The sequence below is a fragment of the Gallinula chloropus genome (genome assembly GCF_964237585.1).
Source record: "Gallinula chloropus genome assembly, chromosome: 5".
Lineage (NCBI taxonomy): Eukaryota > Metazoa > Chordata > Aves > Gruiformes > Rallidae > Gallinula > Gallinula chloropus.
The window spans coordinates 13,866,110-14,010,288 of NC_140090.1; the positions used below are offsets into that span (position 1 = coordinate 13,866,110).

At 43.2% G+C, this 144,179-nt stretch overlaps 1 protein-coding gene across 2 annotated transcripts; it reads right to left on the bottom strand.

Annotated features, from left to right (window-relative positions):
• Positions 1-4,686: 4,686 nt before the first annotated feature.
• MRAS (muscle RAS oncogene homolog) lies at positions 4,687-44,635 on the bottom strand. 2 transcript variants are annotated; one of them, XM_084264810.1, is made up of 7 exons: positions 44,516-44,635; positions 44,080-44,261; positions 22,485-22,695; positions 13,244-13,397; positions 10,086-10,185; positions 8,741-8,820; positions 4,687-5,642 (listed from the first exon to the last, which is right to left on the bottom strand). In XM_084264810.1, exons 3-7 carry the CDS (start codon positions 22,675-22,677, stop codon positions 5,543-5,545), a joined length of 627 nt encoding a protein of 208 aa, XP_084120936.1. In that variant the 5' UTR covers positions 22,678-22,695; positions 44,080-44,261; positions 44,516-44,635; the 3' UTR covers positions 4,687-5,542. The 2 variants fall into 2 exon arrangements, with proteins under 2 accessions (XP_084120936.1, XP_084120937.1); XM_084264811.1 differs by having other exon boundaries at positions 22,485-22,698.
• Between the last annotated feature and the right edge of the window lie 99,544 nt (positions 44,636-144,179).

Consider the following 144,179-nt stretch of genomic DNA (forward strand, 5'->3'; position numbering starts at 1 on the left):
AACGAGAGAAGCAGTAACGCTTGTGGCAAGTCAGACTGATGTGGTGGCCTTGGAATGATGTTTGATGGTCCCCCAGGATTTGGCAAAGGGAACCCTCAATTCAAAAGAAGGAAAAAAGCTGTCCCAAACCACAAGGCAGACTAGGGGATTTTGCCCATCCAGTCCACACTCAGCACTGCTGGACATCCCTACCACTGTCGGAAACACTAACCCCTGTGCCCAGCGACCTGGCAGGTCTCATGTACTGAGCACAAGCCTTCCTCCCGCAGCCTCCTCCCCTCAGCACTGCACACAGCAGCGACCCAGTGCCCGCACCCTTCTCGTGCCTCAGGAAGCCTTGGCTTGCCTGACATGCTGGCCACTTCTGCATGATTCCTGGAGATGGAGGGAAGCAGCAGTGATTTGCCAGCATACCTCTGTGCTGTCACTCCTCACGTCTCCCTATCATGGGTTCTGGCACACACAGAGTCATCTCCCTGCTCTGTTCTGCTGCAAGTCCCATGTCATCCCAGAAACTGTGTCCGTGAGATCATCTATGAAATATTTATTCCCCTTGCATACAAGAGAAAAAGAAGCAAAAAGCCTGCATAATATCGATGGAATCCCTGATAGCCAAACACTGAATTATTTACAGCCTCATTGCGCAAGTGATGCTCATGAGATCGCTTGAGCTGCGAGATGCAAATAATACATTTTGCAAAATTGGTGACTTCTGCTTCAGACTTCATTTCAGTCCATCAGTAAGTCCCTAAAAAACAGGGGAGAGCACTTGGTAGAAGAGCTAGAACATCCAGGGACACTAAAAACATCCACAGGCTTTTGTCAGCGCACTGCTGTGAGACAGAAAGGGCTCTCAAACCACCAGTTAGCTGCTCAACTAGGTGCTTGAAGACACAGCTAGAACTATTTCAGCTGCTCAGGTGAATCTTACCTGGCTGCTAGCTGTTGCTTCAGAATGGCACATATCTTCCATAGGTCCCGTGCTACAACTGAAAGTCTCAGTAAATGCCTGGGATGCCCTGAGGCATCTCAAATGGCATTAAATGCTTACATGCAAGACACAGAATCGAGTTGATGTGACCAGCAGACCTCCCAGCACAGGGAGCGGTGACCAAGAACTGCAATGCTTCCTCCGCCACAGCATCCTTCATGTCCTTTTCACTGTAACACTTGCTGTGTAGCTGTAATGCAGTACTGCAGGCATGCACTAAAGGTCCTCCTTTCTGCCCAGCCTACAGAGGATGGAGTAGATCACCCACTGAACCCCAACTCACAAGATTTGGGTTTCTAGACACAGAGCTTTTCTGCCCTGTCCCATGTGCACAGGTAGATGTGGCAGTTCTCACAGAGGCTTCATTACTTCTCTAATGCCAAACTTCTCTCAAGCCTCATTAGCAAATACACATCTGAAGCCTGACATCTGGAGTAGGCTACAAGTTGTTTTTTAGAACACTCATATTCTGTATTCCTTATTATAATCTACTCTTAGCCAAGCAAATCACTGGCACTGAACAAGGCTCTGGGCAGTTGGTTTCGGCCTTGGGATGGTAACAAGCAAAAAAAAGAACCCCCTGAGCCAGTACTACAATGCTGCCCTCTCTGTGCCCAATAATGCTCGTTTCCTCTCGAGACGAGACACATCATGTATGTCTAAACCCCTCAGCCTCTCCCCTTTTACAAATTCGAGCACAGCTGTAGGTTTAAAGAGCCAGCCAAAATTAATTATGACAGATTAAGGAACATAGCAACGTCCTGCAATGGCCTCTTGTTAAACTGAAACATCTGAGCCAAACCAAGCAATCTCAGCCCCTTGTTAAGCTCCTGCTTGCCTTGATCACCCTCTCTCCTGTTTTTCTGCTGAGCATCATCATCTGAACGTGATTTACTCAGATATACCCAGCCCGTCACTGAGCAGTTTCCCCGGTGACAGGTGGTGTAGGTAGCCCACCACCACAGTTGGGGTTTTTTTGCTTGGGTTTTTTGTTGCTTTCAGGCTTTTGTTCCATTTGAAGTTGGCAGCCAGAAAGTAATAATTAAATCCTCTGCTCATGCCAGGGGAAAATAATTATTTTAGACAGGTACTTTTCCTTCTCATCCTTCCCACCTCCCCCTTTTCCTTAAATGAGTGACAGAAGTAGACAGACAATAAATGCCACGTCTCAAAAGCCTGTAAGAGAACAAGACAGTGCCGTTACTCCTGCTCTAGAGTCAGAAGGACCTGAGGGAAAAAACAGCAATGCAATTCACCTTAAGGCAGTGCTATAGCTGGGATGAGATCCTAGGCCAGGGAGGTGAATTTTATCTTTACAAAGATAAACGTTATGTAGCTTAAGAACTTTTTTGTTGTTGTTGTTTTATAAATATTATTGTCTAAAATGAAAAAAGGAGGCCATTTGGTTATCAAATGTAAGTTTCTAATGTTTTACCCCTGTCCTCTTTTCATTTTGTTTGTAAATGTCTACTGAAAACAAGGCAAGGCTATGGCCAGCTCTCCTTTCTAGATTTGTTTAGCAGAAGAGGAACCAGACTGCCCTGAGATAAGCAAATACAGGTTTACTCAGGGGCTGAAGATGCCATTAGGTCACTTGCACCATCAACTTTCTCACCTTTTCAGGATCCTTCTCCCTGTCTCTGCAGCAGAAGTCCCTTCCCATCACATGCTCCATAGAAAAAACTAAGCCACCCACCAGCCTGATGCTTTCTGCAGTGTTAAGTACCACCAACCAATGTCTCATGACCCAAGTCTCTAGGTGGTGAGCATGGCAGGGAAGGTGCATTTGGATTGCTAACAGACCTGAATATGAAAGGGTGAGGTAGATGGCAGCAGGCTTTGTATACCTCACTATTTTGAGCACCCTGGACTTATTAGAGATGTGATCCCAGTTGGAAAACACTCCTTGCTATAAGTGATGATCATAGAGATAAACAGGCATGCTTTCCTCATTTGCCACTACTCCAATTCAGTTGCAAATCTAATTCTTTCCCCTCCTCCCCCCCGTTATCCTGCAGTAGCTTGTTAGTTGCTAAAGAAGCTGAAGAAAAACAATTAAGATGCTACAGAAAAAGCAGACAATTTCTCACATGCAGCGCTGAGTATCCAGCAGATGTGACTTGAGATACACACATGCTGTTTTCAGGCAAGTTATTCCCAAGGGTTTAGATAAAAATAATAAGGATGAGCGGTTTCAGGAGGAATCAGGTTATTTTTAAGTGGAAGGGCTCTAGGGGGTATTAGCAGGGCTCCCTGAAAATGCCATCATCTTCTCATGTGGGGGATTTCATAGCATTAGCCTTGCATAATGAAAAAAAGAAAAAGCCAGTAGTTGGGCTGGACAGATTCGGCCGGGAAGTGGTTACGGGGGTTACGGCAATGGGGTCGGCTGCACACATCAGACACCTTCTGATTTACCAGAGGTAAATTCTCGAGGCAAAACAAATGAGATGCCTACAGGGAGCTCTTCACCCCCAGAAGACAGTGGCAAGTCTCAAGAGTCAGGATTTGGCTGGGATGGTTTTGATCATCACAGTTCAGCCATCAAGGAAACATTACAGTGGGAAAAATGCTGCGATGGTTTGGAGCCAGATCACAGTGGACATAGAGTGTTGCAACTTACTGCAGCATGTGGCCCACCTCCAACACAAGAAGCCATTGAAAGACATTTCTTCCCAGTATCCCTCTCCTTAATTCAGTCCTGGGATCTGTCATCGTAAAAGACAGGGCAGAGGCAGCAGAGCCAGCCACGGGCATCTGCCACCTTCTGACCGCAACACGACAAATTAGGAAAAGGTTTTAATTAGTGCACTCACCTGAAAAATAATCCCATTTCACAAGGTGGCCTGTCAGAGTCAAAAAAACCCCACAAACACAGCAGCAAATAGATTGCAAAGACAAACACAACCAACTAACTCTGGGATGATCCACCATCTTGAACATATCTTCAATATCCGATCCCAGGATTTTCTGCACTCAGACGCACAAATCTCAGGCATTCATACTCTGCCAATATTCTAAGTCATGCCCATAAAGCATATTTGAATAGGATTCAAGCTGATGAAAGGCAAGTTGTTACTTTTAAAGGGGTTTGGGTGACCGTGTGAATGGAGCCGATGGCTTCAGTCCAGCAGATGACAATCCATTAAATTAATGAAAAAATTGCCACTGCAATTTTTGGTGCCAGCAAGAGTGTGAGAGAAAGTGTGGCTCCTCCAGGGATGTGCAGAACTGTATTTCTGGTGCCACAGCCCAAGGCTTGAATGGCTGAGGGTTCTTCACCTTGCCCTTTCACAAAGCATTAAGATACTCCATCTCCACTGTTTTCAGGGAGACACTTTAGATACAGCAAGCTTATGAAGAGACACATCCCACTTTAGCTGTTTTCAACACACCTCTTCCTTTCAAGTCACCAACTCTCAGCGAAGGGGAGAAAAGAAATAAAGAAACGTTGAGCCAAAGCCCATAAACAGATTTTTTTTTTTGTGCATGTGCAAGATGAGCCTGGGAAAAGCAAAACAATTCACCTACCCAAGAGTGGCTCTGCAGGGAAAGGTTAAGGAATAATAAAGAGGGATTTAGATCGCAACACTTTACACATGTTTACGAGGGAGAAATTCAACACCCAGATAACAAATTCAGTTCAGGTTTTACTTCCTCTCTCCCTCCTCCCCCAGCCCAAAGATGACATACCCTTCCATTTGTAAATTATTTTAATTTAAATACTTCCAGGTTAACAAAACGCCTTAATTTTGACATGCCCAAAATTACCAAACAGAAACAAAACCTCTTGACAAAAGACTAAGGAAAAAAAAAAAAAAGTAATCCAAGCCCAAACCTCCTTTCCTAAGCTGGAGTTTATGGTCTGTGAGCTGGCTGCCCTCCAGAGTCTGACACAATGTCTGGAGCACCCAGAGCAGCTGGAATTCATTTTCTTCCTCCAAATCTATGCACTTTCCTATGAAGTCGTGTTTTGGCACCGCCGCGTAAGAGAGAGTTCAGTGCAAAAAATCTAACCCCGGCCGTGTTTCTTTGCAGCCCAACACTCGCTGAGCAAACAACGAAAAAGGAGAAGAGGACAAAAAAAAAATAATTAGAGAAAGAAAAACCCTTTCCCTCCCCCTGCCCCCTCCCCCAGACTGTACCAAACAGGGGGGCTATTCATGGCTGTTCAGAAATGGGTCACAAGGAGAAATGTTTGCAGATAAAACCAACACTTTTTTTTCTTCTTTTTTTTCTTTTTTTTTCTTTTTTTTTTTTTTTAAATAAACATCATGGAGGCCCCTGTGGAAGGCGCTGGGGATGTTTCAGAGTCGATGTCCTGCTGATCCCTTCCGCCTCTTATTCGTGTGGCTCCCATGCCGGCCTCGATGGGCAGCCCCCCTCCTAGGGCAGGGGTCCAGACCCCATCGAGCTGCCTCCTCTGAGCCTGAGCCCCCATGGGGAGCCCGAGAGGGCTGTGTGGGCATCTTGTTGCTGCTCCTCGCCTAGGTTGGCGGTGGGTCAAGGGGGGGAGGAGAGAGGCGTCCAAGGCACTCCCAGGCAGTCCTGTCACAAAATCACACACTGGAGTTTGTGGGAGCCTGTGGCTCTGTCCCCTCGCCATTTGGTCTTTTTCTTCTTCTTCTGGCTTTTCTCTGGGATCTGTTGCCTATTTTGGGAGACAAAGAGGAAAAAAGGCAGGTGAGACACAAGCAGATAAGCTTGGCATCCAGAGCCCTGGGCAGCCAGTGGAACGGGGTCTTGGTGTGCATAGGTATATTTGCACATATATATAATCTCTCCATATAACCCTTCCACACCACTCTGCAGAGCTAACAAGACGTTAATTAAATAAACATTAAGGCTAACGGCAGGGATGTATGTCCTGCCAGGGCACTGTGCCTCCGGTTGCCCTGGGTGAACTGCTGCCTCCTCCCCCTGCCAGGGGGCTGCTCTAGGAAACAGGGATGCTCCAAGCGATGCTACATCATTCATCACACTGCTGCTAGCGCTCCTTAGGGAGGAGGGCAAAAGAGATACTGAGTGCACAGGGACATAAACCTTCCCAGAAGGATTTGCTTTCAGCTGGCCCTGCCCTTAGCCAAGCACACTGCTGTGAACTTGGTTATGGAGGGGAACTGAAAAATAAGACTGAATAAAGAGTCTGCTGCCGAAGGGGCTCTGGCCTTCCCTGGAAGCTGTGAGGACTGGAGCACAGACAGAGGGGTGCGAGCTGACCCCAGATAGCTGTCCCTGGCTGTCTGAAGTCACAGCCACCAGAATCCCACAGCAGAGCGCCCTCCTGCACCGTATCCCGGCAGCCCCCATCAGCCAGGCGCGTTGTAAGAAACCCGTACAAGGTTATGGTGAGGGTTCCTCCCCTTGCACTAAGAACAGGCCTTGCCCAACTGCCCGTTTGCAGCTGTACCAGTCTGCAGCCAGCCCAGTGGCGCAAATTCAATAGCCGAAAGCTCTGCAGCTCCAACACCCGACAGGCAGCCCATAGACTTAGATTTTATTGCAAGATAAACCATACCAACACCGGCAGCTTCCATAGATTCAAACAGTGTTTTAAATAAACAACCCCAAAGCCTGGATACTTCAAAACCAGCCGCTCTGCTATGTAATATGCCAGGCACTGAGTGTTAAGACCAAGATATCTTAGGACCAGAATGAGACATAGCTGGGGAACAAATCATTATGGCTTTATTTGGTGTTTTTCTTACAGCCTCAGCTCCCAAATGCTTGCATCCTTCTGAAAATCTCAGCTTTGACTAGTAACATTTCTTTTTCCAGCAAGTATGAAGGCTGGAGGCTTGAGTAACATGAAACTTGAAAGCTCAAAAGTAGAAATAAAAAAATCCTTCAGAGCTGATTGGATGAACACTACGCAGCCACAAGCTGTTCACAGCATTCTGCAACTATTCAAGAGATCCCGAAAACCACATCCCATGCCCACTCAAGGTTTCTGCTGTGACGGTGCTTGTGTACGTGCTGCTGCAGCATAAAAGGGACATCAGGAAACTGAGAAGATCTATCAGGTGGACCCAATCTCGCCACTCCTTTCTGCATTAATTCCAGACAACAGTTTCTGGCATGAAGCTAAATAAACTGGGGATCAGCCAAGTGCAAGGAGTACAAACAGCGGTAACCCTGAACGAGCATCCTCACCCTGCAAACTCACGTAGGCTCTAAGGAGCCCCTATGTTTGTAAAGCACTCCAGGAACAACATAGATATTAGGGAGCTGTAAAGTTATGTTTTATTCAGAAAAGCTTACTTCAAAAACGAAAAGTGATGTGTGGTGGGTGATACCATGCTGGGGACAGTTTGGAACATCCAAAGAGCAAGTGAAGCTGCATTGTGACAAATAACCTGCTAGATTGCAGAGCATCTCTCTGCTCTCTCACTTAACCCGAATTCAAGCTTTTGTGAACATCTCTGGTGCCCTTGATGCCACCAAGAGTTTCATCCGGCTGGCAACCACTTTCACAGTAACTACTCAGGGAACTGAGGCATATCAACTATTTTGCTAGTTAAGGAATGCATTGTTAGGGCTTGAACATAACCACGTCTTAGTACAACCCCCCTTCCAGCCTGTGCCTGTCTGGAGTCATGTTATGTTAAAAAGCAAACAGAGCCTCACCATCTGATTTTTGCTCTGTGTGCTTTGTTGGTTTTTTTTCTTTTGTTTTGTTTTTTTTTCCCCAGAGTAGAATAGACGGTGGTAAGAGCTCCCTGTAACACAAAAGGAGTATCTAGCCAGCTAATGCTGAGTTACAGCACAGTTGGGAAATAGCTTGGGACATTTCCAACTCAGCTCTGTAGCTCTCCAAAGGCTTTCTGCCCCCTGCTTTTGAGCCATGTGGGGAGAGTGGGCAGTACCATCTGCTTTTGATGGAGGCTGACTTAGAGGCTGCTCTAAGATATTCACAAGTATAAATACACTGTGAATAAATACCTCACGGTTTAAGCACCAAGCAGGGCACTCTGCATGGCAGGGAGGAGCACGACTTCAGCTCAGCACCCCTCCTGGATCACGAAAAAACAAGGGCCCAGAAAACTGATGCCAGAAAAACAGATCTCAGAGAGATCTGAGGTTATCAGCAGAGACACTGAGACGTGGATGCAGCTCTTTTCCTGCAGGGCAGCCAGCATTTTGGAAGGCAGCCCCTCCCCACCAGCAGCCCAAGCAGGGGTTTGCCCGGAGAGCAGGCGTTAGCTGAAGCGAGTGAAGGCAGCTCATGCCAAAACTGGGAACAAACCTCTGCAGTCTGAGGAGGAAACCTGTGGCTTAGCTATTAGGTCATGCTGTTTCTCATACAAAGCAGCTTAATTTTTTCCATTTAGTGAGCACAAAAAGTTAGAAGTCACCTACAACATTAGAAGTTTGCAGAATTTTTTCTTTCTGGTCCTTTTTAACCTCTCACAATGTGAAAGCCTGAGAAGACAAAGCTATGAAAAGCCAAATTACTGGTCCAGAACATTTAGCACTGGCCTTTTAAAGATGATTATTACAGTGGTCTTTGCACTATTTATTAAATAATGTATTTTCATCAGTGCCACAGATAGTTCCCAGCCTGCCTTGCACTAATGGGTAACTAAATGCTAGTAACATCTCTGTGCAGATACAGGACAAATTTAATAAATCCCAAAAATATCTCACCCCCGACTAACATACCTGGCCCCCACTCCCCAAAAGTTGGCTCCTGGCTCTCCAGGCCAGGACTCCTGCATGTCCTGTCCACGGGCAGAGTTTGCTGCTTACCTTATTACCCTCACAAGATCATGGAAGGCCTTGTCAACATTTAGAGGTGGGTCCTTGGCACTCGTTTCTATGTAGGGAATCTGGAGGAGAGAAGTGTATCACGACAGAGATTAGTAACAGCCTACACGGTGGTAGCAAACCAGTTTCAAAATGAAAAACCCTAAAGGCTGGAGAGATCAGGCGTTTAAGAGAGTGGGGAAAATACAGGTAAACAAAGTGTTGTCATGACACTGTTATCAACACCTTGCTGCTCAAAGCAAGGTCAGCGAGTGCTTACAAAAGGTCTGGAATAAGCACTAGGCAAACCAGCTGCTATCAAAGCTCCAGGTCCGGGAAAGAATAATCACAGCCTTCATGTCGTCAGATGTTCTCTCCCTCTAAGCTGTGCTAGCAGACATGAAAATAGCCAAAGGTTGTTGAAAGAAGAGCACTTGCCAAAAATTCTTGCTTGCCATATTTTATTAGGACTACTGCATTAATATTTCATGACTACAATTCCCCTTCGGTGTAAAATGATCTTCTCCTTCAAAGCCTGACAGCCAGATGGGGCCTCCTAGAGTGCTTGTCCAGCACGCTGGCAGATTTATAAAACTGCCTCTGATAAGGTATGTTCGTACACAGCCTTTTCCAAAGCCTGTGTGTACAGATGGGTGCAACATGTTGCAGTTTAGGTGTCCCGACTCCTACAGAAACCAGCTTCCTTGGGGAAGAGAGGAAGAAAATTTGCCCTACCAAATTCCCCATCATGGCTCGTTTAGAAACACCACAGAGATTGCCATTTAGTTACAGGGAGCTGCCAGGAGGCTCAGGCTTGTTTGCCTTTACCTTTCCATTCAGCTCCTACCTATGGGAGCTGTTGTCTCCCTACGGGTATTCAGGGCTGCTGGCATTTAGAGGTGATTAGTGAAGTATCATGTCATCCACGGCTCATCCAAGACCAATTTCTCAGGCTAAGCTATGGCATGAATAATGCAGAGCTGAGATGGTGGGACAGATTTATATGGGCTTAACAACCCTGTAACTTCATTATCTTTAACAAGCTCACTACCTACAGACACCTGGGTGTACTTCCCAACGCCTGGCCCTGCCTTTTCACTCCAGGAGGGTGCACCTTCTTCCCTCACTCTGAACATTTCATCTTTCTCACCACTCGCAGGCACCTTGTACGTGTCTATGTGATGTTCACGAAAGAAACTCTATACCTACTACTCTGTAGTAGTGGAAAATGTAATTGCAAATGTTTGATTTTAAGAGAAATGCTTTAACTCAGCTCTGAATGAGATGGGGATTCGATTCAGAACACCTGTACTGGGACTTAAAACAACAATTAACGCCACAAACTTACGTTATGCTTTGTTGCCATTTCTCTTCCCTGTTCTCTTGTGATTTTCCGTAAATGCATTAGATCAACTTTGTTTGCCACCAAAATCATTGGAAAGGATTCTCTGGAAAACATTAAAACCACCACCCATATTAGCAAACTGCAATCAAAAAACCACTGAAACTAAGTTTCACTTTCTGATGCTGACACCATCTAACGTTTCCAGCTACAGACACACCATATATGTGTAAAGAAACACAAAGACAGACCAAACGAACACACATCAGTCCCCAGACTGTGCTACACATATGTTCCTATTGAAAAAATGTACTTGGCAAGTTGCACGTGCACATACATCCATTTTTATTTGCAGGCATTTCAGGGGCTCCATGTCATAATTTTTGCAATGCCTGGTAACAGCAAAGACTGAAGATCCAACTAGATGAAGAACTACAGAATTAGTTGTTACAGAGACAGGACAATGGGATGCTTTTGTAACAGTGAAGGAATCTCAGTAGCTGCATATCCTGGTAGTGTCAGTCATTGCAAAGTATAACAAGGTGTGTTAGAGGAACTGGTGTCAGTTCATGTCCTGGTCATCCACTGAGAGCAACTGTTGGGAAAGGAAAGATGGAGTCTGGGAGCTGGTGCTTAAAAGGAGCATCAAATGGGGGAGACAATGCTGGGGAGCAAAGATCCCCATCGGCTGCTACCCCAAGACAAATGGAAAGACTGGCAGTGGCAGCTGGAAGGAGGCTGGAGGGAAGCAAAGAGACTTGTTAAACTTCCAGATGCTATCAGCTACCATCTCCTGCTTCTAATCATGGAGTAAAAACCTGACAACCAACCATCCTTTTGTACCCAAACTATCCACCCCTGGAAAAAACATCAGGATTTCTCTAACTTTACCAGGCATGTAAGTGATTGTATTCAGCCACCACCTGAGAAGAGACTTCTTTATCCACAGCACATTCAGTGCAAGGCTTTCCCAACGATGAGGTGTGTGTATAGGTCAGGCTCTCCCCCAGTACAAAGCCCCATAGCTCCAGAGGTTAAAGCCAGCTCATGTTACAGGAGGTCCTGGCAGTGCATTTACTGCCCACCCTGCTCTACCTCCCATACACATACCTCCCAGCCTCTCCTCCAGCAGCCTGAGACAGAGAGCCAAGCTGTTCTGCAGGGCCTTTACCCACCGCTGAGAGAGGAGGTCACCTCTGATAATCAACAGTTATTGCAGCATTATTTTCTTATATTTAACTTTAAACCCTCCTAAAATGATTCCGGTGTTCTCTGCTGTAACAGAGCTGATTTTACTGGGGTAAGGAGCAGCTGGCTGTACTCATTTCTGCATAAAACACTTCCATGAGTAACTCTGGACTTTCAAACAGCGTTTCTGTGTCATTTTTCATTGAGACGATAAGGGCTCCATCTTCTCTCTGGCACACTGCCCCATTGCTCTGGCTGGAAAAATACCATACTGCACTCTGCATTTTAAATGAGTCTTGCAGTTGTTCATTCTGATAATGTTGCTTTGATTTAATTTTAATACTTCAGCATCGATATATCTTCACTCCGGCCGTTCTGGAGCAAAACACTCGCTTGTCTGGATTATTTGATTCCTTTGTGACTTGCAGCACATTGATAAGAAAGGGATTGCATTTGGAAAGTGTCTCATTTGCCTTGTTTACATCAGACATAAAACTTTATGGGGACTTTGTTCCCCTCTTGTAAGCCTTACAATTGCTAGTTGGACAAAGCTACTATATTTGGAAGTTTTACTGTAGTGAAGGTTATGGAAAGAAACCAATCAAAGGCTTTGAAATGCTCTGGTAATGCTGCAGACTGCAATTCCTCTGGATTTTAAGTTGCCAAAACTTACTGCTAGGTTGAAAACCAGGGCAAAGCTCTGCCTCCAGCTACCCATGGGTCTGGCAATCTGGTTCCTTTACTCACGCTGCTCCTGCTGCTGTGATTTTCTGAACAAGCTCTGGTTTTGGATGAAGCATTAAGCTCCTCGTGCTCTGCGCTTCGGCAGAGTTGAGCAGGGAAACAAAAACAACCTCAGCAGCCTGTTTCACTTCCTGCTTCCCACACGCCGGCTGCGGTGTTTGCACAGCGTACGGAGGGGCAGAAGTTTCAGTCCAGAGAAAAACAATGAATACTGCACCTTATTTTCACGGAGTTTAATTAGATAAACCAGACATCGGTTTGGGGCAGGTTACAGGAAGCGCTGTCTTCTGTCTTCTTCAACTTTCAGAAATGGATTTAATTTGCCCCAAGCTGAGCTGGCAGCGAAGGAAAGTCTGTCGTGATCCAGGGGTCAGACTGAGTGACTGGCATTTCTCTTCATTTAGATGAAATCAAAGGGTGGTTTTTCCTTTACTTTCCACTCTTGTGGCCTCCGTTTTGGATGCTTTACTGGAAGAGCTGTCAGCTGTGAACCTCACATGATACGAGTCCACCCTTCCTGTGGGGAAGTTATTCAGAGCTGCGAAAGGAAGCCAGCAACGAGGCCCGAACCCTCTGGTGGCTTTTCTTGATGACTTCCATAATTAAAAGCCATTATGAATGGAAAAACCAAGTGTTTCAAAGCTGCACACATATAAGGGCTTAATTCACACCCCACCCAGTGAGGATGGATTCATCACCTCTTGAACTGGGATGGGAAGAGGGAGTTATCTCAGAGATAAAACCCTGGCAGCTTCTCCTCACTCTGTCAGGACACATTTGCTTACCATGATTAAGCTCTCAGCACTACTCTCTCCCACGCACGCACAAGGAGTGGAGCAGGTGACCTCTCTTGCTTTTTCCCCAGTCACGCAGAGATGCTTTTATTCATTGAAAATGGTTGCTGCAGAGCACGTTACCTTCAAAGGTGTCTGCCTTTCTCACACTGCTCAGTCAGACTGTTCTGGCTGAAGCTTCTCTCTTTCAGACCCATTTTCACTCCATCGTAACACTACTGAACTTCTCCACACTGAAAGCACTAGATGCTTATCAAAAAAGTCAAAACACTCCTTATTCCTCACATGTAGGTCCATAAACCCACAGAGAGCTCACAAGGATTTGCCCTGGGACATCCAGGAGGTGAAAGGCAGGGTGAGACGTGCAACCACCCCCACAGCATGGTGTGGACAGCAGTAGGAGTGGGGTCAGGCAGCGCCTGGTTCCATGGCACCCACCTGTCCTTGACTCTGAGGATCAACTGGTGGAACCGGTCCACGTGCTCGAAGCTAGCCTTGTCCGTCACTGAGTAGACTATAAGGAAGCCATCTCCTGTCCTCATGTACTGCTCTCGCATTGCACTGAACTCCTCTTGGCCTGCAGTATCCAGAACTAGGACAGAAGAGATGAAGGTTTAGTTACTGTGAGGACTTGTGGCTGCTGTTACTGCTACGTGTCCTACATGGGCTTTCTGCCTCTGCTGGGCTTGGTCCTCTCAAAGGCTGCAAGATGTGACAAAAAGAAGTTAGATCGACAACAGATTTTCTTGGTACAAAGCAAAAAGACCCATTTCCAGACCCCACTAATCACCATGTGCCTACAGTGAGAGTGGATGGAGGGGAAGAAGACTATGTGAATTTTGTTTTCCTTTTGCAGAATAAAACACTGACCACTGAACTTGGGGAGCTGCTCCTCTGGCAAAATACAGCTCAAAGTATTTCACAGCCATCCATCTTCCAGCCCTCTCTGTTCACCACGTGGAAAAACTCAAGACTAGAAGAGTAATTAAATGCCAACTTAAATGTCAGGGACAATCCACAAACTGCATAGCGAACTCGGAGACAACCCAGAATAATAGCTATAAGCATCTTTCTTTTCTCAGTGCCTGGATGTTATTTCTACACAATTATGCACTTTCAGAGCAAGACCATACAGCCCTGAGGAACTCTCCTTAAATACTGAGTCCCAAGTGGTGTGCTGAAATTAAGATGCTGTTAAAACAGGTGGGAAAGCTTGAAGTGACTTGCATATCCTACCTAGCGATAGTGTTTCTGTCAACTGATGATGCCTAGATTTATACTCAAATCCCCTAAAACACTCCAGTTGCTGCAGCAACCCAGATGTTGTTCCTGAGTAGATTAACATCCTCTCTAACACAGCCATAGCTCACTGTTTCTCCATCATTGCCTCACAGGGGCTCCCATCACCTACAACTTGGACCACATGCGGAGTAAGCTACACCAGCCTTCTGGGTAAACACCACCTGCTGATGCGTATCACCAGTGCCAATTCTTGGGCCCCAGCTTAGCACACTAACAGGATTTTGGCTGGCAAAAGGAGGGTATAGGTTCTGCCAGTTTAAACATGGTGTGAGCTCAAAATGCAGTGGCTGCTCTGAAGTAATCGTCTTAATGCATCATTGTATTCTAGAGGCAAATGCAGGACCTTTATGATCATTGGGAGCAATTTCACATCCTAGTCAACTGGGCTGGGTGGGAAAACTCTTTTTGCTTCTGCTGTACAGCCACAGTGTCAGGATCTGTTGCCCATGAGTGATGGGGAAAGTCCAGGGCACTGGTGGATGGAGACTGTGGCAGGAATGTACTGCTGACAGAGCAGCAGGGCTTGATACAAGTTTTTCTAGTCTGAGCAGGCCCACAGTCCTAGCAAGATGTTCCCTGTAGGGGTAAGTACTGGGGCTGCTCCGATTTCCAGATGGGGCCAGGATAAAGCCCACTTTGCTGCCAGCGTTACTTGCTGAATCAGACGGCCACACTGCATGTCACAGCACACCCCAGGAGCCAGCCCACGCCTTCAATGTATGTCTGGAAGAAAAGTATCTATGCTGGAGGACCTGGAGACCTTCCTTGGTGATGGCAGGCCCTTTAAAGCCTTTATCCTCATTTGTTCACCTGCCTTAACTGGTCTTGAATGTCTGCTTCCATGAGCCCTTAAGGCAAAAAGAGCTTCTAGGGTCTTGCAGACACCCTGACCTTTAGGTCTGTTTGCCAAGTAGCTGGAGCTTGCTGGAAAGTCATGAGTGTCTCTTCACAGCCTTTTATCTTGCTTCTCCTCTCTAAATGTAGGAAACAAGGTTCTCAGCTTAAAAACATCCAAACTATTCCTAAGGACTGTACACAAAAGGGAAAAAAAAAGAAAAACTAAACCAGAAAAATAACCCAAAGACACTGCGTGTGCTGGTGCATTTCTGTGCCCTGGGCAGAACTGCTGCCATGGAATAAGGCCAGGACCTCGTGGCTAGGATGGAAGAGGAAATTAATCCTTCCTACCCACCCAACCTGTAAGGGGAGGCTGGGCTGGCCTCATCTGACTCCTGCACCAGCTGGACGCGACACCAGGGCTGGGCCAAGGGCTGACAACCAACACACACAGACAAACACACACTCCCTTCCCCTCTCCAACACACCTACCCGATTTGTGATGGAGTGGGGCAGCTTCTTGCAGGGGGTCAGGATCTCCTGTCCTCTCTCCCCCTGAGACAGGGCAGGTGCCCAAGCACAAGCTGTGGGCAGGAAGGCGGAGATGGATGTGCTGTATCCTGCATGGTAATTTGCTTAGGGACTTCCCCTTGCTCTGAAACATTTGCAAACCTCCCATGAAACATGAAGACCATCCAGCTCTGCTCTCGCACCCATCAACCCATCCCTAGCCGCTGCTTCTCCCAAGCTTTCCATCCCCTGAGAGGGGGCAGGGGGTGAGCCCGGAGGGAGCTGTGGGGATACCCAGGGGACAGCACAAGGCTGCAGTCTTGCCACTCCTATCTCGCCTGGATCTCAGCCATGGCACTAAACACAGGCAGAGCTGCCGTGTCAGCAGCTGCTATTTAAAGGCAATTCACTTGCAGTATTCATAGAAAGGCAAGCAAGTCCAGGCAGTGTTTAAAATGGCACTCTGGAAATGCACGTAAAATACACGCTAAAGGTTAAGGTTAATCTCAGATGGGTTATTCATGCAAAGTCAAGCATCATGTGGATGGCCAGAGGAAGTCCTTGGTTTAACTTCAAATTTGCTCTTCATAAAGGCAATCCCCCACCCTAACACTTCTGTGCTACGTGAATTGTAAATAATCAGAAGGGAGACACCATCCTGGAAAGCATCAGCACTGAAAAAGGGCCAGAAGCAAGCAGCTTTGCCTCTGGTACAATCTTGAGGCATAAAAGCCTCAAGAAGACTTCCACCTACAGAAATGGGAAAGCAGCAAAGTGAAACCTTGGGAAGGTGATTTGACTGGCTTCCCAAAGGGGTGAAGCTATTTAGGAAATTAGGCAGCACTCAAACCTTCTTTTCAAATTCCTGTTTCTGCAGATGAGATGCCAGAAGACATACCAAGGAACTGTTATGGTTCCTTTCCCCTTCAGAACAGCAATTGCCTCTCACTAGCAGTTGCTCCACTGGCAGTGCATAAATGCCAACGCAGAAACAAGGCTGGACCAAAGCACAGCAGGTTTCCCCTACCTCATTCTTCCAAGAACTGAAATCAGAGGTCAGGGGCTTCCAACTGCAAGCTTGGTGGAGTTCCCACAAGCTTGATCGAAGAAGCAGCAAGGAGGAGTGTTAACAGAAGCATTTTGGTAAAGACTGAGTTGTTAGAAGCCAAGGACTATGTCTGACATAGGAACAGACATCTGAAGAGGGCAAAGCCCTTTCACTGAGCTATCACACAATCAGCTGGAGACTAAATGAAGAGCAATTAGGCTGTAAGAGCCCAGCAGGAAGGTCTCCTGCTTTGCAGGTAAGAGGTTGCTGAGCAGAGAGATGTCCTTTTCCACTTTCCAGTGGATGTAACCCCAACTGTTGTGATGAACTCCTTGCTAATTGAATTCTGGCCCCTTAGAGCTCTATACAATATTTTCCTGTGAATCCTGAAGCATTGGGCAAGAGTGCAGCTGCCTAAAGAGCACCTCAGGGCAGACACAGGATCCCAGGAGTACATGGGAATTTGTGGCCCATAATAGAAGCTCTTGGTGCTTCCAGGTATTTTATGTGGCAATGTCCCTGTGACCTGGCAATGTCTCTGTGACCAACAGTGCTCTAAATGCCCATCCAGAGACACAGCATGCAAATCTAAGCTAAGGGCAGACACCTACTATGAAATCTAAGTCACAGCATCGCTTGTTCTAAGCCTGGTCTGGACTCAGTTCAGACTCAGCCTTCCCAGCCTTCAGGGAGTCAAGATCTGGTTGTGCAGGTGGGTTCCTCTATTCTCATAACTATTTTCATTCCCTCCTACATCTTTACCTTTACATTGCTGGGCAACTAGGTGTATAGATCAACTTAAGAGAGTTTCTCCACTGTCCATGACATCTAAGGAGCCAAAGATGACCAGACAGGCAGGTTAAACCCATTCCCTATCCTTCACCCCTTGGGTTTTACTGCCTGAATCAGACAGCAGCAACCCCTTCCAAGCAGTGATTGCACATTGCTGCAGCCAGTCCTGAAAGCTGCTCAACACAGCTCTTGAAGCACTTTGCCCTCCAGCACCCAGAAAAGTGGCTGCACACCATGAAGCTCAGGGACAGGACACTGTTGTCTGTCTACCTTGATCTCATGCACAGAAAGGAGAGCACAATGTGTACAACTTGACTTTTGCAAGTAGTCTGCCATGAAATCCCTTTGGCTAGGTATGTACAGCATGTGTGCAAGCCTTTAAGGGGCTGGATACATCAGCAGGCAGACAGGAACCTGGGTTCATAACTCCAGGCAGAAGAGCAGCTCAAAGGAGTCTGACACCAGGCATTTTCTCCTTCTTCGATGTCTTCATAGGAAGCACAGGAAAAGAACCTGGAGCAAAGAGTAGAACTGGGACATGGCACTGTCAGGGGACCACAGGTTAGAGCTGGACACCTCATGGCTCTTGTCTCTCTAAGCCATCCCAGAGTCTTTGTGTTCCTTCCATCAGCAGTGTGATAGGAGAGGGCATTCCCCATCAGACATTAGCCTCAGCTGAGGAATATTCTGGGCACTGAGCAGATGGGAACACAGGAGCCATGGCTTATATCCTTTATTCAAACACCCCAAGTCACCTTGAAGAGGTATGAGGTGCCTGTGCTGTAAGCAAGACGATATAGATGCTTCACTTGGCCACTGATGCTTCTGCTCCTTCTCAGATACAGCCATGCTGCCCCTAGCACAAGAGCTTTTCCTCGGGGAAAAACACGCGACAAGGAAACACTGGGGCTTTTATGAGCCCTTCTTCTGTGCCCTAACTAAATACACAGATGTTATAACATGGAAAACTTGAGTACTTGAATTCTTGCCCTTTCTTTAAGGAAAAAGAAAAGAGGGGCCTTCAGAAGAAAGAGTTCCACATCAATAAACAGAATAAAGAAGCAAGCCCTTAAAGAAGCTCTTTCTTTAACAAAGGACAAGTATTCAAAGCCTTGTGTTTTCCATGTTGCAACATCAAAATTTTCCTGGCAGAAAAAAAATCCCCACAACCCAAGACAAAACCCCCTTTTTCAAGGTTGCAAAATCCCAGCAATTAAGGGAGGGAAAATACTGTACACACAAATAAAAGGATGAAAGTACAAACTTAATTTGAATGTTAATCCTTTCAATGATGCTACCCAAAGTTTAAATAAAAAAACCTAAGTAAGCTGCAGACCAACACTTCTGCCTGCAAGTCTGAAGTGACCTTTGATCTCCCATTGGCCTCCTGGCTGAACTGTTCCCAAGCTTCCTGAAGAGAAAAGCAGACAGCCCATCCTGGGATGAGTACCAGCAAAAGCTCTCAGCAGCAAGGCATCTATGGGAGATATGGGTGGAAAGGCAGAGAGGAAGCCCAAGGGAAGGAACAGTGTTTGGTGTTACTCAAGGGAGATGGATAACAGGGTTCAGTCCAGTGCGAGGCCACCTAAGGATTGAGAGGAGGACTTGGAAGAAGGGAAATAAAGGAAAACTGAAGTGTGGGAGTAGGAAGGCAACTTGTAGACCGTGAGAGTTTCAGCTAAATCATACCAGGGGAAGGAATGGGAAGAGGAGGGAGACCACAGCCTCCTTTCACACAACACACATGCACAACTTCTTGCTTTGGTGGTACCATCTGGCACAGCCCTACTGACAGCTAAGAGATTAGCCCAGTTCATCAACATGTCCACACCATGGGCTTGTGGCCATCTCATCCTCTCCTCATCACCTTTTTATCTACAAGTGGTTTATGAACCATAAGGAATTTTGAACCACTGGGAACTTTTTGCTGTCTTAGTGTATTCCACTTCTGGCTTCATGCCCAGATTAGTAATTCCAGACTGGCATTTTGCAGCCACATCAGAAGAAATCCTCTGCTAATTGCTAAGTTAGCCTGCACACAGAAAGGAGCGTACAAAATTAATGATAGCAACTCGATTGGAGCAACAGCTAATCAAAGTGGATTAACCCTGGCCCCCACTTAATTCTGGCCTGATGTGTCTATAAGGCACCTACGTGTGAATGCATTTAACTAAGCACATTGCTGTGCTGATTCCACAGCAGGGAATAAATGAGGATAACATATGCAGAAAAAGTTGGATGCTGGTCTTAGTGCCTCTTTGGGGTGGCAGCAACTGAAAAATGGGCTAGCCACAAATTGCCTTTGCATCCCTTATTCAGGTGAAGTGTCCTGTTCCACTCCGCAACACTTGTACTCAAAACACTGCATGAGTGTCCTTATAAAGCAGTGTAAGGCCGACAATAAAGTACTTGTGTGTAGTGCTGGACTTCAAGACTCCAAGCACAGGTCCTATCATCTTCTGGGAGGCAGGGAACCATCACAGACTCTCCTTTGGTAAGCAAGTAGACAGAGACATGCCCATACCATAGAATAAATAGATAAAACAAGAGTTTGAATGCAGGTTTGGCTCCAAGGACTAAAATCTGAAATAAAAGCCTATTCCATTTAAGTCTGGTTTCAGTGAGAGATTTCAGCATAGGAAAAAAATTCAAGTCCAACATTTCATCACACTGCCAGTTAGTGCTATTGAATAAATGTGGGTGGAGGTCTTCATGGAGGGAAGCCAAATGCTTTATGCAAGCTGGCTAGCACAAGAGAGTTTTTTTAACAACATAATGCTGGTGTAGATACCAAATGCCAGAGATGCTTTGTACAGAACTGCTCAAGCAACAGCCTTGAAGAGGGTGGGCTATGGGGGTTTCTTTTAATTAAATTGTTGGACACCAATCTTATTTGTTTGTGGGTTGGATTTTTTAATAACTATTTCTGCAAAGTTAAAAATTTACGGAGCCCCTCGCACTATATCCTCACTTGGCAGTCTCAATTTCTAAAACTAGTTCCTATTTTGGGAGTGGGCAGCTTCTTCCCCCCACCAAGCACTGCATGAAATGTCAGCTTGTAAAGGATTTGGCCATAAAGAACAAATGGAAAGTCTAGAAGTTATCATGAGGAATCTTTACCCTTCCTATCATGTTTGTTCCTAATTTTATACCATGATTCATGCAACCGCGTGTAACCACAGCAAGAGCATCTGTCCAAGTATATGGTAACCTCCAAGAATGGCCTAGATCCAAAGCCTATGACAGAAAGCTGTGGCAGAAAGCACATGTGAGAGTCAGTCTTTGTGCCCTGTTTCTACTGGCAGATGGTAAAGGCTCACATGCTTTTCCAAGCAAGAACACTGCCTTCCTTCCAAAATTCTGACTGTTCGAAATCTCGAGCAGTAGGAAAGAGAAGGAGAAGCTGCAGTTTCGCTTCTGTGGCCATAAGGCATCTGTGGGCCCATGAACTCTGAACGTCAGGGATTCCCAACATACCACTCAAGGCTGTGGCTCAATTAGTTCAGCCCAAGCACAGCCACTGAACTCCATTTGAGCAAAAGAAAGGCTTTTTTCTTTAAAACAAATGGTTAAGTTTCTCTTTGTTAGAGAACAACGTATTTCCCCACTCCTATCCCAGGTCAGGGTTGTGGTGGTTTTTTTGACTAAACAAAAAATTCCAAATATTCAGTGAAAGATACCTATCCTGCTTTAGAATAATTTACAAAACCCAGGCTGGTTCAGCCCACAGCAATGCACACAGCAGCTGACACCACTCTATCAGAACATGGGGCACACCAGCAAAGATAAAGGTTGCTCATTTCAGAGTGCTGGATTCTGAACTAAAAAGAAAGACTGATTTAATTTACAGCAGGATTGGATTTATTTCTTTTATACAACACTGGCATTTCTAAAATAAAGGTGCACCGATACATAATGTTACGGTTAAGTGAGAGCAGGTATCTTTGATGCAAAAAAGAAGAGACACATTTGGGCACAGATTTCACAAATATTCCTTCATATCAGCTATCAACTACTAACATATTTAAATGAACAAGTGTTGGCAAGATTAAGTTGTTTGTTTGTTTGTTTGTTTAAAGACTAAGTAAAGGCTGTTTTTTAAGGACATTTGGGCCATTTATATTCACTAAACTGTATCTGATAAATTCTTAGTGCAACTAAGCTCTTGAGTTTCCAGACCAAGCTCAGTCTTCACAGCAAACCCCACCAACCTCTACGTTCCACCACTCATGCCAATCCCCATTTCCTGTCCCCACACACCAATGATAAATATGCAAAGACACCAAAGACCTTGAGCACTTTCATGAGAAGAGGGTACAGGTAGGAACTCAACACAAGTGACATCGAATTTAGTGGTCACATACACGCACTTGGGTAACTAAGGCATACTTGCTTTTATGTTCTACCCAATTGTTGTATAAAGCCAAACAAAATTTGTAACTGACAGCAAGAGTCCATGTGTGACTGTGGTCAGTCTGTCTCTTGCAACATAAACTAGTGAGTTGCAGTTTTAGGTAACAGGGATTTTTCCTTACCTGCATAATCAAGATATTTTGGAGTTTGGAGGGTTGGTTGGTGTTGTGGGGGTTTTGTTTGTTTGTTTTCTAAAAAGCCTGTCTTTCTTCCAAGAGCTAAAAGATCTTGGTTACAGCAGCTGTCTAAACTGGTACCCTACCCATGTTTAAATGAAACAGGTAGCTAGATACAAAGTCAGCGTGCCTGAATGATAGCAGTTAAAAAGGTGTTAAAATTCTTCACTGTCAGTGGTTGGCAGTTTTGATTAAATGTTCTTTCTGGTTATAACCTTCATTCAGTTACCCACTCTGTTATTTCCCAGGAGATGAGCTTAACCACAATGAAGCATCGTTAGCAACAGCCACATCACAGTGTTATAATTCACCCTTAGTAGAAGCCTACCCTAAATGTCTGTGATGATCTACAGGTTTTGACACTCCTGCAAGATACATTGCTGGGCAGAACTGGAACCAGAGCAACTGGAAGCAGAAGCTTTGCTGAAGATCAGCTGCAGACCACGTGTCTCAGCTCACAGGCCAGTTTGCACTCAAATTCCTGGCAGCCCAGAGAAAAGTAGGAGAGATGCAAGGACACAACATGCTGTGGGAGGCCTCGAGGTCTATTTGCAATTATGCTCAACTAGAAGGGAAAGGACCACAAGAGTAGTTTGCTTACCATCAAGAATTGCCCATTGCCCATCTATTTCTGTGTGCTTCAGGTATGAGTCTTCAATAGTTGGGTCATAGTCCGGTACAAAAATCTTCTGGAAAAACTGAATGGTGAGAGCGCTCTTCCCCACACCACCGTCTCCAACCACCACCAGCTTGTACGTGGGGAGGTTTTCGCTGGGAACAGCACTTGTAGCCATGTTTCTGGTGTGCTAAACCTGCTGGAGAAAGAGATCATCTCAGATCACTTGTTAGCAAAAGAAAGAGGGCAGCATGCACAAGGCAGCTTTTCCTTGCTGCCTAAGAAGGGAGGATGAAAGCAGTACTGACGTCCAAAGTAATTCTGGACAGGAGCAGCAGCACCTACCCTCCCCAACAGCTCTACTGCAACCCAGGCCCATCACTCAGAAATGCAGACAACCCCAGTGCTGTGGCTTGTTTATTCCTGCCATGTCTATATTGGTTACTAGTTGTCACCAAACATGCGTGGAAAACTTTTATCACCTGAACACCTCTCCTGTAGGGCCCAAATCCATCTTGGCCAAGGCAAAATTCACCCTGGGTCAGTGCATCTGTCAAGCTCCAGATAATTTCCAGTTGCCATTGATCAAATCCCATTGAGAAGCCAGAGCCTTGCAATTCTTTGCTGCTTAACCCAAGATACATCAAACATTAAACAGCATGTTACATCCTAGGGCCAGATCTGCAGGCAGAACTAGTGATGATGGATGAAACCAGAGTCAAAGGTCCAATCCTGGCTCTGCTGGCAGACAAAAACGCACTTAGCTGCTTTCTTCTCCCTCATTTTCAAGTTCAAGAATAAAAACAAGGCAGCAGGCCAGGAATGGCAGGTGGGGGTTTTATTTATTTATTTATTTATTTATTTATTTTAAATAGTCTGGTTTCTGTGGCTATGACACAGCCCAGAGATCCAGGAGAGCAGCTTCCCCTGCAGTGTGGTCACACCGCTCCTCTCATCTCGGGTGAGCCACAGAGGAACTGACTCTTAAAAGAAAGAAGGAAAAAAAAAATCACCAGCTGCAACTGGGCAACAGCACATGTGTGGGGAGAAAGGAGAAGAGGCAGCCATTACTGGACAGCCCATTTCAGCACTCAACAGCAGTGACTGCTTATTTAAGCAGCCAGGCAAGCAGTTTTGTACATATGCTTCAGAGGGCAGTGCCCTCCACCTGCTTGTGGTCAGCAGCGATGCTTACTCAAATCACATAGCAAACAGGTGTCTGTCTCCCAAATTTGAATGACCACTGCATTTTCAGGGATGCTTTTCAGACAGTTAAAAAACCAAACCCAAACAAACCCCAAGGCTCAAGAGAGGGCAGCTGACTTCTTTGGTATCAGCTTTCTTGATGCAATCTGTACAGTGCAGGAGCAGCTGTGGTGACACTTTCTGCAGGCACATGCTCACATCCATTAGAGTTTTCCCCATCCATTCTAGTTTTCCCATCCATTCTGGTTCTGCTTGTGCCTTTCTAGATGCAGGTGCTGGCTGGGGGTCTGAGCTGAGGGGGAATGAGAGCTGCTCTTTGCTACCTTCTCTGGGGTAAACTGTCAGCACCTACATTTGTATCCCCACTTCCCCACACCAGCTTTTGGAGCCTTTCTCAAAAAACACGGGGATTTTACTTCAAAAGATGAGGACTTTAACCTTTTGTTTCTCAGAGAGCACTGAGTAAGGTCAATGTGCTGCAGGCTGACCCAGGTGGTGCCTAGGAGGTGAGAACGCAGGGCTGCTGCATGCACACTGCAAATTGAGACACTAACTATTATTTTATTTCAGCCTATAGTATATAACATTTTTTACCCAGAAATTCTTTCATTTTGCTATTTTTCAAACAAAATACTTTTACTCTTCATTTCCAGAAAGGCCCAAATGCCAACTTGGACCATTTTTCAAAGAGCCAAAAGCCTAAGTCCCTAATGGTTTGATTTCATATTGAAGAATATATCAGATTCTCAAGTTTATTTTCTAGTATCTAGTCCCTTTCTCTTAAACCCCTATTTCAGTTTAATCCAAATTACTGAATCACAAAGGCACCTCCTTGGTGGGCCCACATGCCTTACTGCATACTGGAGACCCCACTCAGAGAAAGGGCTTTTCACAATCATTTCACAGCTCCAATAACCAGCTTTTCCCTCCGCTATGTACCTACCTTCCCATGCATGCAGGCAATTGCCTGAAAGGACACAAAATAAACCCAGTTGCGACTATTCACATTTGAGATTAAGGTTTCCTTATGTGAAAAACAGAATCTGGTCAGAGCAGCTGTATCTGAATTTGAGTTGTAATCTAAAATATAACCCACCAAAACATTTATTGCCAGCAGGTGATCTGAGGCATGCCATGACTGCATCATTCAAACTATAGCAATGCCCTAAGACAATACTGAGACAATGAAACATGATCATCATTCACCCTATGCTTTTCCTGTCCACAAGGTAAGCATGAGAAGGCTTCCTTGCTATTTCTTGCCTCTTATCATCAAACCATAATCCAACTAGTGCCAGCAGGACACAACTCTGAGTTACATTCCTACCTACAGTCACAGCTCAATGCCAAACAGAAAACCCCTCATTTTTTAAAACTGGGGAATCGCCTCTGCCCCATCCTCTCCACCACATATAATTACAAGGTTCAGCTTGCACTTGGAGGTACTTCTGCAAACAAGAATAACTTCCCATATGCATATTCTGTATATTGTATAAATTAAATGCTTCCATGCCTAACTACAGTTAGGTACCATATATCTCTCCTTGAATCAAATGTATAGGAACTGTCGCTCTTTCTCCTCTAAAAAGAAAATCCTGTAAGAGGGAGAGAGAGGTTGACCACAGAGGTGAGATTGCTGAGGATAAGAACTGCAAAGGCCTCTTATCCAAATTGAAACAAGCCAAAATTTTCAGAGGAAGAAGAAACATGATCAAGTCTGCTGTTTTCTAAATGATCACTGCAAGCAACAGCTGCTGGATGGGGAGAAGGAGATCAAGCTGAGATCTGAACCAGTCTTACTGCGGGTCATCACCAAAATCCCACAGAAAGTTTCTTATCCATGTTTTAGGGAGAGTAAGCAACTTTTTTACAAGATCACATCATTAACAAGCAGCATGCTTGGCCAGATAGAAACCTATGAATTTCAACTAAATTTCTCATTTTTTCCTTGTAAGGCCATTTTCTTTCTGTATAATCCTGCTAGGACCAATCGATCCTCACAAGCTGTTTAGGACAAAGGCTCTTGCTAAAACCCTGCCCCCCACCAAAAAAAAAAAAAAACCAAAAACATTTGATGACAATTTTTTGCTTTGCCTGTCACCAAGATTTCACCCCATCCTTCTTTACACAGCAGAGCAGCTCAAGCCGGGTGGTATGAAAGGCCGATTGTTACCAACATGGCGGGGGACAGGCCTCAGCTGTGAAAACCATACTCTGTGCATCATTTTTGACCTCATCATAAACCCACACACTACTGTTCCACAAACAAACGTTATATTTTCACTGACATTTAGTATCAGTGCCTTTAACTTGCTCCTAAGTGGCCTCCAGTTTATTTTGCATGAAACACCCCTCAAAGTACTAGGATAATATTTAGGCCATTGCACAAACTGCAATGCTGCCCAACATGCTTATGGGTTGAATCAGGGCATTTGCTTCCCATTGTTTCCAGAAAATTGGTCATATTGCACATCTAAGCTGTCAGACTCAGCATTATGTAGCCTGGAACAGCAGCAAGAACTGAACAAAAAAAGATAATTAAAAAAAAATTAAGAAGTGTAGGCTGGTTTGTTGAGCACAACCCCCCATAGTTTCAGTGATGTTAGCAAGAACAGATGAAAACTTCTGCTGAGTGTTACAAGGCAGCAAGTTTAGATGTTTCTGCAGGGCTGTTTATATAGTTCATGGAAACAGCCTACTGAGATGGCAGGTCCCCTGCTCCCAACATGCAGGTACGTAATGCAAACCCTCTGAAAGCCAAGTACTTCAATCCCTCTACACCTCCACCTGCCCTGATAACGAAAGCAAGAAGACAGCTCATGCCTTGACAAGATTATAATCTAAACCAGCCAATAAATCAAACCTTAAAAACAACATGTGTCACCTCCTGGAAAACATTAAACACTTCCAAATGTGTGCAGAGCTTCCGCACCGGCTGCTTATGTCACTACGGGCAAATGCACAAGACTTGGGCTGATTTTCATGTGTTTTTGGCAAGAGTACTGACAGTCCTCCTCAGATAGGAGCAAGAATAAGCGTGTTTGCTGTAGATCTGACTGAGGAAAAAAAAACAAAGCACAGACGTTTTTATCTATTGTCTGAATACAAAGCAGCATGCGGTAATACGCTAATAAGCTCTGATGATAATAATCTTACAATTTATATAGTTGTTTATTTTGAGGGAGCCAAGAGAAGCATTCTTACCCTACGCTGATGAATGCCGTCAGGGCTCTGGGTTAGGCTGATTTATACCATCGTCTTCATATGCACTGGCGAGATCTGTGTCCCAACAGAACAAACCAGTAATGCTGAGTCAGTCAGAAGTGTGGCTACTTTAGGGGAAGGTGGCAGGGGGAAAAAACAAACTAACAAAAAATAACCCCTAAAAGACCCCCACAGACCCAAGACTGTCAGTGAGGCTGCACCTCTTCTACAAAAGGGTTTTTTTTTTATGGAGGCATAACAGACTTCATGAAACCCAAATTTACCTGTCAGGGCATGGGGATGGAGTGGAAGGGCTGAGGTTGCCCCTTGGAGCAGCCAAGTAAAATAAAAACCACTGAGGATGGAGAAATTCAGCTTACTTTGTGTGACTGGACCACAAAGCATCAACAGGTCACCACAAGATGTAGGCCGTGTATCTAATCCCCATACTTGTTGCAAAACCTGCCCTGAATACAAGTGGGACAGATCTCAGCTTGTGTAAATCATTATAATTTCTGTTCATCTGAGTGGAGGTGTGGCCACGCAGGACAATAATAAAATTGAGTCTAGATATTTGATATTCAGCATGAGAGCATCCTGATCCCTGGTTCCAGCTCTTCTGGAGACAGAGCTCCCAGGGCAAACCCTTTACAACAGGTAAATGATGTCAAAACCAAGCCCTGGATTTGCAGGAGACGTTAGTGCAATCAAAGACAGTGGCTCCCTGGCAGAGAAGCCCAGCATGACAGTGATTTACAGTCTCCATGGCAACACGTGACACAAATTGCTTAATTTTGTTATGAAATCTCAAGAAAAAGCTGCAGCAGAGTCTGTGTGGGAACCACCAGCTCCCTGCTCCTCTGCTGCAGCTCTCCAAAGCCTGACAACTTTCGGGAGCCTGCCTCTGCTAGAGAAATAGACAGAGATTTAGCATATACTTATGTATGTACGTATGCCAACCAATTCCATCAGCCCATAGCCAAGGGAATTTTTCTATCATCAGCTTGCTTTGGTCCATGGATAGGTTTTCACATACGACCTGACAGAGCTCTGTGTACCTGAAGACAACCACTTCACCTGAGGCCGAGGAAGGCTATGAGCCACAAAGGCTGCCAACTACTCCTACGGTTGCAATTAATAACTCTTCCTCTAGCCACAGCTCACTCGGTTACGCCCTTTTACCTGGCCAGTTTGCAAGCATTAGCAGCTCCATGCAATGCCTCCAGGGCTGAAACTCTGCAAGATCTGAACACTTCCCTCTCTGTTTCTTTTGCAGACTACTGGCTGTGGCCACACAACCACCATGACACACCCGGAGACGCTCGCCAGGTTCCAAAATAGTTCAGCCTTATGCGTTACAGGCAATTCCTTGGACTGGGAGCTACTGAGAACCCTTGAAACATGGGACGCGCCCTTTTAGAGGACAGCTGCATCCCTTGAGTCATGCTGATCAGGCCCAAATGAACTTCAGGAATTCTGCCCTCAAGTTGGCATGACCATGTCTCAATCCTTCGAAAGCCAAAGGACCTGTAGGTGTATGAACAGCTACCGCCAACTATTATTAAAGAAATATGATTAACCCTTTGCCAAGTTTCCACCAGTCTGTCAGATTTCCTGCTGGTCAGAGTGCCTCAAAAAGGACACACCAAGCCAAACTGGGCCATGTGCAAGCCTTCAGTGGTAAGTCAGCATGGAAGAGATCCATCGTGCAGGAAGCCAGAGCTTGATGCCCTTTGTAGTTCTGGCATTAAGTTATTCAAAATCTAAGCGAAATTTCAACTCTCTGAGGTTTTCTAATAAGGAAAACCTTGTCAGGTGAGAGCACTCTCAACTCCCATCAGCTTCCAGGAGATCTGATGGAGCCCAACACCTGGTAAGACCTACACAGGAAATTACAGGCATTTCCCTTTGGAGCAGTGATCAAAGCACTATGACATTGCTACTGAAGTGGAAGAAGAAAAAAAAAAAAGTCATAAACCAACTGTTGTTTAAAAATAAAATCCTCACCCCAGCAATAAAGAGCTGCAACTGGTTGGGTTTTGAATTTGGGCAATGTAGTTGTGGGTCCTAGATGTGGCCTCATGAATTCTCCTCCAGTGAAAAACCATGCTGCACCCTGAGGGCTGTGCTCCCTAAAGTCCTCACCAGCTTCCAGTGCCAGCCAGACCTTTTCTCTTTTTCAACCCAAGATGGCATCACCTCCCCCACCGTGCAGATGCTGCTCAGATTTACTGTAAGAGAAAGAAAGCGCACCAGGGGAGTAATGAAGCACTTGAGATTCACACAAAAGGCAGCTAAAGGCAGTAGCTGCCTGATGAATACTTGGTAGTTATTTCAGGAAACATGGAATTATAATCTGAACAAATAATAATAATAAAAAGCCACGTCACTGGAAATTGCTTAGGTGGTAGGCGGTTCCCCATCTCCCCCGGCTGCAAATCCTTAAGTGATAAGGAGCCCTTCCCTTGTCGTAGCACTGAGCAGCAGCTTTCCTGTGGCCAGGCTGGGCTTGGGTGCTCAATCATACTTACTTGGAAGCACGTGCTTCTCAGCGTCCTGATCTGTATGTAAATGCAGTCCAGCATGCATCAATCATACTGACAAATCTCATCCAAAACAAACTCCACTTCCCTCCCCCAACTCCTCCTCCGCCTCCCCCAACCACTCCCTTAATCTTCAGCTGGCTTCTCTTGGTGATTTAGTGCCCTTTTCAAAACATGTATGAAGATCCCTGTTTCTGACAAGCCAATGCTCAGATGCAGACGCCAGATTTTTAATTTGGTTTTTAATTAAAAACAACGCTTTAGGTCATCTGTAGAGCTGCAGCACTATTGCCACCACTTTTGTAGGAGAATCCAGATATGTGACCGGAAAGCAGCTACACGAGATCCATTCCTGTAACGCCCAGACCTCGATTAAAACCATATGGGTTCCAGTATAGGGGTGTCCACTGGAGACTGATCCAAGCCTTTTGCTAAGGCGTGAAATGAGAGCATCCCTGCACACGAGACTAGGCCCCGAGGAAGCAGATGGCTCAGCTACTTTTACTTCTATCCCTTCTATGTGTTTAAATCCACCATCCCTTTCCTTACTCATTTATTTCCTAAGCTCTCGAGAGACATCAGGGGATGACAGATTCCTGTATTACTCCTGAAAATTTTTTGCTAGTGAGGCCAGGAATGCCTCTCCTATGTTATCATGGAACTGATGAAGCTGACCTAAACATACTGTAGCAAAAAATCAGATATCCAAGATGTTCTCCTGCCCTGCCCAGCCAGAGATAACACAACAAGAACAAATTTATAGTGGAGGAAGTGGCTTCGAATTCCAATAGCTGCCCTTCCTGCTCACACAATCCCTGGAAATGGGCAGCTTCCCTCCTACACATCCCAGCCTGCTGACACACCAATATAAAGACCCCAAATCCACTGCCCTAGGTGGTTTTGCTGCTCAGTTATACTGCTCAGCAAGGTTTCCAAAGCAATAGCCCAGCGCTGTGGCAGCATTTGATTTGCAGCCAGATGCTCTGCTGCCTGCACATGGCCTGGCTGCTGGTGATGGAGCCAGATGTGCACAGTACAGCACTGCTGGCCTCAGCTGGCACTGCCCTGGGCAGGCAGAGTGGTCCACATGCCAAATTCAGGCACTGCAGAGCTGTAGGGAGGTGTATCCTGGGCAGTGTCAAAAACTGCCTAGCATGAACTCACAGCTTCACCTTGCCTTCTCCACCACAGTCCCGCATCTCCCTGCCAAAACAATGGGTGCTCGACAATATCCTGACCACGCTGTGCACCTACCCCCCACCCAGCTCCTTGATGGCTCATTGCACTGTACTTTTATGGACACCAAGATAAGCACAGGGCAGGCCTGTCTGAGCCAATGCAGACTTCATGGCACCTACAGATGCTTTGGAGATGGTTTATGGCTAGAAAGGGTACATGGCCAGCTCATTCCAGTCACCCTCCCACAAATCAGTCAAAGCATTTGGCTCGAAGTTCATCTTCCAGTCAGGCTCAATTCAGTATTCAATGCTTTTTATATCTCTAGTGTTGCTACCAGATGTAAATGGCTTTTTAAAGACTCTCTTCCCTCCTGGCAAACACACTTTGCATCTCCTCAGTCAGCTGTAAAGAGCTGAAGGACGCAAAGGACTCTGGTAAGAGCATTTCAGGGGTGAGGGAATCCTGTCAACTTCACGACTGATGGGTCAAGGACAGCCCTGGTTCCCCACAGCTCATACGCAGGTACAGAGGAGCACAGCATGTACCTTTAGTAGAACTTCACCAGCATGCCATTCAGAAGATAAAAGAACAGCCACCTCCCAGGTTTACACAAGTAGGCACTTTGCAGGTTTTGGGTAGAATGTCATTACTTTAAATCCCAGAACCACATGGCAGGCTATTTTCCAGGCCTTTCCTGGGTCCATGTCACTACTCTGTCACTTGAAAGACTCCAAGATCTTGTCACTGGCCCACCATCCATAATAATTTTTTTCCAGAGTCATTACAAGATGATGGAGAGGCAACTCTCTACTTGGCAAATCCAACAGGTTTGTCTGAAAGAGACAGGTTTGTCTGAAAGTGGGGCCAGAGCTCAGGGCTAGTTACTGCAATGAGGAGCAGGATGGGGAGGGGATGCACGGACCCCTCCTTTGCCCTACTCATGGCAGCCCACAGCTGCACATGGACACAGCATCCCTGGGGACCCTTCTGAGGACAGGGTGAATGCACACTGCCAGCATTCCAGCCATGTGTCAGGCTGGCCCTGGTGCCTTATCTCAGCCCTCCTCTTTGGCTTCGCTGCACTGCTCCCTGCTGTCCTCCTCCTGCTCCCTGCCAGCCTGGGCAAGCCCTCCCAGTGGCAAACACACACCTTTGATACTCAGACCAGTGGGCAACTGGCCAAATCACCCTTGAGGAACAGAGTTTATCCATGCATGACAAGTCCTCCCTGTATTGAGTGCCAGCACCAGAAAGAGGCATCCCCCAAGGATACCTCTTCAGAAAAAATGTACTTGAGTCCTCAGTACCTGTGCTTTGCTGTTGGATGGTCAAATTTCTTCTCAGGTGTCATGAGTGGGTGATTCCATATACCAGAGAGCAGCACTCAAAAATCCACACCTCTTCGAAAACACCCTGTGGGTCAGTTGATCCAACTTCAGAACGCTGTAGCCACCCCTCACCCCCCTGTTTCAGTACAGAACTGCATCAGGACACCCTAAGCCTGTTCCATCTGTGCTCAATCTAAATCCTCTGCCTCAACTTTTCAGTCATTCAACTCACAGCAGCGTGGGAGGGTATATATGTACATTCATTAACACTTCCATTATGCCCCGTGGTTTGGCAGGTGGTGTTGCATTATGGATTTAAACAGTGCCAGCAAGCGAGTCTGCAGCACTTCACTGGATTAGCATGCTATGGGAAATCATACCTCAAAAGTGTTTTGCACTCTCGTGAAGCACCTCCGATGAACGAGGCAACAGCAGGGCTCCAACCACCACTACCTTTGTGCAATCACATCAGGAATTCACTCATAACTTCAGGAAAAGATAAAACCCCTCAAAAATCAATTGTCATTTAGGGAAAAAAAAAAAGAAGAAGAAAAAAAAAAGGATCAGCAGAGTCTCTTCCCAGTTAGAGGGAGAGGAACACCCTCCACTGCCATCATCACAAAGCAGCTTTCACCCGCACCAAACCGTAACATCTGCTTTTGCCCTGTAAATTGGCTCTAGTGCTCACAGGGGAGAAACACACCACACACAGCTATACTCACTTCAGAAGTCAGCCTTGAAGGGACCCAGCCTCTCAGTGCCCTGCACCAAAGATGATGCACAAACAGATTTCCAGAGGCTGTGCAGTCACATTTCCTGAAGCGATGCTGTCCCAGAGGGATGGGATGGGATGGGATGGGATGGGATGGGATGGGATGGGATGGGATGGGATGGGATGGGATGGGATGGGATGGGATGGGATGGGATGGGATGGGATGGGATGATATGCTGGCCTACAGCTGACCCACCAGTGAGCTCCCACCCTGCAGCAACACGGAGCACACACACTGCTAGGCACTGGCGAGGGGATGGACCTTCGGTGGGACAAGAGGATAAAACACTGGTTAAACACCAGCATCACCACACTGCTCATCATTTACTGGGGTTGAACACACTTTTCCTTAAATGTGAGTGGTACCATCTGCAGCTGTACCTGCAGTGTTATAAAGCACTGGGTAACACAAGCATGGAGACCTCCTGCTTTACCTGGGAGGGTTTGTTTCAAAGATGAGACCGCACATGAACTGAACAAAGTAAGTGGACAAAGTCTAGACTCCTGAGGTCAAATCAAGAGATACATTCAAAGAATCATCCCTGGTCCTTGATTAGCTCTTCCAGAGCATTGCTTTGGTTCAGTTACTCTGCTCTCATATGCAAACAGGCTTCTTTGCTCAGATTCTCCTGAGTTTTAATCCCCTACAGATCTCAGCTGAGAATTTTCACAGAAATATTTAGGTTCTGCCACAGCAAAGTCCAGGAAATTCCATTTTTTTCTTCTGTCCACCACACACTGTCCTGCTGCAAAGTCACAATGGAGTTAAGACATCAAGGTCTTTTCTCAGAAATAGTGGGATACAGCGATGTGTTGCTCTGATGTTATGGTAGATCCCATATACCTTTCCTGTGCCTGTATAGTGCCATCATTTTTAAACACCAAGCAAAGAGATGTTAGCCTTAGTCTTGGTAACTCAGGTAAGTATCTCATTTGTGTCATACTTTACATACCAGACTCACAGAACAAGCAAGAAATTTGGATTTGGCCCTTCTTTGAACTGTTGGGTTCTCCCTAAGGGACGTTCACTGCACACAGGGATCGTGTTCACGTACTTCAAGCACACTGCAAAAATAAAGTTTGAACTGAAAGACAACTGTAGATGCTCTAATGTTTTATCTTGACTTTGTGAGTTATAACACAACCTGGGATGGTTTACCCTGATGGTGTCTTGACATGTTTCTGCATATAGAACTCTATTAAAAGCAGATAGAGATGGCATGGATTGCAGCCACTTGAAAAAAAAAGGAAATAAATAAAGCCCCAGAGCATTAAGGGCTGGTAAGGGACAAGATTACTTTCATCCTGCCACAGCATGTTTCAATTTAACCACTGCATCTCTCAGCACTTTTGGTTCATATTCTTTTTACCACACAGAGACACAAGTTTGGTATACGCCCAGCCTTAGGAAGGGGAAATGATATTTTGGGTCATCAGCTCCACCCACTGTGTCCACCCACCCCTCCGCTCAACAAGGCTTTTGAAGTGCACCAGTCTCAAGGGGAACAGGAGCACACTAACTCCCAAGGTTAGGAGGCATTTCAGGAGCTTGTGAGGGCTGAGTGGCTTTGTCAGCAAGTCCCTCACCTCCCGCTGCCCACAGACACCCTGCCCAGGGCTGCCTGCCTCTCTGCCCCCATCACAGATGCTAGAAGGGCCTTCTTCACCTTCCCCAGCTCCTCATTCATTGCCATTGTGGTGGTAGACCTCCATCCACTGCCCAAGTTCCGCAACCCCTCACCTCTTTAGCTTAACTCTTCCCAGCTCTCAGCTAGACCCATCCACCTCTTTGTGAGCCTTTCCAAGTCCATGTGAACTGCAAGTAATGTTATTTTTCTCTATTTTTTTTTCCTCCCCAAAACAGATAAGTCAATCTGACCTCCAAACTGGAAAGCTGCTCCAATGTTCTGTGCAGCAAAAGGATTTATTATGCTGCACAAAACCACACAGATGCTTCAATGCAGGATACATCTGACAACATGATTTTGTTGCCTTTGCTTTGACAACCTAACATTTATACCCATATTCTTGTGAAGCCGGTATGTAAACAACAGGGAGCGACTTGCTGTGCTCAGGAGACCTTAGAAAAAGAATTGTATTTCTCTGCTCTCCTGGATCCAGTAAACTGTCCTCCTGAGCTTCGAAGAGTTTTTGAAGCTCCTAATTTAAAAACCCAAGGAATAAAAATGGGTTGCAGATCTTTACCAACAGAAGACTGGATTGAAATGGTTCTGTTATTAAATAATTCAAATCCCAGATGTTTAATTAAACAGACTTGCTACACTGCAAAAAGAATAAGAAATTACTCTTAGCTAACTTTGCTGATTAATATGAAAGACTTCTTACACTCTGCAAGCGTTCAGTCCAAGCCAAATTTTTGAAGATGGACCTAACACTCCACAGGTAAATCTCATAGCTCACAGGACAGGGGTGATGCAGCATCTCTTCCACACCCCTGTGATGTGAGGAGCCATTCTGCAGAATGCAGAGAGGAAATGCTCAACAGAGCACTGAAACAGGGCTTTTCAGACCAAACCTCAAGAAAAGCAAATGGTTTGCTCAGCTCCTCATGCCAGCTATTTTGCCTGTTTGCAGATTAAATTTTAAAGCATCCACAACATGTGGAGGAAACAGAGAAATCTCTGTCCCAGAGCTCTGCCCTTGAGCTACAAAATGTTTTCTGAGGGAAGAGCTGCAGCTACTCATTCAAGTCCACCTCATCACTATGGCTCATTGTAACACTTGGACTCTTAACCCTGGGTTACCACCCCTCACCAGCTACTGCCAAGGTCTCTTCAGGTGGATGCAAAGCAGGGTGTGCACAGGATGGGCTCAAGTGATACCTGCCTTATCCAAGGTTGGTTATGTCAGATATAGACTTGGGGCTAGGCAGGTGCCTAACAGTGAGGTCATATGCTGCTCAGAACGATGGCAATACTTGATGCTGCACTGTCCTTTCACAAAAACAATTCACAACAGCTTGGGGTTTTGCTAGAACGCTAGGGCATGTCTCCTCCTCCTCCAAGCTTAACTGGGGACTCTTGTCCCCAACAAATGCCAGCAGCCATCAAACCAACCTCCCATCTGCAGCTCAGCAGTGAGCACTCCTGAGCTGAAAGGATTCCTTCTGTGATCTTCCCCTTCCCAGTTCATCACCCGACAGCAAAAGCTCTCCGAATGGCTCTGAAATTGAGTGCCTGGTACCAATTAGTTCTTCCCAAAGAGTCCTACTTTACAGATAGCTGTTCTCCACCTGGCAAGTCTTGTGCTTACACTGGGGGCACTAACACTTCCATACCAAGTATTACACAAGACATTAGCTACATATTTTCTGAAGATCACAATCTCTACTTAATTGCCAGCTGTCTATGCAGACCACTTAAGAGCTATTTGGGTAAGTTGAGTGCAGATAACAGAGCCAGTAAGTGTCTGGATGTGCCTGAAAGATTAAATTCCATTTGCATAGTGTTACTTTTTGGTCATTTCTTACCTTTTTGGTGTTTTTATGTGTTACAACAAAAAACAAGTGACAAAGAGCTTGTATCATAGGTTCACAAACTAGAAGAAAAATCCTCTAAATGCTTTTTAGGAGGGACTGGGATCCTAGTGACATGCTGCAGGGAGTGTTTTAGCAGCCCTATTAGTGGGAAGGTTAGTTCCAGAAAAAAATGGATGGGATTCCCACTGCACCAAAGTCCCTTAACATCCTTTTAAGTTGGGTTGGGTGGGTCTTTGTTTAGCTATTGCATATCAGACTCGCCATTAGGCTTTGTGCTTCCAGCAATGCAAATAGCAGATCCCTATTCAAGAGCTTTTCAACCTCTTAGATCTGCAAGATGAGCAAGTATTTTGCTTCCACAAACCAGAACCAGCCTTACACTACTAAAGCCTTTTCTGTTTGCCAGTGTACCCCACAAAAATATACCGAAGGAAGCTTAAACATGCTGATTTTCCTAGTCATATGACAAATTCTTAAAAAAACCCAACGAAAACCCCCTAACAAACCGCAACAAAACAAAAACCCCAAGAAACCTGAAGACTTCATTTTCCTGTTCACTTTGAAAACTCTTCCTCTCGAATAAGCTTCAGAGCACCTTGTTGTTATTAAGTCTGCATTTTCTGGGCACATCACACTGCCTGGGTTTGTTCACAGCGAGTCTGTCTCCATCCTCTGTTCTTGCCCACCCAGCAGTGAAATCCCAGTCAAAGCCCTTCCTCTACACACAACCAGAGCCAAGCCATACTGGCAAGCAGACCTTTGGAAAGCCGAATTCATTGACATTCTCAAATAGAGCAGTACTGCATTAAAGAACTTCTGAATGACACAGAACAACAAAACCCAACCTCTGCGCTTCATAATTAAGTGCAAATTAGTGTCAAGACATGCCATAAGCTAAAGTATCCATACCCCAGCATCCCAAGCAGGCTCTAGGAGGAGAGCTTCAGCAACTCGTACCACAGCAGACCCTGACCTTATTCCTCTTTGTGACTGAGGCTCTTGTAGTGGAGCAGGGAGAAGCCGAGCTGTGCCCAGGGTCTGCCTGTCCCACGCAGGGTGCACGTACCAGCTCGTGTGGTGCTGTGGGCATGGCCTCAGAGGCACAGGGACATCCATCTACTGCCACCGACTGAGGTGCAACATTCTAGCAGACAAGCAGTAACTGCTGTGAGGGCAACATCTCTGCTACAGCTCCCAGCGCAGCTCAGGGAAGTCAGCAGCACTGAGCTCTCCCAGATATTTCAAGTAACCAGCACACAGTATGTGATATGGGCCCCAAGTGAGGCACAGGATGACTTACAGATGACTTCAACAGGCTTTAGTTTGATCCATAAATCCTCTAGACACTTCACAAGAGTGTTGCTCAACTCCCACTGCCTTCAGCCTCACAAGAGGTAGACATAAATACTGAGCATTAGCATAGCTCCCCATGACTCATTTTTTTCCTCCTTTTTAAATATAGCATCCTATAAACGTGGATACAGCCCGTGCAATAAGAGTCATATTGTTACTGCTCACCATGCTGTTACTGCTCACCATGCAATCAAAACAGAAAAAATTCCTCCTGCCATTTTTTCAACAGCTTCCTCCCCCAAACCAAAACAGTGGTACCCCTCACAAGGCTGGGATGGAGAGAGCCCAGGCAGGACAGGGCTACAGTATGACAGCAGCAGATGTGCAGCCAGCAGCTGGGCAGAAGGCTTCATTGTCAATCTAGTCACTCACATCAACTTTATTAAAAGGAACAGAGCTGGATCTGGGCACAGGAAGAGCAGGGATTTTCCCAGAGGAACAGACTTCCAATTGCTGTGACGCAGACTGTTCCAGCATTAAGGAAGCTGAGATTGCCAAAGTAGCGGTAGTGGCATCTCTAGTTGGGGGAACGCTCCTCATTCCCCATCTTCCCCCAGAGATCCATCATCTTTCTCCCCATATCACCAGCTTTCCTCCTTAGGAAAGACAAACCCCAGCTATCCTGGGCAAGGAAATGCCTCAAAGCTGCCTCAGAAGCACCAAGGCAGAAACTCATGGGAAGACTGTGAACCAGAGCTTGGAGGTTTTAATGGGAACTGAGACCCAGTTTCAATGCACTCCTGTGTGACCTGCTGTGACTTTACTGTGTGATCCTGTATGCTGTGTTTAGCTCTGCTGAATACTTCAGTTCCCCAGCTGTGTGAGATAAATAGTAGGTCCCTATCTCACAGGTATGTTGCAAAATAAATACATTTTGCATTACAAGTGCTACAGGAATGCTTTAAAAAGTGCACAAGTACCAGGACTAATCCATCACTGCTCAAAAGAAACCTAAGACTGATAGCAAATTAAAGTTTTACCCACACAAACATAAATACTAGAGCATGCAAGACTGTTTTCTCAGTTTATCTGTTTCTTCCGATAACCATGTTTGCCCTGGTGACTCGAACTGTTCCAGTCACACGTTGTTTGAATTCAGTGCACCGAATCACATCTGCAGAAGTGTATGTTTTGCTCTGTCTACAGTGATGGCCAAGTCATCAGTTATCCTCCTAGCTGTCCTGAAGACATAACTGAAAATACATGCTCACATCCATCCTGCTGTCAAGTGACTGAATACCCTTCTACATCTTGGACTTCTCTAGTAAGTTTACCCATGAGAATCTATTTTCCACAGTATTTTTGTAGTCGTGTCTTCAATCTCCTTATTTAATATCTGAAATGAGTGGAGCAGCAGAGCTGCCACCCTCATCCTAGAAACTGTCATTTTAAAGACATGGTAACAGAAGCCTTTTCTTAAAGCTTCCAGGACTATGTGTGGCTTAAAAAGCTGATTCCTGTTTAAAATAATGACTAAGACTCTTAGGAATCTAACTCCCAAAGTCACACAGGTAGTTTTGAATATGTTACCCTTTTAGAGTAATTATGCCATCAACGTTCCAGTCAAAAGCTGATGAGCGTTACTAATATATGCTGATGAGTGAGCCTGTAAGTGAAAGACCTTCTTGCTTTCCTTACACTCCAGTGAATCAGAAAGAACACCAAGACTTATTTTCACATACAAGAGCAACAGACCTGACCCCAGGAGACACTTAGCCAGGTTAACCCACACCCCAGGTTTATTGTAAACAGGCTGTGAACTGATGCAGTTGTACTTGTTTTCACTGGAGAGGATGGAAACTTGGAGCAGATGTTTGGTCTTCAGTAGATTAACGCTGATCACTAGGTAAAGCAGTGGTCTGGGTCACCATTACGCCATTCGGATGCGAAACAGTTGCCAGGAAGCACTCCATGACACTCACCTCCACACCATGAACTCAGCAGATGCAGTCAGGAGTTGGCAATAACCAGAGAGAGCAGAGGTCAGCAAACCACTTAAGGGTATTTCCCCAACCTTTGGGAAAATACAGAGATTTTCCTCTCCATGCAACGAAGCGCCCATTTCAGGCACGTTTAATAAGTTAATATGGGAACGAGAACTGGTGTACATTCAAAAGAGGCTTTGTATGAAACTGTGTCAAATCTGCAGCAACAAAGAAGGCTTAGGTAGTGGAGAGCAGAGAGGGATGAAGAAAGAATAAACCATTTTTTACCACACTGAATCAAGTCATATATCTGGCACAACATTCATTCCAGAAGCAGACTTTCTGAAGGAGAGGCAGGCATTTCGTTATCTGAGAGGTGAAGGGGTGTCAGCACGTTTTTTTTTAAGCTGCTCTATAGTAGCAGTAGAAGAAAATACAAGAAAGTAGTTCAAGACTTTAATCTCAAGACCATCAATGGCAAACAAATTCTGAGACAAACAAGATTTAGCAAAAAAATAATTGAAAAACCCTCAGTTGTCGAAACACTGAGCAGTTCTGATTGTCAATTCTGGCCACAAGAGAAGCAGCGGGAAGAGGAATCCAATCTTGGAGTATCTCAGATACTTCAGAAGGCACGTAAATATCTCACCATTTGCCACATTTATGCTCCCAACACAGCACACAATGAAGAAACGTCTACTAACCCATTTTAGAAAGAAGAAAAGTGGTCTCAATGAGAATGAGGTTCACAGTTACTGGTTATCTGTAGGAATTGCGGACCTTTGCCTACTCACCTTTGGGTGCCCTGTGACAAAGAAAGTACCTGGGGGCAGGCTTCCCATCTCTTCAGCTAGCTCCAGCCATTGGACTGGTTTCTGATGAAACCTATATGTCTGTGCAACACTACCCACCACTCACAGAAGCACAAGTGTTTGAAGCAGTAAAATTAGCAGGAGAGTTAGTAATAACTACCATAAGTACTACAAGTACAGCCAACTAAAAAACATCCCCAACCCTGCCCCACCTCTTCCTTCAATCATTATTTCGGGAAACGTATTTTTGTATAATTATTTCATCATCTAAGAACAGGTGGCCAGTTTTCCATATCCCTAAGCAAGACTTCCATATGTATTACTCCTCCGCTGACATTTTCTCACATATGCGTGCACACATAGACCAGCAATTGCTCCACTACATTCTCAAACAGAGAATAAAAGTCATACATCTCAAAAAAAGGAAAAAAAAAAGAGGAAAAAAAAGAGTATGCAAAAAAATTCAGCACCTGAAGTTACATTTTTCCTCTCTATACAGAAGGACCCACTCATGGCTTATTGCAGATGTCATGGAAGTTGATGGACTTGCTCTAGATTTACATTGGATACAAACACTCAGGATGTGACCCTCTGGGGCACTGGATGTTTATCTCCCCATGGAAAAAAACCCACAGTCAGTGACATTCAAATAGAAAAGGAAGGCTGCACTCTCCTCCCCACTAAGTATCTTCTGTCAAGTCCCTCTGTAAGCAACAACAGGGGAGAGCAGCAATAATGACACCAAGGAGTGAGCTAACATTCCTGCCATCTGCCAGTCCCACACTCATTCTGTTTTCACTTGGACCAAATCCTCCCAACCCCTTCTGCTTTATACTTCATTAAACTTGGGTGCTACAGACACCAAGAATAATATTGTTGATCTTTGAAAGGTCACTTTCAAAGCACATTTCCATATCTTTTAACACCGCTTCTCTTCCTCAGCCCTGTCTATAGTACTGTCTTGGAAGCCTGAAAATGAATTCCACATTTTCCATATTGATTTTGTCCCCTCAACCCTGATCTACATATTTCTGACAGTAAAAATCTTATGCAAACATTGCCATCGTGTTAAAAAAAACACTCCCCTCTTGGTTTCTATGGATTCATGTTAATATTCTCTTTCTCCAGAGCCTGGAGTCCCCTCTGCATCTGGGCTGCACATTCCCCTGCTGAGATGCAATCCCTCCAGCCTCCACCTCTGCAAGTAGGAGAGGTAAAGGGATGCACAGTCCTGGAGAAATTACAACCCTGAGGCAAGGGCAGCTCCCACAACCAGGGACACCACAGCCCCAGGCAGGCTGCAAAGGCTGAGCAATTCCGGAGCAAGGAGCCACCAGGAGCGGCAGCATCGCAGCAGCAACACAAAGCAACCAAACCAGGCAAAACCATATAACCACTATTCCACAGTTGAAGTCTGGAGCCTAGAACTTTCATAGGACAGACTGGTTCATCCTAATGAATTGACTCACCTGCACCCAGCAGGTCATCCAGAATTAAGGGCAGAAGAGAGTCAAGTTTTTGCCCTGATGGTCTTGACAGCAAAGCACCACTGACAGCATGTGGTGCGAGCTGAAAGGTCATGCAACTCCTGGGTATGGGATACTGTTTCTATCCACAGTTAAAGGAGACCTCTAAGGAACCACAACAGAACATCAACAAGAACAATTCATTGCATTCATTCGTCCTATACTCACTTGTCCTTATGTTGCCCTTGTGTACTACTTAGCCAAGACAACACCAGGTCAAGTACAGGACTCATCTTCCTCCTTTCAGCCCCCACACACCATGTCTGGTGTGGGGAGAAGGAAAGAAGTCCTCTCTAACCACAGGCCTAAACAATTTTATTCCTCCTTTTTCTTAGCTTCAGACCCAGTTTAAGAAAAAACCCAAACAAAACACCACTCAGCACAACACATATCAAAAACTCCCCCCATGAAGAAGGCAACCTTTGTTTCTGTAATTCTTAGTTCCTCTGCAAAAATTTTTGAGCTCATGAAAACACCCACCAAAAACTTCAATAAATAGAAACTGCCTTTCACATCATTTCTGAAAGCAGATGCTGGACCAGCTCTGCCCCTGGTGCAGCTGCTGTGATTTGGGAATCATGCTAGTGGAGTGTTTGACCCACGGCAATCTGGACTCTACCATATGGGATATCTCCTGGAACGGAACAAAATCAAAGCCAGTCAAACAAACTGATGCAGGGCTAAAATATGAAGAGTACTCACTTTCTATATGTGCCATTGTTTTTAAAGAGATGCTGTCAACTTTGTATTTTCAGACTCAAATATATGAAAGAAAACCTATCTCTATAAGGCAGTCCAAAGCTATGCTACTGAGAGGTGGGTTGTGTTTTCTTTAAAACTATCACTTCACAATTTCCTTGCCACACCCTTGTTCTCTCTGTTATTTTCTCACAGTTTTTCTTAAATTAATAAACCCCATTTCTGCAATGCCCTTGTCAGATTCAGGGCAACAGACACGCACCTTTCACAAAGGAAAATAATGACTGTCTTAGGCCTTTGAAATGTCTCTCTTGTGCAGAAAGGGCCTGAGCTAACTGGGTAATTTCACAGTGAAAATTTAGAAAGAGCATCTATATCCAGGTATGACTATAAAAATCGGTGTGCTTGTTCTTAGTACCAACTACTGCATGAACAACAGTTTCCAGATTAGACAAAAATAGAACACTTCCAGTCAGTAGCATCCCTTTAAGCCTGCCACCAAAATCCCAACTTGGATGATTTAAGATACTTGGTAGCTTAGATTTGCACACTTTTGTAACAGTGGGTGACTAATATAGGAAAGTGCCACCTGAGTTGATGGGTGCACAAGTGCTGCAGGTACCTACGCTGGGGGAAACCCTCCCATGAGGATCAGGACTCGATCCTGCTCTTTTCTCTTGAAACGAAACTCCAGCCTTCACTCCAAACCGCTGCAGCATGAAGTCCCAATTTGTTGCATACAGTGATCAGGGGGATACTAGAACAGCCAAGCACAGGATGCTGAGACTGGTCCACCCAAGGTCTAACTCTTAACTTGCTCCTCAAATTGCAGCCAGCATGGCTTTACCTTAGTTCCTCCATCTGGGAGGCAGGGTTTTCTAAACGCTGTTTCTAGGGCACTCGAGCCGTTTAAAAAAACAGAAAAGAAGAAAAAAAAAGAAAAAAAAGCAAAGAGCAACAAGTTTTCTCTCTAATCCCCAGCAATCCTTCAGCTGTAGTTCTGTTCGTTTTCTTAAAGCAGACAAAAAGTAAAACCAAGCAAAGGTACCTCTCCCCTCCTTGTTTCCTTGTAATGGGCAGCATCTGTATCTTCCTTCTAGAAGTCTACCAACCAACCCCAACACGTGAACCTGGAAGCTTTCTCCAAGTACTTAGTGGCCCAAGAGCAGTTTTCATCCTAGACAAGGAGTCTTGCAATACACTGATCAGACACGCCAGGGGTAAGGAAAGCAGGAGACCACCAGCGCGGCTCCTAATCTGCTGGGCGGGTGTGTGTGGGGGGATGTAACACCAAAGCCAACAAAAATCCATCAAACCCTCAATTCACAAAGATCTTTCATTACATAACGAAACCCGGGGGGAGCCCCTCTCCCCCCACACCCCCCAGAAGACACGAGACCCACAGCGGTCCGACCATCGCTTTAAACAGCCCGTTTTCAAGCGTTCAGCGGGGAAGTAAAGAGACCCCCCCCGGGCCACCCAAAACCCACCGCCGCCGCCGCCCAGCGAGACCCGCGGCACAAAGCGACCGTACCGTCCCGAGCCCGGCGCCTGGCGTTGCTGAGAGCGGCGGCTCTACGGCGACAGTCGGCGACAGTCCTTTCTTCCCGACACCGATCTGCGGCCAGGGAAAGCGGCGGTGCCCGGGGAGCGCTCCTCCCGGCGGGGGCGGGGGGGCTCATGCCAGAGCGGAGCACCGCATTTCAGCTGGAATCACTGGGGGGAGAAGAGAGGGGAGAGGGGAAGCCCCGCTGCAGTTAGCGCTGGGTGTCACGCTGCTCCCGCCCCTCCCGCGGGCTTTTCACGCGTGGAGCGCCGGAACTCCTCTCCCGCACTCCCTCGCTCCGTGGGGAGGAGAGGCGAAACAAACTGCGGTTTATCGCCGGTTTGGTTTTGTTTCCCCTGCTATAAAAGCACCACCCAACCCCGAGTTCTTCCCCCCCCCCCCCCGCCCCCCAGGCCCCGCTCACCCGGGCTGCCGGGGCCGCGCCGCGCCCTCAGCGCCCGCCCATGCCCGCCGAGAGGCGCCCGCGGCCGGGCTGCGCCGCCGGCCCCCGCCCGCTCCCGCCCCGCCGGCCGCGGCAGGGGAGCCCGCACCCGGCCATCGCTTATATCGCCGCGGCGGCTGCTATAAATAGCCCGGCCCCGCCGCCGGGGGCCGGGCCGGGCGCCGCCGCCGAGGGGTTTCTCGGTGGTGGCCGGAACCCGCCATCACCTGCGGCTCGGTGACGGCGGCGTGATTCTCACTTTTGACACATTTTTACGCCGCGCTCCGGCGGGCACGGGGCGGCTCGGCGGCTCCCGGGGGGGAGCCCGGGGACCGCCGACCCCCGGCGCGGCAATGGGCCCGTCCGCCGCCGCAGCCGCCGCCGCGTTAAGGTGGACCGCGGCGGCGGGAGCGGGCGGCGGCACCTTAAGCCGTCCGGGCGGACGAGCGGCCGGTGCCTCGCCTCTCCCCTCCCGGCACCCCGGGCAGACCGTGGCTGAAAGGGAGCGGAGCGTCCCTCCGGGCCGCGGGGGCTGTGCAGCCGCCAGCAGAGGAGGAGGGGGGAGGAGGGGAAACAACCGCATCTCTGTGGGCGCTGCTGGGGGAACAGGGCAGCAGCCGGGGCACGGGAGTGTACAAACGGAGCTCGTGACAGGCGAGCGCGACACACACTGTGAGGTCAAGAACCCGCTTCTCTGTGCACACACTCGCATATATATATATACACACACACTAAATACAAGGAAGTCTTATCAACTTCTATCACAATAGCAGAATTTGTGTCTTATACAACAGGGCTCATCCCAGACGGGACCTCAGGGAACACACGGGTGGTGGATTCCTACCTCTTCCCTGTGCCCTGGGTGCTGGGAGACAGAACCAAAGCATCACTCCTTATCTCACCCGCACGCTCTTTTGCCACCTCACACCTTCTCCTTGTAGCTGATGGGAGCAAAATCCCTGCTTCTGCAAGCGCCCTCATTCATCCTCACACAGAGCGCAGCGGATGCAGGCAGTACCTGCGTGAGAATAATCCATGTGAGTAAGGGATGATGGGTTTGGCTCTGCCCCGCATCCTACATCCTACAGCCAGAGCATCCAGGGTGTGTAGGCACATGCCAAGCTCCCAGAACATCTCAGGGCACCTGAGATTTAGGCACTTGCTAATTTAACCTTGCTGGGTCAGGGCTCACTTCCACACCAGCTCGCAAAGTAGATGTATGTAATTCAAATTGGTTCTTACAGACAAGCAAACAGTCCCAGCTCCCCTTCTGTGCCAAATTAGCATTACATACACCCCAGTTACTCCCTGAAAATGTCTACCTGAGGCAGTCTGGCACCCTGCCGTGGCATGCACCAAACAAGTGAGAGCCTCCACACTGTCCTGCCCACATGAATAAGAGACAGAGGAGCATGCCACCATTTTACAAACAAGATGCAGGAGTCTCTGCTGCAAAATCTGCATTGGTCCAGCAGCACAGATGAGGTGAGAGGGTGAAGACCCACCGCAAGCAGCCGCAGCATGCCTGACCACAGCACCTGTGCCAGCTCACCCTGCAAATTCCCTGCTAATCTCACCCCGTTTTGAGACACAGGAGAAGTGTACAGGGGAAACCCTGCAGGCTTTCCTGACCCAATCATGGGACAGAGGCATTTTGTCCCCAGGAATCGACAGCTGGGTTTCTAAGACATGTGTTTGTCAACAGGAGTCACAGGTCTATATGTGAACTCGGTTCCTCTGTTAGCAGCAGATTTTCCTTCTGGGTCCCCTCAGTTTCCTGAGGGCAGACTTTGTCAGCAGCTTTGTGCAGCACAGCAATGGAGGTGGCTGGGAATGAGGAGTTTGGGGCTTTTTGCTATCAGCACCTCTTGCTGTGAGCAAGGGCAGCACTGGTGAAGCTGCTGGTGAGCAGTATGCTACATTGGCAAGAGGTACCCATCAGTGAACCTCAAAACACCCTTGAAGGTGTGGACACATTCACTAAATACTGAGGACACAACAGGCCTGTTAGGACAGATGTTTCAGGTTTATATCTCAAAATCTAAGTATCTTGCTTTGTACTTGGGCATCTTAAACTCATCACCCCTTCAGAGCAGGCACATTTCTGCTCCTGTGGAGATAGCTGTCTTTCTAAACCAAGCCAAATCAATCAGAAATTCAGACACCCAAGCCTGAAAATCCCTAGTGCATTTCATTCCAGTCAGTAACTTTTCAGAGAAAAAGCTCCTGTGTGTCAGGTCTCTGGGGTATTCCTCAGTTCTCAGCAGCCTTCCTGCCCATAAGAAACACTAAAATTATGTAAGGAGGAAAGCCAAAAACTCCTCTTTCAATTCCAGCCAGTATCTGGAACAACATTAAATTTCTTGTAGTGCATATTAGTTAACAACATTGCTAAAGGGGAATTGCTGCTGTGGTTGAGCACTTACACAATGTAACTCCTATTTAAGTGCATTTTTGTATCCTGCTGAGTCACCCCAAGGAGCCCTCAAACAAAACTTCACTTTCAGTTTGACAGCAGAGGTGGTGGCACGAAGACACCCCCCCACCTCCCCCCTTACCAGCCTTCCTCTGGGGGACACAAGCACGGGATGGGCAACACTTCAAACTGTGAAACTTAATACAAAGATAAAAGAAAAAAGTGCCTTAAAATTTCAGCCAAGGTCTCCCCCCATACGGCTTTAAGCACACGACATTTCCAGGCTGTTTCAGCTGCACTTAATAGATTAAAGTGACAGTACAGTCTCTGAACTGCTCAGGTCAGGCTATACTTCAGGCAAACTCTCTCCAAATAAGAGGACGCATTATTTATATAGCATAATATTTCACTATTAGGGGTGGATGAATGTGGCTGTTTATTATCTCGTATTAAAGCTGTCGGGTTAACACAGCAGGAGCCTCTTGGCTTGTTTTGCTGGCAGCTGCCTTTTTGGGCTGGCTGGGGATGCTTCCCTTGCCCTCCCCTGGCACACTGCATGCAGGCTGAGGTCTGCAGCCGGTGGCTGCAAGCACAGGGGCTTGCACAGCGTGGCAGCAAGGCAGCAGCTGTTTGCCCCCCCCAAAAAGCAGTGTTTTCTCTGCAGGAACAGTGCAATGGGTAAGATTATTGTCTGCAGAAGTTCCCACCCGTGCCACGTAGCTGGGGATAGGTCACTGCAGAGAAGACAGAGGGTGGAGATGGGGTTTGAGGGCATGTGGTGGCCCTCCCATGAGCTAACCCAAGGCGCTATTGGTGTGGCTGTCTGGTGGGTAGCTGGGCTGTGCTGGAGCAGGGAGCTGTACCCAACTGCACCCTGCAGTGACATATGCACCGTCCTGCACCGGATGAGATCCTGCAAGAGTGGAGCCCCATTGGCCTGACTTCTGGTGTTGAATTTGGAGAAGGGCACCAGGAGTGCAAATCCTGAGCCCTGTCTGATAGCTCAGTCTCAAATGAGAGGCAAAGGAAGAAGTTGAGGGCTCCTATGATGTGTCAGAGGGCTCCAAATCTGCACGAAACCAATACAATAGCTTTGCTGTCCCTGTAGGTCCATTTGGTAAGAGGTAGCGGATCACTCCTCCAGATAATGAAGGAATGATGAGACATATTGCTGTGCATCTATGCACTAGGAACAATGAAGCCATTAAAAAAGACAGCTTAAACAGCTGAGATTCATTTCACTGAATATCTCTGTAGTGCTTGGCATAGATTATGATGAAGCTACTTAGCAGTAGAGGACATCTAGTGATATTCACATGCAACTACATAAAACTGATAAATGTGACTGCTTAAGAGCCAGCACGGCTAAAGATGGGATGTGTTGTGGCTGTTAACAGCTGCAAGAGGGCTGTGACAGCCTGACCACCAGCACCCTCTATACACAGGTCACAAATTATAAAAAACCAACCCAAAACCCAGAGAGGCATTATACATGCAAATCAGACAGCAAATGCACAGACAAGAAGACTCTGGGGAGCTGGTGGTTCTGCACCTTTTAACAAGGAGACATTACAAGGTAGTGCAGAGCTTTTATTCCTACAGCAAAGACCTTGTAAGTGAGGAACAGAGATTGAAATCAGTAGCTTTCTTTCAGGAGTCTTGCTCTTATCTCAATTTGCCTTACATGTGACTCACCCTGAGCACACACTGTGAACATCAGTCTAAAGATCAAGATTTTTTTTTTCTTCCCTAGTACAAGAGATCAGCCCTTTCTCCATGCCCTTTTGCAGCTCGACGTTCTTTGTTTTAGGAAGTATACATAGAATACTTCCCTCCTCCAGGTTATTTATAATAGGGGATTCTCTAGAAATATTTTTCCGGACATATTCCAGGCATAGGATGAGGAATCTGGCTGCAAAACAAAGAGACTGCCAGTTTGGTTTCTAGAGGATCAGCGGAGCTTTATAAAAGAACACACTTCCCTAGGAAACAGACTCATTTTATCTGACATTTCCTTTGAATTATTCCTGTTAAGCTAACAATTTATTGTTAAAAGGTTTCACATTTGAGGCCTCACCATCTTGCACTTATTTCCATGTCAGACGTGCTCAGTTTACAAGCCCTGAGGAAAGGTGGAACTTTATTGCCCCTAATAAAACGCAAGGAAAGTTATAATTCTGCTAGGCAGATTAGATCCTTGGGAATAGTGTGCAAACCTACAGTAGGTAAAAGTTTGTGGCTTAGCTGCCCTGGCTGGCTTCAGCTCAGCAAACATGTCTGATAACAGGAGCTGACTGGTACCTGGCTATTAAATGATGGCAGCAAACCAGGACTGGGAATAAACTCTGACCAGTGCAAGCGAACAGCGGCCACAGCACCAGTGAGTAGCAAGATAAAGCTTTATCTCTTACAGAATCATTTCTCTGGGCTGAATTACATATTGAAGGCCTGATCCTGGACACTCTTGCAATGAGAAATAAGTATGAATTTGGTGCACAGAGGAAAGGAAAAGGCTGTATTAGCTAAGACAGTGCTGCAGCAATTGTCGGTTCCTGTGCCCTTCATGCATTTATGTTATTTATCAATGGACTCTATATTTAGCAATCATAAGACCAGAGTGTGGAGCAGCCCCAACTCCTTGCTGGCTGTGGGGCTCTCTGGAGGGCAGCTGGTGGCTAGCAGAGGCTGGCACAGCTCTGAGAGCTCCACGGTAGCTGCTCGTACAAGGAAGGAGCGATTTCTCCAGCACACTGAGTCATTGTAGGAAGGAGACCAAATCTTACCCAATTTCCAAAAGCAGAATGGCTTTAAGCTCTGTGATGAAACAAAAGCTGGCAGGGCACATACTGTTATGTAGCAGGCAGGGAGGCCACTTGAGACACGTTCGGGAGGTCTTCGTACGAGCAGCAGTGAAGGACACTTCAGAGGCTGAAAGCTGCTGGTGTTGAGCAGGGAAGGCACAGTGCAGCTGCTTCAGTACTGGAGAGCCGCAAATTAATGTATGATGTGAGTTTTAAAGCAGGGGAGATGAGGAAATCAATGACCCAGACAGAAGGGAAGATAGTGCCAGATGAAGCCCGATGACGACATTTCCAGGCAATTTGTTCACACTGCTGGGTGAGCTGCTTGAGGAGAGATGGAACAGATTAGAGATGACTGCATATACTTTGCCCAAGAGCAAAACTGAGATTCAGAGTTGAAAGGGCCTCAGTGGCCGTGTTGTCTCTATGCAGAAATATTAATAACTGATTCTCTTAACTCTCAAAGCATTAGCTCCAGCTGATTTTACCATTTCTGCATGTAAAAAGACAATTATTTTCCCTCTTGGGGATTTCATCCGAGGGATGTACAATGTTACAGTTCCCTCACAAATAGAGTCTGATGAAGAAGGCAGGCTCTCAGGGGAATTTGAACCTGACAGGACACATATCAATCAGAATACTAACAAAATTTAGCTATGAAAATCTTATTATAAGAAATATTGCAATTGCTTTTTTACTGGAATTGGAATGACAAAGGCTTCTTATGTTGATCTGGCAGTCCAAAAGCAGTCACGGGGCACTAACCTGCAGAAATCTGACATCAAACAGGAAGAAAAACTAGCTAATCTGTCTAGTTAACATAGCTAGTTAATGCTCAGGTTTCTTGTTAGACACTCACCACACATCAAGAGCTAAAGCAACAGGATTGAGCAGAGGAAAAAGAAAAATGGTCTGGACACTGGCTGTATGCTGTGAGATCTGAAGGCAGGACGTGGCAAGTGGGAAGCAAGGCATCTTTTAGCATTCCTTCAATTTTAGTTGTTGTCGTCCCACACATACAGGAGAGGTTATCTTCGTGGAGTGCTTGAGCTTTGGGCAGGTCAGTTCAAGCACCACGTCTGAGATGCAGCACCACGGTGCTCTGGAGCATGCTGAGTCTTAGCCTGCATCTCTGAATCCAAAGCAGGGAGCACACATTGAGAAATACTGTTCAGGGAGAGCTGCAGCAGCTGCAGTTGGTGGTGACTGTCCCTCACCTCCCTGCAAGTTCTTTAGTATTCCCTAGGCTCATTTCAGCCATCCTATCAAGTGACTTTATGCATCTTTTGGGCTGCTTCTGTATGGTTAGAACATAGGAGAGATGATCCCCCAAGAGAAGATGCAAGACAGGCTCAGCGTGGAGACTAAGAGACACTAAAGCACAAACCCAGGATTTCCCAGCTGTCTGTCCTTGCACCTGGAGCTTATCTCTGCTTCTGCTACAAAAAGGCCACAGCTGTACGCGCAGTAAGTCCTGTGTGTGGGTGACATGGCCTGGACTTGGCTGGGCTTGTCTGCCCTGCCATTTACCGAGGGCAATGCTTTAATAAAACAGTTGAGCTTGTAGTGGCTGTCAGACCTACACTGGGGCAGGGACCTGCTCTTTTCTTGTCCTTATTGGCTTGTATACAGAGCAGAATGCTGTAAACAGAGCTATAAATACTCCTGTGCCCACTGCATGCTCGAGGTCAGAGCAGATGAGCATAGCAATTCCTTCTGGCTTTAAAAATAAGCTATGAATCAATGCATTCATTGCAGGCTGAGTATCCCTGGAACGAGGTTGGCAGTGCTGCTCCAAAACATTGACATTCTAGGCAAGAGTGCTGGAGAAAGCAAAGTACATGGTAGTACATGATAGTGAAAAACAGAACGCAGCACCAAGCAGCCTGGTCCCTAAACCCCACCTTTGGCAAGAAGTGTTTCAGCAGAACCTCCAGATGCCAAACTGGGAAACACCTGTTGGCTCAAGGAAATATTTATAACCCTCTGAGTGGCACTGACCTGCCAGGTTACACCTCAGATCTCTCTGCTGCATCTCAGCCTCCATGGTCTCAATGTGAAACTCACTTTATCAGCTCATAGCTGAGGAGGCAGGATGGACAAGACCAATGGGAGCTGACCTGGAGCTAGAAAGCCAAACCTCAGCCCTGGGCAGGGCAACGCGACATCACTGCCAGCACATCAACTACCAACCTGTAAGCCCAGAGAACACAGTGTACATTGCCATGAGCAAAAGCAAATCACAGAATGGTCTGGGTTGGAAGGGACTCCAAGGATCATAGAGTTCCACCCCTCCTCTGACAGGCTGGGCCACCAACCTCCAGGCCTGGATCTATACAAGGCTGCCCAGGGCCCCATCCAACCTCGCCTTGAACACCTCCAGGGACAGGGCATCCATCACCTCTCTGGGCAGCCTGTTCCAGCACCTCACCACTCTCTCTCTAAAAAACTTCCCCCTAATATCCAATTTAAATCTTCCTTTCTTTAGCTTTAATCCATTCCCCCTTGTCCTGCCATTATCTATCCTTTTAAAAAGTTGCTCCTCAAACTCCCTCAAGCTCAAACTCCCTACACAGGGAAAAGGTCTTGGATCCAAATATCTACCAGAATTATATGGTGGCAGAATCCAGCTTTAGTTAATCTTGCCTTAGCCAAGCATGTGAGCAAAAGTCTGTCCTCTCTACCTCCTTTATGTGAATGCCCTGTAGTAACACCTAGAAGAGATGCAGCCTCTGAACCCACATTGGATGTTGCCTGCAGGGAGACACTTTTTTGATTTCTGAAAGATAGTTTTATGCAGAAAAAGCAACTGTCTCCAGTAAATTCTTGATGCTACTGGCCCAAAGACTACTGTAGTCAATATTTTTGTAGAAAAGTATTTCAAAGAGGCTCTCCCTTGAATTCTCTTTCTGTTTTATATTGCTTTTCTCCCCCTCCTTACAAACTTTGCAAACATTTTTGTGGCTGAATAACATTTTTGGTTTACTGCCTGTTTCAATCAAGGAAAACCTTTCCATTGACTTCTGGGACACTCAGGCCCAGCTATTAGTGAAACATAAAAGCATCCGAACCCCACACTACTGGGACTGTGTGTGTAAATGGCATTACTACCCTCCTCCTGTGGTTGCTCATGAGATCAGGACACAAAGGCAGCCTGTCTTTTGGGAGCCTTCCTTCCTTTAGAAGCTTGTTTGCCTTTCTATCTCATAATAACAGTGAGAAATCCTTAAGGGTTTTCGAACTCCCATTCCCCAGCAGAGAGCCCCAGCAGGCAAAGGCTTTGTCAGGCAGCATATTAATGAAACAGAAAACATGACCTGAATTTTTATAGCTTGTACTTAGCAGGTCATTTACTTGTCATGAAAAGGGACATTTTGCATTGGTTGCCAATAATAGCTTCAGAAAACCAAGCACTTAACTCTCATGTTTAATTCCCATGAGGAGGGAGGGCAAGAAGAGACCCAGAGCTGCTCCCTTTCCCCCACCCCACACTGGGATACTCAAACTGTGCAGAGAACTCTCCTAAAATTTAGTTGAGGGGATGGGGGTGCTTGTGTGGCCTTGTTAGTGAAGCCCACACATGTGGCCAAGCTGAGCCCCAGATCCCAACTGAGACGGGTTTTCTCATACTCGCATCTCACTGAGCAGCAGCCCAGCTGAGTGGTTCTTTGCAGAGCAGGGCTTGCCATTTTCCTGGCAAGTCTGCACTGTTCTGGTTGGTCACGTTAGCTTTCCGGGCCAAGGCTGGGTCACCAGTCCCAGGGTAAAATTGAAATACAACAGGTCCCTAGCTGTGGGGTGGTTTTCACAAGCTGGACAGTCAGGCTTTCCTCTTTATGCAAGGGGAACAGTGAGGCAGGCCCAGAGATAAGGAAGATATTCTTAAACAGACTCTGTTTCCAGACTAGCACATGTACCGGCTGCAAGACGGAATCAGGCCCAAGAGCAGTCTAGGCCTGTGCCTAACACAAATCAGTACATGAAGTGCTGATAAGTACTTTCAGTTTCTAGAGATGGGATGGAACAGGTGGTCCCATTTCTCTCCTCAACTCTCCATGACCATGTAAGCTTCAAATAACAAAAGGGGTTGGAATGAACCTCATTTACAAGATGTTTGAACATCTTCAGCAGCTCCTGCACTGGCCAAGGGGTGAAATAAATTGCCTCTCTGATTCCAAGAACTGCATTTTCAGTTGTACAATATTCTTTATGTCTCATGGAGAAACCTTAAATCTAAGACAAAAAATGTTTGTGATTTCCCCTCCTGAAATAGGAAAAAAATCAGATTTCTGTGGAAAACTCTGGAGTTTAGATAATCTCTCCCTGGTTGGTACGCACTACTTTGCTTTCCACCCAGTATCTCAGTGTTCTGGCTCAACCTTGCACTTCCGATTGTCCCTGTTGCCTTAAACTTCGCCAGGACCTCCTTGTTGATGCCTCCAATTAACTGAGTCCCTTCCAAAGATGGACTCTAAAGACTGATGAAGAAAAAGATAGCAGCGTTGCAATGCTGTTCACAGCTCTTGTGATTCTCTGTGGTTATATCCAATATCCTCTCCCCACCCTTACACCCCTTTCTGTGAACATTTGTGCTTTGTGCAACATGACAGGATTCCTGGGCAGGGTCACAGTCTCCTGGAAAAGTATATTGGAAGGGACATGTGGAGGTCTGCAGTCCAACTCCCTGCTCAAACTGGAAGTTGTTGCCAACACTGGACCAGCTAGCTGTGGTCCTGAGCCCAAGCACAACTGTGGCACGTTAATTACCTCCAGCTGCACTCTCCCATTCGTGAGCTATGTGATTGCTGGTCACTGGCAACAAAATTGTGTCACAATATTATTCCATTATTTCCTTCTGTTCTTATGGTTTACTTCTGTCTGGGTCTTGCTGTCATCTACACTACTAGGAAAGACAGGCATCCCAACTAAGATCACATGCCCATTTTTCTGGAGGACATCTAAAACTTAAGGTTGTGGGCTTATACCCTCGCTAATTAGTAGTACCTTATTCCATCCCTGATCATCAGGGTCGTTGTTGAATAACCCTTCACTCCAAAAGACCCAGGTCTCACAATACAGCCCTCACCAAGAAGTAGATCCTGGCCTCAAGAGCTGAAGCTGACCAAATGTACTTGAGGACACATGACTGCATGAGACAAAAGCCAGGAGTGCTGACATGATGCTGGTCTAACTCACGCAGGTCCACACACTTCATGATGCATTTATGTCTGAGATATTAATCCACACATCTATCAGACTGGCCTTTCACACATGAGCCATCAGACTGCCAGACCTGTCCCTGCGCAGGGCCTTTAAGACCCTGCTATCCAACTCTCTTCACCAGGGCAGGATCATTGAATTACTGAGTGCACTCAGTACAGGATATTTAATAAGGGCATGAAAAAGCTACTGAGAAACAGAGATCGTGACCCTGCTTCTGCTAAACCAGTTTAATTTTAAAATAAAAAACTCTGAAGAAAAATTTGAAAGGACCCGTAAACATGGATAGCATGGCTCATCAGATTAATTACAGGACAGAGTGCATTTCAGATATTGATCTGGGTCTGGAAAGTATTTAATAAGATTAGTTAGGAGTTACTAGCACAAGATGGAGATATCCATCTAGTTCATAGTTTTGCTGAAGTCAGGGTACTTACACTAGACAGAAGTGCAGCCCTTTGAAATCCCCAAGCAGAAACTACCATGAGCTTTACAAACATCAGTAAATCAAGCCTCAGAGGAACTGTTATCACATTTCACATATGGGAAATGGGAAAAGAACAGCTTTTTGCCCCACAGTTTTGAAGGTGGTTCATGGGAAACCTTCAAGCACGGCAATTTTAGAAGGGTGGAACCTACTCACAGCTCAGCGTATCTGCTAGGCATTAGATCAGCTCACAAACAAACTTATACTCTTTATTCAAAAAAGGTATTGAAATAGAAAATCACTAAGATTGCCATCGTGGTTGATGCAAGTTTGTTCCTTTCTTGGTGCTTCCCAAAAGGGAGCTGACTTTGGAATGCTTTCAAAGGCAGACTAATGACTTCAGCCTGAAGAGGCACTGCTCAGCCAGCACCCAGGCACCACGTGGACACCTTATGGGGATGCAGCTTGGATTGTGCTACTCTTCACGTTTCTTCTGCTTGCTTCCAAGTTCTGATAAAAGTGGACTATTTCCTTTTTTGAGGGAAATCAATGATATGTTGCAGAATGAGCAAGGATTAGGCCTTCTCTCCCCACCCCCTTGCTTGCCAGGCCTGGATGGTGTTTACAGAAGCCATATATTTTTACAAATTATCTCTGCCAGAAGCAAAGCTAAGGCTTGCAGTACTTCAGTGGTAGTCTCCTAATGAAGGCTCCTAGTGCTCTAAGAACCTCTGCTTAAATATGTTTGCATAGACATATGAAAAGTTACTTCCACCTTACCCTCAGCATGTTGCTACTCTGAAATCCATTTGGATAAAAGGGTGTTGCTTGCACAGGTAACATATCTGAGGTAATCTTTTGAATTCTCTGACAGTCTGGGTTCCAAGGAATAATCCAAAAGGTGTCCTGGATGAACACATGGAGGTTGTTTGCATTCACAAGAAATTGAGTTGATCTAAAAAGATGCTTCAGCATGCTCCAGTAATTCAGATTGCATGTTAATTCAATCCCTGCCTGCTTTTCTGTTGAGAGCATGCCACCAAAACCTCCAGTATCCCGTATCGACCGTGGCCCTTTAGAAAATAGAAGCCGCCAGCTCATTTTAAAACCAGCTGTCAAATAATGTCAGATTTACTCAAATCCCAGACAAGATCCAAACCAGCAAGACTAGAAACACAAGGCTCTGAAGCTGGCTTGTAGCTGGGACACATCCATACCTCCTCAGCTGTGCAAAGATCATGAGCAGATGATTTGAGATTTACATTATTGCAGAGCCTGAGCAGAACTTCTCAAGCAGAGAAGCCATAGAAAAGAGAAGTCCAAGTATTGTGACTCAAGACATTTGAGGAAATACCATAACAGTGTATGAGGAAAATTCAGTCACTTGCAGAAAGAAGATAAATCCTGGGTCATAGGGGCGGGGGGGGGGCCCTAGTTCAACTGTGGGTTGTGGAAGGTGCCATTCCTGAGATTTTGCTTTCTTCTGCTGCAGGAGAATGGCACAAGCAATTAAGTGCATTGCATTGCTGCCTAGAAGTAGAAATCCACTAACTGGAGTGGCAAGTCTAAGACTTAAGATAAGTTGGCCTTGATGTGTGATGCTATGTGGGTGTCAAGTTTTAAAGCGTTGCAATGAAAAGAAAAACCTCTGAGGAAAGCAGAAAATGACACAGCAGACTGAAATTAAAATATTTGGAAGAGTATGTACTCGGACACAGAATAAAGGGATTTAAGAAGTTGACACATCATGTGCACTTCAGTGATCAGAAAAAAACCCTGGCAATAAAAGTAAGCATTCCTTTGTAACTTGTACTTTTCTTTGAAAAGAAAAAAAAAAAAAAAGCCTGACTCTCAATTATATTGAGGGGAAAAAAATCTGATTGTGTTCTTCTCCTAAGAAACTAAGCTAACAAGGGATTTAGATTTGAAAGGAAGAAAGATGATCCTCTTTGCTTTCAGATTAAATACCTAACAATGGCACTTCTGCCTGAAGTGCTTAAAATCTGTGGAAGTGCTCACATGTACACTAAATCCATAGGAGTTAGATCATAGAGGTTGAGACTGCATAGGGTGGGTGAACACCAGCAGCCAGGTTCCCCCTCCTCCCCAAAAGCTCCTCTTTTCTCCTCCCACTTCGTTTTTCAGCTTTGATGTGAAATCACCATTTCCAGGATGTGTTCTTGGAAGCACACAGTCTGATCTGGGGGGAAATCCTCCATCCATGATAAACTGTTCCCATGGAGATTAAATATTTCATTTTCATTTTTGTGCTGGGAGCTTCTCTAGAATATTTACTTGCCAGTTTCCATGCCACAACCCCCCCCCCCCCCCCACCCCCAAAACGGATAAGGAAAATATGACTGTGACAGAGGTCAATTTATACTCCCTTCATGTAGAAGATATAGGGTAGGGTAAATCATGACATATCAGATTCTGTATGACAAATCCAAATGTTTTCTCATTATGGAATGATCTGAATATAAAAATGAATGAGAAATATCAAGAGATCAATTTTAATAGGTTTAAGTCTCCCAGTCCCTATTAGCTTTCCAGGAAAGGCAATATAAAAAACAACCCCCCAAACCAAATCTGTCTGGAAATAAGCTGGGAAAACAGGTACTATATAACCAAGGATTTCTCGTTTGCTTTTGATTGTATTAACGATAAGTAGCCACCAAGGGTTTACTGGAGCAGGGAGAAGGGAAATGTCCTAGTTGCACCTTTTATATCTAGAGTCGCTCCCCCTGTGCTGGCAAAGGCTAAAGCATCTTGGCCATGTCCTTTTATACCTGACAGAAAAAGCTCCAAAGTTGTACCTAACTTCACAGTGTCACTTTGCTGTTAAAATATACATTTTTGAGGCAGTTCATCATCTGCCACCTAGATTAAAAAAAACCCACAAAAGCAAAATGTCCCACTCAGTATAGACTACTTACATCTCCTGATTGCAAACCAAATATTTGCCTGGCTTGGCAGGGCTTTGGTCCTGCTCCTGCTCCATACCTGCTTATTTGTACTAGTCTGAATAGAGACTAGATTCTCACAGCTTGGATGTCTTCTACACATCTCCCCAAACCTGGTCACTGAACCCAGCTGTAAGGTCTGTGGGGTAAACTCTCCTTTGCTCTTCCCTTCTCAGAAGTCTGTCCCGTGTCCTAGACTCAGAGCAGTGTCCCATTAGGAAGCATGGATCCAGACTGGTTGATGGCAGAGCCAGAGCAGGCACAAGCCAGCACAGTAGGAGCAGGCAACTAGCCCATGAAAAAAACCCAAAGCTGAATGCTCATTTGGCAGCCATGATGTTCAAATGGGTCCTTCTTCAAAGCAACTCTCTAATGCAAGTTCAGTTGCTTGTGCCAATCATATCTTGATGGATCCTGCCAAAAAATGGTGATGGGAGACACCATCAGACTATTATCAGAACTTGAAGGTTTTGTCCTAGTCTTGGAGCTCATTAAAGAATGGTCAGATAAGTTGGATTTCTTTCCTCTAGAAGTACCATTTTCTGCTGGAAAAGTGGTTTTGGGGATGACACACCCTCAAAACATGTTTCTTAAAGAATTATCAAGCTTTCACTAGATACCTCTAACACTTGTTACCCCAACATTTTCCAGGGTGAAACTACCACAAAAGTAATCAACCTCATCGTCTAAAGAGATCCTTCTGTCTGTCTTTTCCCCCTCTTTCACATTAAGAGTGGGCAAACTAATGAAAAGGTACTTTCCAGGCAGCTGTGAAAGTGAGTAGCCTGCAAGGGATATGGGACTTAGAGAACACAGAAATTGTTATCTTACCCTCTCCCTACATCTTACCTGTCTGGGAAGACAGCTGCAGCATCTGACCACATTTTTGTTGTTAAATAAAACCAGCCTTTAAGGTACTTAAGATGCTGGGTTTGGACACTGAAGGGTAAGCAAGCACTGCATGAACTAATTTGAGCAGCAAGGAGAACGGACAGGGAGATCCTTGCTTCCAGCTGTTTTGTTGTGTGCTGGCTCATTGATTTACTGATTTATAATTTGCTGCTGGTGAAGCAAATCAGAGTTCCTGCCCATTGCTGACACATGAAGAGCAACGGGGAAAGCTATCTCTGTAGGCTGCTTGTGACACAGACCTTCCCATTGCTGCTGCTGCTGCTAAATTTGTAGCACATTTGCAACACAATGCTTAAAGGCTGGGTTTGACACCATTTTTCCTTTTAAAGAAGCTTTAAAACCACCACTTCTATTTAGCAATGTGGTGGTTTAACCCCAGAGAGCAATTAAGCACCACCCAGCCGCTCACACTCCACTGCAGAATCAGAAGAAAAGTGAAACTTGTGTGTGGAGATAGACCATTCAGTTGGACATAAAAGGAGGATAATAATACTAGAATGTACCAAACAAGTGATGCACAGCATAATTGCTCACCACCTGCTGAACGATGCTCAGCCATTTCCCCAGCCATGGCATGTAACTCCCCCAGCTTATATACACTGATCATGCTGTCACATGGTATGGAATAACCATTTGGCCAGTCTGGGTCAGCTGGCCTGGCCATGATCCCTTTGAGCTCCTTGTGCACTTGCTCACTGGCCAAGCATGGGAAACTGAAAATATTACTTAGCACCAACCAAAACATCAATGTGTTATCAACATTATTCTCATCCTAAATCCAAACCCCAGTGCTACACCAGCTACCTGTGAGAAAATTATCTCTATCCCAGACAAAGCCAGGACAAGCAAGTATCATTACTTTGAAGAAATTCACTTCACAAATCCAGCTTGTAAAGTTAATCTCACTATTTCCCCCAACCCCTGTTACCAGCTGGAGTAAAATATCCATGCTGTTTTCTTGATTAAAAGATTGTTGCAATCAGCAATGAATGTACAACTGTTCATGAGGGTAAAATTGAAACGAACCCTGATGTGAGCACATGAGCTGTTACAAATTTTTCCCATGCTGAGCTTTCAAAATAATAATAGTAACCCTGCATAATTCAGTTTAGGCTTTATTGTATCCCACATCAAATCAAAACCAATAGCAGTTATTTCTAAAATAGCAATATTCCTCCAGTACAACTCACACAAACAGAATCAGTTCTCTCTCTGCATTTTCTCTCCTATGCAGAAACGCAACATCTTTTATGGTTACACAGAAAATTGTCCAATTGATTCAGTCCTGTCACTGGTTCCATGAATAACAGGCTCTGCTGTCAGAGATTCACCTAGTTAAAGACAGTGGCTATTTCACACCTAATATACCAGTGACAGCCCAAGCCTTCCAGCTGCCCTTAGACTATACCCTGGAGAAATAAATGCTTCTGGTTTTGCAGCACTGGGCCTATCTTGCACACAGAAGCAGCTCTGCCAACTGGCTCCCAATAGCCACAAACTGGATCCTAACAATTCATAAGAAAAATGATCAGGGTAGAGGCCCATGCCCTGAGATTTATCTAGACAAAGAATTATGTAGTAACAATCAAATTAAGCTGGATTTAAATTGACTTAAAATATTGTCAGATACTATTGTACAAGTTAATACTTAATTGGACAAAGGTTGAATTCTGTGATTCTTTGAGGAGAATCTCATTTAAAGGCCTAGAAAATAATTAGAAGACTTTGGAATGATGAGCATTGAGTTTGGGGAACAGGAATGGAAGTGAAGGGGGTAATCCTCTTACTATGCTACTAAATTGTTGTTAGAATTACTGGATGAAAGTCCAACTCATGAGTGGATGGTTCAGATTTTTCCCATTAACGGGAAATTTTATCCCCCTGGAGTTTACCCTAGCAGGAAATGGAAGTATTTCAACAACTTGCTGAAAACTTAAGCTGGAAAAGTTTCACAAAAGAAATAAGGCAAACTATTCTAAACTCAAGTTGGTGTTTAATACTGGAACGAATCCCTGGTGGAAGAGCTGGATTTTCTCCCATTTGTGCTTTTGTATGGAGACAAGATGGCTTTGTATAAGATCTGGGGGAAAAAAAAATTCCACAATTTTTGACCTTAAAATAGTGGAACTTAGTAAAATTAGGATCATCTGAAATACAGTGTTGTTCCTTCATTAAAGACTTGTGTTTTGAAATAGCTTTTTTGTCTTCCACCAGCTTCAGAAGTGAAGCTTTCAGGACTCCTCAGTTGCAAGGACAGAAAAAAAAGATTCCCCACAATTAGTGAGCCAAAGCCCAGTGTAAAACTCTGATTCAAACCCTTCTCTGTCCAGGCTGGTGAAAACTTTTCAATCTCCTTTTTTGCATAATATAAATGCTGTGAAGACATTTCTTTAAGGTGAGTGACAGTTATCATACTGAAATGAACAACTTAATAATAAATTCATTAATAATTAATAATAAATTCATTAATAGTTAATAATAAATTCATTGTTTACATTCATTAAAATAGTTCCCATTACCATTTCAGTATTGAAGAGTTGGGGGAAATGTAGAGTCCAACATGAGCAGGTGAATGTAATACATGAGCTGGTGGGCATGGACCTTATTCTTTACAGCTTTAGGTACCTAGGGAGCAAGATTTTAGGAATGAGTTAGGTGAGTTTTAAAGGCAGGTACACTATTACTGGTTAACAGGGAAAGTTTTAAAAAACTGAACCAAAACAAACCCCTGACAGGTAGCTCTCCTTCAGTCTGAAGCAAAGACAGAGAACTACACAAGGTTTCCCAATTCACCATCTAGTTACCAATAAATATGCTAGAGAGGATTTGGCTTCAGCATGAAAGACATGCCTATGGTTTAGGTGTGTTTTCAGCACCCAAACTGAGACTAATACAGGCTGCTCAGTAACTCATTACCAGATAGGGTGTGAAAGCATTTGCACTTGCTTACCCACCATGGGACTGCTGTGCTCTTTGCATCAGGAGGGATTCCCAGGGATTTTCAGCTCTGTATCAGGTCCTACTTCACAGGCTTCAGAGGAGCTATGCCAAGCCCCTGGATGTGGATTACTCTGTCTGCAAAGCATGGGCCCAATCCTGAAGCCATTCAAACCCAACAGGTATCAGGAGAGATGCTGCCAACCCCACAGTGCTGGGTCAGAGCCTAGAGAAGGCTCAGTTTGCCACATTATTTCCTTAATGCGGATACTCAGGTCTTGCTTTTTTGCCTGCGTCCTTCCTGAAACAAGAGCCCTTCCTTTTTCTCGCTGATTCAAAAAGCAGGCAAGTGGGGACACTACGTGGAGAGTCATGTTAACAACACCGTCACACCCGAGGCCGCTTGCGTGTGGTTCTCAATAGAAGGCCAGGAAGCAATACCTGGGTTTTAGTGGTTTCCGAAGCTGCCCAGGACCAGACCAAACAGCACAAGGGTCACACAAGCGTTCACACCCAGAGCAGCAGCACCGCTGACCTCTCGGCACGTGCACGGAGGTTCTGCCCAAGTTCTGTACAGAATAAGTGACAAAACTCGATCCTCTTTGCCAGCGGTGTAAGCATTGTTAACCCTCGCCCTTCATGACAGCTCAGTGCTCTGGGCACCTTAATATCTCCCCTTACTCAGTGACATAAAATACAGCGTTGACTTTTGCATCTCAAACGAGCGCTGAGGATCGCTGGGCTGTCATCATGGAAAAGATTTTCCAGCACCTTCTGGTGGTGGGATTGTGAAAGCACCTTGGCATCAGCACTTGGGGGAAAACTGCCTTATTGTTCACTCATAACTATAGTAGTTCTTGTCTAGGAGGAGAATTTACTTAGTTACACTAAAAAAAGAATAATCTGACATCTACAGTAAATACCACAAAGCTGAAACAATATCCTTGAATACCTGACTGAAGTATCCTACAGAGGTGTGTATCATTTAGTTTCTTATCACTCTTTTGGCTCCTTTGCCACACTGGCTCTTCACACTGCAAGCTGTTATGAGAACATTTCTCTAACCTGTCCTGCCACCACAGATCTGAGATAGAGCAAGAGGTAGAACATGACTAAGAGGTAGAATCAGACTAAACCAAAGTTTTTTCTCCCATAGTTTTTCCAAAATCTGCTAACCATGTTAAAATGAGGTTGCAAACAACATTTTTTTTCAGGACATGTCCCTGTAACACAGAGGCCATTTGCGATAATGCTACTAAAAATAAGAGCACGGTCTGGCAGAACATTCAATTATTCATGTGTTCACAAGTACAGGACAGGCAGGTTTGCAGCTTTCAGAGCTGCCACCAAACACATCACCAGTACCATCCTGCTCAGATATCTGTCAGTGCAGCATCTAGTGGATGTACCACACCCTTCTGCTGAGAAGGGGGTAAATCTTTATTTCACAAAAAGCTATGGTAGTTCAAGGGGGAAAAACCTCAGGTTCTGAGAAAGCCACCTCAGCTACCAGAGCCTTCATGTCCCGCTCTTGCAGGCACTCAAGCTGTCACTGCCACACCAGCTCCTTCCTCTTGGGGAGACGTGTTAGGTCAGCTCATGAAACATTTACTCTGCATCAGTGTCACAGACTGTGCAGTTTTCTCTCCCATGCTATTAAAAATGCACCATGTCTCTCTGCCTTCAGTTAAAAAGAGTGGCTTTGCAGTTGGCTGGTTAACCTTTTCTTTTCCACCCTCTGCTTGAAGATGACTCTGCTGTTTTACCTTAAGTCAGAAGTAACCCAAGTGTTTAAAGTAGTAGAGACTTCGGTTGAGTAAAATTCCTTCAGAAATGACTGGCCTGTTAGGGATTTCTTTGAGCTTTGAAGATGGTGACAGGGACACTAAAAGACTTTTATTGAAGTTTGGGTCATACCTGTGCCCTTTGGAGTTCCTTTGGGAGAGGCTGAGGGGAGGTGGAGGTATCTTCTCTTGGATCTCTGAATCACTGTCCATCTTGGATCCATCTTACTAAGATAAGGCACCAAGATTTGTCATATTGCATTTCCCTTCTAAAAGGGAGATTAGCTGAAGGACCTGGTGTGTTGGAAGGATGTAGCTTACCAACTGAAGGCTTAACAACCAGTCAGTGAGATGCAAGAAGAGGTTATAGACCATCCAGCATTAGCAAGATAGTGTTTACAGGTACAGAAGTTTATCTGAATTCTGCTCTACCCATTTCTAGTGTAGCTGGAACCTGCTATCCTAATGGCTCAGGTCCCAGCTTTGAATGGGGTAAAACATTGAGTGACTGTAATGGGCAGCCTCCACGGAAAGCAAACTGTCGTGTGCTGCGAACATGCAGAGTGCAGAAGCCATCTCCATCTTGGATACTTTGAATAAGAGCTGCCTTGGTCAAGGACAATCTTGGCACACATGACTACATGCTAACAAAGGCCACCCATGTCTCTGGTGAGGTTGCAAACTTATGATGGCAAAGGATGAGAAGCATTGCCTATTGTAACAGTAAAGTGTAATTGGCCCAGTTAACCATATGGTAGTTACTTCATTGGTGCTGTGCCACCAAACAGATCTGAAACTGCTCATGAGAAACTGCATCTATAAGATAGGAACCAAGTAGTGAGTAAACATCCCCATGTTGTCTATGGGGCTGTCTACAAACTAGCTCTATACTTCCAGATATGAGCTAGAAAGTCAGAAGAGATCCAACTTCATCCTGCTATGCAGTTTAGAAAGCTAAAAGTAAGACTGATGTGGTTCTTAGCACCCAGATTTTTCATGTTTAAGAACTTGGCATTCCCTCCCCCCCGGTTTCTGACTGATAAGTCATTAAGTATTTAGGCCTATCAAGTGCTAATTTGCATGCAACTTACCACGTATTATACCACTTTTGCAGTTCTCTTGACCCTTGGCTACAAACTAAAAGCAAATCCTGAATGCTGAAGACTTTAGGACTGTTTGAAAAACATCCCCCCCCCCCCCACCCCCCCCCGCTATAAAGCATTTGAACTGGCTACAGCAAAAGTTCCTGAGGGCTGGGATGTGAAACAATAGATTCAGCTCCTACTGTGACAAGTGATGTACAGACCAGAGCAGACTGAACTCAGACAGCAGAGTCATGCTCAGGAGGGTCAGGCAGTGGGGCAGGATGGGAGCTTAGACTCCTCAGTAGGATTTGCTGAGGTGGAAGTGAACCAGCCATGTTTTGTGCAAAGGAATCTGCAATTCAAACAGGAAGGAAAATTCTCTTTCATCACAAACTTCAAAGTGGTTTCCAGTAGTCTCATTGACTGGCTTATTGATTCTGCCTTTTGTTCTCAGAGGGGGAAAAAATGTCCAAGAGAGGTAGCTTGCCTCTGGAAACAAAAGGCTGTACTATGGGTCTCATTTAAATTCTCTGTGATTATTCATTATTTGGCAGCTTGTTTCAAAGCATCTCTTTGGCTGTTTTATAGGCCTTCATTGCTAAAGCTGTCCATGATTGTCCTGTAAGGATCTCCTAAATAAAATCAAATCCTATGCAATAGAACTAAAAGGGGCCTTTCTGTGATTCTTAAAGGTTTCAACGGCAAACTGTGATGGGTGGCTGCAAATACAGTGTACTCCATGTCAGCCCTTACTGCATCCTACTATCTGGAGACAGCTTGTTCAGGTGTGCACAGAGAATGGAAGAAAGTGTGCTCAGTAGTGTGCAAAGAAGACCATGGACATCTTCCCCTCCTCTTCTCTGCAGAACAGTCTCCATCTCTACTGGGTACCCAACTTCAGATTCACTGTTATCTTGCCTCTCAAATGTAACAGGTACAGCTTGGAGAGTTCAAGCACATAGCCCTCAGTCAGGTAAGCATGACAGTGTCTCCTGCCTCTTCCACTATGCATTTGGCCCAGACATTGGAGTAAGCCCTCTATGATTATCCCACTTGACACAAAAGAGGAACAGAGGAACATCATCTGTGAGTTTTTTTTCATGCCACTTTCAGACCCAGAAGGAATTAGCACTTTGCTTATGCAGGAAGATGAGTACAAGATAAGATTTCTAATCTTGTGTTGCACAGAAAATGACGATTTGTTCAACCAATGTCTGAGAGAAGTTTAAAGCAAGAAGAGTTGGGATTCTGTTCCAAAGAAAGGCCTGCAAGTGTCACCTTCAGATCCTGTTCAATGCTTATGAGAGTAGTATTAAAGAAGTGACTTTCAAGTGCAGGGCAGTTCCTGAGAGGTAACTGTCCCCACCGTAACCCTGGAGAATCTCTGTCAGCTAAGTAGATTCATTAAAACCATCAATACAGAAGAATTTTTTGAATGACAGTTGTAAATTTTTCCTCAGTGGCGGCTTGACTAGGATCCCCTATGACAAGGCAAGTTTCTTCATATTCTTACTCACTAAATAAGGGTTCACCCCTCCCATGCCAAACTCTCAATTAGGAACTGAGTCAGCATTTTCAACCTTGTAGTGACTTAACTGCATGAAGGTCCTAATTGCACGACCCTGTGCCTGAGATCGAAAAACATTTTCTGACCAGGCCTTTTGTTCAAGGTCAATTCTAGTTACAGTTTAGTAAGTGAAGCAGCCAGGAGGAATCAGGGGGAAGTTGTTAGACTGATAGGCTCAGATAAACTGGAGACAGCATACCCTACCCCATTTTACCTATTCTCACATTAGAAGCAACCCTGAGAGTAGGCAAGAGTCCCAAAACATTAAACTAACTGAGGTTAGTAATATTGACTGTACTTTTAAGAAAAGAAAACGTAACTGGGAAGCTTTTTACCTAGTACTGCTTGATGGCAAGTTTACATGTGGACTAGCAAGCCTCTGAACTGGCAGGACAGTAGTCAGTCTGAGGATGAATGTGGAGCCTTGCCAAGCACAGCAAGGCTAGCAGCCCCAGCAATCACTTTGCCTGCATTTATTAGAGTTTAGCACCACCTAATGTGTAAGTGCTTCCATGTCAAGCACTTCCCAGTGCTGTCAGGATGGAAAAAGCCTAGCCGGAGCTAGAGAAAGCCTGTGGCATCAGCAAAGCATTACGATTTAATCCCTTGATTGCTTGTCTCCTTACTTTTCCCATACTAGGGGAGAAAAATTTAGGAAGAGGAGTAGGCAGCTCTGCAGTGAGCACACCTGGGATAGTTGGGAGGGAGAAGAGCCAGGAGAGCAGGGAGCCTGAGCATGACAACGGCCACTGTCCACAACTCAGTCATATAGGGAAAGGTCATTTTTCATTCACCAGATACAGCTGGGAAGAGTAAGCAGCCTTTTCCTGATTGTTGTCATCCTGGATATATGACATTTGTAGGCTTAAACATGACAGATGGCCACTCCAGCCATTTCAGGAGCAGCAGCTGTCAAGGGGACTGCGAAAGGGTTTTAAGAATGCTCCGAGTCTGGGATCAACTTGGACTCTCCAAAAGCTGCAGGTATTGCCTTAGAAACAGATTTTAAAGGCTTGAGAGATAGAAAAAGTACTTCTAAGCAGCAAGTGCAGTGATTTGCAGCACCCTGAAGGAACACAGGGCTGATGTCCAGACACTGCTTGGGAAAGGACTGTCTGAGCGCAAGTAACTCAGTTGAGTTGTAGTGATATTTCTGTGTTTCTCACTTTTCTTTAGTCTCAGAGGAACTATGCTTGGGAAAACAATTGCCTCCGGTAATAATTCGGGGAAATAAACATTAATAAGTCAATAGATAATTCGTTTCCCCCTTCATTTAAAAATATAAAAACTGCTATTACAGTTAGGATACATGGACTATGAGGATAATTGATAACTTCAGCAAAACAAAATGAGATCAGGAAGGATTTGGGTTTCTGACACATTAGATCTAAATACAAAGAAGAATGGGACTGAAGCGCTGCCCATGTTTGCCAGGGCCCCTTGTAGGTGTTTACCTCCCTGACAGGTACTCTAAGTGACACACTCAGCAGCCAGATGTCCCCCACATCCTCCTACACAAAGCTTCCACCTGCAGCTGAGCCTCTCACCACACCTTTCTCACTGAGACGACAAACTCTTTCAATACCCATACTTAGAGCTGTTGGCCATTTCTTAAAGCTTAGCAGTTGGGTCACATATGGTGCAAACAAATGTTTTGGCCTCTGGCCTGGCTAGAAGCCACCCTTGGCTACAGGAGCCCTTGTTTTCTTAACATACTATATCTAAAAAATGAAGCAGCCCAAAGCTTCCATCTGCTTCTCCCCCGTGACTGGGAGGCAACCTGAGACTGTAGGCCAAGGCAACAGCTGCTTCTCAAAAGACCCCAGGAGGAGTGATGCCCAGATCAGAAAATAAGGCCTTATGGTAAAAATGAATAAATTAGAGTGTCAGGAAAAAGATGAGTCCGTGTCCTGTCCAGCCTGTGTTGATTTTTCAGAACAACACATTTAAAAGGCAACTTGCAATATCCAGGCACACTCTCAGTTTTATCCTGGATAGGCATCCCTCAGGACACCAGAATTCTGTTTTTGGTCACAAAAGCCATGTTATGAAACCACGCAAAGCTCAGCATCCCACTACCCAGAGTAATTTGTCTTTGCTCGCTGCCATCTCACACAGTCAGGAGCCCAGACAGCTCAGTGCAACCCAGTGCACCTCTGGAGCATCAGGAGATGGTGCCCTAGCAGAATCCCTCTGCTAACAGGGATTCTCCAGCTCTTATTTAAAAAATAACCTCAGGGCTCCCCAAAGTGACACAAGTCATCCTTGTTATGATCATGGAGTAGGCTCTGAGTTTAGCTGTGAGTGGAGGCAGGATAAAGAGCAGGGTTTCAAATAAATATAGAAAGTCTCAGCCATACCAGGGTCATTCCAAGTCAGCTTAATAGATGGACCCAGAATAACCCCCCCCTGCTGAGAGTAACATCCTCCTTTGCCCAAGTAAACTTGCTAGCAAGGCGACTCAGACTAAAAAGGGTGCTTGAAACAGTTTGCAAACTAAGGGCTTGCAAGGCTATGCCTGGCGATCCGCATTACTTAGCGAGATTCAGTGACCCAAATCTGTGAGATTTTCCCCCAGAATCATTATGTTTGGAAGCATCAGAAGCTTTAAAATCTGATGACCCCTAGAGTACCTGCTGAAAAAATAAAACACATTAATATATTAATGCTACTGCAGAATATATGGTGGTCTAACAAATGAAAGGGAAATTTTGTCTCTGCTAAGTCCATAGTCAGGTGAAAACCCAGGCAGAGATTACCTAACACCTCTAGAGAAAATTATCTGTGTGCAGTTACGGTTTCTTATACTCCTACCTCTTAAAAAGTTTGATCCAACCTAATAGTAGGATAACTCAGTAGTCCCTCAACCATTTTGATCCTGACAGCTTATGATTTTCAGTTCGATTCTTACAGATATTTTGGTGTTTAAAGGTATAAAATGGTCATGAATCAAAAGATTTTAAGCAACTTTGCAAACTACTTTTGGGGATTGGGCTGTTCTGAGACAAAATGTTCTCTCTGGACCTTTTAAGTCATTGATTTTGATTACCTTACCAAAATAAATTAGAAAAAATTATGTATCAGTATAGAGCTTGTCCTAGCCATAAATAATTTTGTTAATGCACTAGTGACATCTAGAAGGCAGCTTCAGCCTTTCTTATTTATACAACAGAAACATTATGAAGTTTCCACCTGGGCCTGATTTTCTTTCCTTGCAAAACAAAAGAAATACAAATGGTTCTACTTTGTGAAAAAAAAAGAATTGAAGCCCACATAATTTTAAAAAGTTTGGTTGCCCATAAACAAATCCCTGTAATTTGGTTAGTCTTTTCAATCAACTCTAACTGCCGTCCTTAAAAACCAGGACTGTGGAACACCACTCATCAAGTCAATATTACTGCTAGAACCAAATTAATTAATGGATTTATAATGCAGGATTAGAAAAGCAGTTCATAAAACTACCAGACCAAGTAGCACTGGAAAAATTCAAGCAGCGCAGGACCAGTTCTTACAAACGCACCAGACCAGCTCAGGACACGTTCTGCCCCCTAGTCTAAGACAGTAGGTGAGTCTTCCCATTCTTACTGAAGTTCCACCTTATCAAAGCTTTTTAGTTAAATATTAAACAAGCTCTCAAGAAGTATGTTAAAGCTAAGGTGTTACAGGTACATCAGTAATCTGAGCAAGGTTGGCCTGCTAACTCTGCCTGCATTTCCTAGCTGGCAGGCTCCAAACCAGCCCAGGTTCAAAGTCCTGTAAAATACCTCTGTGTGTTGCTCTGTGCATCATTTCCCAACAGCACAGTCTGCAACTTTTCTTAATTTTGCTGCAATAGGGGTGCCTCTCTTTGTGCAGGAGTATGCACACTCCCTGCAGAAGCAATCATGAGCCTTCTTTTTTTCCCTAAGCATCACAACCCCAAAAGCACCACCACAGCAATCAATACCTCTTGCTCAGACAGATCCTCTGCAGCCTGTGGCCTTCCAACATGTTCTGCCTGCGTCATTCCCCAACAAAGCCTAAGGCAAAACCAAAAAGGGAAAACCAGTAAGACAACACACTCCATGTACTAAGGACTGTGACATATATCTAAGTCCTCTAATGCTTCTGTCCCCCACAGATGCGCAAGGACCATTTGCCTTGGAGCTTGATTTCCCCCATTGAGGTCCCTCTTGTTAAATCCTCCATGTGCATGACACACCCTCCAACAGTAACACAAGGTGAAACTAATGGAGATGTGATGGTCTATTAAGCACTCCTTAATTAGCATGGCATTACACGATTCACGAGAAGAATAAATGGCACAAGTGAGAGTAATGTTTCAGAGAAAACCTCACTGGATTGCTCTTGTGAAAAAAAAAAGAAAGAGGGAGTGGGATAGCATATGAACTGGATTAATATCTCCTTCCCCCAGGGCATGTTGTCCGTTTTTCCTTCAGAATGAGACAGTGCTGCAAAGCCCTGGTGTGAAGGGGAAGCTTGTGCCAGATGTATGACACATTTATGAGGCCAGGACTATCCCCACGTATCTTCTCCTGCAATATAAAGGTGCTCTGGACCAACTCCCCAAAAGTTTTAAATTCATGCTTCTTCCAACACATAGAAACCCAGGTAGTCTCCTAAAGAAAAGAACTCGTGTGATCCTTTGTGTAAGGCTTTTATTCTCATCGTGCTTCAAAAGAGAGCCTGGAATGGAGATGAATCAAAGAGATGCTGTGGCTGGAGACGCAATTGCAGGTGAAATTATGCAGGCACGAAATTGTGCTCATCTTAGTCTCTGTACAAGAAAACGGGATGTAAAATTAGGATAACAGCCTTTAAGAACAGCCACTTAACAGGGAATGCAGTGCAGCCCAACTGGTATTTGCAAGAGGGTTTTTTTTCACCTACAGAAACTATCAGATCACGAGGACACAAAACTTCAGAATAAACCTAAGGAAACTGCAGCAGTGTGTGCAGAATGCTTTAATATCAGCTTGGTGGCTTTGTTTATTGCTGGCAGTGGCTGGAGACTGGAAATCTTGTTAGTTCTCCAGATCGTTTTGCCTGGCTTCTAGGGAGAGAAACCTGCCGCTTGCTGCCCCGTTAGCATGCTCAGGTGGAAAGTGAGTGCCCATGGCTCTGGCACTTCTTCCCTTGGCATTGTGGCTTGCATTATCAGCGACTGTTAGAATTAGTGTACTTGGCACATGGAAATGGTACCAGAATAAACTTATCCTAATGCTGTTTTCAGTCAAATTTAGTGTCATTTTGATTTTGGGGGCTGGAAGGTTTCACTGTAGGCAGAAAATGGCTTTACCTCTGGATAAGGAGGTATTTTTCCCTCCCCACTTTTTTTTTCTTTGTGCAGTACCAACTATAAAAGCCCCAGGTAATATTTTTTTTTCTTTTTTTTTTTTTTTTTACTGTAAATTCTGGATTTGAAAGTCATTCTTCCAGTAAAATATAAACTTCCCCAGCTCAGGAAGATCATGAGCTGAAAACATATGTAAACAAAAGACACTGGTATCTGCAGGGGTGTCATCCCCTCCCCCCTTTCTTTTAAACACACTTCTCACATAACACTTTTTAATTCTGATTTAGTAACGGCACTGTTGCACCTCCAGTAACAAGGCAGAACCCCACTGTGCCAGGTGTGGTGTAAAGAGAAAATAATTCCTAGCCTAAAGAAGTACAAAGTGCAGTTTAGGTAAAATATTACACCTCCTCTTCCCCGATCGTTCTTTTAAGATGCTGGGAGTCAGCAGCAGAGCCTGGAGCAACCCCACAACCCTCTGGCCTCCCCCTCCAACTGCTGCAGCAAATGCTCCTTTGCCTGAAAGTGCTCTTGTCTTTCAGGGCTGCTGTTCACTCACTGCTCAGCGGTGCCAACGACGGTGCATTTTACAGTGTAAACCAGAGGATTGTTCTGTGATGAATATTAGCATATGGCTTTTGACATCTGGTCCTCCAAGAGCGATAAACTGCCAATCAGGAGGCATATTTGGTACAAGCATATTTTTATCACTACCCTTACTAATCACCAAGATTAGTCCCTGCTTGGCAATTGTGACCGGGGAACACACTGAACCTATTCAAATATCCTCATCCATATTCATTTCCATTTAAACAAATTAAATTCTCATGTAAAATAATCCTCAAATTCTCAAAAAAGCTGTTTGTTTTTCTACTTAGGTGGCATGAGTTCAAAGACATCCTGTTAAATATGCATAATTTCTTAAGAGCAAAAATTACAGCTTTTAATGGTGTTTGCCTTCCACTTCATGAAAATCTCTTTTAATGTCACTAGAGATCTTTGGAGTCTGGACAGAAGTTTCCTTTTCCAGCCCAGGAGGGTAGAAATGTCATCATTTTCAGAGAACAGCTGCTTTGTCAAGACACATTGGCACACACAGTTTGAAAAACAAACATTGAACTCCAGCAAGCATTTCTAAATCTCCTTTGATTAAAAAAAATCCCCAAACCTCAAGCCTAACGCTACAAGTTATAAACTAGAAGGACCAGATAATCCATCCATCCTGGATCTTTTGACTTTTGGGGAAGGAAATGGGTTTTTCAGAAAGCGACCCTCAGCATCTTGTAAATACACATCAGAGGAGGCCACTTTTCAGCAGTTGTCTCTCAGAGGTGAGAGAGGAGGACGTGAATTTTAAGCAGAGATTAATCTAATGAGCCATTGTATTACTAACAAGGGAAAAAAAAATCTTCAAGCTAAACTGGATTGTTTCAGAGAGTCAAAGGCAGATGATACTGAGAAGATGAAATAAAACCAAAAGTGAAAAGAAGAAAGATGGATTTGACTGAATTGCTAATCGGCATGGAAACCTTAGCCCCTTATTGTTTGGAAAAAATTAATTGCCAGCGAACAGAACCTCTAAGAAAAACATGTCATGAAGATAATTAACGTAAGAAGGAGGAGTTGAAATGAACCAAGAGAAATAGTATGGCTATATATAGGAGTAACTCAATTTGACTTGCGTACAGCATGGGTATGTTCTTCCTGTTATATCATGGTTCAAAAGATTTTTATGTTGATAAAGACTAATCAAAACTATGCAGAATGACTCAATACAGTTGGATCCTTTTTTGGTCTTCTTGTAAAGTGTCACCTCTATTTCCTGTATGTGGTTTTGTTTGGATACATTTTTCTGCATCAATTTCAAGATTTTCCTACTGCCTATAGGCAGTGGGTAAATTCACTCTAAAATTGTTTTGCTGGCTTGACTGTGAAGACTCATTCAGAAGACTATTGTTCACTGGGAACATGGATGCCTGGATTTGGCCTTACATGAAATAATTTAATGGAACCAATTGTCTGGAAGAGTTCTTTCTTTGTGTTTATAGGAATATAAATATTCCTGAGGAACAAATGTTGGATCACAGATTTTCAGGGTCAGTACTTTCTTACTACAATAAACCATAAAACAAAAAAGATAACAGAATCCTCTAGATCAAAAAGGCAGCCCAGGTGCCATTCTAACAATTTCAGGGTATTGCCATGACCTTATAAAAAATAACTCAAGTGAGGAAATTGCACCAGTGTGAAAACCACCTGTGATGTTCACTTTCTCTTGCTTTGTCTTTGCGTGCATAGAGAAGAATAACATGTCATTTTGCAAGTAGCACATCAAAAGGAGATGGTGATTCTGTGGACTTATGTCTTCCAGCTGCCCTCCCAAGTGCATACTTTGATGTCTAATGAACGGTCAGTTTAGGCTCCACTCTTTGTTCTAGGTAAAAGCACTAATAGAGTCTCTCTGATCTTTTCTTGTTTTTTTGCAAAACATGTGGGAATTTCAGGTCTGTGAAACTTCTACTGTGTCAAATTCGAACAGAAGGAAAGAATGGTAGAGGTACTTACATCCCTGCAAAGTTTGCTTCTGCAGAAAACCAGGATAAATTATGCAGGTTCAAGTTTGAGACAGATTATTCTCTGGTGGAGCCTTCTGAAAAACAAAATGCAATTTAGAAAATACATTAGAATGCCATTAGGCACAGATTTCCTTCAGGCATTAACCTCACTAATGTTACCATCACTTACATCGTAAGAGATGCTAGATAAAGTTTTCCAGAACTTGGCAGGAGCCAGGGGCCAGAGAGTAGGAGACAACTGTGGAGGATATTGCCCCACATCCCTGAAACTGCCAGCGGACCAACGGCTGCTTAAAAACCAATAGAGTTTCCTCGTGTCTCTCCCAAATCAGCAGTTTTGTAGAACAAAATTCAATCCCTCCCTTTAGGGTTTTTGCTGCCTGAGAGCCAGGACACGCAGGAGCCCTCCCTCCTTCGGGCAGACCCGTCATCTCCTTCCCTGGCCGCTTGCTAATTTCTCTGGGAAAGCTTTTAACGCGCTGCTCCCTGGAAAGCTTCTCAGGCTGCGGCAGCTCCCAGGGGTGAGGGCAGGCTCGAAGGCTGCATTTATGGGTTATTAGCCATTCGGCGGGGCTGGGCTCGGCGCAGGCCCCCGGGATGCGGCGGGGTGGCAGTGCGGCAGCAGCACCGCGCGGTGGCACAAGGCACACGCGAGTGCGGCGGCTGCAGCCTCTCCGAGCGGCGGAGGCGGGGAGAAAGGCCCGCTCCTTCCCCGGCTTCAGCGGCTGAGTTCATTAGGTTGCCGAGGGGATAAAGCTAATGAAAAACAGAAAGAAATTCAATCTTCCTAACCGGGAAGTGAAGAAGACCACGAAGCCTGACGGAGAGGTGGGGAGCATCAGCTGCTACACAGCGCACATCACTCGTGACCAGCAGGGATGCTCGGGATTTAAAAGCACGGCTGAAATCACAAGTAGCAATTTTGCCCTCTCTTTCATAAGGACAAATCTTGGGAACCTGCATTGATTCCTGCCTCTATCAGACCTTCTGCTGGGGAGAGGATTTGCTACCCAAATGACTGTTGTTTGGTGGTTAAGGCAGGGAGGTTTGATTGACAACCGGCACTCGATCAAGCACTGTACTAATCCTATCAGTCTATTGATAGGCAGGCAGAAAAAAAGGCAAAGGGAAGAAGAGAGGGAACATGGGTATTATGGAAAGCTCAGTGGCTCTTCAAGCTAGTGACTGGAAAATAACTAGCATGAGATGCAGAACATTTGAGAAAAAAAATATTGAAATGCTCCTGCTTTTACTCATGGATTCCTTTTACCTTGCAGAGAGCAAAGGCAGAGGGCATCTGTCACCAGCCAGATTTACTTCTGGGCACGAGGCAACACCACAAGAAGAGCAATTTCACTCAGCTCCCCACTAAGCCTGAGAAGACCAGATGACATTCAATTTTCCTGACTGCTTATAGACAGGATCTGCACATCAAAGACAGCCTTGCTGGTTAATTGTTAGCAAGCTAACAACTGTTAAAAGATGATCAAGGTGAAATATTTAATACTAAGTAAAATGCAGGATTGTTCGTTTTGCCTAGTAGCAATGCATTCCCAGAGTTTCTAAACATTTAATGAAGTGTCTCTTCTCCTCCCTCATGCTTTTAATTTTTGTGAAGGACTGTGCTTCCAGCAGGGAGTGGAACTGGGAGAGTCAAAATCAGTGGTTTCTTAAGTATTTCAATCTAATTAAGGAAGTACAAGGGGTTGAGGCAAGTTCTGAAGAAAACTGGAGCTCTGAAGAAAACTGGAGCTCTGATGACCCTACCTGCACCACACCTTGAGACTTCAGCTGCTCTCCTAGTCCCCAAGAAAAGACAGCTCTGCTTTTGATCCTGATGCATCACCAAAGCACCAAGCAGCCCGGTGTGACACTCTCACAGTGACAAAGCAAGGGCTCCTGCTTGTAGGGCTCATCGCTTTTCCAAACATGCAGTCTCCCTTCCACGTCACCTCAGATTTACTGAGTGATCAGTTAGGAATGGTGTGCAGCTCCTGCAAACAGCACTGTGACTGTGGGGAAGTCAGCTCCATTGCTGCTGTTAATCTCAAATCCCGTGCGCGCACCCAGCTCTTTGCTCCAGTACCACTTTCTGTGTGTGAAGAGCCATGGTGCTGCACACTCTCTCCCTGGGAAACAAGACTTGTTACTAGCAGTAACCTTTATCTCTGTGTGACATTTGAGCTGCCAGGAGAGGATGGCAACTCCTTCTTTCCTGTGCTTGCGCCTCCCCTTGGCAAAGTGTCAATCAAACCTGGCGTGTGCTTCTGCTGTGGTTCTGGCATGCTTCATAGGAGGCACAGAGTTACAAGGTTTACAGGATGCTTTATCACTGCAGACTGTATTTTCCTACATTACCTGCTGTATTCCTCTCTGGTTAGTATAAAAGAGAGCAGAAGCTTCTACCTGCTTCTGCTGGGCATACGACTGACCTCCTCACCTTGCTCTTCTTAAATTCTTCAGTGACCTTGATTTCACACAGAAGACCACTAAGGCTGTTATGTTTCCTGTTTCAAGGCTTCTCTATCTATGCCTGGACCAAAAAGCTTTCAACTCCATCTTTTGCCTTTTACTAAGCCCCAATCTATTCCTTGGAAAATAAAAATCCCTTTAAGGTGAAGACTTTTTTTTTTTTAAATAAAGATAAAACCAACAGGAATTTGATAGCACAGGTATAAGCAGGGGACTAAACTTTGACATTCAGGAAGCCCCTTTTACTCTTACATTTCTGTGCAGATGACAAATCTTAGCAAGCTGTATTGTAATTGGACTGTCATCCTGAATCTGAAATCCAAAGTGCAACTAACTTTTTAGGTTCTTGAGCCCCTTGTGTCACACTCAGATTTTCATTCCATTAAAATGGATGAAAAACTCATCTGAACAACTTCAATTCTGCAAAGCCAGACCAGTCTGAAAACTAAAGTGGCTGGCTCAGATTCTGAAATGGGACAACATACTAAAATTTTCAGTTGGTAAGAAAGATTTAAATAAAGTTGCAGTAAATTGATATCATGCTTCTTCTATATCACATCTAATGTTTGTCTATATAGAGTGAAAACCACTGTTGGTAAGAAAGGCAGAGTTCAGATGTGTAGCTGGAGGCATCACTCTGTCATGGATGGACATTCCAGGTGTTCACTTCCCTGTTGCAGAAAGTGTGGGCTGTCAGAACTTCTAAGATTATGATAACCTTGCAATGTAATCAGGGCTTCTGTGAAAGATTTGGTTTATATTGGTTTTTAATTTTGTTCCCCATGCCCAGAAAGCCCTGAGAACAATATTTCAATGGAGCTGGCAAAAATACACACATTCTAGTTTGTCCTTTCTGACACAAGCCACACTGGGAACCTGCCTCTGGAAATTATATTCTATTAAAAGATTCATATTTTTCTTGAGGTTAAAACTCAAATGCAAGTAGCTGATATAATGAATGTTCACAAGCAAGTCCATATAAGAAAAAAAAAAAGAGCATTAGCAAGTCAGTTCTACTAGTACTACTCATGTTCTATATTTTGAGTCTTGAAATGTTATTTTAAAGTTCCTACTCTTGAGCCCCTACAAATTTCATTTGGTTTTAAAACTCATTTTTTCACAGCTGTAAAGAAAAGCTGTAAGAACATGACCAAACACAACCTAAAAGTTACAAGACAGAGCAGAACACCAATGGAAGGAAGCCAGAAGGGATTTGCTTTTAGAAACTACTTGTGTGATTTTCATATGGCTGGAATTAGCAAAGCAGCTCCAAATACAGAAATGCCAGCCAAGGCATGATGAACACACGCTCTTCAAATAGTTGTGTCCTGGAGTAGAGATCTCTCAGGGACCGGTTCTGTTTGGAAGGGAAAAGCTCTGGTGGAAAGCTGATGCCTTGGCATGCTAGGGGCAAATCTAACCTGATTTCATATATCTTCAGAGGCCACCCATGGATTTTCTTTGGCCCCATTGAGCGAAGAAGCAAGGGGGGTTTTCACTTTTATATCTCCAGCAACAGGACTGCAAGGACAACACATGTCCAGTTCAGTGCATTTCCCTCTCATCCATGTGGGTAAAGGTTTCTTCTCTCCCTTTTCCCGTGCCTCTCCCAGAACAAACTTCCTGGGACAAAACTAAACACAGTTACTAGGACTGTTGCTTTCTGACTAGCAAAGAAAATTTTCCATCTCCTCAGACTACACTGACAACCACTTCAAGAAAGCTTTGGTGGCATAGAAAAAGCAAAGGAAGAACAAAACCAACCAGAGAGAAACCAGGAAGGGAGAATAATTTAGTGAAGTTTTTTGGGAAAAGTGGTGCATTTGCTGTACAAGATCACCATGTGGAAGGGTTAGAAAGGACTAGCTCTTTTTTTCAGCACCACAAGACTATTTTTCTGTGTTCAACAGGAGGTCTGTCAGGAGACCTGTTAAGACAGATAGCAAACAGAATATCCAAACTTATTTTAAAGTCTCACAAGTTTCAGGACCTGACTCATGACATGCATTTGCCTGCAGTTGGTCACACTTTATTCTGACACATCTCTAGCTATGATCTCCTCCTGCTGCTCACTTTGGAAGCTGGGCTCAGGTGCTCTCAGTTCCTCTATTTATGCTTCCTTTCCCTGCCATAAAATTGCCCACCCTAGTCCTGGAAACTAAGCAAGATGTGGCAAAGGCTGCAACATCAGAGATTAAAGTTTAAATAAGCAGATGTCACCAGTGCAGCACATGGCAATTCGGCACCTAAGCACAGTAGGAGCAAGATATATAAGTAGGGCTGAAAATAGCCCCCAGTCATTGGTGGATGTTGAATCTCTGAGCTATCGTACCTGGAAATCTTTCAGGCCATTTCTGTAACAGTCAGCCTCCTTCCCACCTGCTACACCGTGAAGTATCTCAGCAGAGCTTTACTGGTAATGAATATTACCATGTTGATTTGAGCCTCGGGCCAGTACTGTAAAGGTCAGCATAAATAGCTTCTTAGTTACCCCTCAAAGACTTCAATAAAGCACTGCAATAATGAAGTTGCTTTCATTTGTAGCCTCTTCCCTTAGAAATTCAATGTACCAGCCTGCTGTAGAACACAAATGTCACTGACATTGGCAAAACTGATGGGTTCTTCATGATTCTCAACCAATTCCAGGTCTTCCCATGGTGACCTTCATTGTTAGTCCCTCAGCCCTGCTTCCCCCTCCTTCTAAAAGAAGGAAAAAGAACTGGGCTTGAGTTCGTAATACCCAGGTTTCTGAAAGAAAAAAAACCCAAACCACCTACTTTTCAGCATAAAGGAAATGCAGCTAGATCAGAAAAGGTGGTCTCTGTAAGGCAAGGCTAGGAGATGCATGCTATGTCCTACTCCTGTGCTGAGTTTTAGCTTCATCTTGAGTAGCTCTGGGTTTGGGTTTTTTTTATAAGCTTCAGTGGTAGGATTTCTGTATTTATGATCCAATCAATGGCTATGACCCATTAAACTGGTACCCAGCATTAGTCACTGGAAGAAACCTGGGATGTTAGCCACAGTGCTGTTTAAAGGAAACTGATGCAAAGGCTCAGACGAGTCACTACTCTAAAATATCTTCCCCCCCCTTCCTGGATATTTCTGCCAGCTAATTATGTAAGAGCAACTCTCAGTTTCCAACCATAAGGAACAGGGAAAGGCTTTAAGGCAGGCTGGCTGATTGAGGCACTGCCACATTGGAGATGCTTCAGGGTTTTTTTCTCACAAGAAAATTCAAATAATTGACCTTACGCCCAACACAGACATTTAACACTTAACATTTTATAACTGGGGACTGAAATACAGGAACTATGTTTGCTTAGGATCAGCTCTTTTGAAACGAGAATCTGATCTGTTTTCATGATGTGGGAATGGGAAAAATTCTAAGGAGAAGCTCCTGCGCTTGAGGAAGATTTGGGCACCTTATACAGAAGGCTGGTATGTATTAATGTGAATAGATACTTATCAAGTCTAGCTGCAAAACTGGCTCTTTTATATCACTGGTTATTCCTGCTTTTAGCTGCAGAGATTTATTGGAAGATATTTCTTTTTCAAGGTATTTTAGATATTGCCAATTCTAATCCATGCCAGAAAACAGAATGACAGATATATGGGGAAAAAAAAAACAAGCATCAAAAGCAGAAAACAGCATTAGTGTAACATTAAAGGTGTTGCTTTAAATTTTAAAATGCTTGGTAAATGTGATATATGTGCAAGTAGGACAGTTAGAAGCATTATACAGTTACGAAAAAAATTGGTTTTGTCAACATTTGGAAAAAAAAGGAACAAATGTTAATGAAAAGAAACTCCTCATCTTTCCGAAGCTCCACACAGAATTAACTCTATCACATCAGGCCTGCACAATGCAGTATCTGCTAAATATAACTGTCTCAGTGCAGTCTAAAAATAGATTAATCCATTACTCTGATAACACCTCCCCATGCCCCCCGAAGCGTGGAACTCTTAATCCATAAATGTATCTAATACAACCTGTAAGGAAACAGTAAGGTAAAGCCCATGGCCATCAGAGACCACTAAATCTGCCTGTTGGAAGGGTCTTTAAAACTTCAAGTTGACATACTAGCCCACACTTGTCTCCCTGGTGAGTAAACCCTTTGTGGGATTTGGTCTTAAGGCAACCACTACCCCATCACATGGAGACTAGAGTGGAGCAACTGGAGAAAAAAGTAGACATTTAATTCTGTGCTGTTTCCCTTTCAATTTCTTGTCCTCTTCACTTTCTGATTCTTGGGCCTTTCTGTGATCAAGCTCAAAACCTTTCTAAATGCTTCCAAAAGCTTTTTTAAAATTTTTATTTTACCTTTCAAAAATCATGGGAAAATGTTGACTTAACATAAAATTTGGTAGTACTGGGGAATAAATTCAAAGAGGACTGTAATCCCACAGAAGTTAATCATGAGTTGAATTAGTCCTAAGTCTGACAGTGATGCTAAAGTATGCTTCATTAATGTTATTGACTGTGATTAATGGAGTTAACAAAGCTAATGAGGTTTATTTACTTCAATGTATACAATACTATTTGTAGGCTTCCCAAACAGCAGCATGATGGTAATATCTAACAGCATTTGATATGTGCAAAGTGATTAAAAAAACATTTGAAATATCTTTTAAAGGAAGAAGAGAAGATGAATGATCTAGTTTAAGTAAAAAGGAAGTAAATGAGAACAAATAAGTAGAGCTGAGTAAATAATTCAGTATGAATAATTTATTCCATACTTTGAGCCCTTGTTTTTTTTGCTCATGGGATCCCCGGATGTGAAGAGATTTCCTCAAACCTATTTATCATACAGACTTGATAGCTTAAAAGAAAGCCTACACAACAGTGGGACCAGGAGCATTGGAAACTCAGTCTTCATTGTGAAGGTGTGAATGACTGGGGAAGGCAGATTGTGGTACTTCTGTTTTCTCATTAGCTAAAACAGCCAAAGATTCCAGCACTAATAATTCTACACTTAGCAGATAAGTGCCAAGTATTCTTCATATTTATTGTCAAGCCCAAAAAAACCTCTGGCTGTGACTAGAGCCTACTGCTCCAGGGTATTTGCAAATACTTAACAGGAATACTGTCTTTGTTCTCAATGCTGTGTACACCGATGGGGTCAATACCAGGATGTCATCAAATCCTATATTCTGGCCTGCTGAAATATATCCAGTAAATCCCTTTTCTCTCTAGCTCAATCCCTCTTTTGAATTCATGGTTGTGTTCTGTTGTCTGATGTACGTTGCAGCATATTTGGAGCTTTCACCCATTCTTCAAGCCTGCAGCTCTAGCAGGTCATTGCCAGGAACTTCAGACATCCCTGTTCTGATTTCTGTTTAACATCTCATTTTCTAAATCTGCTATAACTAAGTGAAATGACATCGAGGAAAAACCCAAATAAATACACAGACTGATACTTTGAACAACTGCCAAACTGAGATACACTTATGCAGTACTTACCAGGGAGGAAAAAAAACCATCCTAAAACCCCATGAAGAATAACCTTGAAACCAGCCCTAAACACCAGTACAAACTCTACAGGCTGAAGTGCTAACCCTCCCCTTCAAGGTGACCCTGTGATAGTCCTTATGGTTATGGCAGTTTTCTGGGATGAAATAAACTGAAGGAGCACAACTTCAGAAAAAAGGTGACTGAGGCCTACATGAAGCTGAGCATTTTTATTTGCCAGCGATGTCAGTGAATGTTGATGCTCTCAACATCTCTTGGGCACAAGGCAATAGATGTGCAAACAGTGAAGTGCCAAAAGCGTCACTGCAGGTGCCCTACTTTTCCTGCACATGCCACTTCTGAGACCTGAGTAGCCCTACATCCTGGGTCATATCTGCCAGTCCCACATGTATATCTTACATCCTGGAGCATTTCAAATCTATTGCATAAGTTACTTCACCTATTAAGAATGGGTAAAACAGGTTAACATCACCTACTGCAAAACCCAGCTCCAGCCTGTGACTCTCAGACCTTCATGGCTGATGGAAGGGAAATGTTTTGCAGGATTGTATGGATGATCATCATTTCTAGAAGTTCACTGGGAGGTATCTACAGTACTTTGGGATTGCACTGCCCCAGTCTGATATAACTGGTATGCAAAGAAACAAAGCACAAGGAAGCTAAGCTGTGATTTTCCTGCCCTTTTGGGATGGCTTCACTGATGATCTGCCCAAAGCATACTAGATTTCCACCAGCAGGTGCTTCTGATTCAGACCTGGGCCACTGTGACATCTTTTGCATTGTCTGGGGGATTGCCATGCTCTACAGGCTGTTTACTTGTAAGGCATTTTGAGGGTCCCTGGCCACATGCCCATTCTCCCTTTATAACTTCTCCAGCAACACCATGCTGGAATTAATTTTGAAAGGAACTGGTCAGAACAGGGCACGTTTAATAACAGATTTCAGGAAAACAGTCTGAAGTTTTTAAAAAGCAATCCAAGATCTGATTGATTTATCAGGGCTGTCAGTGAGCTTCTGCCTTCCATGAATCTTTGCTAAGACAAGATTTAAGGGACAGAAGCCATAGACAGCTCCTGAGATTAGTAATAAGGGAAATTTTTTTAGGCAGTATGTGCATTTTTTCTCCTTTTTGTTTGTTTAGGAGACTGAAGTAGAATGAGTTCTCTGGCCTCTGCTGATTTCAGAGACCTACAGCAAAATGACTCATAGCCCGTTCTTGCATGCCACCTGCAATAAGCCTTCCCCATGGATTTCTCCAGTAGAAAATCTGGTGCTCCTGACACTGGAGTCCTGTTGTTTTCATGGGTACTTGAAAAAGGTTTAACATCAAAATGGAGGATTTAATCTAGTGAAATGTACAGCAAAACCTCGCTGTGGGATGTGGGGGTGCCTCTCAAGGAATTTACATGAACTTAATCTCGCTAAACTCTTACAAGATCTTGCAAACTGCACCATGGGAGACTTCTCTGCTGGCAGCCTTTTATATTAAAAATGCATCTTTACAGAAAGCCTTTCATTTGAATCCTTAATCACATGAATAGGCTGAGGGTTTTTTTTAGCACTGTCAGAATACAGCAGGCTCTCTTGTCCATCCCTAACCTTGGGGACCATGCAGCTCAGTAGAAGTACAGTGCAGGGGGACTCTAAAGTACAGCCCATGCATCTGTGTTGCCCTCATTAGGTGAATGGGTTCCAGGCTGTTGTAAGGAGTCAAACAGACAACACTGATCTCAGAAGATAAAGAAAATGCTAATAAGAGCCCTTGAAACCACCCAGCAACTTGGGTGAAAGTCTAGTTCACCTAATTCCTCTTCTGTCACTTTTCTACCTGCTATAGTCAAACAGAAAGGAAAGACTGTCTTAGCACATGTAGCACAAAGGGTTTTCTAATTGAATAGGAAAAATGTTGCCTTCTTATGTTAAGTGAAGCCCTTCTGGTTAGGTACAAACTTTAACTTTGCAAAGGGAGAATCAATCCTCCAGATGTGTTTCAGTAGCACAGAGAAGCTGTGGAAGCTACTCCTGCATGCAGATTTTCAGAGGGACTCAGAGATAAGCATCTCCCTTGCAATGCTTTTAGGTAAGTACTCAGAAGAGCACAGCCCACTGGACCACATCCAGACCTTATTAATTTGGCACTATGGTGTGGCTGATACATTTTGAGCTGGCTCTGAGGGCTGATGCTGAGCTCTTGAAAATTTGGCCTTCTGTGACTTGCCTAAGGTCACAGTGGAGGTCAGTGGCAGAGATAAGCAGCAGACTCAGATCCTGAAACAATTTGATCCTGGCTATTAACCAAAAAATACATTCTCCTTCATTAGGCACATAGTGCTGAGCCCACAGGAGGCACCTAAGATAAAACCCCAAGCCAGAGATGCCTATTTGGCTCTGGTCATCTCTAGTAGAAAATGAACTGAGCACATACATACAGAATCTTCTAAGGTTTCGGCTGATTAAATGAAAGCTGAGTGAGAAAACCTGCCGTAGGCCACAACATCTTCCATGTCTGGCGCAAGGAAAAAACCCTTATAGCTTTTAATGAGCTCATGAGATTTTACCCTCTGTAACCACTAAATCCATCACTTTGCAACAATGAAGATAATTTATGATTGCCTCAATTGTTTCTTTTATTTATGGGACATTTTTAGTATGGAATTTAATCAAAGAGATTAAATGTCATACTACCTATTACCTTGCTGTTACGATATTAATCCTATAGAAAGACATATCAAACTCCAGATTAATCATAAAAGGAAAGAAGTATGATGGCAATGCGATTGCTTTAGGATTCATGATTTTTTAACTTATTTAATCGGTGCAGAAGTTGAGATGTCACTGCCTCTTGTTGTTTTTCAGAGTTAGGAATGGATATGAAAATAGAATTAGGTCTTGATTTAACAAAGTGCTTAGCATACACTTTAATGTGCTTGCCTTGACTTCAGTGAGACTTATGCCTGTGTTTAAGAACTGTATAAAGCTGAATTAAATCACCTGCTTAATTTTAAGCATCCACTTAAGTGCCTTTTGGTAGGTAGGACTTCAGTAAGCTAAGTTACAGATTTGACAGGTTTGCCAGCTTAATAGTATAATTTCAAAGCTCAGAAAAGGGAATAAATATGCTGCCTTTATTTATATCTCACTTTCTATACAAAGTGGTTTCCCAAAGCCCTTTATGAACCATAAATTGAACTACATTTCAACAATTGATTCCAAAGCCTTTTTCTACTGTAGGAGTATAGCGCTGAGAAGAAACATGATGAGAGAAAACACAAAGGCAAAAAGTCCCACATGCACTTGCACGATCTACTGTAAACTGAGGGAGAAATCTGAGACCATAGGATCATAGGACCATGGTGTTAATTCGTAGTCTTAATCTATCAAAGCACCTTTTTTTTTTAAAGGCCTAGGTCAAGTCAGCACACCACTCCTGCGGAAGCTATTTGCCATCACAGGAAGTAATCATCATCACTGTATTATAAGGAATAAATACTAACCAGTGACTTATCTGAGATGCACTCGCATTGCAAGTACCATGCTCTTCATTGAGAAGCAAGTAAGCACTATGTTATCTAAACCACCATGGGCAATCCCTCTTCACAGGCATTTACTGTTTATTGGCATCAGTGGAGTACGTTCTGGATAAGTCTAGTTCTGAAGTGCTCAGATCAGCCAACTTACTGTTGCTTCCTACAGCTGGCCAGATGTTCTTTTCAGAAGTTGTTGGGTAGGTCAGTTTTCCTCAAGCCTTGTCTCAGTTCCAGCCTTTGCTTCTCTTCAGATAAGCCCTTCTCACCTATGTTGACCTAGGCTCAGATAAAGGTGGCCTCCCAGAGACGACGCAGAAACAGCTTTCAATAGCACCTTCAGAAAACAAGTCAGCTGGTAGCTACCTGAATTGTAACCTATGGATTAAAACTTTTCTGGAAGAATAGGTAGACAAAGTAAGCTGTGTGTGTATATAAGTGGTGCTAAACAGCTAATTGGTTTTGTAAGGCAAGTCTGACAATGTCAGTCAAGAACTCTTCCCCTAGCAAAACCTCAGGAGCCCCTCTCTATTCAACAGGTGCATTGACCTTGTGCTGAGACCTTGTAGTTAACATGGTCAGGACGTTTTTGAGTAAAAGCCAAGAAGAATTCAGTACCTACTAGTGATATATATTTATATTAATTAGGGATACCTTCAAACTTCCCAGGGAGCAGACAGTAGGATTTGACGGGTTTTCAGATGAAAACAAGACTCTGATATGCTACATCTGTAAGGAATCCCATCACCATCTGCTGAATGGCTGTCAGCTGAGTATGGCCTTGACATTTCCTTAGCCACTCCTGACATCAGCGAGGTTAAACCTGACTGGCCTAGAGTTGAACTTGTAGTGAACAAGCACAGCCTGTTTGCAGATCCTCTTGTCCCTCCCTGAACAGACTACGGACAAAAAGGTTTTCTAGGACACAGACGTGCTCACTATCCGGCTTTACCTTGGCTTTCCAGCCTCATTAGGGCAAGGAGCATGGGGACTATCTTGCCTTGTCATCCAGGAAATGCACAAAAAGCCTCAACAAAAAAAAATCATCTGGCAACAATGAAATATTCAAACAGGTTTGCAGATGACACTGCCTGTTTCTGATGGGAGAATATTGTTTGGGAGAAGTTATTTGCACAAGCCAGTGAATGATTGATGCTAGGCCAATGAAAGATTGATGTGTGAAAATGCAGAGCACATCTGCCCTAATTGAAAGTCCTGGGTTCCCCAGGATTAAGGGAGGGGAAAAAATTTCTGCCTATGAGATTCACCCTGTCATTCTGTCCTCCAGAAATTTTCTAATCACTCATCCTACCTCTTATTTTCATGCTGATAGCTCCTTGATGCCTCCATCAAGATTATCATGGAGTGACAAACTGTGCATACATAGCAGACTTGATAGGAAGTCAGGTTGGAAGCAGGGTAGTCATGGAAAAAGAAAGCAGCAGTGTGAAGGGAACTGATAAGGAAATCCAGGGCTTCTGGTTTGTCCTTTAGCATCCAGCTCACTAGAGAACATGACAGATGTCATACAGATCCATTCTGGTCCTTCAGTTTTTGACTAACAATTGACTACAAAGAGTCAGAATAGAGTCCTATTTTATCTTCTTATATACATACTTCCCCTTGTACTTGATGATTAGAAGGTTTAGAAAATTATAAGAAATATCTTGAAAGCCATGTCTATGCATGATCTGCAATTCAGACATGCCAAATTTGCATCAGATAAGTTGCCTCTGTGAAACTCTTTGCAAGGTCAGAAAGGTATAATTCAGGGACTTGTCAAATTACAAAAAGTCCAGGCTGAGCTTCCTTCTGCAAACTGGAAGGCTTCAGTATTTTGCAAGCTTAATTACACAGAGCTTGCAAAGACTCACAGTGAAATCTCACTGACAATACAGCCAGGATGCAGCCAACTGAATCCCTCCCTGAATAGCTGTGTTGACTCTCACAGGCAGCCAAATCCTGCCCTTCTGGTACACGACACATAACAGCACGTTAAACAATGGTATATTTGCAGTGTCCTTTCCTTGCCACAGTCTGAATTTCTCCCTTTGTGCTTCCACTCACTGACCTCCTCTAACAGAGGCTGACATCAGTGCCCTTTTCAGTGCATGGATTATCCAGCACCTTCAAGGCCAGAAGCACCATTAGGAAACACCACTGAACCTGCCCAAAAGCATGAAATTACAAGCATTAACTCCCAGCCAGGGTTCACTGGTAGTTCACAGCATTCCTTGCTGCCAGGAGCTAATTAAGGGAAGTGGAATATGTTTAAAACATTTTAAATCTCATTGTTTTCTTGCTATCTCTGCTGGGGGCACAGAACACTAGAAGCTATGTAGTTAACTGCAATAATGGTACAAACTGAATCCCCAGGAAGCTTCAGCCTCACCATGGAACAGATTTCTTCACTAATATTGCCAGCATTGTCCTAAGAATTATAAGACAGTAGATGGCAAAATACATGGTTCTGAAGCCTGAAAGGGATCTATACATCCACAAAGAGGTGGTGCATGAAGACCAGTCTTCCCTCAACCTTGCAGACTTTAAGGTAGACAGCAACATAACACAATAAAGGCAGAAATAATTGCACACATGATTTTCTGTACAGTAGTCAGTAATCTCAAATAATTAGTTTTCAGAAAATTGCTGGGAGGCTTTCCTGATATCATTATTTTATTTCCAGTAATGCCTGGGAGCACTGTGTTTGAATCCTCCCCAAAGCAGACTCTGCACAAGCACAGGACAAAAACCTTTCTGGTCCCAGATCTGTCAGGCTGGATCCAACCTGTAACAAACCAGTTTTTCCCCAAAGAAGCCCATATGCAACTCCAAGGGTTTCAAAACGAAGTATTTTTATAGTTATTAAATGCCTTAAAGCAACTTTTCAACCCTGTTCTGCTAGCAAAGTAAAAATAAAGGGGGTAAAGGGTCACAAAGGGACAGGAGAAGGCTTAAACATCTTCATCTGCTACATGCAAATTATATTGTGATCCAGGGAAAAAGTTTCTATTGGGGTGGCATTAGTGTGACATAGCCGTCACTTAACTGGTTGATTTGGACACTGAGCAAGCACTGCACTGCTATATCCTTGTAGTTCAGCAGAAGCAACATTTATTTCCATAGTCAAGTAACAGAAAGTAACTTTATCCTTTTTTTCTGGCCCTGCTTTGAACAGGCCCAGAGTCCTCCAGGGTCCTTTTCCAACCTCAGCAACTTCATCCCATCCATGGCAAATGTCCTGTCTCCAGACCCCAAAATAGGCTTTTCCTTACCAGTACCTTCTAGACCTCTCATAGTTTGGCCTCTGTCTCAAGAGAGCTCAGCCTTCAATTTTCCTGTGTTTCCAGTCTCTAATTTCACCATTTAAACCCAGATCGTTTATTGTCAATGCCACTGTTTTTGAAAGGGCTTGAGGGTACCTCAAGTGTGGCTGTTGCAAAGGCTATGCTTGTAAAAACACTTTTGGGAAACATGAGCTATACCTGCTCTCCCATTAAGAGAACAGCAGTTCTGTTTTAGGACTGTATTATGTGTTGGTTTTACACAGCAACAAAAAAGGAAGGACTTTCACTGTAACATCTGCTCCTGATATTGTACCTTGATGAAGTGTAAATCCAAGCTGGGTAGGTTATAAATCATATTATATCATTGCTCCTCCTGACCCTATAGGCAGCCAAATTTTCTATTATAAGGATCCTACATTCAGGAGTTTATATCTTGGCTGTAAAAGTTTAGTCTAAGCTGAAAGTTGGCATAAAATACCATAACTCTAGAGTGAATCTTTTTTGTAAACTTGATAATAGCTTGTAATACACTTCAACAGCATTTTTCATAGAAAGAAGATGGAGTGTTTAAAATTCACTGCACTCCCCATGAAAGCAGTTACCACTGGAATCACCTTTAACAGGCAGAGTGAAATATTGCTTCTAGTTAGTTTAATCTGTAAAAAAAGAGCTGAGTTTTGATGCCTAGTTTGGTAAACTGGGAGGAAAGAATCAAATAGCCTTTTGCAAAGAAAAAAACCCACAGTCATTATAAACTACTTTAAGCCTTAAGTAGTGAGCTAGTTCCAACTTTAATTAATAATACAAAAAGCAGCAGCTGTAAATTAAGAAAAATTCTATTTGTATCTTGAAAACAGATTTTCTTTTCCCCTTCTTTCTTACTTGCAAGCTTCCAGTCTTTAATTTTTACCTCAGCTCAAAGATTTAAGTCAAATCTGTTTCCTCCCTGTTCTTGATTTTTAGTTCAGTTGATCTGATCACCTAAATCCTACATTATTGTCCCTGCTCTCTATGGAGTTTGGCGTCACTTGAAGCTCCAGCAGATGAATACAAGCATTCCACTGTTAACCCAATAACGAACAGGCACTACCCAATCTCTTCTCAACAAAAACAGGTTCTCAGGGGCATGTACCATAAAAAAAAAATAAATCTGATCAATATAGATCCAAGGGTGAATCACAGCCTGTTGCTCTGGATGTGAATGCCCAGTCCCAAGCAGTTTCACAGTAAATAACTCCAGGCACATAGTAGGCTCAAATTGGAGTAAAACAAATCCAGGCCAGTCCCAGGGGCTTTGCGCTGAAGTAAGACATTATTTCAGCACTGATCACCTCAGTTCTGATTAACTCATTTTGAAAATCTCAGCCTGAAGAGCCTGTGATGGAAATTCTCCTTGAAGGAAGCGGTCTAGGATATAAAACTGTTATCATTCAAGTGATCAAGTGAGAGGCATGCTTAGGGACACCAGTTTTCCCTGTCTCTTGCTTAAACATGTATCTCTTGTGGAAGGGAGCATGAGCTCTATGTACAGCTGACAAGATAATCACCAGAAGAGCCTCCTAACTTGATAAATACTTTCCTCTCCCAGGAGGATGCATTGTTTCTTTGCTGGTTTGGACTAATGAGTGTTGATTGTGATACAGATCTTAACATGACCTAGTCACCAGTCAGGTGAAACTCTTGGCAATTTTTTTCATGTACACATGGCAGAGGCAGAATTAAAACCTTCCTGAGACCTAATGATCCACGAGCTAAGTGGGAGGAAAGGGGAGGAGGAGTGATTAATCTCCCACTGTTTAACATCACCTCATTCTTTACAGAGAAACACCTCTTAGCATGAGAGTTTTATAGATTATATTGTCATCCAACACTTCACTATGCACATCCCTGGTCCCTGTGGGGAAATCTAAGGTTTCCTGCTCAGTAAAAATCTCCTAAAGTTTTACTCCCTGCAGCACACAGAGCTGTTTCACACAGTATTTCCACCTGGGCTGACACAGCTCTGTGCAGGCTCCAGGCTGGCAGCACAGCAAGATGAGCATGAGAAACCCCCACAAGGGATTTGAACTTCCTCCTCTGAGCTTTGTTAGGAGAATGCAAGTTTGGCTTCCACAAACCTGCTGTTCATGCTGGGGGATGTAGATGGCTCAGCAGCACTGAGGAAAGGCACTGCCTTATGGGGCAGCCCAGCTGGCTCTCCTTATGTCTGAAGCATACAGTCTGCTCCAGTCCCTGATGCTCTGCAAGGCTGACAAGGGCTGATAGCCATTTGACATATGAAGTATGCAAAGGGAGGTGATCTCACCGTTTCCTGACTCTTCAGTGTCTACAGTTACTTCTTTTACCAAGTCCTTCTGTGTTTAATCCCTTCCCAAGATAAAAAAATAAAAGGAACAAAGTTTGCAGCAAGTGGCATCATGTTTCTGCAGCATAAGCTTTAAAACAGGCAGGAAACAAGCTGCCTCCGAAGATTAGAGTCCTTTGTTACTTCTTTGCTCTGGTGTTTTCCCTCCTCCTTTAATCAGCCTTATTTCTGAATGTCATCACACATTTAAGGGCATACCTACACAGCTAAAGAGAATGTGCTGCAGCCTCATACAGGGTAGGAATGACTGTACAGAAACCAGGAGTGTGTGCCTTGCCTCTCTGGCCAGGCTTGAGGAAAGGAGATCTCAGCTAAGCTGTTGTTAGCACTTTAAGAGCTCCAAGGGTGGCTCTGGATACATCCAGAGAGGGACCCCTGGGTCAGGGGCAGTAGGGCTATTACTTCAGATGCCACTGTGAAAGGGTCTGTAGCCCCCCCATCAGATCAAGGCCAGAAATGGCCAGATATGATGCAATGAGAAGGACAAGGATCAAAGTCATCTTCACAGCAAGCACAGCCCACAGCTGTCCCTAGATTGTCTTGGCCCTGACTGCATCCCAACTGACTGCTGTGGTAAGAGGTAGCTGCAAACACCCTTCTTCCTCCTTGGGTGCTTACCTGAGGTACGAGGAAGCCACAGGTAGTCTCATGTTTTCCTCCTGCTGATCCCATGGGATGATGACATCTATTCCTCACTGCAGGCACACAAGAATGGGAATCCTTCCTCACTCCTTAGTGGCAGCTCCTCCAGCTTTCCCTGTGCTACTGCAGTCAGGCCTTCCTCCCCACTGCTCTCTGCCCCAATATCAGGGAGCTGGAAGAGCAGTGCTGCTTCGGAACAGAAGGCAAGTTAGGACCTGAGGAAGACCACAGCAGTGGTCACAACAGGGTCTATAAACAGTCCCAGATAAAGCAAGGTGATACATCAAGTCCAGGGACCACCCAAGGAGGACACAAATGAGACACAGATAAAGCTGCAGCATAGCTCCAAGGTCCATCCATAAGACAGGGCTACAGACAAGCTCCCTAAAACACAAGACTGAGTCTATCCAGAAAACTAGCACTTCAGTAAAGCTGAGACAGATACATCCATTACATTGCTCAGGAAAATGCTGATGTCTGAACTGAGCTTAAATAGAGTCCTTGGGCCCAGGGGAAGGGTGTGGATGGGGGTCCCAGGTGAGGCTGGTCAGGGTTGTTGAGGCAATACCCTCACACCTAATTACATTTTCCACACTTCTGGGTCTGTTTCTCCTTCTTCTGTGCACTGGGGTCCCAGCTAGTGCTGGGACATGGTGGTGTCAGCACAATGCAAATAACAAAGCAGTTAATCCTCGATGTGAATTAAATTCATGTCAGGTGCTACTTGATGGGTGCCTACACAACCTGACAGGAGAAGTGTGGCTACTAATTAGCACCCATGTTAGCTATTAGGGTAAGGAGACCAAACCTGTGAATGGAATGCAGAGAATAAATTACCCATGCTGGGAAACTGCAAGTTGACACAGACTTTTCCATGGCATATAACTAATAACTGATACCATCAAAAGAGATGGGAACCCATGGGGTCCTTCTACATGGGACTCTGAACCAAGATTTGGAATAAAAAAAATAAATAAACTTTGCTGCCAAAGGTACCTGAAGAGAGAGCTGAAAACTACACAGAGACACTTAGAATTATTAAAAAAAAAAAAAAAAGAAAAAAAGAGAAGGCAACACAAGCAATGGAATGGAAACTGAACTGCTTTGGTCATTTACATTGGGTTCTCTGTTGCTTTGTAGCCTGATTCTGCTGGCAATGTGGGTAGTTTCCAAGCTTCTAACTGTATTGATTTTCTGAGCAGAAAAAGCCTAAGGTTATCTAAACAGTTTAGCTTCTTAGTTCTTTGTGCTGAATTCATTATTTTCTCTCTGCCTGAATATAATACTCTGCATTGCACATGCAGTGTCGATCCATAACCCCAGCAGAAACTGTCCACGGAATCAGCTGCGGCTGAGGCCGGTACGTGCTCTGGTGAATAACAGATCGACACACCCACAAGCAGCAAAGATTGCCATTAGAGATAGTCAGGGGGGCAACGGGCCAATTACTGGTGGTGTCAATGGGTGTAGCTCCTGAACTCAGCCTGATTTCTTTATAACTTGAGCTGCATTGAGCCTTGCTGTGCTAGCAAAAGGGACCCTTTGAAGGTATTTCCCACCAGGGCAGCTTGTACAAACGTTGCTGAAATGCTTTGTGTGCTTTCAACCCAAAAGCAGAACAAAGGAGGAACAGAGGAATTTCCAGGTCAGGAACATAATAATTTGCATACTAGGTCATCCCATCTGTGTCGAATCCCTCTCATACCGGAGGTTTCAGAGGGAGGTAAAGACCTCCTCCTGTGGTTGGTACACACAGAAAACCTGTCTCCCTGCATACACTGTGTGAACGAGAGGCGATTCCCCTGTAGCTCAGGCCACCATAGATCATTGACCAAACTACTGCCTTGGAGAAGCCCTTCAGGGCAGAGCAAATCTATTTCTCTGGAGAGGAGGTGTGCCAGAGCAGCCAAGGACAGGGTGTTCTTGCGAGTAGAAGGGTTTCAGACTCCCTGAACTCTGTGCAACGTCTCTGGCCCTGCATCCCTCCTTTGTCTGGGCTGGAGCAAGAGCTTTTGGGAAAGCAGGGTTTGGAGCTGAAAACCTCAAAGTACAGAGCACAAGGGGGAATTGGCTGTGTACAAGCAAGGCATGTAAAGCTGAGCAGCTTTTCTTCTTTGCCCCAGGAGGAGACTGACACCTTTTCAAGTCAGCTTCCAATAGTCCATCCAGCTTCACTATGCACTGCAAATCCCTCTCCTCCTCCTCATGACCAACTAGACTGTTGCATGCGCTATGCCAAAACATGTAAATGGAGGGTATCAGTCATGCTTGAGAGCTGCTTGCCACCACCCTTCACAATCTGTGACCTGTGCCTGCTTAAACACCAGTGAGCAGCCACTCCTTTTCATCATGCCTTGACCACCTCTCCATTGGTGCTAGGGCCTGCTGTGATTGCTGTGGAAAAGCCCAGCTTGTGAGCACCTTTCCTCCCAGCCAAAGCCCCCAGAGATGGCTTTTTATGGGCTAATAAGCAGATTCTAGATTAATGACCAGAGTCTGGCAAGGCTGGGGAGCAGTCACCACAGGCTGTGCAGGGTGAGATGGAGCAAGCTGTACTCTGGCTGCTGGGGGGAAGAGTTATCCTGCTTTCCACGGGCGTTATATTCAGGGAGATGTTAAACCAACTCTCTTCCACCATAGTCACGGATGCTGCTCTGATCTGCTGCATTAAGTAATTTCTGCTTCTCCCCCACAAAAGAATTTATTTCCTCTCTGTGCTGGTGTCAAAGCTAATATTAGCGAGTGTTACTGAACCATTTTACATCTGCTCTAACAGCAGCTGCTCCACAGGAGGGTGACTTGACAAGAGGACAGGGCAGAGGAGAAAAGTCACATTAGGCTCTTAACAGAAGGGGCGGGAGGGGAGTGCTGGACACCGCGGGGCAGCAGGAGGGGGGTACGAGGCTCTCAGAAACGCAGGGATGCAAGGAAGGAGGATATAAATACAACATAAACAGCCCTCTTCCCATATGCATGTCTGAGCTGCGTGAAATGCCCCCACGTGGGAGGGGTCTGGTTGTGTAATTGTCACCAGAGAGGCCTGCGGGGATGAGCCAAATTAGCTCTGCTCAAAACCTGCCTGGGAAGCACTCTGGCAAAGAAAAGAACAATTTGTGGATCTTTCTTTTCTCTTGCACTTGGAAATAGCAAGCTCAGGCCACCCTGGTTCTGAGACAAGTATGTCAAAGTTCACGTCTGCACTTCAGCAAAATAAAGGGTGCCACTGGCAGCTCTGCAAGCAGGTAGTCCTGCTCCTAACGGGTGAAAACCCTTTAGATGGGTACCATCTATTTGCTGACATTAGGGTGAGGCAGAGCCCAGCTGCTACGAGGCAGTGCAGATCTGCATGGTGCTTGGCAGGGCTGCGGAGCTTTGCACTAGGGGTGGTCCTCACACTGCTGTTTCCCTGCACAGGATACATGGTGCTGAATGGCCAGCTGTGCTATTAACTTATTTCAGGGATATAAAGGGACTTTAAAGGGATATGGTTCTCATGTCATGTTCTTACCACATTTCAATACCTCAGCAGGCGGTTGCTGGATCAGTGCAGGTGAAATGGAAAGGTACTGGTCAACAAGCAAAGGATCAAACTGGGAAATAGAAGAGCTTAAGAGAGTAACTATACTTTTTTTTGGTCTAACTTAAACAACCAGCCAGGGCTGGAGGCTGTAACACGTCTCTGGCACAGGGATGGGTCAGACTGGTGGAAAGCAATGCAGTGGTCACTTGGCACCAAACCTGGCAAGGAGTTTCAGGTTTCCTAAAAACTCTGGATGTTTTTTCTTCCCAAATATTAGGGATATGCAAAACTTCTCTCTCCCTGCACTGTTCTGGCCCCTTCCAACAGGCCACTCACACCATGGCTGCTGGAAGAAGAGCTGCCTGCTCTAGCAGAGCGTGGGCTCTGACAGAAACAGCATTTCCCACTCTAGGGAGCTTCGAGATTATCCCCCCCCCCAAAGTTTTCCTCCTGTGCAGGGATCAAACTAAGAAACAATAAGAAACCGAGAGCATTAAACCCTGCACATAAGTGCATTTTACGGTTTTGAATCCCAGAAATACTCATAACCAGAGACGGATTTGTGCCCCTCGCCTTGAGATGCAGCCTCCGAGCCTGTCTTTTGGCGAGGATTGCTGCAGGGGGTGCTGGAGATCGCAGTTTCCCTCCCCACCCAGCAGCCAACAGCCCCACCGCCAACTCCAGCAGTATGTGCTGGAGACTTGTTTACATCTGAAAAGATTTATTTATGTTGTAAAACTATCTGCTGGTGAATAGATGAAAAGAAATATGTGAGGGAAACCATAATCATTTAATACTTATTCCGTTTATTTTCTATTCATTTAGCAATGTTGGCATTCTCATCATAATTAAAGGGAGCTGGGTGGCTTTCTAATGCTTTTCCACATGTGTTTCTTCCTTCCCTTTGAAGGTGCTTGGCAGATTTAGGTCATACATTTTCTTCCTATTGCACAGCAAGGGGAAAAGGGAAAAAAATTCCCAGTACCAATCTTTTCTAATACTTCTACATTAGTTCAATCCAGCAGAGGTTTGCTCTGCCTCAAGCTAAATAAAATCTATTAGGCGCTTTAAAGAAGTAAGTCAAAGGGGATGCATCCAGGATAAGGTCAGGCAAAGATGTGCACAGCAGAGAATGATAGTGCTCAATATCATTGCTTTGGCTGTCAGGAAAAGTTCACCCCACGGGATGCCAAACTCCACTTAAACTTGCCTCGTGTCTTCAAATGCCTCTGCAGGCTGAAGGGGAGCCCTTTGCACTATTTCCTGGCACTTGCCCGAGGTAGGTGGGAAACAAAAACTCAGAGTCCAGGAGCAGATGCTGTGTCCCAGTAACACAAAGTGCAAAGGGGTTTGATACTGGAGCTGTCCAAAAGTCATTTTGCTGCTGTCTTGTGGGCCATTTTGGAGTGTGCTTTATAATGCACTAATATTCAACAGCTCACGCTTGTCAAAATCATTTCAAGTAGCTATTTACTTAAAAAGCAGCATATGCATATCATCGGGGCACATGTTTAATTTTAAGCAGATAATTTATGCTTAAGAGGCATGATTAGACCCATATCTTTGCACTCTCTGCTACAGACTTTTTGTTCAGAGTGAGATAGCAACAGAGTCACTGGAGGTTTCTTCTACTCTCAGAGACAGTTGCATCCAGAACAGTTTCAGAAATTAGGATCCTTTGGCGTGTGACTCAGCCCACGCAAGACACCACTGCTCTGTGGAAGGTCCCATCTGTGCCCGCTGATGGCAACAGGGCATAAGGGTGACAGCTCAGTTCGACACCTCATGTCAGAGCAAACGAATCCAGAAAGCGCTGCCGAACTGCATCCTGCCTGCTTTTTTTGGAGCGCGGCAGTTGACGCAGTTGAGAATTCAGTGTCAACCTCACTATGTCTCACTGATGCTGTCACAGCCAGGTACCAGTGGCTGCTCCTGCCTCAGTTCTGGTAGACCTCCAAGAAGAGGAACAGTCCTTTTGCCTGTCTGGGCATTGAAGACAAGGAAGAAAGGAGAGTTGGGAATGTGCACTTTTCTGCCATTTCTCCTTGGTGCATGCCGACCCAGCTCCACAGCAGATCAGGGCAATGGCCCTTTCAAAACACTCCCAGCTTCAGCAAGCAATGCCTTTGCTCCTACTGCTTTACTCTCTTTTTTGGAGAGTCATTTCCCTCTCCACATCTTGGAGCCCTGACACAGCTGCCTTGTTGGATCTTTAACCCTCTCTGCATTTCAGGTGCTGCCCATGCACTCCCAAATCACCGGAGCCAGAGAGGAAGAGGGAAAACTGGTTTGCTTTTGAAATTGGTGTCTGTAAAAGCCTTCTACATCGCAGCGTGCCAGGAGATATAATAACACTCCAAAGAGGCAGGATATGTTTCTGGAGTGAATTCACTTTCCCCAGTTCAGCAGCTCTGGAGGGCTGGAGCGAGTACAGGGGGAAGGGTAACCCTGGGTGGCACAGTGCTGCCTGGCATTTGACTATCAGCATTGGTTTGCACATGAGCTTGGAGTGTACAGTGAACTCTGCGTGGCTGCTATGGATGGAGAAATTAAAGGCAGTGGCCAAGAACACCATAAGCAGTTGTGGCTGAGGGGTCTGGCACCAATCATTGAAAATCTCACAAATTGGGATTTCCAAACCCTGAATCCCTGAAGTGCTCAAGTCACCAGGAAGGGCTTGCAGGGGCTGTTGGTTGGCTAGCCCTGACAGCTCCTTTAAATGCCCTGCCAGCCTCCCGCCACCACCAGAGTCACCAGTTCTGGCCTGGGGAGATGTGGAGAGCTGCTCTGAGATGTACACAGGGTCTGTTTCTCACACAGCCTGACTGCAGCCACTCTGCCACTGCCCTGCTCTCGTTATTCCAGCTGCTGCACTTTCCTAATTGTTCTCCAGAGGAGTCCGATGGCAATGGGGTGTGCTTTGCTAAGATAACGGCAGTTATACTAGCTGGGAGCAAATGACAATGGCTATCAATCCTCATGCTTCGGGGCACAAACTGAATACCATTTCAGGCTAAGAATAAGCCTGTGCAAACTGTACTCAAGAAAAACAAAGGCATGTAAAATTCCATCGCCTCCTTACAAATTCTCGAGCCCAGATTGGGCCTGTTAAGATGTTTCTGGTTTGGGGGCACAGGAAGGAAATTTAACTGAATCCTGTCATAGCAGATTCTCCCTAGTCCCCAGTTTCCCTGTGTTCTCTGTGCTGTGGCTTTGGAAAAGGCTGTGGAGTGGAATGGATCTGGGTTTGCAAACCTGGCTTTGTCTGGGAATGAAGCTGGGGTGTGAGGGAAGAACTCTGTGCGGACAGCAGTGGAAGAGTCAAAGCATCAACAGGCAGCACTTCTGCACCTCTCACCTCTCCAACTTGGCTCATAAAATCAAAAATTTCCATCAAATCATGTCAACAACAGAGGGTATCCTAATTGCCTCTGCTTCCTCCCAGCAGTTCTTACTCCAAGCTGACATCTCCCAGCAGCTAATTCCAGTGTTGCTTAATCTAATAAACTACAGAGAAATCCCAATACCTTTTAAAAATCCTTTCTTTGGAGATAGCTGTATCTGATTCTCTAATAAGAATTCTATTAAGGGAAGCCTCTGCTGTGCTTTGTTAAGGAATTGATGCAATTTGATTTTTATTACATGAACAGAGTAACAGGGATAGTAGCTGTGTCTGATACAGAGCCAGTGAAAAAAAGTATTGTGCTTCCTCATGCAAACTGAGATAAAGTAATTAACTTTATATTAAAAAAAATCTCTGTTGAGATCTGTTCTGCATAATTCAACACCTTGTGCCAATTAAAGAGAACTTCTTTGGAAAATGGTTTAGGCTGTAATTTTATACATCTTCAGATTTGTGTGCGAATATACACAGCTTTATGAATGTTTTGATGGGTATAATTTTTCTTGTAGAGTTTATACATTTATTTGGTTTATTCATAAAATGAGACTTTGTAGGAGAGCTCCTGAATCAGGCCTAAATATCAAATTTGATGTCTCTGGGAGGGACAGAAGAATTCTTGCCCAAGATAAGAAAACTCCATCCCAGGATCCCATCTCTTCTGCCCTCCTCCTACCCCACTTTCACTTCCCAACCCCTCAACACTGACCTGTGGTTTGGATGGCAGGATCAGAGTGAGTAACTTGTCACATGGATTGTGGTGATTCACTGGGATGTTCCTCAATGCCTTTCTGCATTGCAGGAGAAAAATCCAGGAGAAATTCGGAAATATCAAAGCAAGATGAGGACCACCTGGGAACTGGCTGAGGACCACTGAGGACATCACAAACTCCTCCTCTGGTGGCCACAAAGTCCCTGTGGATTATTGTCTCTGGGAGGACTATTCCTTCAGGCCCATGGGGGCAGCAGGGTCAGCCTTGCACTGCATGTCTGTGGCCAATCTGCTCCCCACCTCTGGGGGACAGAGCCTGGGTGGGCGAGAAAATTCCTGAGAGAAATGCTCAGGGTAGGTGGAAGTTGCCCATCACCACTGAAGGCCTGTCCTAATGCAGTAAACAGCTCAAGCTGCACCCTTGTGAGGCAGCTAACTGTTATTGTTAAAAAGAACAGCTAGAAAATACACAGACAGAACAAGGTGTTTCTTGTTATCCTGGGATGCAGTGAATCAGGATGGCTACTTGATTGATGTGGCTTCCTCAGAAGATGTAGTGAGGATGGCTGAGATAAATAAAGACAGTCCAGTATTGGCAGCAGTAAAAAAAATATGCATGGCGTGGATGGATTAGTCCAACATCAAGAGATTAGGTGGTGTGCAATCAACTATTAAATAGGATAAATACTGTAAACAGTAGGTCTAAGTTTCTAAAGGAGAAATTGCCAAATAAAGGTCAAAGTGAGAAGTAAAGACAGTTTCTTTTCTCAACAGTCTGTCTACTTACCTGGGCTGATAAGCTGCACATGAGGGTGGCTCAGTTAAGAGGATAATAATTACCAATCCTCCAAAGCAGACAAACTCAGTCACTGAGCCAGTCAGGAGTCTCATTCCCCTTTCATACCCTCAGCTATGCAAGTGGTATCAATTCTCTTGTGGCAGTGTTAGAAAGCTGAGGTGGAACAGCAGCCGATGTGTTTTAGCTGGCATTTCTTGCAGTTTGAATTGACTTGGTTAACATCTGGAGGTGCCCTACTGGATTCCCTGTGCCACAGATGGGGGCTTAGACTCAGATTCCTATGCCAGCACAGGCCTTCAATATGTATATCTAATACAGCTAGACTATGGTTAAGATTTTTCCTAGTATTAATCTTATCATCATGATATTGCTAAGTGGCCCTAATTAAATAACATCCAAATCATACACTAGTTTCTATTACAGTCATCTACAGTTTGTCTGGCTATTTCTTAGACATTCATGTTTTACTCAGTAAATTTTACATGAACTCTGTGACCACTGATTAATCCAGGGTGCATCTTTTCTGTTTACTTCCAAACTGCTTTAAAGATGTTAATTGGGGAAGAGACCATTCCATCCCTTCACCAGCTCTGCCTGAGCAGTTATCACTGTACCCAGGATGCTCAGCATAGAGTATATATATACACACACATGCTCACTTTCAATAAAAGACTCTGACCTAAAGAAATTATATATTTAGACAAGTAAGATATGCAGTGGGTGGAACAAAATTAGATTCATCTTCACTCTGAGCAGGAAAGAGGGAAAGATCTGAAACATAAGTATTAAATAACATAAGAAGAGCTTTATATAGCACAAAAATAAAGTTGCTTTCAAAACTCTAGTATAATAAAAATGGCACAGCAGCATAAGAGTAGAGCCATGTATATCTGTATTAGGGTACCTGTAGTAATAGATAGTCTGTCCAGAAAGGGCAATATACAACCCAGCTACAAAGAACTTTTACACTGATACAATTTATAAAACGGTATTGATTTAACTCTTGCAGTAGAAAATCACGTCCTCTGCAAAGTGAAACAATGAACTGGTAAAAATATTCTGAGGAGACAAAAGCATGGCCTGTAGGAGAGCCTGAAGATGCCTTTAGCTCCTCCATAGATGCAGGAAAGCACTAATTTGGCACTTCTATTTCTTTCTTTTTTTCCCTAGATCTTAATATTTAGGAAGGAATCTATAGAAAAATCAACTCACCAATGAGTTTGATAAGAAACAAGGAAAATTGTTAAAACTAACATTGTACATTTTTTTAATCCATCTATATGTTCCAAAGAAAAGTTCAAATCTTACTCAGAGAGGCTTCTTACCAGAATCTCATTATTTTCTCTTCTGTTATTAACCAGTTTAGCAACCCCAAAAAAACAGCATGTTTCAGTGAGGCCAGAGTCAATACAGGAGAAGTCATCACCTATAATACAGATGCAACTTTCCTCCTGCCCACCACATTTCTAATAATTTTTATCTAATATGTGCTGTATGGGTGAGGCCCAAGAGTTGTGGAGTGTTGTTAAATCTTGTGTTAAATCTTGGCTTTTTAAAAAACAAGTTATTTCCCAAACAAGTCTGTTAGTCTTTATTAAACAAGAGGATGAACTTCTGGTTACAGATTTAGCTTTCAAGTCAGTAAAACTAAGTGTTGCCTCTGGTTCTGCAACAGACTGTTTGTACCTAGGATTTTTACTATATTTGTTAAACACTTTTGTTTTTAATATAGAATAATCAATGTGCTGCAGCCTCTAGTGAGAATTAAGAGAAAGGTACAACTGTTTCAATGCTATTTTACAATTTTTTTTTTAAATTATTTACATTTCTAATTGTCTGTGTTGGAATTTGAATTGCTTTGTCTGTCCCAGTATAATAACCTGGTCCATGAGCATCCTGGCTAATGAAGAGATTCTGCTGTGGTTTTGTGTTTTATATCCCCAGAGCTCTACCACAGATCTAGATTGAGTTCTGAGACCCATAATATTTTTTCCCCCCATAAAATTTCCATAAAATTCATTGGGCCATCTGTGTGGTCTCTTTTTCTATGTCAAAATTGCTTAAAATTCTTCATAGATTCAGAGTTGCAGAGGGGAAGGACACACTATAGGACATATAAGCAGCATGGTCACATTTCCTTTTTTCTCCTTGAGATCTGAGCAAAGCCAGGACAATATCTGCATGCAAATGGGCGCAGAAAGGACGAGTCTTGGGGCCATATCCATGGGATTACAAGCTTAGAGATTCACTGGACACAGTCCTTCGCTGCTGCAAAGGTCAGACAATGTGCCCATGTCAGGTCTTTTCATCCCTAATATTATCAAATAATCTATCAAATCTATCAATAATCTATCAAAGTCTCCTTCACACGGGTTGGAATCTAAACACTGACTTGATTGCCCTTGCCTGCCTGCTTTGCAACCTCTTCTTGCAAGAACATGGTGTAAAGAGTTCTGTATTGCAGAGGGATGTTTCCAGGGTTACGTATTAAAGTTATGTTAATTATCCAGAACACCTGGGTATCCTAGGAGAGAAGCTGTTACAGAAATGAAAAGCATCATTTTTATACCGAGATTTAGGAAAGTGCCAAGGTTTTCTTGTCAGACAGGAAGGTTTTGATTCTGAACTTTCTAAAGTAGCCTTTAATAAGCAAATACTTTAAAAATGTGAAGGCTATTGACTTATGAACATTTGTAATCCTCTCACTGTCTGGGGAGAGCTGTAAGCTTCTTCATGCAAACGACGTAAAGAATAGTCTAAAGCCATAGATGGAATGCACTAGGGTAAGCTTTTTAATACAAGAAGCACCAATGAGCTTTTGAAACACATTTTCAATCTTTTTTTTTTTTTAAAAAAAATGGATTAGTTGTCTTTTGTTATTTTAAAGCCTTTTCTAGAGATCAGCTGGTGGCACTGATAAATTATCCATGGAGCTAGACAATCTCTGCTAATTCCAAGCACCCTTTTCCATCAGGGAGATTGGTTTGAATGGAAAGTGTTACTTCCCATTGACACGATTTTATGAAAGATTTCCTTATGGTAATGAACTTGCTTCACTTACAATGCAGTACTTCAACATAGTATGTCATGGTGACCGAAAAGAGCATATCCAAGGATGTCAGAGCAGGGATGTAAGGCAGTGGGAGAAAAAAAAAAAAAGAAAAAAAAAGTACATGTGACCCAACGGTCCCATCCCCACACTCATTTATATGAGAACTGGTGTATTTTGAATGCTAATACCGAGAAATATATGAGTCTAACTTCTATCCTGTTACAGAAAGCAGCTGGATTACCTCAGGTACTGTACCTCAGTAAGGAAACTTAGTAACACAACATTAAGAGAGTTATCGAAACATCATGATTATTTTAAACATGTTAGAATTAATTTTGACATCCCAATTTAAAACATAGCTCATTATATAGAGGGTGCCGATTTCTACTGTGAAATTAGTATTGTTGGAGCAGACTGTAATGCCAGATTATTCATAAATTCTGTTTCTAGCAATGGCTGATGCAACCTGCAAACAGTGCAGGAAACCCCAGAGTACTTAATTATGGAGGAGGTTGCCCACAAAAGTTGCTTTAACTTCTGGTAGTTAGAAGCTGAATTAAAGCCTGAGGCACGTGGGTTTAGTTTACTTTCAAGACTTACGTGTTTTATAAACTGCTTCTTGGATGATTTCCTGGAGACTAGAGATTTTCTTTCTCAATGAATGTCCATTCTTTGCCCACTATGGTAAGATTATGGACTTCTGGGAAGAAGTTTTCCCAGATGCTTGTGCATTCATAAGAAAATTCCTTCCTTTGTGTCTTGCTTCTGGAGAAATAAAACACGAATATATATGTCGTGTGTATACATATCTCACTCATGAAAAGTTGACTTTTAAATTGCCAGAATATTAAAGATAGCTAGCTTTCATTTAATTTTACCTAATTCAGAAAATGTGGTAAGATACATGGCTGATCAATTAAATAATTTTTTGGGTGGGTGGTAAAAGGTCCTGGATTATATTGGCTGATACTGTTACTATCTAGTATCCTTTTGTAGGGAAAGTTTTGAACTGTGAGCAACCTTGGATTTTTGTTTTTCTTTTAGGGAGTTCAGCTGAGCTGAAGCAGTAAAGATGAGTATTGACCCAAGAAGTATTTTTGCAATCTTGTACAGCAGAAAGAGTGAGCCATATTTCCACAGGTTGTACTCAGACAACTCAGATTTGGCTTTGGATACTTACCAGCCTGTTCGCAGCTCAGTTGTATCTCAGTTTAATTAGCTCAGTGATCACAGTTACATGGGACCATTTTTGTCACTATAACCAAGCTTTCAAAGTAGATATAGTGCCATGCAAAAGGGGATGATCTATGGCAAGCTGTGGGGGAGGGCAGCTGCTCTGCCTCTTAACTTTTCTTAATAGGGAAATGCAGAAAAAAATATGCAAAAGATAAGTAGACGTGCAAGCATGTCCCCATTAATATGCAGTGATCCTTTCACTAGGAAATACCATTTTAAGAATGGGGAAAGAAAAGGCATCTAGCTAGATTCCAGCTACCAGTTTCTTGATCCTTTTGTCCATACTTAAAATTTCCCATGATTCTTGAAACCAAGCAAACAAATGCACAGGTACTGCAAACGACCTTGTGGCACCTTAAAAATCACAAATGTATAGGTAATCTAGCAAGCAGAGGAAGCAGCTAACCCTGCTGGATTTGATATTAAAGTAAAACCTCAGAAGCAAATTGCACCTGGATTTCTTTTCATTATTCTGAACCCTTTAACCTGAAGGGCTCCAATCCAGTAGTCTGATAAAGCACAACATGCATGACTTTAACACTGCTGTTAGGCTCTTATCCACAAAGTGCATTGCCAATGCAAAGCAAGGTATGAGTGCTAATTACTTTTTTTTAAGGCTTATATTTTCATGGTAACTTAACACAGCTAATATCCAGGGTAATTCACCATGTTTCAAACACTTAGGGCCAGATTTGACATTTTTCTTTATAGTGCTAAAGCTACTAGAGTTATGTAAGGCCAAATAATACCCACTGTGGCATTTAGACTCTTACTCAAATGACTTGCACAGCATCTCTTTGAAGTCCATAATAAAACCAGTATCTGAGTGTGCTGCAAGTTTTGCTCCCTAGTGCACACAGCATTCTCAAGGAGCTGGCACAATATTAACTTTTTCTTTTTTTTTTTCCCTGATTTTTTATAATTGCAATGACTAGAAAATGGGATTTTCCTTCCTCTTTATGGTAGAATTCTCAGCATTTCAGGGAACACTACAGGAACATCTCCCAGATCATTAAATGTCAATATTTTGCTTTGCCAGGAGTTGCAATTCAGACCCATCATGTTTCTCCTCTTCTCTCATGGCCAGGCTCCAAAGTGGAATTTAATTTTCCAGGGTGACTGGACCTGGTGTGGAAGGCATCTCACTGTGGGAGCCACATGGCTACACTGTCACCTCACTCCACAAAGATATGGACCTGTTAGGAAAGTGGACAGAGAATGACCAGACTTTTAACAGATACAGGCATGGGGACATGACCTGGCTAGGGTTGACAGAAGAAGAGTGGTGATGAAGGCATAAGTACAGTCACAGTATATGTTTTCCATCTTTTCTCTACACATGCAGAAAGCAAGAAGCATCAGGCTGATGTAGCTGTCAGGGATGTATTTCAGTTAGGCCTCAAGGGAAAAAAAAAAGGTAGAAACAAGTAGGGGAGGTTTCACAGTCTTTATCACTGTGGACTCTTAAAACCAGCTTGATTGAATGTAGGTGGTTGAAAGCAAAAATACACTGAAACTACTTTAGGGTAGAAGCACATACTTTTTGGGCTTCCTTACTACAAATATTTTGAGAAAAATGGGCAGTTGAACACTCCCCATCTTCCCCATTCCTTCCCTTTTTGTCACTTGATAGAAAACAAACTTCTGAAGAAAGCTGAAATTTTCCAGTAAGACTGGCTGTTCATTTTGGACTTTTTCATAGTCAATTTGAGGACCAAATAGACAAAATTAATGCTAGAAAGGATTCTTTTCAAAGTAACTCAGACCTAATTCAGTACACAGTAAAGTACTTTCTTAATGCACTTATGAAATTACTTATGATGACTTCGCTGTAGTATAAATATTGCTAAAGATGTAGTACAGATGCTCTGAAGTTTACAACATCAGCCTTTGGTGAATTTAAGCCTAATTTGACTGTAGTTACTCCAATAGTCATGAAAGAGTGTGTAAATTTTAAGGGGAGCAGTACTAACATCATGACTTGGGAAAGCTAAAGCTTTCCATTTGAAATAGATTTTCAGACAAGAGAAACACATCAAATCCTCTGGATAAGGAAGCATTGCCTTCTTTAGTATGCATTGAGCATAAATACTTTGCTAAAATCTCTAGCTCCAATCCAAGAATGAGCAGTTTCTTATGGAGTCTGAGAGCCTCTGAAGCAAAAGGGATCAAACAGGCACGCTTGTGCTCTCACCCAGCTGCAAGATCAGCAGTTTTATGAACCCATTTCCAATAAGTACATTTAGTGAAGTTTCATAGAAAGTCCACAGGAGATTGTAAGGGCTTTATAAATGGGGAAAAAGAGTAGGAGGAGACAAGGAGAGCAATGAGTTGAGAGAAGGCAGAAACAGGGATTCAAGTAATGATTCGTTGCATTTTATCTCACCACACGTACATATAACTACCTTAGAAATACCTGGGCCAGCCATCAAGGGGAAAAAATAGAAAAGAGATGTTTTCTGACCTGTTTGTGTGGCAGAAGCAGTCCCATTACGTAGCCTTTATGAAATGTACGTACATTTGTAACACTTTATACTTAGTTTAATAATTTATCAATAGTTAATATTTCAAAAGAGTAAAGTAGAAAATCAGATAAAATTTTTATACCTGCTATTAAAAGTCAAATGGAGTATTGAGAAACAATCCAACCAATCATGCCCCCAAATCTATCTCCTGAATCAGCCTGGCTTCAAGCAGAAAGGAAACCTTACACTTCATTTTGTGCTGGCCATGAGCACATTAATTGCAGCAATAACAATCACAGCAGTAACAGCCTCTCCCTGTCAGAAACTTTCAGCTGCTCACAAAGTTATTGTTAAAAACACCCCAAAACCTGTCACCTGGTGATCTTTTCTTAATTAATTAATGGCTCTGGTCATTGCTGTGATACCTGATATATCTGAGGTGTGCTGCTGTAGCTAATGTAATGCTGAATCATGCTGTTTAAATCTCTGCTGCTACTGATATCAACTGATTTGTACTGTACTGAATTGATTTGTAATGCTTGCTGTGTCATGGGATAGTTGAGTGAAAATCTCTAACCTATCTAGCCATCCCCATCATGGAAACTACTGCTCCTGACATAAAAAACAGCAATGAAAAAATAAATTAAAAGGAAAGGAAGTAAAACTGGTACGAACCCCACAAACTGCTTAAAATGTTAAATCAAGCAATATTAAAAATAGATTTAAAGAAGCTTTAGAGGCTTTTTGTTTGGGGTGAGGTTTTTTTACTTATTCAATAAAAATGGCAGGAGTAATATAATAATTGGCATGCTGTTTTATAGCAGGTTTAATGCAGTCTAAGTCCATTAAGGGAACTTTTTTCTGCTTTTTTGAAAAAAGTCTTTCAATTTTCTTTTTCAAGGAAAACACCACTCATGTATTTTGGTTTCCCCCTCCCCACCCCCCCCACCCCCCCCCCCCAGCTTTACCGCTTAATGCACTGAGTCAAGCACAAAGTAGACATCAACTTGCTTAGGAAGTCAATAGACTTACTACAATAGGTCAAAGCAAACTCGCAGCTTTTGGTGGGAACGAAAGCTGGGAAAAGACAAAACTGATGCTGTACATACCTGTGGCTGAAGAGGACCACATGCCTATGAAGTAGTAAGCCACGCACAGCCATGGCCAGACAATTTAGATTTGGAAACAACAGACAGCAGAGCAACCAAACAAGATAATTGAGGGAACTGCACTGAAGCTAAAAGGTGTTTGATATTATTTTCAGAAGCAGTGCCTTTCCACGGCTTTGGAGAACCTTTTTGCAGTATGCTGAAGCAAGCTTACAGTGATCCGGGTGGATGTATGTGTAAATGGATATTCACACCTCCTAACTTCAGGAGTGTTTGCTGTGTAGTGAGTGGAGACTTGCAGCATTGGATGAGTCAGGACGCTTAAGTTAGCTTTCTGCTTCTCTCTGTTCACAACATAAGGAGCCATGATCTGTCACTAGCACATGAAAGGCACACGGTGTGGCTGTGACCTGTCTAATACAGCATATGCACAGTGGAGAAATAGCTTTCTCTTTTTTTCCCAGCCAGATAAAGTTTTCCATACATTTATTTTGAGAGTCAAAACTGCCATTTGTGGCTTTCTCTAAATAGCAGGTAAGCAAATACATGGTCTTTTTATGTCACATGAAAGTACCCTGATTTATTTTTGTGGGAGGCAGGAGAGAAGAAACCCAACATTACGTATCCTGAGCCTTTGAGAAGCCTTTGTGTCTCAACATCCATGCACAAAAAGGAAGTGCAAACTGCAAGAACAACAAAGGAGATGGCTGAATTGCTGTCATATTGGTAACCACTAATTCCCTTTGTCCCTAACCACGCTAATAATACACATGCTTATTCAGTAAAGAGATGATCTAAAATGCTTTGATGGTAATGGGTCTATTTCTATTGACTGCAGCAAGTTTTGTATTAGACTGTGAAGATTTTATTTCTGCATGCTGCTTGCTTAACTGGTCAAACAGCATTTATTATTATATGCCTGTGAGGGAAAATGTGCCATCTTCTCACTAGAGCATTAACTAAGTTCAATCTTCATGTTTAATTATTTACTAGTGATGTGTTTTTATAGTCAAAAACCAAGGCTACCAAAGAGCTCCCTCTGAAATATAATATCACATTGAGGATATTTACTTCAACAGATCAGATTCTGTAAGCTTTAGAATAGCAGCCAAAACTTTTAGATACCATAAAGAAAACAAGAATTATAGCTATACTAAATTGAGTTAGTATTATTAATTATTTTGCATTTTTCACATCTAAAATTATTTGAAAAAATAAAATTAGTTTATTGATAATGTGATTTGAGTGAACTTCTTTATTGAAGCTGGAAGGATATCTTCCAGTCAACTTAAAATATTTATACATCACAGACCGTGGAGAAAAAGAAGTTCTCATATTCTTTTAGGATTAAGACATTTTTCACAAAAGGACAATAAGAAAGAAATGCTTAATTTTTTTTCTAGACTTAGCTACAAATACTATAAAAATGTTACAGTGGCAAATCCCCAAATGGTAAAGTAATGTGAGGTTACTTCAGTGTCATTAAGAACTGGGATTAGTGCCTGGGATATTGTTTAGTCTGAACAAGATAGAGTAGCATATCTTGTTCCTTGGGAAAGAAAAGGGCATGTGTGTATGTGCATCTGTGTGCTGTGCACAGCCAGCTAGAATCAGTCCCACCAGACTCAACATCTTGACCCTTGAGTATGAAACTCAGTGAGGTCTTACCGAATACTGATGTACCAAAGGCTGGATAGGTGACATGGAAGGAACTCAGAGGTTTCTTCAGCTTTAATAAGAAGGGTTCAGCTCCATGCCTGTCTTGGATACTGAAGATGAAAGAACTCCTTCCATGGTGAGAAGCTACCCAAAAAGGTGTCAGCCACAACAAAGGACCCTTATGACCCCTCTGTGGAGATACGTTGACCCAAAGATCCAATGAGGAGAAGACATGTCAGGAAGGTTCCCCCTCAGGGTAAAGTATGGGGCTGCAAGAGGTCTCTTGCTCTTGGCTCTTGTCACACCACACAGCTGATGGAGCTCAAGGCTTATCCTTGCCTGGAGCCTTTACATCTGAGGGTAAAATGTATAATCAACTTCAGCAGCACTGCCTGAAGATGTAAGTGTCACTGTAGCTGGTGATGTTTGAAAGATCCTCTCTCTCCCCTTCACCTGTGTCAGCAACCACTTCAAGGTGGACAGGTCATCCTCCTCACAATTGCCAGGCAAGAAGACAAAATCAGACCCAGTAAAGAGTCCTTCTAAGGGATTGCTGGAGTTCAGAGCACTACCTTTTGCCTATTGGGTACATTCGACTTACTGACACACATAGTTTAACTTACTTGTAGTTAAAGATTCATTTTTCCTCTAGATAAGATTTCCAGTTCAATTCTCCATTTAGAAATTTTGTATAATTAATGTCTTAGCTGCTGGGTTTTAAATTTTTTTTAATAAGCTCTGCAACTGTTGACATAATTTAACAATGTCCGAATTTTGTGTAACAAATTGTCCTAGGACAGATGTATGACAGAAGACCTCTTCTGAAGGAATGACCTTTCTACAGTAAATAATGATGTTTTCTTTCCTTCCCTTAGCACTAATTTACTGTTCTTGTAGCAAGAAGTTGCAATTATGAAACATAAATGTCTAAACTTTTTAGAGAGCAGCTCTGGAATAATGAAAAATCAGATGTTAACCATTGTTGTATGTATTGATCACTATTCCTTGCGGTGATGAGTACCCTCATTTAATCACACTAGTTACAGTGATACCAAAAGCTAAGACCATTCAATGTGTAAATGTGTAACAAGCAACACTGAGTGATGGTTGGAGTGTATCAAATCCCACAGTTTTGGAGAGCAGCAAACTTCCTCCCTTCTTGGTGTTTTTGTCTTGCCTTCTTTTGCCTATGGCATTTATCTCTCCCTAGTAGGACTAAGCCACAGCTAGGAAGACTCTCCTGCAATACTGATTCTCAGGCAGGTGCTTGAAAAACCTGACTTTATTCTCATTTATATATTAAAGCTCTGTTGCACTGCCAGAAGCATGTAAATCACAGCAAGACCCATCTTTGATTACCACTTTTGATGTAAATTGCTGCACAATAAGCAAGAAATGTACTAAAGGCTACAAAGCAGTCTTTCAAGTATGTTCTCCAAGAGACATTTTCAATTTTATGTTACCCAGAAAACACACATCCCTTTTACCAAATCCCCAGCTGTGACTACTGATACAGCAGTCTGGGAAAGAAGGCAGATAGTTTCTAAGCTATTAGTATCTACAGGTACCTAGAAGCTGGCAAAGAAATTTGCATGTGGGGCTCTACTTTGGCACCATTTGCACCTTGAGCTGTATGACTGTGAACATCTGACTTCATTGTGTTGCCAGGGTTGGAGGTGACAGCGAGGGGGAACACACTTAGACCCTGGAACTTGAATTTCTTCTTCTTTTGATCACTGTGTTGCTGGAGGAGGGTGGGGAAAGGCACTTCAGTAGATGATGGTCTCCCCAGAGCTCTAAATACAAGGATTCATCCTTTGTATACTGTGCTGGTAGCAATTTTGCTGCAGCCTGCAACCTGACAGGCTTCCACAAACCTGGGCAAGATGTTAGTGCAATTTGGAAGAGATTGCTAGGACACACTGCTCAGAGCCAAATTCAGCCCTTGGTGTGTTCACAGCACTGACTGTGAAGAATAAGAAGTCACGTGTATAAACAACAGGGGAGAAGAAAGTGTTAGCTGTAAGCTAAAGGAAAAAGAGACAAAGAGCTTCTTCCAAACAATGAAAGAAAACAGAGCAGCAAAAGGGAAACCTTGATTGCTAGCTACCCTGTAAGGAGAAGGTAAAGACAAGGTCTTACAAGTTTCTCCACCACACACAAAGAAACTTTGCTGCTGCTAATGCACATTCAACTAATTCCAGATTTTCTATGCACAAATGAAAACTTTCTCTGTCCTAGGCTCATGAATACAGCATTCCTCTCCTTACCTTCTAGCTGTACTGCCTTCTCCCTGGTTTCCTTTGCACAGGCACTGAGCACTACCCATTAGCATCCCTCCCTCAGGCGTTATAATGGAGATTTCTTGCTGCTGGCCTCACTTCAGCTGGCTTTCCTTCTGGCTCTTCACAGCCCTCTGCACTTTATAGGAAGGGATTATTAGCACTATGCATTATTAGAAGCTAATAACAATATTATTAACCCATGTCACTGTTAAACATAAAGAAGACTAAAACCCAAAGACTATATTGTTTGGCTAATAGCAGACATGGTGTTTACATTGGCACTGAAATAAATTCTGAATAGTGGTAAAGTCATTAGGCATTAATGCCCTGAGACTGTACAAACCCCAGCCAACAAATGCAGGAATGATGGGAGGAGGTCAGGGCTCGTGGCCTTTTTGGGAGTGTGGGACATTCTAATTTAGTGTCTTAGGCAACGTATCTGACTTGTTACCTAAAGCTGTGTCTTCAAAATCACAATTTTATCAGAGCCAACATTCCCACTACCAGAATTTTCTCTGGTAAAAAGCTTGAACCTTTCAATCCAGGACTGCAGGAGCCCTAATTACTGTAGTAATCAGACATGAGTTAAATATAAATGGCAGGGAGAATTAAATTTTGCATTTGGTCGGAACTTTTGGCAGCTGTGGAACTAACCTGGCAGCTCCCTTAGCTTGAATTTGTTCACCTTTGGTTTACCTGGAGGTATCAAATGATTCATGAGGGTATCCAATAAGCTATTGCTTGGCCAGACCTGATTTGCTAAGGTCCTAATTTAGGTTCCATTGCCAACTTCTCCCTTTTACTCTTAGCAATGTTGAGGTGGTGCAGCTATTTAATATTAAACTTAAAGGCAAACAATTTGTATTCATCTCTCAAAGGAGAAAGAAGAATAAGCAAATGTTCTATTACGATTGTGTGGATTTATATTTGATAAAAATGGTTGCAATTTATATGCAAATTAAGTGTGACTCAGCCTCCTGGCAATTTGTCAGTTGGACCCTCAGCATTACAAACCATTTATGCCCTTACCTAAGCAGTCCTGGACCCATCTGGAGTCATTTTAGTGAAGGAAGGCCAAATTCTGCTTTAAGGGGTTGTAAACGTGCAAGGAAGGTACCAACCTGATTTACCACTTCTCCCCCCACTCAATGGATCATCTTTATTCAGTCCTGGAGTTGTTTTCTTTTGCAGTGCTGCTTTTCATAACCTCTCTTTTCTAATAGAGGCACAGTGGTAAATGTCTTGGCTTTAAAGTACAGATCTCCACAGCTTTTTTGCTATTCTCACAGTGAGCTTGGGATTGAAAACCTATTCTTGGCCCACATGAGAGCTGCCTGATATTACTACATCCCTCAACTCTCTACAGCTGTGGAAAATGGCACCAAAACCATGAATACTCCCAGATCTACTGGAAACTGCAACTTGGTCTCTATCTTGATTTACTTGTTTTTAAATCAGTTTTTCCTGATGGTTTCTTGCCCTTACTCTACTACTTCCCTCATCACTCCCATTTTCCCATTCGCTCACAAAAACAAAAAATGGGGAGCACAAAATGTGTCTAATGGGTCTTTTCTCCCTGACTTTCCAGCCATCTTAGCTGGGGAAAGAACCATTTCTTGCATCTTCATGCTCTTCTTTAACTGTCACTTTAGGGAGATACATTTAGGGGTATAATGCAGGATACCAGGCACTTCCACAGCCATCCATCCCATGCTGATGTACATCAACATGTGGGGACAATGCAGAGGAGCAGACTACCCTATTGGCAAAACAGACTTGTGCTAGACAAATGACCCACATATAGCCTCAGGAAGGGCTCTGCAGAGGTGTCATAGAGAAAAAAAGCAGCTTTGGCAGCCAAAAAAATAAAAAAAGGAGGAAAGACAGACAAGGCCAGCTCCAGGGAATCCCTAAAGTGAGAATCAGTAGTGCAATACTGTCAGTAACAAATAACCCATCTAAACAATCCAAGAAGCAGATGTACAAGGCGCAGTAATAACCGGGCTCTTCTCTAGACTAGATTTAATTTTGTTAAAGGATGGCTGGAATTAACTCTGCTTAGATAATGCATTTGTAAATGCTAGTATAGACAGTCTGCAAACATTTATTCCAGGAGATGAATGTTTGTGGCTTACTGAACTGACTGGCTAACACAAGTTAACTGCCAATCAATTATAGCAGTGACATACCATGATGGGGGGAATCCAAACCACCCATGACTTGTTTTGCTATCCGTGATTGTTAATGGTTTAAAAAGTGAGCTCTTAAAGGGAAGATAAAAAAAATATGTACGTGTTTTAGACCAGTTATTTGGTGGCCTTTGTATTCCCAATAGCTTGCATGCACAGACAGAAGGAGTCTTTGCTTTGTACAGATGAGGAAATCACAGGAGGAAATTAGTTTTTATTATTGGCATTGTCATGCCAAAAAAAGGGTCACTGAAAAAAGCCAGCGGGAATCTTTCAGATCACCTTATCTTCCCAAGGAAGAAAAAGGCTATTAATGAAAGAGAAATTAAAAAATAAATCAACATATATAGGGAACCTTGTAAAAAATATAATTATAGCATGTCATCTATGATGGGAATGAAAGTTTGCAGCTGTAGAATTCAGTAGCACCAGTGCGAACATTTCAAAGTCAGCTGCAAGGTATTATTTATTGGGTTGTTTCATTTGAATTAAACTCACTTTAAAGTTCCAGAAAGAGCTCTCACACCTACATTTTTCATCCAAAGTTTTGCAATTCTGGTTGACATTCTCCTTCTCCTCTCCCCTGCTCTCCACCCTCCCAGAGATGAGAGACTAATCCTATATAGAGCCACCGTAGATGTAATTGAACCCCAGGGTGCTGGAGCAGTACTACTTTGACATGAATTCCATATAAAAGTGTTTCTGTTACTCTACATTTATGCTGTCTGTGGAATTTAGTGGTGATTTACAATATTGATTGATTACTATCTATCTTCCTTGCTATTCTGCTTTGCATTCCACTTCAGAGAGGCTGAATTAATCACTGACAAGGCTTGCAGTCTTAACGGTGTATCCTGAAGTCACATTGGTTTATTAGGCATTATTCTGGTAACACATCGCTTTTAAAAGTGGCATTTTTCCTGAGATCCACAAAGGAAAACTCATGGATCCCTGGGCAAAGTAAAAAACCCAAACAAACTCACAATAACCCCCAGAAACAAACAAACAACAAAAACATTGAGTTAATCTGATCTGGGGTTTTCTTTCCTCATAGACTAATACTTTAAAAACAAAAATATCTGTTCAGGTGTACATTAAATGGACCTGCTTCTATTCTGAAACTCTCTGTAATTTTACAAATCAAGAAAAAAGAAAGACCCTTCTAATTTACACATTTTCAGCTTCTTTCCCCAGCTGAAAAAATTCATCATGGTTTATGCATAGCTTCAGCTGCACAAGTGTATTTCACACATTATTTTGGTAATGTGGTCTGAAGCAACTCAAGCCATTAGAAGTCATTTAAAAACTTCATATAGATAACATGCTGGCTCTTTGAAAAACACATCATATGGATTTGCTCCATCCTTGCAAAATCACCTTGACTGGCTATCTGCACTCACTGGCTCTACAAAACTTGAATAAATGAAAGAACTGCATGAGTTTCATTACACGTGCTGGTGGTAACACATACTATGGACTTGACCCAAAGCCCACCAGGACCAAAAGCTTCCTCAGAGCTTGGTGATCTTCAGATCAGGCTCACAAATGCTCACACTTGTGCGGTGGTATCAAGAAAGCTGACTTTATGGACTGCTTGGCACCGCTAGTAACAAAGCGCTTCAATGTCCTGTCCTTCATCTTTCTGCCACATTTTATCCCTTCTGGGTTGCTTTCTCTTCCCACTGTGGAAGCTTTGTTTCTGATATGGAGCAAATGGTGATAAAAAGGCAGGCTGCTTCTCAGTGTGAGGAAAGCCCCTTTTCTAACCTGTCCGATTACATTTCTCTGTGCCTTTAATCTGTGAGAGTTTTGCACGGGGTCATTAGCAAAACTGCCCTCGACTTCAGCAGATTTGGGATGTTACCCTTTGGTGTTGAAACAGTTCTTTCTCCTGATGAGTTCCCATGCACAAATGCTGTTTTTGCGAGACAGAGAAATCTGTGACTTGGGTGTTGCCAAAACACAGGAATAAAAAGTCATTTGTGATCAAAGTGGAAAATAAATCTCCTTTACCAGGCACTACCTGAACCCTTGAATTCTTCACAAGGTCTTGTTCTAAAGCACTGATGTGCAAATAAATTAGATACTCAAAAATACCTCCCAATCATTAGAAAGGGTTGGAAAATGAAGCTTGGGGAGTATTGTCATGTTGAAATGCAATCAACTGCATTTATGTTTATCTGCCAAACACTTCAAGTATACATATTCCTAAAAAAGCAGTGCACTATAAAGATATGTCTTGCAGTTCTGCCTGGGCCAGAAGAATTTCATGGTGTACTTTATCTCTGAAAAAGTAGGTAAACATCTCTGAAGTGTGCATTTTGTACCAATGGGTTGTTAAGCAGAAATGACTGGCATAATTACAGTATGTGCTTTGTGCTATTAAACCAGACAGCCAGTTGACTGTGTGCCCCAGGGCCAGAGTCTAAGCTACCTCTACCAAAGTGGAAACCAAACTTCAGTGTAATTATATTTGACTTGTAGGATCTGGTGTGCACATAATTTGGCAAGAGATAATTTGCTGGTGAGCAGCTTTTAACATTTCACAGTAGATTAGAACGGGATATGCTCTAGAGGTTTTGGATGATTATTCACTGAACAAACAAGCAAACAAACAAAAATCTGTACCGTCTAGAGCTGAACTGTTGCAGAGAGAATTAAATTTAAGAGAAAGAGGGAATTAAAGAGAAGACAAGACTGCTGGTGGGGGTGAAACAAATACATGGATCATATAAATACGTGCAATGTCATGTATTTTTGTATTATTCTCCATACAGTTTGGCAGACAGACCTGTAATGTATTTCTCTTGGTTTGCATTCTTTTTTTGGTGTGCCCCAACAGTTCGTCCAAGATCTGAAGAGAGTTGGGAGGGAATTTGGAAGGCACATGCCCAACATATGAACATGTGTTCAGTTGACTTAAGTGCAAGTTGGGTTCCTGAAAGTCTTTTGTGCTTTTCATTTTAATATATTAGGGTAATTTATTATATAATCTGAAGTTATCAGAAGTGTCACAAGCTCCAAAGTCACCTATACATTAGTCATTGAACTAGTGTATTAGTCCTCCCATTCCGATCTTGTTCAGTTTTTCCACTCATGTATTCCTCAATCCCTCTTATGACTCTTTGTCATCTCACTGTAGGAATTATTTTACCCAGTGACTATTCTCCACAAAGCCCCTTGTCAATCTCACCACCACAATGCCTCCAGCTCCTGTGACTGTCCAATCTGTCCCTCAGTTATTTCTAAGTGGTTTAGTTTTGTAAATTCAATCTTTCTTTTTTTGTTGTGTCAAAATTGCTATTCCCAAATCCTCAAATGTCTTTTTGACCACATTTCAGGCCTCTGGTCATCTAATTGTCTTTATCTTCTCAATTGTTTTTGACAGTGCCTCCATAAAGATATGTTTTCAATTCTTTTGAGATTCCTCCAATCTCTCAGGTGCTACCCCGTAGTGTCAGAGTTCTCCCAGTCACTCAAACTTGTTCAATTGCCATTGTCATGGCAATTATTCCAATCTCTTTTCATTCACAGCCTGTTTGCAGCCATACCTCCTTTCTTTCACACTGTGGATTGGACCCTGTCAAATGGCTCAGGATCAAATGAAATGACCAAGACCCATTTTTTCCTGCAAAACTAATTTTACTCTCCATGACCTCAAAGAGAAGAACTTTTGGCCAGTTCCTACTTCAGTTTTCCCATGATCAAATCTTAGATCAAAGAGTATGAGCATGTGTGTGCATGTGTGTTCACATTTGAGATTTCTCTCACATGGGCAAGAACCATATGACTATCTCTGGAGCAACTGACATACCCTTCTTCTGCAGCTGTTTTCACATACTGATTTAGCAGATCTGGAAAATACAAGAGAAAAATTCAAAAGGGAAAGACAGATCAACAACTCAGGGGAGAATAACTGAGTACATAAACAATTTAGACTTTTCTCTTTGATTTTTGCAAGCTTATTTTTTACCCGTGTTTTATTACAAAAGCCTTTCCCATTACTTGACTATTTGTAAAGCTTAGATTCAATATATGAAATCTGCAGCCTCTCTTCATAGATAACATCATTGACAGCTCAATATATTTTTCCCCTTCGGTGGAAAAATGAAATGAGGTAAACTCTGGAGTTAATGAAGAAAACACAATGGATATTGAACAATGAACCGCTTTTGTAAATTAAAAGTTTTTCTTGCAGGAAGGAGAATGGTGTGCACACAATTCTTGACTCATTTTAAATGGTCATAGGACTTTCTTGAGGACTCCCATAAGCTGTTATTCAGAGCCTTAGTAGCAGTGATTTAATGTGCTTTTATGAAGTCAGGCTGCCTATGCTGAGGCAGTGATGCCTGATCAGATCATTGTAGTTTACTGTTACAGTAAGTAAAGGGCTTTTATATATATAAGTGATTTTCCAGCCATGGAATAACACCAGGTTATCTGTGCTTGAGGAATTACAGTGCCCTCTGGGTCAATGGGATCTGTAGTAAGTCACGATGGCAGGATGATTACATTATCCCTAAATTGTTTCTCATAGATGTGAATCATTTGGCTGCACGTTGACTAGAAAAGACGAACCACAAAGCTGCCACCAAGTCTCTCAGTTATTGCTGGTGTGGAAAATAGTGGGCCTAGGCATGCTAAGCAATTTTTAAAGCTTGGCTTTTCTCCCAACATAAGTTATCTCTGCTCCATTGCACAGCTCCAGTTTAAGATCAACTCTGTTTTATTTTCATTTTTCCCTTTAAACTCATTCTATGTTGCTGCTCAGCCTTCGTGACCTTTGGCGGGTGAGCACTGCAAGATTTAGTGCAGTATCTGAGACAGATTTTAGAGGACACTGTAAAGAGATGTGAACTGAGATGTTGATGACATCATTTTCCAATGCTATTAATGCAGCCTTCCAGGATCTGAGCTTCCTACAAACTTGGACTAACAGTTGTCATTTTCTCCAGGGGTTCTGTGGAGTTTGGAAAAATCCTCAGGGAAAAATAACTATCTCATGGAAATACTGAATGTGTTTGGGTACAGGAAGTGCTTTAAAGACACAGACTGCCATCTCCATTCTCAGTTACAGGTAACTACTCTCAGACGGGTAAGAAGTACTACAGTTTTGAGGTCAAGCTTAGTTCATCACTTGAGCCTTGGTCAGGGGCTGCCATCAAAAAGCTCTTCTCTTTTTCCCCCTTAGATCTACTTTTTTTTTTTTTTTGTGCACAAAGCCATGGCCATGGTATTTAGTGCAGCTGTATTTCTGAAGCAGGATGTTTTGGATGGTCTCAGTCTCATTCATTGCTAAAGGAAAACCTCAAAGAATAGATAGCTCTGCAACCCTTCCTCCAGACTATCGGTAAAGGCTAAGCTGTCTTCGCAGCAAGATGATTTTTTACTCCCTAGCCAGCATATCCTCAACATTAAATAACTTTGCACTGACAGAGCCTTGTAAAGAGATGTTGCAGAAAACATTCACTCCCAAAGTATACTAAAAATTGGTGTGGCAAACTGCCCCAGGAAGCCCCTCATGATGCCAAACAAATACTGCTTGTCTGATAAAAAATAAAAAGCCCCATGTAATACTATGACTTCTTGAACACACATGCTGTCACTTTATCTGTTAACACGTGTCCAGTGTGTTAACTGACACTTCTGGTGTCCTGCACAGTATTGGCAAGATTATGGCCCCGATGTTAAGTATTTTGTTGGATGTTTATTCATACCTGTACCATCCTTAGATGTAACATCCCTTCCCAAGCACTGGCAGCAGCATTAACCAATGCAACATGAAACAGGACTCTCCCAGTTCCTAATGCATTGAGAAGTCCCTTGGCCACTTATTTCACCATCTCCAGCTGTTAGGCTTACTGGAAACATGGTGATGACAGCCATTTCTGCTTGCATCTCCACACGGACCTGGAAAATAAGTGCATAGATATTTTTGTTAGTGAACCTGATATCCAGAAGTACTGAGGGCACACTGTCAGCATGGATTATATATTCCAATTTAACCACTAGTTGAGCACAGATTATATTTTTCCCGAAAAGGTGCAGGCAGAAGCATGTGGTTAGTCTGCATGTGAAGTGCCTGAAATTGTTGGCTCTTTTCAATTCTTGCTTGTAGGACAGAGCAATTTAGAAAAAGAACACTGAAGCTGAAAATCTTAAGAGTGTAAAGAGCCTGGGGCTTTGTTGCCTGCATTTTAACATCGCTATAGGCAGAATTTTAGAGGAAATTGCTAAGGGCTATTGGCCACATAAGTATGGAGAGAGAGAGAGAGGGAAAGCACAAAAGTGAGAGAAAGTGCAGTCTGCCACATGCACTTCCCCAACAGGAGAATTTTTAGGGTCAATTTCTGAAGCAAAAGCTAAATTCTAAAAGTATCTAGTTATTTTAAAGTGACCCTGTACAGTGAGTGGCCATCCCAGAAGCATCTATCTTTGCTAATTCTATCAAAGTCTACACAGAAAGGAGTTACTCTATTGACTAGTAACTCTGGATACTTTTTTTTTTTTAATACATTTGGACATTTTCACCTTCATGTTTTCTTATTTTCTGGTTGTGGTTTTAATCTGAAAGATCATTCCTGTGAGAGGATGCTTAATTGAGAATAGCAGTGAGATAATGAAAGAGGCCATTTGTCACATCTCTTGTCGCATGGTTGCTGCTTCCCTTGATGTGCTTTCCTAGGGAGTAGACAGGCTGCCCTCCTTGTATGTTATTGCAGCTCTGCTCATGCTGCAAACACAGGCCTGTTTTTACATCGTCAAGAAGCAGATCAAACCCTTGCTGGTGCTTGAAGCCATGCCCAAGCCTGAGCAGTGCACGGCACTGCAAGTTGCTTGTGTGTAGAGGCTTGAAGCTGTAGCATGGCCACAGTTGGTGATGGGCTTCTGGGGTGAGTTATTAAAACCTAGGTGACTCTGGCTCTGATATTCCCCCAGGTACTCTGCTTTGTTCCCAAAACTGTAGGTTGTCCTGAAAGTGCAGTGTAAATGCTTTTCACAACACCAGATGAAGGAGTGTTGGGTGGTGAAATAAGTGCAGGACAAAGAAAGGTCAAAGATGAGTTTTGCATTCTGGTATTTACATCAGTGCAGGAAAAAAAAAGCCTTGTGGGCTGAGAAGGGGTAAGTGGAGATTAAAGGTGTGCATTAAAGCTTCTTGAAATCAATGAGTAGGATTCCATTGACTCCTGTGAGCTCAAGATCAGATCTGAACAGCCATCTCATCGTCACTTTGCTTGTGTGGATGCTCTTCTTTTAAAAAACCCCACAGTGTCAAATGCAGCACTTCTGGAAGAAACATCAGATACTTCACAGTTCTGCACGCTTCCTGTATAGCTTTTTTGTTCTTTCTCCTCTTGCTTATGGATTTTTCTCAATGTGTCCAAAAGAATATGGATTTCATCACAAGGTTTTATCAGTTGGAAAAAATAACAGGCACCCAAAAGGGAAAAGATTTGTTTTGTGAAATGCACTCTTCTAATTAAGTGTGTGGTAGAACAGAAATACACAGAGTAATCTTGGGAATATATCGTTATGGATACTGAAGAGTTGAGAGTGGGCATCTTCATTTCCCTATGGGTTCTTTGTAGCTTAACTGTGTACTACCTGGTGCCAGTGTTGCTTAACTGCAAACACTCCCTTCTTAGCTGGAAGATTTCATACCAAAATTAGGGATGAGTACAACACTGGGGTATCAATAGGAAATGTGCTTGCTGGAGCTGCTGAACTTTTGGCAATAAACAAAATCATATCCTCTTTCTACAGATGGGGTATCAGAAACAAGTAACAACAATAAAACCAACCCCTTGTTGTTATACAGAACTTTTCATAATGAAATGTTGAGGTCTTTTAGAAAGAAATCCTATTTATCCACTGGGAAGCCAATGGAGAGGGCAATGATATGACTGGGCCTGAGTCCAGTCAATGATCTGACTCAGTGGGTCTGAGATTATAACTCACATCTCCCCAGTGCAGGGCAGAAGCCTTTAAGCCACTCTGTGGTGAAAATGAAACAACAGACAGCAACCCTGTGGAGATGGAAAAATTATTCCTCAGTCTCAGGATTGTGTATATGTATATATGTGTACATGTACACACATGCATATAAAGCTATTATCTAGGAGTATCACTGAACAAGTAATATTCAGACATGTATTATCTATTATTATCATTCTTGGATAGAAGTGCTACACTGCTGTGTCATGAAAGGTCCTGGGCCACATCCTGCTGAAGTCACTAAGATTTTTAGAAATTACAATGCTTGTGCCTGTCTGATGAATCTAACTAAACACACGAGATACAGTCTGAAAAAATAATAACAAAGCCTCATTCCTTTCTCTCTTTACAACCAGAGACCATCAGCTTGGTGACCTCAGTATTGAAGAAGCTAGGAGGGCACTGTATGAAAATGCACACAAGGCATATTTCCTTTTTCTGAACAAATGAATGTGGGGAAAGTAGCAGTAGTCAATGGGTTAATGATTCATAAACTAATTCTTGACACCTCCACTGACAGGATAAATGAAGATTAAGTTCCTTTGGAGAATCATGATTTTCATTAAATTTATGAACTTTAGGACTGATAAATTCTAATCTCTAATGTCTCTACATTATTCCAAAGCTTCTTAATGGGATAGAGACCTCATAGGCAGGCAATGAAGTGATTACATTAGATAAATTGGGAATAGGACAATGATCTCCTGCATACCAGCTACAGCAGAGCTCTTGTGGACTGGATTATCCCCTGGATACACAAAAGGGGTCAGTAGCAGGTAAATTAAATGATGGGCTGCCAGAGGAGTTAATAACTATAACTCCCAGCTCAGATGCAGAGTCCTCTAACGGAGCAGCCTGGTGCGTTCATTAGTTACTTGACTTCTTTCCAAAATCCTCAGCAGACACAGTGTCACCACACGGTCAAAAGAAGGGCAAAAGGGTGAGAGGGGAGATTAGCATAGCTCACTTCAGCAGTTGCATTTCTCTGATGGGGAAAAAGTTCCTGAAAAAATAATTTTTAACTGCAAGATCCTCTGACCTTTAAGAACCGAATCCAGGCACTGGTGTCTGCAGCAGTTCAGGAAGTCCCCATATCTCCTAAAAATTGTGATGTGGACTGGATCCTGTGCAGATCCTGCCTTGGGATGAGACTATAGAAGGTTGTTTGTAATGTTTCCCTGGAACCTCAGGGAAAAGGATGTGTAAATTAGGAGAAACCATCATTTTGCTGATCTGGGTCAAATGTGAGCTAATTACTCATATCAACCTTCTTGTTCTCTACTATCAGTTTCTATAAAAAATGACTACTGAAATACTGGTTTTTCTCTTATTTTTTCCTTGCTTTTAACTCAACAAAAATAAAGGATCATTTTACTTGCTCTTAGCATATGTCTATTTATGCACTTTAATAGCTTGATCCCATCTCCATTGAAGTCAGTAGAGCCTTCATTTATAAGCTGAAAGTCTTGGACTGATGGCCATATCATTTAATAATTTATCCTGTCCTTTTCTTGGGCACTGTTCATGCATGGCCTTTCTGCAAAAAAAGCAAGGCTTTTAGGGATCTCACTCAAACTCCTTTGGACTAGCTGAGCAGAGACATGCACAAAGCTTAACTAAGCCCAAGTGATGGGAGAAGAGGTGTCTGCAGGCAAGGGACAGAATGAAGCTGCCCAAAACACACTGCAGATGCAAAGGGAAATGACTGCAACTGGTGGTATGTGAGACACTTGGAAATGGAGAGGAGCTTTCTACTCCTGAGCCCTTGGTGTGTCTTTTTAGATAAAAAAAAAAAATAGAAGTCGTCCTCAAATGATCTGAAGTGGTGAAAAACTTACTTTCCATTAAAAACAGCTGGGGAAAACAGTGTATAATGCAGGGAGAAAGGGCAATAGGAGCAAAGGCAACATTATGTTATGCTACAACACAACATATTTTGGGCATTAAGCCCCAGACACACTGTAAGCCTTGCCTTGGACACAGCAACACACTGAAGTAGAGTCTGTTATTGGCAGGGATATGAAAGCTTTTCTGCTCCTCTTACACTTGCATAGCTTTTGAAGCAGCAAAGTAATGTGAATTTGCTTGGGCATTGCTGATTCAGAAAGCAAGCCATTCTGTATCAAATAAGACTTCCTGCAACACCTTGGATTTTCTCTAGCAGCACCTCATTTAATCACTGCCCAAAGCCAACTTCAATTGCTTCAAAAGGGAATTGCCTGCTGGATCAAAGCAGTGGACCACCTAATCCTGTGTCCTGTCTCTAGCAGTGACTGGCTGCTTCAGAGAAAAGAGGGGAGCAACTCTTCAATAGGCAGTTGCAGGAATACTTTCCCCAGGGAGCTGATAAGATCACAGCCAGAGGTTATATGACTTCTGATGATGTGAAAATAAATACAATTAAAAAGACATCAGGGTTATCAAGGTAAATGGAAGAACTTTAACTTAGTGAGAGAGAGAGGATATAGGAGGAGAGAACAATAGTAGAGAAACACATGGGAAGAGATGTGCTACCAGGGGGCATTTTAGTAATGTGAATACTCCCTTTAGTATTGTTATCAGGACAACAGATGGCAAACCACCAGCAGAACATGAAGAAATCAAATAACCTTCACAGCTCAATTGAGGCTATTTCTGTAGTAGTTGGTTTTTACCAAATAGTGGAAGTTAACAGCATTGGAGCATACTGGAATATATATTCTTTCTCCCCTTGTCCATTCTCTGCATAGACTGTTACTGCAGGTAAATTAATTTCACTCATTATCACTACCTAGAGTAGAGGGAAAGATCACGGCACTGCACTAAACTGGAATTACTGGAGAGGACTATCCAAAACCCAAACACAATACAAATTAGTGAGTCCTAAAAATGTCTGCGTTTTGTTTGGACTGCTCTTTAGCTCATCATTTGTGAATAGTCCAGGTTGAAGGCTGGACTCAGGCTTGTTTCTATGAGAAGCTTAATGCACAACCTGGATCAGGTTTTCAGTTCACAAGTGGCAGATTTTATCTTGTGTCTTGCGCTACCTTGGAGCATGTCAGTCTCCCTACATGTTATTGTGTGGCTGGCAACTGAAATATGCTTCCCAAAAGAAGCATTTTAATTTTTGAGTTTTGGATTAACACCATTTGAATTTTTGATGGCTCTTATATGTCTTGAAAGTCTAAAATAATCTATTAAAAATCCAGATTAATTAGTCCTAACATTTTTAGGTCTGTTACCTTCTTATGATATGAATGCCAAATACACCTGTACTTTAAATTCAACCTGACAGGATTCATGTTTACATCTGAATTTAATTTTGTCTGTATTGTGAGGTACCCTGAAGCCATTTTTGCAGAAGTACTGTGACTGTATAATCATAATCTCATATAGCTGGAAGGCACCTCAAAAGTCATCCAGTTCTTCTCTCTCCTAAATCCAGGACCTATACCTATGGAGTTTCTACCAGCTTCCTCTTAAAATCTTCAAGAATGAACACTCCCTGCCCTTTCTTGGGGAATGCACTCCAGGACTGTGCACACCCCATGTTTATAAACATTTCCCTAACATCTGAAATCCCATCAGAGTCCCCGTGCCTGATGGTTTCTTCTGGCTAGACAACACTGAAGACACAGAGACGTAGATGGAATTAGGCTGTCTGGAGATGGCTCTGTACAGTCAAAATTATCTTATAAAATAGCTGAAAAAATCAAATAGATCGATGGACTTTTTAATGGTAATTTACATGCATGGAGACTGTACTGTCTGGGCACAGAGGACATAAGTCCAGATTCAATATCTTGCTGTGAACTCTGGGAGCAGTTCAAATTACATCTGATATGACCACATAACAATATTTGGAGAATTCTATATGGAGGTTAATATATGACAGCTCTGGCTCAATACATACTTAACGTACATTTTAAAGTCATTATTTGCCCTACAATGAACATTTGTTTCAGGTAGACAAAAATCCCCTGAAAATCAGCCTGTCTTTGGATAGATTCTTAACATTCCCCCTTGCCATCCCATAATTTTCTTCACTGGCTGTGGAGATAAACTAGTTTCAAAATGGTGTGAGAAATGTTGTACTCCTACTTTATTCTTGGCCTTTCCAGAAAGTGTGTTAGTACCACTGCTAGAGCTAGTGAAAAGTCAGCTGCAGTCTGAGGAGCACCTCAGAAGCTGGCTTGGGGGTGCAAGGCATCTCCTCCCACTGTTACTGGAGGGGATTAAAAACAGGGAGAAGATCATGGTTTGGTTGTGTCCTCCAACCTTCAGAAACAACTCCTTGTATATTCATTTCAGCCCAGTCCCATTTTTTTCTCCTGTAATATTGAATAGTTCACATGCATTTCATGGTTCTGTTACAAATTGAATTGTGGGAAGGTTTTTCAAACCAAATAACCACTACACTTCAAAAGTTTAAGAACAGCAGCGGAATATGTGGCTCTTTCTAATATAAGGTTTTCATGCTGTTTAAGTCAGTAATACTCAAATACCATTAAATAAATGAAGGTCCCATCACATCCTCTTCTATTTTGCAAGCCCTGAATCTAACTGCCTCATTTCTGAATCTGACTGGGAACCTTTCAAACACACCTACAGCAGTCACTGCATCACTTGTTGGCATTATTAAAAGAATCTTCTCAAAATAGAAAAGCAAGCAATGGGGCATCGTGTTTCATAGAACTGATCTTTATCTCAGAGATTTTACAATCCAATTTCCTTCATGCATTCTCTGCTCCACTGGGGCCTTTTATGTGAGGCATTCACTAGAATAACAGTGCATTTCCATTTGTATCTCTTTTGTTGCACATAAAAGCTCAATTAGTATTCCAATTCACTGTCAGCCTGTACCTATTTAATGAACTTTTATCCACTTCCATGTTCCTTAAGTTTAATTAACTAAAACGGAGCTAGTAGCTTAGCATTTATTAAATGCTTTTGGAATGAAAATATTCTTTCCTTGAAAGTTTTTATCAAAAGTCAATAAGTAAAAAAAAATCTGAGTGCAGACTGAATATTCTAGTACTTTATCATTAGTTTGCAGTTTAATGTAGGACCCAGTAATGCCATTATGCCATAGTTTTAAGTTGCCCTGAAACTGGATTTTAAGACAGATATTTCCCTTGGTGTTGAATCCCAAGGAGAATTCCTTTCAAAGATCTTGACTATTTAGTAGGAATCAAAACAGCAAAAAAATCACTCAATTGAATCAGTGGGGATTTGTAGGAGCCTCCTCCAAAGGCAATGAATGAATCTTACCCCGTAATTATATCTTTGAGCTTGGGAAACAGGGTGAATATCCAAATATCTAGTTCTTACTGTCAGTTTATGCACAACTTAATGCTCAGCAAAAGGAACTTTGTAAGTTTTTTCTGGAGCATCTTGTGAGATGTATGTCAGTGCAATAATGCTTTTCTGAACATTTTGCTCGGGTCTCAGGATTTGTGTGCTGCTTCAATTAACCATGGCCTTTTGCAAAGTTCAAGGCACTATGTGGAGACCTCAGGTGAGATATTATTTCTCTGAAGGCTCACCCAGAGGAGAAACCTAGCTTATACACTGACTTTTTCCCTGGAGGAAGGAGTGTCTCTCTATAGTTGAGGTATGTGAAAGCTTGGCCACCTCGTTATGAAGATGGGATCTCTCTCTAGGTAGGTAGTTTGTAGAGCTGCAGAAGATGCAGTGCAACTCCTAAGGGTCAGGACATTTCTCAGAATATGAGTCCATAAATGAATGTAAAATAGGATTTGAGTGACATGAATAAAGATTTTTTTGAATATGCCCCTGGGATTTTTATGATTTATTTTGTCACCCACATACTTTGTTTCCCTTTCTACCAAAAAAAAAATGAAAATAAGGAAGATAGTCATAAGAGATGCCCAATCACTACTTTGACGAGGAAAGGGAATGATGATATCAGATTCATTGTCCTGTGGGATGTGCACTGGAAAGATGACTTCCTGCCTGCACTGTGCCTGGCTCCTCCACCCAGTGGTAGCTGAAGTTTATTGGTGGTTTTCTTCTGTAGGTGGGTTGAGATTTTGAAAGATGCTCAGTACTAATTAGGTGCTAAAACTTCCAGCAGTTTCCAGTTCTGTAACTAAACATTGAAGTTGTTTTTAAATTTACTTGTTTTAAAAGGATATGACAATGTGCTTGTGTTCTTTTCCCCTAAAGGACCTCTGCAGCCAGTGTGTTACAGCAAAATCTGAGAAAAAAAGGAAGATATTTACACCTCTGCCAGTGAAAGAGAAGATGCTTTTTGCTGTGATTTATAGAAACCAACATTAATCTCTATTGCTTTATACTATACTCACAATAAACAGCTTTGGAGATTGATTAAAGACTGGCTGCAGCTTTCACTCAATTTCAACAGCTCTTTTTGCTCCATAAACTCAAAAGCAATAAAGATTATGCCTTAAACAAAGCCCATGATATCCATCTCAAGGAGCATTTACTGTTATCAGTGCTTTGCATTAAAAGTTAAACATGTGTATGTGTGTATGTGTAATTTCAGGCTTTTACTACAGAATCTCTTTCACAACAAATGGAACAATAAAATTGTATAAATACACCATTCTGAACCTCTCCTTTCCTTCTCCTTCCTATTCCTTTGCCCCAAACTTGATTGCTGGTAATGGCCATGTTACTCATTACAGTTGATTGTTAAAATCCCACATGAAAGAAAAAACGGCTCTTTCCAACCTCAGCAACATTTCTTTCACCTCCAAAGGAAACGAAGTCTTTCACCTGAAGTTATTTGATCCCTTTAAGGAATAGTTGCAACTAAGAATTTGCGTTTCTTGGTTGCAATATTAATTTATTTACATCATCCTTTCCCTTCCCATTGCAATCCTACTAACTCTAAGACTATGTCTCTGTCGTATTTAATGACTCCTCTCTACTGATTCAAAAGTTTATGCCTGTATGTTTATCCCATTCCAATCATGACTGCTGTGCTAGGCTTCCTACAATCCCATAAGCTTCTTCATCTTTGATTTCCTGAGATGAACATCCCTCTTCCTCAGCTGATATATGACTAGCATCCATTTAATTTCTTCTCTTGAAATCTGCTTCCATCTGTTACCTAGACAAATTCAAGCCTAGACTACAAAACAGTCCTTAATGAATGATTGTTAAAATGTTTGTTACCTTTCTACTGTGTTGTTAGTCACTGATTACATGGCACTGACTACCTTGCACACTCTTGAGGGCAGATTATGGCTAGATTTGAGTACTGATAAAAATAAAAAATTGCAGAAAAACATCAGCATGTGTAAAAATGAAAGTAGAAGCAAAATCAGCTGTAATGTTTGACAAATTAAGAGCTTTTACTTCATATCTGGACCTTATATACATAGAAGAATGAGTGAAAACTTAATGCTTAAAAATCCTTGACTTTCAGAAAATTTGGTTCTAGGTTAGGACCTCTCTCAGGAGAAGATCCCTAAGTAAAAGATAAAACTGAATTTCCTGCCCTGAATCTCCTGCACCTAGTCTTTTTAAACGGAGGATGTTGGAGCAAGAAATCTAAGTTCTCATGTGAGAAAGTTCAGTGTGATGGTTGGATGTCCCTTGAGCAGGGTGTGGTGGTTCAGCCCCAAGCAGTGACACACTGACTCCCAAAGGAGAAAGAGACAGAGCCTCCATGGTTTGGAACAAGGACAATTTACTGACAAAATCACCATGAAAGAGGAACTAAAACAGCCCACAGCAAATTTCACTCACACCCAGTGATAATGGAGGCACTGCATAACTTGAGGACTGACCTGATGCTTCAGCTGCACTCAGACTGCCCTGGAGGCACCCAGGGATATGCCCCTTGATCAGCCCCTTTTATGGGGGAGTGATGTCAGGTGGTGTGGAAACAGCCAGGGTTGGCTGGGCTCACCTGGGCTGCCTGCTTGGGGAGGTTGACTCTGGCCTGGCCAGAATCAGAACACAGGGGTAAATCTAAAATATTCCCAAATCCAAGTATTGGTTCTCCTTAATCTTTAGAAAAGTCACAGAAAAGAAGGGGTAACGTAACAGGAATAATGCTCAAAAAAATCAAACCAGTGTTTTCAGGATTTGTCTCACATTGAATAGAAAGGGTTGGATGACTGGAGTGCAGTTAACTTTGACTTGTGGTAGAATTGCTCCATAAATCAGAACTGTGTGTGGATGGATACTTCAGCTATCTCTATCAGTTGGAGCGGAGACCTCCAGAAGCCTGCTCCAACTGTTTTTACTCAAGCTAGAGTCTATTAATTTCTGCTACTTGTGGGGTCCCTGGTGCTGCATGTTAGCAAAAAAGCATGATCGTGCTCGTGAAGCTGATGTATTACATAAAGATAGTCAAGGAGTAGGATGTTTCTATCTATAAAATATTAAAACCACAGATAAATGTTAATGACAAAAAGCCAGTTCCAATCAGGCAGTTGTGAGATATGAAGATGTACTATAGATAGAACTAGCAGGTGGGGGCATTCCCAACCTGATAGGTTGTGGGTGTGTATTGCAAGAAAGCCTTTTCCATTGCACCTTTCAATGTAATCTATTCTATTAGATGTGATCTGTGAGCTGTGTTCGTGGATGTGAGCAAGAATATAACACTCTCCAGAAAGAGAATATGTGATTAAAAAAGGCAGGTATGAACCACCTCCTTCCCAGAGCAAACCCAGACAAAGGAAGCCAAAGGCAGTTTGCATATGAGCTTTCCAGGGACCTGAGCAACAGCTTGCATGGATGAGCAACGTGCCTGTATCCTGCTCATACCTGCAAAAGGACATTTGTTAATTAAATAAACCCCCATTGCACACAGCTCTGTTTGATTATTATCAATGTGCTAATTTTGTCATTAGGAAAAATAAACAGCACATCTTTGCCACCTGCCAGATTTTTCACATTCAGGCAAGTCCTTTCCAACTGCACTGGTTGCCTGGCAGGTGGGCTCCCACTTGGCTCTTCCTCCTGCAGTGTGCTCCGCTCCAAAAGCCAACCAGGGTCACACAGATGCAGCAAATTGAGTTACAGTTATCCAATAAAGCCCTAGTTAAAGGGTAACCATCTAGAAAGATGCTGGCGAGGTTGATGAATTTGGATGAACTTCCATACGTGGGGAAGAACATGGAAAATGTCCAGGTTTTGCAATTTATTTACAATGAAGGAGTATGGACCAGATTCCCCAACTGGGGTAAATCTGTCCTGTGCAATTTCAGTGGTGCTCCAGAAGGGAAGTCCTTCAGAGATTTCAACCCTGAACACAAAATGAAGTGTAGCTCAGCAGGTAAAATTTGAGCTTAGATCTCCAGAGATCTGGGGTTTGTTTCTGGATCAAGCACTGACCTGTTGTGTGGTCCCAGCCAGCCCACCGCCTGCTTATTACTTGTGTGGCGGCAGTGTGGTGCCGAGGCTCAAGGCCCATTTGGCTGGCACCGTACGAGCATCTGATGAAATGACTCCCCTGCCCAAATGTGTGAGAGAAAATGAACCAGCAGTGATCTCCCTGCTGCTGTGTTTTGCAAGCTCTGTGAATCAGACTTTGTGTGGTGCAGAAGCCTGGCTGTGCTATTTGTGGTGTCGTACATTCCGTCCCACACCTGATAGGGATTATCCTCAGGCACTAGACACTTGGTTTTCGAGGCAGCTGCTTCTTTCCCAGTGAGAGTACCACTTGGAGTTGCATGAAGGGCTAAAGCAACATATTCCAAGTAGGCACCTGAAGTAATATGCTTCTCCCCTTGGTGAATGCAAATAATTAACATTAATTAGAGCTACGCACATGCATTAAGAGCAGACTCCAGCACTCTGGGGAAATTTTATTTTCAATTAAGTGACAAAAATACTTTAAAGGCTGATATCTCTGAAAACAAAGGACACCTCTGTGCTGAGATACACGACTTTGTATTAACCAAGTCTGTTCAGAAATTAAAGGCAAGAGCATCATCTAGACAGTGTTGCCCACTGAGCCAGATCTTTCAACAGCATTAATTATCCTTGGTGCAGTTTACAGTTAGGTTGTATTTTTAGATATCTGGTAGTGTTTCTGATTGTCACCGCACTGTACCATGAAGGTGCACTCAGAGTTTGGAAATCCCTCAGTACTTGATAGTGCCATGAAGATGTGGCCAAGGACATTGCTGGTTTCAATGGATGGCAAAATGCAAGGAGCAGTACTCTTCTGGACACAGAAACTAAATTGTATTACATTTGTGTTCCTAGAAGCTCTCCCTAGCAGGGCAGTATAAGCTTCATATATTAATTGCCACACCTCAGTCTCACATTAATTTTTCTTTTATTACAAAGTCCTGCATTTAGAATTAGGTAATGCCAGAGCAGGGTAGCCTTGTAACTTTAACTCAGCTCCTGGGGCTTTGGCATTTTGATAGGCTCTTCTTGTCCATAGTCGCATTCTCTTATTTCTATGAGCACCTGCCTGATTGGCAAGCAGGATGGATGAGGCTCGGAGGACATGCAGATGTTTGATATTTCTTATTAGCTTTGTCATTCAGCATGTGGCCCTATGCATTATTTACTATGGTTTCACTGAAGCTCTTAAAGAAGAATCTTCTCCCTTATGGGCTCTTTCACAATGCTCTCGCTGTGCAAGCTTCTTTCCAGACAGTCTGGTGTTCCCAAGACTGTGGTAAGGTACTTAGATTCTTTCTTTATAATGTATCCTGCACATCATTTATCTTCCTCATAAAGTGCTTTGAGAGAATAAAGTTGCTCAGTGGCGTGACTTGGCTGTAGCCCATTTCAGCAGAGTCCTGGCCATCCCACAGCCTGTTCCTGGGGCCACTTAACAGCCTTATATCGCTTGGCAGAGCGACAGAAGCAGTTGCCCAGTCGAAGTATGAAAAGCCTATTGGTCAGATTTAAATGGACCTTTTCCCAGTAGACAAAAGGCTGGCTTTTGGGAGTGGGAAGAATTTAACAGCAAATCAAACAGAGATGTAATCTGTTGACAGCATCATTTTACATTAAGACAATGCTAGGAGAGAGGATTTCAAGGCACCTGGTTAGTCTCTGTTTAAGGCGGTGCCCATATTTCATTTGTCTTTCTCTTCTCTTATAGTAGTTCATTTGCAGCACTGAATCATGGTGCAAGGAGACCCTCAGCAGAAAAAAATCACTTGTTAACACTGGGGTGCATTTTAATCAAGGCTGGCTAACTCAGAAGGGGAGTACCATGTATGGAACATCTTTCCACTGACAAAAGGAAGAATTAGGTATTTTCAGCATTCAATTACTCCAGATTGGAAGAAATCTGTAATGTCAGAGCGCCTGTACCAAGTCTGGCTGGCCTTGTTGCAAATGCTGTGGTGGTGGTGCCAGGGAGGTGGATTGTCCTGCCTCCCTGGCTGGCAGCAGCGATGCGCTGCCAGCTCTCGCCGAGCCGTTTCACCTTGGCATGCCGCATCCCACGGGAGCTGGCACACTGCCTTGCGAGCCGGCAACCGGCCACCTCCACAGATGGGCAGGAGTGGTGGTGGGCCAGGGGATACACCTGCAAGTCAAATCACCTTCCCTCCCGCCATGGTGCAAAGCCTGACAAACCTTGTCAGTAATGTAAGCCGCCTCTGCTGAAGATTTTCTCTTGTTATTCGCAGTTCCTGGTGTTGGTAAGGTTATTTTCAAGGCAAGCAGTTTTTCAACAATGTATGTTTATGCAGATCACTTAAAACACTAGCTTGTCACATGCTTTATATTCATGGAAACTTCAGAGAGCACTTTTTAATGCCCATGCAATCTGGATTTAATTTGCATTTTAATTAATATTTCAAATGAATTCCTTGGCCTCGTTTATTTATTTATTTGAGCCTTCAAGAGCAAAGACCCTATCAAAGACCTGAAATTAGGAGGACTGGGATTTCTTTGAGCACAGCTTTTATTTGGCCATACTGTCCAAGATACCTCTGGCTAATTTTTAGTATTGAGCTGAATTAGCTGCTCTGTAGCTTAGAGTCAAGCACAGATTGCAACAAACTCACTTTGCAGGGGAGAGAAGTATTTGAATCCCTTGTTAAGAGAGATACAGTTTAAAATGTAGTTTTAGATGCATTAAATTAAAAAAAAGGAAAAATACAAATCTTTCAAAAATAATGAGGTCATAGGCAGATCTTTTGGCAAAATAGGAGGCTACCTTTCAGGAAAGCATTAAAAAACATGCTTACCCTTATATTGAGTGAAGTCCTTAAGTGCATAGTTCAGATTACAGAGCTCATTCAGGAAAAGTTAAACAAAGCAAACAAAACCAAAAATGAAATTAAATTCTATTCAAGCAAGCAAAATTTCAAATATTCTTGAAATTCATTTTTTTCAGTTATCCCAAACTGAGATGCTATTGTTGTTAGCATCTAATAATAAACACTTAAGAGTAACCTCTAGTTTCTTTATGTTGGAAACATAAAGGTTATGTTTGTTGGCTGTTATAGATTGGGAAACAGTAATAATATGTTTCACAGCAAAGGGCCTCCCTCACACACTCACTGCACAAATAATAGCACTGAACTCTATCAGTGCTCACTGCCTGAAGATTTCAAGGCAAATAAGCAGGAAATCGGTAATTAGGGAAATGAACTTTATTATCCTTAGAGTCAGGGAAACGGAGGCAGGAGCATCAACTGTTGTAAAATCAGCAGCTGTCTGGCAGCAAAGATGGAAAGACATCCATCAGTTCAGTGTTGATAAGCACATCCCCGTCATGAAAGTCAATCTCTCTTCTTGATCGGGAAATCTGCAGGGTGATGAGGAAAGAGATGAAACTCCACTGGTGGCAGGGTAGGCACTTTTTATGGTGCAGCAGGTTGGCTTCTACTCATAGAGAGGAATGTCCCCAGTATTTGTGGCTGCCAAACACACCGAGTGCTCTTAAACCTTTCCCTGTGCTATTTAGGATTAGGACTTTAGGGCAGATATTTCACATTGTTTTGCTTTTTGACACCTTTGGCTTTCCAAACTTGCATCTGTTTATGAAGGACATTATTCAAACTTCTATCCATTTTCAAAATGAGTTCGTAATCCTCTGCTCCAAGTTTTAAGCTTTATACTTCTGTAAGTGCCACGTTGCAAATATGTAGCTGTGCGAATAATCCACCATAAATTAGATACTAAGAAATACGTTCAAGTACGATAGACTTTATGTTTGCAAAGCCAGTAAAACTCACCTCTCTTAAACTGTTTTCCCTGATCAAAAAAAATCCCAACCAACTAACTGAACCACCTCCCCGAATGTTGATTGTGTTTAATCCAAATTCTTTTCTGGAAGATTTTAATTTCCTCATGTATTTTTTTTTAAATTGTAGAAGGATCAAGCTTGCCATTTGTTGTTGAGTTTGCTCTATTCAAATCTGCTGAAAACATTTGCAGGTAGCTGACTCTGGCAAGCACATCTGATAAATACTTTCAGTGTGAATGTTATCAGTAATGGTGAGGAAGAACAGGACTCCATCTCCTTTTTTTAAGAATCAATGCTAACAGCAAAGCATAAAGTTTAGACTTGTATAATTGTAAGAGACACTGATTTATAAGGTAACTTAGCATGAGATTATGGCAACAGGAGATTTTCCCCTGAAATCAACTCAGTTTTCTATATGCATGCATGGATCCTTTTTCTTTCTTTTTCTTCCCCCCCCTCCCCCCGCCTCCCCAGTCAAAACTGTAACTAATACCAGCTAATATCCACCAGAATCTTAAGGAAAATCCATCTTGACAAAAAGAGGAATTAGGCAAAATAAGGAAACATGTGAGCTGCTGCCTTTGAGCAACTGGCAAAACGTTTCCTGTAGCTACAGATAACAAAACACAGGACGGGGCAGAGAGGGGGTGGGAATTGGTACAACTGAGATTGGTGCTTGGAGGCATTTCCAGCATGAAAGCAGTTTTCTTCAACATAACCTAAATAACATGAATTATGAGGAAACAGATTGGGATTCAGAGCATCTAGACAGAGGAGGATTACTTTTTCCATCTACTTGATCCTGAAGCTTTCAGCCTCTTGCTCTTTCTGCCACCTGCAGCTGTAAATTTGGGGATTTGAAGGCACAGCCATTATCTTTCTTGCCAGTTTCCAGCATGTTTCATGTTATTAACACATCCCAACACCACTGTCCTCCAATCATGTGGAGGTGGTGGAACTGGGCCACAACCATAACTGTTAGAAGACAGTTCCAAATTGGGCCACTTTTAACCTTTGTGAAAATCACCTGCATGTTAAAGAACCCCCCCCCCACACACAATAATGAAAAACATTGATGATTTGGTTTCACAGAAATTAAGGAAATAGGTAATATATCACTCTTCATGTGTTATAAAAATTATCAGATCATTTTCTGATGCTGAAATCACACTATTAGATTTTTGGCAGACAGTTATATTTTCCCATAGGGATTTTTTCCCTCCATGTTTCTCCAACATGTCACTCATTTTTCATATTTGTTTATACCTAAATGTAAACAAAATGCCTCAAATTAATGGCACGCGCAGGCAATTTTTCTAGTAAAATATGAATGAATGGGAATGTCTTTGTGTATTTCTATTAAGAGCCTTCAATTAGTTTTGAAACCCATGGTGCTTCTCAAATGCTACACTATTTCTGTTCAGCAGTGAGGAAGCCCCAAGAAAATTCAAGGCCCAAGGCTGTTAAATGAGGGTCCCAACAGACCCTGCTCCATCATGTAGCTCTAGGTAGAGTTCAGAGGGCTGTGTGGAGGCTCACAGTTGGAGCTGATGAAGATGCTCAGGTGAAAGAAATAATGGAATAGAAAAGTGAGATTTTTGATGTGTAAATGTGTGCAGTTTTCAAAGTAACCCCTTATGAACTTTGGACAAACTCCAGAGCGATCTGTGTAGTACCAAGTAAAGGAGATATGGGAGACATGAGACAAGGAGGACTCTGGTCCTGGTGGGAGAGTGAGGTGTCAGGTGCAAGGTGTCATTCCTTCAAAACAGCAATGTGGCAAGTCATATTTCATGGCTTGGGGAAAGCTGGTGCAGCATGGTCAGGAGTACACTGCAAGATCTTGGGCAAAATTTACTTTGGTTCTTGGTGCTTGTTTGTGCTGCTGGTTTCAGATTTGCCTACTAAGATCTGAAGCCATTTGGGAGTGAAATTGTCTCCTAGTTTGTGGCAATATACACTCCCTGGTACTACAGGGTTCTTTCTTGCATGTATGACAGTGCTAGAATAATATGCATAATGATAATTTGCAGTAGATGTATAGTGATAATTTGAAGTAATATCTGTTCCTGAAAGCTAAAGGAGAAAATCCCATGAAGAATTATAGCTATGAATGCAGAGAATGGGGCAAATCTCTACCTAGTGACTTTCATAGCAGATGCAGGCCCCACCCCTCTCTTCTTAATTGAAAGACTGTTTATTTGGTTTAATTGCCATGTGCTGTAGGTATCACTACAGCAGTAAGGAGTGATAGATCTGAGCTGTATGCAGTCGTCTGTTTGCAAAACTTTTTTTGCATTTTGTGCAAAAGGCAAGAACTGAAGGAGAATCCATACAATAGATGTGGGAATATTTTCTGAGTACTCCCTCAAATCTTGATGCTGCATGGAAGAAAGCATGGAAATGCTGGTCTGATCATTGAACAAGTAACTGTTTAGCACTAGCATTGGAGGGTGGTTGGAAGTTGCAAATGACATTTTGGGAGGGAATGAGACACTGTTGGTAGCAAAGGGTAAGTGAAGAAAGACTTTGAACATCGAGAGAAAGGAAACTTCTTGTGATAGAGGAGAGGGAAGTTGTTACCCTTAAAGTATTTCTGGATATTCAGCCTTGAATCTCACAGGTCAGTGATCCATGAGGACATGCACAACAAGTTCTTAATGTGAGAAGGGGATAGTGAGAGCGTCCTGGGACTGGGGTGTGTAAAGGCCATATATTTTTGTTTGTTACTCTGTGTGTGTGTGTGTGCATTGATGAGTTTCTAGGTATTTTACACTCAGGTGTCACATAGATGGAGACATTGGACAAAGACCTACAACAAACACTGTCTTAAATTGGTTTAGAGGATATGATCATCCTGAAATATAGTGGAGAGCAAGAAGACAGTGAAGCACAGCATTTACAGAAAGGGGGGAAAGAGGTCATAATCTCCTCCTAAGGAAGACAAAGAACTTTTAAAGCTAGAGTTAGGCAAACAAGAAGACAGGAATATGGTTGATTAAGTTGTGTGCATGACCGTGAGTTTCAAAGTGACACCGTGTCAAAGATGAGTATTAAATAAAGAATAATGATGATTAAAAAAGAAATTAATTGTAGACAGGTCACATTGCCCTTAATATGGCAGCAACGTAACTGGAGAGTCATTTCTTTGCAGCTAGTTTCTGGCTACTTTTAGATCTTTGCTATCAAAGCGTGATAAAAAACTGGCTTTGTGGTTTGGAAGTCTATTATGGTTTCTGAAACACGGCAGCATCTAGAAATCCTTAGTGAACCCATCCTCACTGCAACAGGCATGATATATTTAGTTAGTCCTGGGATTTTGGAGACTTGGCGTTATTTTTTGGGTGAGTGTTGCTTTGGAATTACTGGATAACATCTGATTATTTTTTTTAATCTCTAAACTGGGCAATAACGTTCATTTCATTTTTCCCTTTTCCCAGTTTTACTGATGCACTCTGTACTGCCTTGCTATTTGTGGGTGTAGTGTCACACAACTGAATTTTGACAACTGCAGAGATATCTGTAAAACAGTAAAACTGTGAAAATTAGAGGGTATATTTAAAGACATCAGAATGATCACACGGGCTGAGACAATTTCCATTTCATAAAGAGTAATGATCATAATCAACTCAGTAACATTGAGACAAGTAACATTAGGAGCTGTGAAAGAAAATGGGGAAAAGGTTTTTTTCAGTTAACTGGCTGGAAAAGAGAAGATGAAAGTGGAAGTGAAATGTCCTGCTTTTCTTTCTTCTGCTTTGTCCTTATTCAACTGATGGATGCTTACTGGTACAAACAAATATGATGATGTACTCTGTTCAAAATTGTTGCACATAAGTATAATTAAAGGTAATTTAAACAGTAAAATAACTAATTAATGTCGTTTACAAAGTGCTTGAACAATGTGCCTATGCAAATCAGCCATCTTCTCAGCAAATGGTTTCTGCAATTGCAAACATTTCTCCTAGACTTTCACCAATTAATGGTTAGCTGTAATAGGTCCCCTTGGGTACTTGGGCTTTCTAGCACAGAGGGATTCAAATGTGCTTCCACTTTGTGCTGTACTAATTTTGAAGGATTACCATTCTGGTTTGATTTCCTTTCAAATGTTCAAGTTCCCTCCACAAGGTGAATCTCAATATAACATGGATGATGGGTTGCTCATGTTAGTCTATTTCTGTGACCAAGTTGATTCTGAAGTAGCGGGTGCCTCGTCTCTTACAAATGAAACTCAGTTAATTTTCTAGCAGGTGCCATTGACAATGCAGACCCTATGCAGTGACATGCTTGTGGTGTGGTGGCATCCTGAAAACATATTTAGGGACATTTTTACACTAAAAGAGTGGAAAGAGTGTCTAAGGCACTTTCTTGTCAGGGCTACAAATTACATGTCCCAAGAGGACAGAGAAAGGGTGAAGATGAAGCAATGAATTGAGGGACAGTCGCTTCACAACTCAGGGTTCTTTTCTGACTCTTATCTTTGTTGTGGACAAGGGAAAAGTTCTGTCTGTAGTTACAACAATGGCTTTATGTCCTTGATTCAATCTCATATATACTGTTAATTACTGTGACTATTGTTATCATTGTTGTTATTAATTTAAGATGTGGCTACTGAGGAAAAAGGAGCTATTCCAAGTTTGTTTTTCACGCAATGAAAGCACAGCAGCATTCCTTCATACAGCAGCCTGGTGGAACCTTTGTTCCTTTAATTGCACTGGTTTTGCCTCGGAAACAAAGGCTCCTAATTATTATCCCTAAAAGGAATGCTGCCAGGAAGGATTCAATTTGGAGATGGCTTTGCTTTATTGGCAAGACAACTAAACCTGACAGTGAAGGCTGTCAAGAGGTGAGTGCTGTGTTTTTACTGAGTAGGAGGCATGACAGGGAGTCCACTGTGCATAATGTTGGCTGAGAAAGACCATGAGAGAGAGATGCTCACGCAGCAGAGAGGAATTGTTGTGGAAAGAGAGAGGAGATCAACAAGGAGGTGAAGGGCGGGTAACAGGTGTGAGGGATGGTGATGGCAGCCCAGCAACTGCAGTTATGAAAGAGAGGATGCTGTTCTAAGTAGGCAAGAGAGACTATTCTGGCACATTTTTATTCTATTCTGTGTTAAAAACTACTGAAACCTCCTTGTGTAGGATTTTCTTCATGCTACCAGCAAAAGTCTTCGCTAGCTTTGTTTGCAGTAATTGTACCATCTATTGTAGTCCAAATTTCTGGTTACTTTACCTAACACAAGAGCTGTCAAAGAAAGAGTTGGGTAGTGGGAGAAGGAGGGGAGATAAAAGTGCAAAAGAGAGACAAAACTACAGGTATAAAAAGCACGAGAAAGAAAAAAGAATGGAAAGTGAGTGAAAGGAGAAGGATGTTGGAAAAAGAGTAATTGTGGCCATGAAGGAGAGTGACAGTTTCCACTGAACACTGACAGGTGATCTTTCCAGGTAAAGGGCTAAAAGTATTTGTCCATATGAACCACTTCAATCTCCAACAGAAGAGAGAAATAAATCCATTTGGTCAAAAAGTGATGTATTTTGCTCTTCTTAGTTAATGTTTCATTGAAAGGCAGAGTAGAAAATATTCCAGGAAATCATCAAAGTCCTAAGAAGTTCTGACAAATATTAACTACCTCATGTTTATATTCACTTCAGTAACATAAGAGCAGAATTTCAGTGTGGTGTATAAACTTTCATGACTGTAATACCCAAGCAGATAAGGCTCTCACTCCTGCAACTCTTTCACAGCAGGGCAACTGAGGCACAGAGAGATGATGTTTTATGCCTTTCAGATCTTAACTTCCCCTGAAACCAGCAGGTCTTAAATTCTGTAGCACCTCAAAGAGACTGGTATTAAATGATTCATTGAAGATCACACAGCAGAAACCTGTGAGGAAATAAAGACTTGATACTGGAAATCTCAAGTCCTAGGTTACTACCTTAAGCACCAGAGCATTCAAGTTTTCTACTAAAGCTGAACTAAAGTTTCAAAGTGTTGTTCCTGCTCTCATTTTAGACATTACAACAACCATAATTTCTAAAGTGTAATTACAGGGGATGAACCTCTGCTCTGCAGCATCAGTGGAATTCAATATCCTTTGATAGGATTGCTCATCTGTAACTGATGTCAAAATTTGGGTCTCTCTCAGATATATTTTACTTTGGCTTAATTAAAATGTACCTTCCATTAATGGCATAGAAGTCATTCTATACACAAAACCCAATGAGCATATTTACTCATCCTGTCAAAAAATGAATCAAGCAGTCAGTAATGGTGATATAAAACTGTACTAGTTTTACAGAGCTATGCCATATTTTGAGATGTGTTATTGAGACCTTAAATTTTTTCTTATAATAAAAAGTATACATAATAATTACTGGCATTTTCTATTAAATAGAAAAGTGAATGAACTGAGAAACAGCTTGAGAGAAAAGTAAATGTTCAGCAGGCAGTTAAAGCATATAGGTATTTGTTCATTTTCCTGTGCATTATAAAATATCCAGGCCCAAGAAACACGCAAAATACAGAAACTAGAGGACTGTCAGACAAGGTCCAGTAGTTTCAACAAGAAGGAAATTGAAAAATTGTATAGAAGGAACCACATTATAATTAACTATTCAGAAGCTGTGAACGGGAACAATATTAGCCAAGTAATACATTGCAAAGGAGTTATCAGGAGAACTGGTAATTTGTTGACACTCAGTGCTTTGGTTGTACTGCATTAGCAGTTTTCACTCTGACCTATTTTCAGAATTGACCTATTCATTTTTTAAAAACAATACTATTACATCTAGAAAGGCTTCCCCACCCCCCCACCCCCCCACCCCCCCCCAATTTCCTTTTAAGCATGAAATGAAGCGTCTCTCTGCATTAGAAGCAGAATGGTAAGAGGCAAAACCCCTGGTCTAGACTCTAGAACAATTTAGCAGTTTACATTGCCACAAAATCATGGGGGATGGCATACAGTACCTGAAGGACAGGCTTTGTGCCAATGGGCGTAAATATTACCATATATTTCCATTTGAGAAATAGCAACCAATAATAAATATGCCAGAAGGTAGGGGCCTCTTTCATATATCTTTCTGGATTAGAACCCTTTTGAATTTTCATCAGGCTTGCAGTCATTCTGCTTGTTACATTCTTTAGAATAGTCTCCCTGATAACCTTCAGGGATGCTATTTTTCCTTCTCTCCAGGCATTACCTTGAAATCACGACTAAGCAAGAAAACTGTACAGGGAAAAAGCACTTTTTCCTCTATGGGAAATTCAAACACATTCCCACTTACAGCATCTGGAGCATTTGCCCAAAGCTTGTTAGATCTCACCACTGAAGTCTTGTGTAAGGCTGGAGGTATCTTTCATTTTATAGGATGAAGCAAAATGGTGAAAACAGCTCTTCCGGTTGCTGCCAGACTGAATCTGATGTCTGAATGGAGCAAGGGTGGATGGCCATGCAACTTTGGTTTGGGCAAGGAGATAGACCCTCAGCTGCCAGACAGTAAACTGTCTGCAACAGGAGAGTGGACAAATTCTATTTCCTCAACAGACATTTCTGGAAGGGGAGAATACTGATTTCCTACCTGATCTCCTGTCCCAAGGTTCACTCATTTTTATGAAGTAATAGTAAAAAACAAAGAAAAAATATAGATGATCTGAAAAAATAGGGTTTGTTACACAAATCTTTTCACAGAATCACAGAATCACAAGGTTGGAAGAGACCTCTGAAGATCATCGAGTCCAACCATTCCCATCCTATGCTAAACCATATCCCTAAGTACCTCATCAACCCTTTTTTTGAACACATCCAGGGAAGGTGACTCAACCACATCCCTGGGCAGCCTGTTCCAGGCCCTGACAACTCTTCCAGTAAAAATGTTTTTTTCTAAAAACCTGCCCTGGCACAGCTTCTTGCCATTTCCCCTTGTCCTATCTCCTGTCACCTGGCTGAAGAGACCATCGCCCACCTCTCTACAACCTCCCTTCAGGTAGTTGTAGGTGGTGATAAGGTCTCCCCTCAGCCTCCTGTTCTCCAGGCTAAACATCCTCAGCTCCCTCAGCCGTTCCTCATATGATTTGCCCTCCAGCCCCTTCACCAGCCTGCATTTGCACCTTCTCTGCCCTTGCTCAAGGATCTCAATGTCCTTTTTATGGTGAAGAGCCCAGAACTGCACACAGTACTCAAGGTGTAGCCTCAGCAATGCTGAGTACAGGGGCACAATTACCTCCCTAGACCTACTGGCCACACTGTTCTTGATACAAGCCAAGATGCCATTGGCCTTCTTGGCTGCCTGGGCACACTGCTGGCTCATATTCAGCCTGCAGTCAACC

Excerpts from the sequence above, each read along its gene's own strand:
- MRAS (XM_084264810.1), bottom strand. The coding sequence starts at position 22,677 with ATGGCTACAAGTGCTGTTCCCAGCGAAAACCTCCCCACGTACAAGCTG. Across the intron at positions 8,821-10,085 it reads AAATGGCAACAAAGCATAAC|ATTCCCTACATAGAAACGAG; the intron begins GTAAGTTTGTGG and ends TCTCTCCTCCAG. Across the intron at positions 5,643-8,740 it reads GATCTTGTGAGGGTAATAAG|GCAACAGATCCCAGAGAAAA; the intron begins GTAAGCAGCAAA and ends CTCCCAAAATAG.